This window comes from Rhea pennata, chromosome Z (assembly GCF_028389875.1).
Source record: "Rhea pennata isolate bPtePen1 chromosome Z, bPtePen1.pri, whole genome shotgun sequence".
In the NCBI taxonomy this organism is placed as follows: Eukaryota; Metazoa; Chordata; class Aves; order Rheiformes; family Rheidae; genus Rhea; species Rhea pennata.
Window position 1 is genome coordinate 36069758 of NC_084702.1, and position 118526 is coordinate 36188283.

Here is a 118526-nt window from a genome sequence, read left to right on the forward strand (position 1 = left end):
AATGTGAGATTTGGGGAAAAAAGTCACCAAGACTTATCTTCCTGTTAACTGGCTATTCAGTCTCTGAAATCTGTTTAATGCAAAAAAAAAAGAGTTTAGTTCAAATCAAGTTCAGGATTCTTGTACTACATGCTAAAAATCATGTATCCATTTGTGGAAACTGAGCATCTTTTGAGGTACCTGATTTTTTATTTTTCTCTGCTAGATTGCAAACCCATTTGTGTTGTATAGAACAGTCAATACAAGCACAGAAGACTTGCATAAGAAAGAAAGTGTTCAGAGCTTATATAACCAACCTAGTTATACTCCTTGGAGCAATAAAGACACAAACAGCACACAACCATCAACACAATCAATCAGATATGTTTTACCATGTTTATATATACCACTGACAGTAGTGTTACAGGAATCACTACCCGTAAGCTCCAAAAGTCCACAATAATTTGCTTTAAGGTCTTAAGAACCAAAGACAATGAGTACATGGTCAACATTTCTGCAGAGAATTTATCTCCTCCATCAATGCAGCATTGATGGGTTTAAAATTTGGTTTTGAATTCACAGGCCTGACACAAAAAGGTATCATATTGAAGGAAATAGCTACATAAACGCTAACTACATGCAGAAAATAAAACAACAGATGATCAAAATTTCAACAGTCTTTTTGCTAAGCTCCTATTTTGAGACTCTCAGTTTAGAAGAGTGACTCTGGGGTTACACTTTAGATAACTGCATTCCACAGTTTAGTTAAAATTCGTATTTATTTAGGAACAGTATCATGTAAGCAGACCATTTAGTAGGAATTAACACAATGGATTATCACAGCAGTGGAAAAAAATTACTTGTTTTTTCATTCAAAATTTTCCATTATCACTTCTTTAAAACAATTCCCCCACACACATTACAAATAAATTTTGGTAAATAAATAAATAGCCCAAAGTCTCTGTTGCACCCAAATCCAGTCTGTCACTTCACATTCTTCAAGTTTTCTAATAAAATCTTCAAATTTCATTTCTGGAAAAACACTTTGGGCCCAGCATTCAATCTTCTGCAGCAACAGCTGCAGGTCTTCACACTGTTACATTATGCATAAACAAAAAAAGAATAGAAGGTCAATTCTACCTACTCAAGTCCTACAAAGTAGTTTTTACTAAGATGATGACAACAGATGAACCTCTACTCTCTGTTTACACACTTTAGAAGAACTGCTTACACTCAAAACTGTCATGGGATACAATCTTCTTAATCAAATTCTAGTATGAAACAATAATTTCTCCTGTCCAAATATTAGATCCTCTATGTTACAGATAGCATATATTAATATATTTGCTTGAGGTGACATAAATAAGCACTACAGTTTTCAAAAAATTCTGGTTTTCAACACTAAATATGAAGTTAATGTTGACATTTTAGCATTTAGATCCCACTGTAAGAAAAAAAAAAAAGAAATGAAGAGCATTGTTTAAAGCTAGATCTGATTTCTCTAAGTAATGTATTTAAATGTTTAAGTTCACTGCACCATGTAAAGCAAAAGCTTTTTGAACCCCGCAGAGGAACAGAGTTCTTCTCCGCAGGTTTAATACCTTAAAACCTTCCAGTTCAGTGTGACCTCTTGGTAAGGCAGATCATATTAGCATACAGCAGCAAAGGAAATTGAGGATTTGTTCCAGAAGTATTCAAGTAATAATCTTGACACACAACTTTGCTACAAACATCCTGAGGCTGATACACTGATTAATTTAGCATTACAGCAAACACAGAAAGAGATAAATATGGGGCAAACTCATTGAGTTACTATGCAAATTGGCTGCTAAGAATTCTTCAGGTTATGCTTAATTTTTTAAACCCAATCTATTTTACAGAAAACCAGAAACTAAATAGTAAATTATGCCACTTTACATAAATCCATCCTCAGCGTTTGGAGCACAATATGAAGCTGGTCAGAGCCTCATAAAATTAATCTTCAAACCAATCAACCAATCTATTTTTACACGTAGCAAATAGAAGCAAACTTACCACTCAGGTCTATAGTCAGTGGAATTCTACATGCTGCCAAGCGCTGAAAGCTCTCATAGCTTGTATTGGGAATCATCAGAGATCCCTTGTATCCTTAGCTCTGAGTTTAAATAGTAGTATGAAACAGACTCTGCTCCATTTAAAAGAGTGGAAGTTTTAATTAATCCTCCTTAAAGACTTACTGCCTTCTTATTTACTTCTTTAAGGAAAGTCTGTCATGAAATTACTTCTTTTAAATTGTAAATTTAGTTTAAACAGCTTATTAGCCTCCCTCACTAGAAGGATGTTCTTGAAAGTTAACGCAAGGTGTATTTTCAGCTACATTTTCTGGCAGAGTTGGGAATTTGAAAAATAATAAGAGAAGTCTTGCCAGGTTAGAAAAGAAAACCTGCGAAATGCTGCCACATTCTTTCCACGGCCTGAAGTTCAGTTATATGCAGTTGGTTATTTATACCAGCATTCTGCTTTAACCTAAGTCCTGGATGCTCATTTTCATTATGGAGTCGTGTATTCACAATTTTTAACCTGGTGGAAATGCTGCCCACTGCCCTGAATGCAAGGCAGCAGAATGGCTGTATTGCAAAGGGTATGAGGAAATAGATTGCCCAGGACTCATGCAGACATCGCCTGCAACCCTGAGATACTGCAGATGTGTTTGTGCTCTGCACAGTCTCCTCTACTACTGCACAAATAGATATTTAAAAGATGAGAAATCAATTAAGGTAATTAGATGTAGTCCTCTAGCAAAACCGCTACAGGGTTGAGTGCAATACATCAGCCACAGAAGCTTCAGTGTATCTCAGACTGGAGAGCAATCACATAGAAGTTCAGTGTGTATTTATAGCTTTATTAGTTACCTTTGGGTTTTATTTATACATTTTTTCTTTTTTATGATGGAGTCTACCATTTCATCCCACTGGAAACTGAGCTACAACCTTTACTTTCTTCCAAAGAAGAAAAGAAATGCCCTTTACTTTATCGAGAAGTATTGATGTTCAGTTTACTAATTATGAAGATCACTTTGAGTAAATATTGATTTAGAAATGACAAATTGTTTTTACATTTCAACACTTGAAAAATGCAGAAGGTGATGTAACCTCTGTCCATGTATGCTATGTTAAGCATGTTACAGATCCACAACCAAAAGAGGCATGGTAAAACAGGAGAGAAACACTTAGACGGTGAGGTGTTTAAGTATATGTATCTGTAAGGAAATGCAAAGCACAAGTTTTTGGTTAAAGGAGACATTTTCTGTGGGTCTTTCCAGGAAAAAAGGAGCCATAGCTATGAAAAAGCTGCTCTAGGCACTTCCAGAGAAGGTACCACCTCACAATCAACTCTGCTGTCAAAAGCATCCAACAGAGGTAATAACATCAGCGTGAGTATCTGAGTGTTGACTTGTAGATATAAGATGACCTGTACTTGGTAGCAAACATTAAACCAAAGTTGCTCCACTCTGCCTTTGCAGGATGCCGTTACAGCAAGGGAATCCATATCTTCTTTCTCCCGGCCACACTCTTGATTACAGGTTAGAGGAGGCTAACATAAGGCTGTCCAAAGTATGTCTGAACTGTATCTTTAAATGTTGTGTAGATGTAAAACAACTTAGGCACATCAGTGTAGAGGTTTGCACAGGGAATCATCTCCAATAAGGTGTATTAAGTCTAAGCAGAGTATCAGATGAAAATGAAAATTGTTAGTATGCAAGCATATGTCCAGGGTTACCTGAGATAAGTATGGAGGACCCTGAACTGACTATGGAAAATGTTCCTAGATCACTGTCCACTGCAAGGAGATGAAACAAAGCAACAAGCCTGAGCTAAGTCCAGGGTCAAACACTCACAGGACAAGAAAAACAGCACTTCTGTTAAGGATTCCACAAGTGCCCAAATGCTCCCAGGCTCATTTCGTAACAGCCTTTTCCATAATCTAACCAGAAATCAGCATTTTAAAAGTTACCTCATGTCCTGGTCCCTTCAGCTGTGCATCTTCCAAAATATGCTTCAAAGCGGGTATTCCTGTCTCATATAGAAGTCTAGAAAAAAATATGTTTGAGAGCAAGAGCTCTCAGTGTGAGAGCAAGAATATTTCTTTAACATTTTGATACCTACAGGAAAAGGATACTGATAAAGCAATAGTCTCTATTCTCTGCAAGGGATTATGAACAGAATATTATTATTTATCAAGAAATACAGTAATACTTATAAAACTATTGTTATGGTAAAGCATATAGTAAATGAGGAATGAGTCTACAGATAAAATTACATTCTATTAAGCAACTATTTACATTTTACTTTTGCAAGATAAATTCTTTTCTCTTAAAATTTCTGAGGTGTATTCTACTGAGTGGCACTTTTTGAACGAAGACAAGACTTTTCAAGCTACCAGAATTTTAAGATTTTTTTTTTTTTAACATCTTCAGAAGTTTTCTGTGCCATATACTATCTAAAAAGAAGAGCTGATTCTGTCTCTCTAACATTTCTAAAATTTTCTGTGCTTTGCATGAACAGAGGTTCTGGTGAAACTTTCATCTCCTTCATTCACTTCACTTTTACCTTTCCTAAAACCGAAGTTTGAGACTTGAATGATGAGCTACTCTCAACTCAGCCACAAACTGTTATTTAGAAGTATACAGACCTCTTCCAGTTGTAATGCACAGTATAGAACACAGTACTATATATTTTTATAACCGTATTAGTGAGATGGTGATATATTACACAGTACCATAGAATAACATGTTCAAAAACCAGCTCAGATTATGAAGGAAGCAGAAGTAATGGTTCTGCAGTTTTATTATTTATCAGGAAATTTTCAGACAGAACATTTAAGACAGTGAAGTTTGTATGTATTGTTTCCATTTCTAAAACAATTGCTCAAAGGTTAGAAAGCGCCTGTTAGGTCTATGTAACAGATATGTAAAAATCCAAAGTGATAATGGTTCTTCAAAAAGTGGGCTTCTACATTTGACAGCCTAAGAAACTTCATTTAAGCTTTCAAACACACATACAGTAGCCTAGCCAGCCTCTCAGATACCTCTTGCATGCTGCACAGCATAGAAAACTGTATCTACTTGTAAATGATAAAATATCTTCTAAATTGAGATACAATACATCCTTTGAAAAGACCACATATCCTGCACACCATATTTTGAATGTTTGGATTGTTTTTTTGAACTTCATCATCATCTTTGTACATTCAAAATCAAATAAAGGTGGATTTGACCTAACACCTAAAAAGCTCATCTATGTATCTTTTGCATCATTTTCAGACTTTTGTTAATGTTCAAAGAACCCTTTTATAGAAGGTTTTATATATAAGGATACATACACACATATATAAACATGTATACACACATATACACATACATACATTTTTACATATATATAAACATATATATAAGAACTGCTGCCAGCTCCAGCCAGCACTGAACTATGGACAGGATATAACACAGTTATGAAATGTTATACTGCCAGATTTCAGAGGTTAACCTAAGGCTAATTTTAGAGATCAAAATCATTCCTTTCTTTCACCAATCCACTTGAAAGGTAAAGACAATGCAACATTTCCGTAATATCTCTTCATTAAATTTCTTGCTATATAGTTCTACCATCCTAAAAGGATTGGAGTTGGCTCCTAAGCCTTTGACAGAATACCTAACAGCTCAAACCTGAAATACATTATTGGTATCAGTAAGTATTAGTAACATGTACCTGCTAGTATTGCTCATAAAAACACTAGGTATTTATTAGTACCTAAAAGAGTCATATAAATTAGGGTAAATTATTCCCCACTGAACTCTACAATGATACAGCTAAGCTGTTAGATATTCAGTGCAGTCATTTTAAAACAAGCTCAGGCATCTCTAGGATGCCTTGCTGCATCCTAGAGACTTGGACTCCAGGACTTGCTGCAGTCACTTTTTTGCATAAAAAGGTTAATCTGATAGATAGCTGCCCAAAATGAAAAACAAAACAAAAGGATCTTTTCTCCTCTCATCCATGCACGTGCACACTCACCAACCTTCCTCTTTTCTCTGCCCTCTCCCTCATTGTTTTCTTACTTTTGTCTGTCAACCTGCTCTGGGATTTCTTGCTCCAGTACTATTGGTATTGCCTTCATTGCAGCCATAGCCTGGCCATCAATTGCTTGCTCTGAAATGGCAGCATCATTTAAATATATCTGAGAAATAACGTTTGTTTGCAAACACTACTCAGTTCTTGTTTCACTAAGGCAAAAACCCTGAAATATGTGTGCAAAACCAACATGCATTGGATGTGGGATATGAAATAAGAACCTCAAGTATTATCACAATGTAAATACAACAATAAAAATATATTGCAGGAAGTATTTCACAGAATGATCTAGTTCTGGGCAATAAGGTTCTAGATATGCCCTATTTTTATCTACCCAACCAAAATTCCATGCAAACTCAGTCCAGTTAATAGCCTTTATACTTCTCTGGGTGCTTGAGGCATACCTCACTCATCAAGACATACTACTGTTTGCAGTCTGTAAGACAATACTGTTTGTATTGCATGACCAAGACCAGGTCTGTGGTTCTGGAACAAAATCCATTAACTAAGATTTCTGTTGTTTGAGCTCTGCAGAACACTGAAAATTGGGTGGCTAGCAAAACAGAACGAAGTCATTATTTCAATTTCTTCTCAATAAAGTACTTATCTCTAGAATGATCATTACATCATTACCTAAGGCTAGGAAAGTCACCGTAGTGATTTTCAGGTTGGTTTACAAAGAATAAATCAAACGGTAGTGTAAAAAACTCCAGAGTGAACACAATGGCCTTCTGTTTCATTTTGTCATTGTCTCACAGTAGTGAGAGTTGGGCAGACTCTTGCCCAAATGTCATGACTAACACAGACACTCAAAGGTGCCATGAAAACCTCACCAACCCTAGTCACCACAGCCAGTTGCCAATGTACAATATGACTGATACAGGGAGTTGATCAGAATTTGGTTTAATTGCAGCCCCCTGCACAAGCAGTAAAGGGGTACATAGGGCATCCTGAAATCATACTATGCGCTTGCATATTATTCACTATATAATGGATACTCAGTGGCTAGCAGGGAACTTATATAGAACTGCACTTACATAATACATACTAGATTTCTAAATATCAAGAGTCTAGATTGCTAAAGCATTACCTGAAACACTACTAGACAGCCAGATCAGTTTGGTTCATTGTGATCCCTTCAGTTGGTCACATATTGCTCGGGACTTTTCTGCTCTTTACAGACCTGGAAGACTTTGGTCTTCATCCATCAGTCACAGCCAAGTGATCTCCATCAGTTTTCTGTCACCTACAGAGCATGCAGATGCCCACTCCAACCTCCAGCCTCACAGCTGCAGCACAGATTGCTCTCATTGCCTTCCACGTGGACACGCTCACATGGATTCTAGTAAAAGGGACAGATAGCTAGAAGTCATGCATTTCAAAATTCATATTTAAATATTTAAGTCCTTTTGAATTTGTACTTAAGCACCTACTGATATCACAGAGATGTGAGACAGCGTCCCAAAAACCAAAAGATAAACATCTTTACATACATGCATAGTCATACATGTACACACACACAGGACCATGCATATTCATGCATGTGTGAGCACACGCAAACAAATATATTCTATTTACCCTCTTTGTCAGCAGTCTGTGATGAACTGGCACACATAGTGTTGTTCTTGAAGGTGAAGAAACAGGTGCAGAAAAAGGAAGAAACATCTCACTGTCCAGTTCTCCACAGCTTGGTACTTGAGATATGTCTTCTTGATCCATCATCTATATCAAATTACAGAAAGACAGATAAAATTATGGGTATGTATTTCTCTTCTGACTAGACTGTGTTTTTACATAACAGATCTAATTCTAAACTCAAACTAATGACTGAAGCTTTAGCAACCTCACATCCAAGCAGCACTACTATGTGCTGTTATTTTCATACAAAAAATGAGGAATTTAATATGTTAATATCTTTTCTATTTTACATATTTTAAAATATATTTATATTGTTATATAAGAAAATATTTGTATATAATGCATTTATATGTTTATATAGTTATATAATTCTAAAAAACATAATATACTGAAGAAGCATTAAAAAAATCTACATATGTACAATAATGATAATATTACATGCATTTGAGGACCATTACCTGAGCTTCAGAATGATGGAAATTTGTTCTGAACTGATTAGTACTAGCTTATTCCAACATAGGAACACAGTTCCATTGCCTAAATGAATTTCTGAAAAAATAAGTTACAATAAGCTATTAATTAAATTAATTTAAATATAATAAAGCTAATACTAGTACTAATACAGTTTAGTTTCCTTTACTATATACTATAATTAATGTTCCATTCAGGGGAAGATACATGCTAGAATTTTGCAACAACTGCTTCTTGACAAATACATATGAATGTTTCGAAACCTGGAAAACTTTAAAAATTTATTTTAACTGTTTTTAACTGTCCAAATTAACATACCCAGATGGAAACAATCTTCATGGAGTGGTAGTTATGAATAGCAGTTCCTATTTTATGCCTCTCCTGATCTTTTGACATGACTCTCTGGGAACAGAAGAGGTTTGAAAGCTCCCAGGGTATAAACACGAGCCAGATGATTATTAGCAATGTACTAATACAGCACACTCTTTCATTCCTACAATCACTTAAAACAGCTCACTTTTTGTTCAGTAAAACACCCCCAGAGAAATCCACGGGGGAAGTTTCCAGGGCAGCGGTGCAGCAGGCTTGGGAGAGGTTTCTGCCACTCGGCTGGGTGACGACTGCACATGGCACAAGGTCCTGAAGCCGCCGGCAGCCCCTACAGAGACTTAACAGAGTTCACCTTTCCCACCAGATCTAAAGCACAGTCAGTGATTTCTTCAGCATGTGAATGTGCCCCTTAGTGAGCAGTTACAAGCAGAGTATTACTCTTGGAGCTACTAATTTTCTCCTCCATGCTGCCTCCTTAAAATACACATTGAGCTCAGAGCAGCCTTCATATCTTTCTGTGAAAAATGAATGAAATTAGACATAATGTAGTGAAGGTCTAAGTTGGAGCCATATTCTTGCTCTAAATACACTCCATCTTGTATCCAGTCAAAGTTTCTAGATTAAAATTCTCCATCTTTCATGAGCTAAATTTATCTTCAGGTGTGTTATTACAACTAGCATGCAACTGAAAGAGGCAGGCAGAGAGATTCTCCTGTAATATTTGAAACATTATAGAGCAAAGTCAAATACAATCCACAGGGTGCCGCTATTCTCACTGTGAAATAACCAACATTTTCTGGGTTTTCTTGTCCAATAAAGGGCAAGAGAAAAATTCATAACACCTGGAAATACAGTTAGAAAAGCTAAGAAACTATTTTGTACTCTCATGATTGTCCTTAAGGAATTATGAACTATGATTGCTCCACCGCAGTCAAAGCAATCACAAAGAGAAAAGAAATTCAGTATAAAAGAAGTAGCAATAAAAAGGGACTACAATGCCAAGGCATAGCAAGACAATTTCCAACTGATTCTTTGCTTCTTTCCACTCCATCACATAAAATTTGATCAGATGCTTTAGTCTATGGTGTAACTACTTTGGGCTGTATATAGACAGGCTCTTATCATTCCAGAGTTGATCTCCTTAGATCACGGTGCTCCACCTGTTATGTTACCATCATTGGACTTCTTACCTTAAAATCTGTCTTGTCCTTCAGTTACAAAGGCCTTCTGACAGTCTGCTCATCTTTCTGTATCTCTGAAGTATATGAACTTAAGTAGCTAATGGTTCTTTCCAGTGCTTGCTTCAAGACAAACTGGTCTGCACCGAATGGTTTAAAATCTATAATGAAATGGTCTTGGTAGAGATTAGCTCTCCTTGATCAATGGAAATTATTGATTCATTTGCTTTGTAATGAAAAGTGCAGGAACCTTGTTAAAGGAATTATAACACTACACAGTTGCTTCTTGTAATAACCCTGAAGTGCTTGCTGAAATGTTAGCTGACTTTATAATAGCTTACACTGATAATTATCAAGAATTACAGATTCTTCTGTATTTTAGTAGCTACCTGGTAAAGAATTTCAATCCTTCTCCTTCAACTGCTGTAGAAACATGACTAACAAAAGACAATCCTACTTCAACTAACTGCAGTACTAGGACATAAATTCTTTAAATTTGTTACTGTTGCTCACGATCTTTTATCTTCGGGTCTCTTATTTTCTAAAATAAAGACTGGAACCTATCTCCAATACCAATGCAGCTTTATCGTGATTCTGACACCAGAATGGAAACAAGTGATCAGCACATCCATATGGAAATATAAAGCCAACAACAAAGCCAAATATAAAATTACATCAGTACAGATAGAGCACTGCAATATTTAATACCAAAACTGCTGCTTAGAAGGAATCACAGAATTCAGCAGAGAGAAATTATATAATTATAGAATAATATACCAAAAGCATCTATGTATGATCTAGTATAAAAAAAATAGTGGTAAATACTACAATAAGTAAAGAAGTATAAAGTGATAAAAATTCTTTTAGTCTTGTGCTCATTCTTGCATAATCACCTTTACTAAATTTCCTCCTGTCTGTGTAACTAGACACAAATATCATTAGGAGAGGCTATGCTTTGATTGCACTCAGGTTAATAGAATATTTTCAGTATTATTCTATAATGTTAGCTAGACCTTCAAAACTATTAGGCTGTTAGAGTCCTATTACTAATAATAACAAAAATCATAATAATGCAATAGAGATTTTGTTTGCCAACAATTTCAGTACAGAAAGTAATCAGGGCTTGGGATAATTGTTAATCGGGAAAAATGTTATGCCACTGAACTGGAGTGCTTACTATACTGGCATATAAGCTCAGGAGATTACTAGGAAAAGATAGTAAGATATTTAATAGATTTATTGTCTGGCTTTATGAGGGCGAGCTTGTATACACCATAGGCTCATTGCTTAGGTCTGTAAAGAGCTTATGCAATAATTCTTACCATACAGTTGCCACTATATAATTAGGAAGAAAAAAAAAATCCTAAGGGGGATCCTTGTGAGCTTAATTTTGGGTCCCCAGCTTGGCACAGTTTTAAAGGGATATAACTTTCAGACAAACTAAAATAATGAACATCCGTCTTAGAAACCTCAGGTAAGTTCTCAAAGATACTAACTCCCTTGAAAAATTGCAAAGAAGATAAAGTTTAAAACACATCTTCAAAATTAAGGCTGGTGAGAAGGTATTTCTATATTTGACCAGATTCTGCTGCATTTATGTACTGTATCAATACATTACTCCAAAAACTAGTTCTTGTCTTTCAATAAAATTTGTTCTAAAGGGAAACACAAGTAGGCATGGTTAGAAGTGGCAGAATGAAGCCCTAAAAATGTAATATGAATCACATGACTAAAGGGCTATGGAGTTTCACAGAATTCAGTAATTCCTTGTTGTGACAGCACAAGGTTTGCCAACAGCTGGCATATTCAGCAGGATATGCTAGAGAACTGAACAGACTGCTACCATAAGAGTGCAAGTGACTTGACTTAAATCAGAACTTAACTTTAACCTCCACCTTCACCCCAAATATGTTCAAGACATTATAAAAATGTTCAAATTCACGGGTAATATTTAAACATTCACTAACTAGTAATGAATTACAGTTGGTTACGTGCACCTTGAGATCCCACAGGCTCTCTACGAACACCAGGCAGGTCAACAGAGTCAGAGCAATTACTGAAGACTACAATAAAGATTGCAGAAAAGCTGGGAATAAAAGCAAAATCAACTAATATATTGTCTTTGATTATTGTCAAAATATTTTTTAGGCCTCCTATCTATCTGATGAATTCAAAAGGAGTAAATCTTGGATAGTTCACCATGTGTGCAAATACATTCCAATTTTCACTTATGATACTGTACATTGTTTTGCATGGGCACAAATGCAAATTTGCTGATCACGTGTCAGTATAAGAAGACTCAACATGAAAGGAAAAGTTTTAGAACAGTGAGACAGCTACCAACTTCGATCACATTGCTTATACCGAGTCGAGTGCTCAGTTAATTTGTGTTTCTAGAAAAGATGCTTTTATCTTTTACTCTAAAATTACTTTTTTTTTCTCATCCAGACCATCAGTGTCACCAAATGAACTGCAGGGAAATTTGACGTGTCAAAAGCAATTATAAAGATGGTATACAAATTATGAAGTAGTAGTAAGTAGGTCCTATGTGTTACAATAGGAAAAACATTTTAATTTCTTTGTAGCTGCCATTTGAAGGCTTTGTTTACAACTGCTTTCATGCAAATGGCTTCATGTTGGCAGAAGAATAATGCAGCACAGTACCATCTCTTCTCTAATATTCAGTGCTATTTCACAAGCAGTATTTATAGGAACTTTACAGAACAGAGCTGGGAAGTACTGACAGTCTTTCCTCAGCTGTTCTAGAGTTTGAGAGCAAATGGTTAAAGACACTTTCGGCACAAACAAAAGTTTGGAGAGACACATTCAAGTTTGCATTTTTTTTAAATGGATCCAAAATCCAAAATACATTTTAAGGGAACTTAGCTGACAAATATTAAGAATTTAGCTTAAGCTTTTTGTTTTGTTTTGGGTTTTTTTGCCCTTTTTTTTTTCCTCAAAGAGAAATAACCTGACCTCATTAGATCAAATTTTCCACAGGGATGGCAAAAGGCCCTCAAAATGTCTAATTTTAATTGCCAGAGCAGAATGAACTTTGCTAAAACTACCGTAATGTTGATAACATGATACCACAACTCAATGTATTTCTCAGTTATCTCATTCTCACAATGTTGAGCCATTTCTGTTAACAGTTTAAAAGAAATGCAGTTTAACACACAGCCTGTGCAAAAGCTTTGTTCAAAGAGTTACAGTATTGCATCCAAAATATATTCTTTCATAACACAGTTTTCTGAACACCTCCAGTTTTAGTACATATAACTATGATGTGATATTGCTTACATAAGGCTGAAACTTTACACTTTCTTTTAATTTGTCAACTGGTCTACTTTGTCTTTTAGATTGTAACTCTTTAAGCAGAGGCCGTGTACCTGAGTTTGTTTGAAACACTGTAATTTGTTTCAGATAGTTTCCATAAATAAAAAATAACATTTTTCAAAGATGCTTTGGAAACAGGACAAGAAGAAACCTGGTCCCTCTCTTTGGCAAAGTATTTCTGAGCCACATCACAGTATCAGGAAGGAATGATGCAGTTATTTTAATTGCTAGAGATCAGAAGTCTTTTCTGACTTTTCCTAAAGCTTTGCAATAAAAAAAGCCTGTTATAATTTCATGACCCTGTAGGGGTGCCCTCTGAATTTTTTGTTAAGTTATATGAGGATTTTTATAAAGTAATAGTATTTTTTCAGGCTTTCAGCTGACAAAACTTTCCTGATTAAAGTAGCCAAAATGCATACATGCTGGTTAATCACTTGATTAAGTAACATTGTTACTGAACTAATGATTTTAAGAATTTAAAAATAAGGATTCGAAGACTTTCAAGACTATTTCATTGCCAGCTATTCAATTGTCCCTTTTTTCAGACACTGCTAATTTACAGCCAAAGTAAATGTCTGTGAGCCTGCTTGTCATTCACATTAGCACACTGTAATTATGATTAAACCTAAGATTAATAGTAAAAGTACTTAAAAATTTATGTAGCTTTATGGAAACCTAAAAAAATACTAAAAACATTCTGAGGCTTGTTACACTGAAGAATTGTTAATTAAACTGAAATAGTACACTTTCAAAATTTGTTTATTTTAAAGTCTTTGATTGATTTATACTGCCTATCTCAAGAATCATAGACCCACTTTAAAAGAATCAGATCTGTACCAGTTACATCCTTTGAATCACAGTGTATTGTTCTTTCCCGACAAACTGGAGGTCCTTGAACAAATAATTAAATAGAAAATCTTGAGGCTCAATTTTTCCTACACATAAGCACTCACCTTTGCTGAAACGAAAGGAACATCACAGCATACCTTCAGAATCAGAGCTGAACTTCACTGAAATATAAATAAAAAATTTGAAAGAAATTCTGAATGCTGCATCCCACTCATAGCAGTTTAGTATTTACTTTTTAAGAACAAAGGAAGAAGTGACTACATTTAATCAATAATACTGCAATTCAATTTATCAGCATCAGAGCAAATCCAGATTTATTTCATCTGTTATTTCATTTCATTGATCAGATAATCTTGGATCTATTGACTCTATGCAGTAGGTACCCACACAGTATTCTTAGTGCCCAACTATCAATCAAAAATACATAAAACTCATCCTGTCCATACTTAACACTGATTTTCCAAAATACTAGTTTTCTTCTAGTTAACCAGAAGATAACAACCTCGGACCACAGCTCTCCACCCCTCATTTTATCCAAAATTTCATCCAAAGGGTAAGTTTTGCAGCATGCCTGAGGGATTAATAAATTCCCTAAGTCAAGGAAGTCAAGAATTTTTCATTAGAAAGTTTTGATGGAGCTCCTTTTTTGTGTAGGGCTGATTCACCAAATCTCTGTCTACACTGAAGCCAAGGAAAGAATTATACATTGCCTTTAAAACTTTCTGCCTGTTCTGTTCAGATAAAGATAGCTTGTCTTTTGTGTTGCAGGACTGAAAATGAGTTAATTATATTTCCCTACTTAGGAATTCTTTTATCGTATTCAGAACAACTTTTCCAGTATCTTTTCCTCTCTTTCTCTGACAAAAATAAATAAAATAAAAAACTCCATATTGAAATGAAGTCTCCTAATTTAACTGCAAGAAGCCTCTGCACATGTTCCCACAAATCAATTACGTTGAGTATCTACTTTATTTAGGTGCTTATGCAGTATGTAGTCACATTCCAGCTGTAATTAGCAGTACACTGACATGTCAGGAGTATACCAACAGTTTTTCTTGAGTCTACAAGTTGCTTGACCATGGAGTCCTTTCTTTAGAATATGAAACAACAATTGAAAAAACATGGTAAAAAAGCACAGAAAATGAGGAAATATACATAAATAGCAGCGGTACCTATTGACTATCTGTCATGTGCCCAGTGCATTTCTGAAATAACAAAAACAGCTGTCTTCAGCACAGAAGTGTTCTCTCTAGAAAGTCTGAGTCTTATGAACTGCCTCATTGCCATGGGCTAAGTTGAGAACCTAGCTGTTGTGAGAACACCACACTGTCAACACATGGATCCCTCAGTCTGTGTATAACAGTTAGTATTAGTCATATTAATATTGCTGTAGCATCTCAGGTGACCCAATCAAGAGTTTAGGCTGACTCGCATATAAAGATGCAACATAATGATACTCTGCTACAAAAATCTAACCTAAGTATAAGGCCAGGAATGAAGATGGATAGTCTGAGAAGCTCGGTTGATCAATACAACTAAGCAAGCCATCATCACAGGAAAATGAAAGCATGAATAGGTATCTTGAATTATACTAGAAATGAGAGACAGAAGGTAGGCTTTGAAGGCTGTGCAAATAAGGACATTTAACTTCTATTTGATATGACAGAGAAGTAAGAGTCCTGGGTAGAATGAAACTAGAAGAGTAACACAATGAAAGTAGTTGGTTGAGAAATTATTTACATTGAGAAAAAGATATATATGAAATAAGACAGCACCCTGCCTCTTCTCAAGGCTGAGAAAAGGCTTTTACAGTAACTAAGTTATAAACTGAGGTTCCAGACAAGAACCTTTGCTGCAGATAGGAAAGGCAAGATGCAAGGAAAGCTCAGAAGTAACAACCGAAAGGGAGGGCTGAGCTGAAGAGTTTGCCCAGTTCCTAAACCACAAGCACAACGGTGATATTCCACAAGGACAGACAAAAAGGGTGGCAACAAAGAACCAAGAGGGAGACCGAGGCTCTGTTTCAGCCCCGTAAAAGTAACAACAACATAACCAGGAAAAACTTAACAGGCCACATTTTTATTTGGACGTTTAAAGACGGGTCCAGAGTAAAGAATTTTCAGACTAAAATGGGAGCGAATTTGTTTGAGGATTAGATCACCTACACAGAAACAAGATGTAGGGGAAGAAAGAGGTGCCCAAAGATGTGTGCTGTAGGACCCTCCCATCTCTACCTGTCTTCAATCTCCTACCACACACAAAAGATGATTGAGAGTTGAAGAACCTAATGCTGAAGGAGCGATTAGAAAAACAATAAATCCTTTCTTTCCATACTCCCTCATGCCTAGTGAGAAACACATTCTGCTGAATCTTACTTTTGGTTAAAATTTTAACATGCCCATACCGAGTACCTGCAAGCTGTCCTTATAGCCTGCAGAATCTTCAAATCGAAGTGTTCAAAGAATGTACAAAATTGAGTCAAATAAATACTGTGAAATTAGGACAGATGGAAACAATAGGTTGTTTTGATGTTACTAAGTTAATTAGGACTAGAACAAATAGCCTCTGATTGATGGCATCTCTGCACAAATCATCATACAATTATTTTAATTGGGAAATGCTGATGAAATAAAGCTAACATCATTTTTGGCCGTTTATTTTATTAAGATCCCAGGGCAGTTTACAAAGCCCAGAGAGAAGCTTCACGTTAGTAGTATCAACCAGATGTCATTATCATAGTCATCTTACAACTTTTCTGCCATGTGATCGTAATTACAGCAACTTCCAGAGTATCAATTAACCCATCGAATGTCTTTCTTCTGCCGGAGCAGCAGCAAGGCTGCCCACATGCCACATACTGCACTATAGAAAGGATGATCACCTCTTGTTATCATCCTGTTTAGATCTGAAGTACATCTCTATACCTATCTCTATATGCTGTTTTCAGGGCACCAGATCTTATCCTATAAGAACAACTAGTACATCTGGACCGTGGACTCCTTTTCATCAGTGGTCAACAAAAAAGTCATGATCAAAATAAGCAAAGGCCTGGGTCTACATCCAAACATGTCCAAGGTTACAGAGTTTTCCTAGGTAGTGCTTAATTTGGCCAGCAGTAGGATTAGAGTACAAGTGAAATTCAATATCATCCATGAGCAGCTCAATATTGATTTTGATTTATAAAATGCATTTGTTGAAATCAGAGTGCATGTGCATAAAAATGAGAAAGTAGGCTTTTAGGATATTTCTTGATATTGATTTCAGTATTGCATAAATGAGACTACAGCAATACAAGTAAGTTGGCCAAGTCTGCTCTCCAACTCTGAAAGCAAAGGAATTCATATATAACAGAAGTTTCTTTTTCAGAGAAGATGGCTTCATGCCCAGTCCCTGGCTGGTGCTCTCATCTGCCCATATCTAGCATTTTTTGGAAATGCTCAAAGACACAAGCCAAAAAGGTGGCAGAGAGCAGGCTAACATGCAAATAATACGGACACTTGCGTGCCAATACTCTGAGTTGCTGTTGGGGCTCGTTTTAGCTTAGCAACACTGCCACGGTCTAGCAGCCTTGCATGATGACGGCAGTATGTTTGGAGCTGGCACGAGACCACGTACCAGCAGTAGAGAGAAGGTTGAGTGAGGCTTCCAAAAATGTAGTAGGTGGTTTGGGAGGGGGGTTTTGCTTGTTTTTTAATCTTAAAAAGCAAAAATGGGAAAAATGAGAGCATATTTATCCCCTCTCAAGGAACATCATTCCAAGGCTTCACTAAAATCTGTGTAACACTTTAGTTATAGGTGTTGTATGATTTACTATTTTTATTACAAAATGAGAATGTAAATTAATGAGATCACTCAATTCTTAAAACTCAATATACATTGTATAAGTGTTCTAGTGCATCAGATTTACACTCCACAACGCTCCTCTATCTTGCAATCTAAAGTTTGAGAAATTTTTTTAAATCAACACAGAACACAACATTACCACTGTTATGAAACAACACAAAACTCTTACCTAATAAAATCCATGGCATCAGGAGAGATGGATAGCAATATGGATTATGTTGGTAGTGAGCCAATCATTTACATGTAGCAAAGGAGGAAACAGTACTGAGAAATGGGCAAAATATCCTTTAAAAAAATAGGTGGGTAGTAGTAGTTGTATGGTACATATAGCTTTTAATCAGTCAGAAGTAAAATGATTATAATTTAAACTGTAAAAATAATGCTTTACTTTTCTATTCAGGTAGCATTGAAATTTTGGTGTTTTATAACATTTTATATTAGTGGGTTTTTTTTGGTTTTTTTTGTTTTTTTTTTTTTTTTTTTTTTTTAAGTAGAAATACACAGTAGAAATGATTCCCTTGCATTTGGTTATGAAGCAACTGGGCTGGGAACAGCAGCAAAAAACAGGCTTTGCATGATGGTAACCATATTTTGTGTAAATTTGAAAGAAAGACAGTAAGGATGAAAAGGTATTTGGGGGGGGGGAACATTTCCTTGAGTAATTTCAATCATCAGAGGGGAAATAAAACCAAGACACTTTAAATTAATTTGTGCATCATTACTTAACGTATCATTACGTAGCACATCATACCCTGGGACAGAAACTGGTACTACTGGTACTACAGTCTCTTGCTCAGTCTTTTTACTCATTTTCTTTCAAATTGAAAATGTTTTTTCATGTGTAAGAGTGATGAGTGTTGTACTAAGATACAAGGAGAGGCTCTTTCTGCCTTAGAGGTCAGTCCATGTAAAACACAGGAAGACATTTTTCTAGTTATTTCTAGATAGTCTAGGGATTTCTAGATAAGAAATGAATGGATAGTAATTAAACCAGATCTCCACTATTCACCTTCTAATGCCAGACAACTGCTACCTGTCTGCATAGCTTTTGTGGGTGGTCAAAGGCATAGAAACGTGTCAGCAACATCTTAGTTAGAAAATTATTTGCTGAGATTGTCACATAATTTACTGAGGACATACAGCCCAAATTACACACATTATTGCACCGTCATCTTATTCTTCAACTATATGATCTTGAAGGTGAGGGGAATGGGACATTTACAACAGACGTTTTTCACAACAGCCTTAAAATGGATTGAGAATAAGGCTAGTGCCTATCCTAGCTCCCACAAAAACATCCATTTTCCCATAAATTCTCTCCATTGAGCTAAAATTTGTGTGAAAGTTACTATTAAAAAAGCTACTAAACGCAAACATTCTCAATAGAAGTCTTTTTTAGCACTCAGAACTAGCATACTACAATTCTTCTTGGTGCTACACGCAAATGAATGGTCTGACCCAAAGCTTTTTGAAGAGCATGGAAAGAACACCATTGATTTCCAATGGGCTGCGGGCCGGCCTGGAACTAAGTGCCCTATTGGTGCTCAGTAACTTAATATGCAGCTATCATAACAGGTATCACAGCGCTGACCCAGTAGGAATGATTATATGTAAAAATAAAGTCAAAATACTGTCCAAACCACTGTTACGCAATGTATAATTTCTGTGTCACTGTTATCTACAGTTCAGATGATCACTGGAATAACACGTAATGAAAGTTCACATACAGACAGTCCGCTAGCTTTCACTTACATAGGTCATTTAAGAAATTAAAATGCTCCACAACTGACATTCATCATTTAAATAGGCACGCTGGGTTTTTCTAATGTATTCCTCAGGGTGCTTTGCTCAACGCTATGATCTTGAACTATTGTTCCTTGCAGTTACACCTTATTGCAAGAGTTTACTCTAATTTTACAGCCAAATTTACCTCTCTCAAATATGGCCCTGATGTTCCTCCACTCTTTATTGTACGTTATTGGTGTCTGTGCCAGTGCGATTATTTTCGAGGCTGTTACTTTTTATTTTTAAATTACTTGAGCGTTTAGAACCTCGCATTTAAACCGAGGGAGATGGCTCCAGGATACGATAGCTCATTATACTACACACAAAATGACTCCCTCTCAAATAAGAGAGAAAAATAGACATTTATTTTCAGCAATCTACAGCAGGCAGGACTGCAGTTGCAGCTAGGATGGGCTTCTACCTTCAGGAGCTCCCTGCCCGCACACAAAAGTCCCTCAGGGGCACATAGATGTCCTCCAGGAGCACACACCTGCCTATGCTTTTCCCACACTCCCACCTGGCAGAATACAAGTCAGCTCCAACCCAGAAGCCCTCTATCTACATTAGCCACCCTAAACTATACATCCTTTTTCTATACAGTTCTAGTAGCTCAGGCTAAGTCCCACAGTCCCATAAGGTAGCTGTGGTCCAAAGTTGTTTCTTTTTACCACAAGCTTCCCTCTTCCTGAGCATACTGCAAGCACAGCCTAGGCCAGCCATACAACAGGCACCTCATATAACTGGTTACACTCCAAGGGGGTGTGAGGCTAAAAGTCAATTAAGCTGGCCATGGTTCTTGCCCATGGCATAGCCCATGCCCATGCCAGCTCCTTATGTTGCCTGCAGAGAGCGGTACTCGGCCTGGGCTGTGCTCCCGGCACGCAGGACTATCTGGAAAACTGGTGCTTGGCACAGGGGACCTGCCAACAGGTACGATGTGGCCAAATGCGTGCCAGCGCCAGAGTTCATACCCTGACTGTGCTTTTCTCACCAGGATAGACGCAGCCTGGGAGCTTCCTGCAATCGCTGCAGTCACAGCTTCCAGCAGAAGCCGTTGGAGAAACCTGAACAATGGCACCAATGTACTAGAAACACCTCAGAGAAAAACACTGAGAAGTTCAAAGGAGTAAAATCTGTATTCCATTCTGTACTGTGGCATAAACTTCAACAGAAAATACCACAGCCCAGAAAGTTTATAGTCAGAGAGTATCCATTATAAACATACCACTAGAGGGACTTCAACACATTTTAGGTGGTTGGGTTTTTTGTTTTTTCATTTTTGTTTTTTTTAACTTCTAACCCTTCACCATTTTCAAGTTTGGTTATTATGTGTTCATAGAGCTACTTGCAAAACACAGGTGACCCAACAGAGATCACAATAAGTCCATGGAAAAATCAGTCTCTGTTGACTGAGCTGATTCACTCTTTCTGTGCAGGAGAGTACAGAACAAAGTATCAAAAGCACCATCGAATGCCGAGTATAGTCTTTTTTAAAACACAAAATAGCAAACGTAAATGCTATTAAACTATATTTAAAATAAAATTGGAAGTTAAAGTCATTTTAAATCCCTCTCACAAACACTGCACCTCTTTTTTCCCCACTATCTGTTGATTAAAGAGAAGAATACACAATACATCTTTTAGAAGAAGTGCTGCTTTGCATTTTAAATTCAGTTTTTAATAAATGTCCAAATAAAAACAAACCATGTAAAGTAATGAAAAGTATATTGTGATATATACTGGATATAAAAATGTGAAGCTGCACATGAAGTCACAATACTATGGAAAAAAGAAACCTGGAAGAGAACCTAACTGAAGGCCATTAGGAACAGAAATCCATCACAACACGAGATCTTTTTAGTCCAAAATTATGGAAGCAATCCTACACATTATTTAAGAGATATCCAAAAAATAAAAATAAAAGACAGAAAGACTTGTGACCACAGCAGAGTGTCTATACAGTCACTTTAACCACTGAGCCATAGCTGCCCTTGATGTTCAAAGAAATCCTATGTGCTAGGACGAAATATAGGGTGGAACTGCACTACTTTCAGATCCTAGAACAGATTTTAAAATAGTAAGCCATAGAGCAAATACATCTTATTCCTAAGCATAGAGGTAGTGACGCAAGTTCTAAAATAATTCTTTTGCTTCTGTAACATTTTTCTTATCAAATTGCTACAAACATTAAAGAGGATTCAGCACGTAACTATGAAGTAGGTAATAAAAGTAAAGCTAATACTGTGCCAAACTGTCTGCAGTGATGTACCAGAAACCTGTTCCCAAGTGTGGGGCTTGACAGGTCCAGCTTATACCATAAATGCCAAAGTCTGATACTGTATTTTGTGCTTCTGACATTAAAATGAACAGCCCGCGTCCGCTGGCTGCATTACATCTCTGTTCAACAGAAGGGATTAAGACAGCAGTTAAAAATGAGTCACTAGGATCCAGAGCTGACTAATCCTCAGCAGACACATTAGTTTACTCTGTTAATTAGATATGCTGCAGTAGTAGGGTAAGACTGCTCCTCCTGGAGGGCCTTCTCACTACTTCATGTTGCACTTCTCAAAGCACAAAGAGAGGAAGCTGAGCTGAGTTTATACCCGAGATCTGTCTCCCACTCTCAGCATAGGAATGACTGCAAAAGCACAACTAAAACCTTGAGAGAAACATAGCAACTAATAGAACATGACCTCGCAGCTTCCAATCCCTAGCAGTCAGCACTTGCTATTTTTTATTTAAAACACTTTTCCTGAGAGAAGAAAACCAACACACTTGATACCTAAAACACTGCACAGCCCTCAAACTGGGTATCAAGAGCAGAGAAGGACATATTACTCGTTTCTTCACACAGCCGAATTTCAAAAGATCTTGGGGCCCCCTCTGGCAGCCAAGCATCTATCACATAGGAAGCGACAAAAGGCTCATGGTTTTGGACATGGACATGACAATCCCATTGTGTTAATTTGAGCCCATTTCCAATTTAACTTCAATTTATTCATATACTCCAAAATATTGTTTGATCCCAATTTCATATTATCCACTGATTTGCCTACCATACATACCATATAACATCTCAAGCTGTTAATGAAAATACCAGATCTTTGTGTTTTACAGGGACCCCTGTAGTCTCCCTCTCCTTTTCTCGGCTTCACACTCAATCATGAATATACTTGCTGCCTGCATTAAATTTTAAAAAGTAAAAATAAAAGCATAGAGTATCATGTCTTTAATAAAAATCTGTTTTATCTACATTGCTGCTGCTTGAGTCACAGGGAAGTGGTCAGTCTCAGTAGAACTGAAATACAAACTGACAAAAAGACAAACTAGTTCCACTGCTTTCTTTTATTACATTAACCTTATTTCACTTCCAAAAGATAAGAAATTAAATTAAGGGCCACTTACTCCATTTGAAGCCAATGAAAGCAGCATGAGCAAAAAACTTGCAAGATTGGCCCCTCGCTTAGGAGGGATTTCTTTCTTTCAGTCTAACAGTGCTGCCTACCATTTCTCAGAGTACTTTCCCCACACCTTCCTCTTATGATCCCTGTGTGCTTTGCTTATCATGTTGCTACATGCTTTACTGATACATTCTAGTACTTATGGCTTTTTTCAATTATATCTGAATGTTTTCCTTCTTCCAGCCAAAGTGAGTTGCCAAAATCTAGCTCCTGTGCGCCAACCCAGGAGGAGAAGATACTAAGGCAGCTGGCTACTTTGAGGTAGAAGACCATTTCCTCTAGGCATAGAAGAAATCAAACAAGAGGCATTACCTGATCGCTGTTCTAGGCTTCTTGCAGATAGCAAACACTTTGTCTGAGGTCCACACTAGAAGCCTTCACACTTTCCTCCGTCTTTCTTCTCCTTTTTGGTAATCATTTCATAGCATTTTCCTGTTTCCCTTTACTAGACAATTTTCCTTACACCTGCATACACCAGAACCCTATACTGGGCTATATGGGTAGCACATTACACATCATTCAAGCAGAGGCCTCTCCTGCTCCACTCCCCACCCTCAGTGCCCACTTAAGTATGGGAATAAAGAGGAAAATAATAATAAAGGGGAAAATAAAACGAAAGGGAACTAAAGCAAGGGGGGAAGGGGGGCTCAGTGAGCAGCACAGCAGAAGGTCCAGGCCAGAACCCCTTTCCAGGAGGAGAAAGGGGCGCCCCGCTCTCGCCGAGCGCGGCACCTCCCGCGGCAAGGCCGGCCAAGAGCCGCCCTGGCGGCAACGCGCGCGTCCGCAGGCGCGCAAGGGCACGCAGGAGCGCCCCACGCAGCGGGCGGCGCGGCGCGGCGCGGCTCGCCGCCCACCGTCACGGCGCGGCGAGCCGCGGCCCCCCCCGGCTCCTCCAGGAACTCCCACCGCCGAGCAACGCGCCGCCACGCCGAGGGCGGCGGCGGCTGCCCCGCACCCCGCCCGCCCGGCCTGCCGCAGGCCGCGAGGCGGCGGCGGCGGCGGCCCGAGCGGGGCGGAGCGGACCACGGCGCGGAGCCCTTCGGGCCGCCGCGGAGGCGGCGCCTGCGGCCGCGGCGGCGCCCGGAAGCGGCGGCGGCGGCGCGTCCCCGCGGCTGAGCGGCAGGTGCGGCGCGGCGCGGCGGGAACCGGCGGGAACCGGCGGGAAGCGGCCGGGGGAGGCGGCGCGCCCCACTGCGGCCCGGCTTAGCTGCGAGCGAGGCGGCTGCTCCTGCGGCCCTCCGCGGTAATTTGCTAGCGGAGCTGCTCACAGCCGCAGCAGATTAACTTTTTATTTTTTTTATTTTTTTTAAAAAAAGCGATCTTGACTCTTCTGCTCTATAGAGGACGTTCCTGATTTAGCAAAATGTCTTCAGAGGAAACGGGGCTTTCTCGTAGCAGAGGGTAATGAGAAGACGCGGCACCGCGGCCCCTTGAGGCGGAGTGGGTCGTTTCACTAAAAAGTTTCCTTTGAGAGCTCAAAAGGAGACATTTAAAAAGGGCCTTTAAGCGTTATTATGTATGTTTATGATAACAGTCCACAGCCTCTGCAAGTTCTTTAGCCTGCTGAAATGATTTCGTAGCTGTTAGAGCAGCCTACCAGACGTTTCCGAAATGGTTTGAATTTGGACACCGTGCCTCAAGCCGCAGTCCGGAACGGATACGCTTTTAGCGGTTGCACTGGGCATAAATTGCTGCACGTTAGGACGAAATGATGCCTTTAATCTTTTGCAGGAGGGAATACAACGTATTTACGGCGTTTACCTCAGATTACTGTAGATTGGAGAAAATGTGTAGGAATATGCGTCGCTTGGTATTTTGCGTCACCTCACAGCAGCAAGGGGTATTCCTGAATATGTTTATCAGGAACTGGTGTAAAACCTGGTTCTTCCTTAAAAGCACGTTAGTGTTTCTGTGCCTCTGCAAAAAGAGTTGCTCCCATGTATTTTGAGACCCTCCTCTGAAAAGCTTCTGAGGTTAAAAACCGCATGTGGAGCCAAGCAGCTATAGGACACAGTATGCTGCTCGTGCACGCTGCTTGGTCTCCTCTTGTGGCTCCCTATTTTATTGTTCAGTATCTACCCGATAAATAGCAAATTAACAAGATCAGATTGCCAGCAAGAGCACTTCCACTGGTGACCAGAGCTGGCTCTGAAAGAGGGTCTACAGAAGAAAGGCTATTTTAATGCACCAGTGACCTGGGCCGTAAGCATGTGTTCTTCCTTTGCATCTGTTTCCCATCCTGTGCCTGCGTCAGTTTGTATCCCTTTATCGTACTAGAATGAGGAATAAATGGAGAGTAGGAATTGGTTTAAGAGGTGTTCATAAAGTTTCTTTAAAAATAAAGAGCTAGAAAATGTTCAGGGCGTTACATTTTATTCAGATTTAACTGCGTTTTCATGTTCCTGATGTGTTACTGTTACCTTGCAGAAAGAGATGTGATATGTCCAAGCAATTCTGCTGCTGTCAAATCCACCTTAGGGTTCCAAAAATCAAATAATTATTACTTGCAGATATGTACAGTGTATGTAGACAAATACCTGTGACTTCATAATAATTTCATCATCTTGTTTATGGATAGAAAATACAGAAATCAGGGCATAATCATGTCCAAATGTGCTGATAATTATGCATATAAAATATCCGGAACCAAAGAGCTAGAGTATGCTGATGAACTTGAAGTTGAGATTATTTAAGAGTGTATAGTATCATTAAAAAGTGTGTAGTTGGTAAAAAAAATAGCAGTCCTGCTTGTCTTTGCATGACTGATGCTAAGATAAGGTTTTTATAGTTAATTATCTAGCCTTAATAATGGATAGTTTTCATGTCACATCTTATTTTTGCAGCAGACCAGGATTTATCAGCCAGTGGAAATTCTGTTTATAGCAAATTAGTCCAGTTTGGCTTTGCAAAGGCAACAGCACTGGCCAAGTTCAGACTTTCAAGCATCACTTGTTAGATTATTGTTTACTATTATAGTATGAGGGAGGGTGAGTTTTGGCATTTCCAAGCTTCATGGCTTTCCGTTTACGTATTAATAGTGTCTCAAGTAAGTCTCTGTGATTACTTGGGGGTAGGCTACGGAGAGCTCCAGAATAGTTGCGTTGAAAGGTTTTGTATGTGGCGTTAGAAATTTAGTCTCTTCGTAATAAAACACAGATATTACATAGATTCTTCCGTGGCAAAGGAAGGCTATAGGATGTCTGCGCAACACTTCCCTTTTTTTAGTGCCAGTGGTGAAATCAGTATGGAAATGATCCATGATGCTGGAGCTCAGCATTACAGAAATTTCATTCATCCCAGTGCAGGCCAGCATTTGGGAACCCACATGGCAATCTGCATGCAGTAGAGAGCCGTGTGGCTCTGGGATGCTGCTCGGATAAATTGAGCTGCTGCAGTAAAACTGCCTGATGGATGATTGGATTTTCCCTTTGATCAGCTTCTGATCGATAGCAACTGTACTTAACCCCTCACAGTATAATTAGAACCCTCCAGTGTTTGTGCAAAGCCACAGCTCTTCTGTTTTATCCTAAACCTTTTTAGTTAACCGAATAAATACGATTAGTAAGCCCTACTAATTTAAAAGCAAATTTCTGTTGGAGTGGAATGTCAGTTGCGTTCCTGTGAAGCTGAAGTTGCTCTGTGCTAGGACCATACTTCAGCACAGGTGAAATGCAGCTCTTCCACCCACTCTCCATCCTTATGATGCTGTCTTGCAACCGTGGGCTTCAGAAGCATAGGGAAGCCAAGCTGCATCTCCTGCACTGTGGCAACACGGTGTCATCTGACAACAGCTCACCCTCGCTTAGGGCTAGATGTGTCAGACTGCTTTATGGTGGCGCAGTAGCACAGAATGACTGGAGCATTTTAAAAATCCAGATTAATCATTTGAATCTTTCTGTAACTGGCAAAACAGTAGGGCCTTAGCCTCATTCTGCAAAGGTAAATAAATTGATAGCCAGGACTCTGTTTTCAGTGCATATTTCATGCTAATATTATTGGATGCAAATTTGAATTTGCAGTGGAAAGGCAAAGTTTCTTTAGCCCTGCTGGCTGCATCTGGCATCTATTAACAACTAACAATGCTTAGTCTCATACACCTTTTTACATGTAAGTGAAATACCCAGTCCACAAGTATGAATGCTCAGGGAACTGCAGCCAGGTGTTTGGTGAAAGTTTGTTCTTGAATTCCAAAGACAGTATTGCTTATGAGTATTTAAAATTTGTAAGGGTGTGAGACACTGCACAAGTCCATTTCTTTGTGTGAGATCCTAAAGCTTAGGTACTGGTATTGTTTTATCCGTTCCCCTTCAGCTGCTGTTTTGGCTGGAGTTAACCACCGGATTCAATTTTATCAGAGGGTAGAGATCTCAGAGAGGCTGGTACAGTTTATAGGTACTCTGAGAAACTTAGAGGAGGAAGATCCAAATAAATACCTCTCCAGAGAAGAATGCTTCCCTGTGAGCTCAGCTGTCACTCCTTGCACCCACCCTGCCACTTACCGTCAGCTCTGCCCATCTGCATGTGCTGCTTCTTTCAGCCAGTATTTGGGGCATCTGGAAGGTACCTGAAAAGGGAGGATAAAGAAGGAAACCAAAGTCATTTTGTGCACATGTATGTGTATAGGAAGGAGCAAGATCCATATATAGGCTTTATTTATTCTGCTGTTCATACAGCAACTTTTCCCTTGTTTTGAAGGCACAAAATTTGACCTGCCAGATTGGTAACAAAAATATTCATTTAAAAACTTGCCAAAATGCGAGCTGTTTATTTTGACATTTTTATCTCGCATGTGAACAAGTCCACATGCTGCACTTTGTTACGCCAAAAGCACATCCATTCTGGGCAGCTATTTATTGTGGACGTAAACATTTCTAAATATGACTAAGGCTAGTTACTGTCATCCAGATTGCATTTTTACAAAAGGTTTCAAGCTTAGTTTTGTATTTAGTAGGTAAAATCCTGGACAATTAGATTTCCACCTGGCCAAGTAGCTGCCAAGGATGATCACCAGTGGCAGCATGTGCTGCACCAGTCACCTGGAACTTTACAGTGACAGCAAGGATTCCACTCAGCTGTTGAAGCTGAGTTTCTTAGTGGTATAAAGCATGACACACATAACTGAAGAGCATTTTCTGTCCCAAGCTAAATGGTATACTGCAGACCTAACAACCTGTTCATTGCAATTTATTCCATTTTATGCCACATATTTTATGTGGTCCAGAAAAAAAAAATCTTTCCTAGCATCTGAAATTTGATCACTCAGTTATATTTTTCAAAGGGCAATACCTTTCCTTTGCATTTGTTTTGTAACTTCTGGAAGTGTCTCAAGTTACCCTTACCTTAGTCCTCTGAAAAAAACGAGCATCTTTGACAGTGTAGAAAGCTGGTGGGGCAATGTCCTGCCATCAGTTTGATTTTTTCTGATAGCTATTGCTTAGAAACGTATCGGTTAAGTAAACTTAAGTTCAGAATCCTCTGCAGTGTTTTGTTTTTCCTTAGAGGGTGGGTTGGCAAAACCATCTGTCTAAAAACAAAATTATTTAGTATTAGGACTGAGAAATTCAATGGTGGCCTTAGGCTCTTTTTTATTGAGCATCCTAAAACATGCTTAACAATTGCAACTTCCTGCCACTGTTCTGTATTGTACCTCACACTTGCAGAGTTTAAACTCAGGCAAATACAATGCATGTTTGTTGTCAGCTGTAGCCAATAAAAATACAAATAAGCAATTCCTGAACAGAAGCTGTGAAATTTGGCTTTATGTAAGGAAAGTTGATTGTCCCAAGTGTAGACCCTGGTGACAACTTTTGAATTACACAGCATAAAGATCTTTGACAACAGTCTCAGTGTAGCTTCTCTTTTGCTTCTGTTTCTTGCCTTTCAATTCTAGAATGTCTTGTAAAGATCCATTAAGATGCATCTGTGGAAGAAGCACTGCTGTTATTAGTGTTATTATGAATACATGACTGCAAGTCTCCAATATGGCCCCCTTCAACAACACTAAATTGACTTAAACCTCCCCAAAGAAACCACAAACCCATCACCATCTTTCATAAATTAATTTGCTGTCATAGGAAGGACTCAGGGTAATGTGCATGCTTTTAATATTACAGAGTTAAATCATCTTGGCTGCAGCTTTTTATTCCTTGCAGGAAGCATTATTTTAACGTTCTGATTAGGTACAGATTAGTTGTTTGATGGAATAATTTTGAGTAAGTAGAATATTTATGCCAACCACTGCAGTAAGATTACTGAAGTTCAAAGCACAGCACTTTGCATTTTGTTAATATCATGTAATTCTTACTGGCACATGTCTAGTTGAAATAGCGTAATGTATTTATGTCAGCATTTATGTTAAAGAATTTAAAAGAGGCCTTTCAGCAAGAAAATATAATATTCTTTTTAAATGGAGCTACACTTCTTGAGCTACCCAAAATTGTTTCTGGCCTGCTGCATGGTAAACTATTTTTCTGATTAATGTGTTGAGAATTTGAACATAAAAATGCTGGGAAAATGGTTTGACTGCGTGTATTTTAGAACTACTATTGAAGCACCGCATTTACCTTAAAATTGAATTTTATGAGTTATAACTTACCACAAAGCAATTAAACTACGCATTTCATTTTTGCCTTAACAGGATAATGGTGCTTCATTTCCTGAGCAGAACAATGCAGCTGGCAAGACATTCTTCTAGTCCACTGAGGAGACAACTCTGTTCAGCCAGTGCAAATAAACCAGTGCTGACTTTGTTCACCAAGGTAAAAGTTAGTATACAGAATAAAGCTATTCACCTTTGATGTACATGAATCCCACATGAAATGGCTCAGCCTTAGCTTTTTTCCCCCCGATTTGTGAAGGTTAGTATTACGCATTTTACCTTGAGGGAATCTTTTGCCCTGGGCCTCACCAGTCACTGTGGCCATAGCAAGCAACTGGTTACAAGCAGCAAATGGAGATTTCAAGTTTGCTGCGTCTCAGTGACACTACAGACCATTTACTAGTAGAAAATAATTCTCTAACTGGAGCTGGAGAGCAAAGATGAGTTCCTTCCTTGTCACATCTAATCTTCCTGGGACAAGCATGAGTGGCTAATGTAGACTCTTCAAAGCATTTCTGTTGAATTTCAGCACTGCCTCTGAGACTGAAAACATATTAAAGTAGTATTAATAGTGCAACAGAAAAAACAAATTCTGGTTAGCTCTCCTTTTGCTTTACTAGCTGCGTTAAGCTAACAAGAAGAAAATGCAGGCAAAGGTTTATGGTGTTAACAGAGAGGACTGTAAGCATATGTGGAAAACACATCTGATGAGCAAGAATTGTCATTTGTAGGCTGTCACTTTCCAGGATGGAATTATCATTGAGGGTCAGTGTTCTTTTCAGAGCTCTTTTACACTTTTTATAGAATTGCACATTTCAAAACCTAAACTGCTCTCCTTCTGCTTCACAGCATACTAGCTGTGCTGCATTTTATATATTTTACATAGTGTTTGAGGGGAGAATAAATAGAAATGCGCAAAGTACAGGGAATTTTGAAATCAGGAGGGTAGTATTTGTCAGAAATAGATGCGATTAAAGCAGTTTTATCATCCTGCACAATGTTCATTCATTTTATCCCTACCTATGTTACATAGGAATAGGTTAAAAAAAAGTCAGCAGTTGTTTCTTAATCAATGGAGTACATGTTAGATGAAAAACATACTGTAAAGTTAGCAGCTCTCTCTCTGCTGGCTGTTTCAGCATCAACTTACTCACAATCCAAAGGTGAGAAGGAGGTAGGGAATAATTAACTTTACAGTTAATAATTAGAAAAAAAGCTTTTTGTATGATTTTTTGTGTCACAAAAATTTCAAACTACTAAGATACTGTATGTAATCAAATTTCCATGAGCAGTTTCTAAACTGTCCTCTTTTATTGAATATACTCTTAACTTAAAATGCTTTTCATGTCTGATATCACTGGCTATTGCAGAGCAAAATGCAGACTACTTTATAACAAATCTAATCTGTGCTCTTAGTTTATGCTAATTAATTCATTTTTCCCCCCTCCTTACTATTTTTAAAAAGAGAAGAGAAGAGGAGGAGAAGGAAGGGGTCTGCAATTTTCAAATGGTTTTCCTCTCACAGGCTCCTTTTATGCAATATGAGCATTCATGCAGGAACTGATTCAGGTTAAAAATATATACATTTTTCCACCCCTCCGCACTCCCTAAGGTTACTGTTAACTCAGATCAGTTCTCCTGTCTAGCTGTATTGTGCAGCTGCATGAGTGCTTATACCAGCACAAAAAAATTGGTGGCAGGAAGATGGGTCTGCTTCCTTCAGTATCAGTGCCAGCTTAAAACGGCCGTAAAACGGCAGTCTAAGCCTGCAGGATACATGGGGATTATCTGTAGAAATAAAAATGTCCTTTCCGCCTTGTGTATTGTCTAACAGGTTTAGCCATCAGCGCAGCATATGTCACTCTGGCAAGGGTTTTTTACTGTCTCAGCAGCAGGATTTTCTTTTGCTACTGTAACGTGCACCTCAGGTAGGAGGTTGTCTTAGACAACTCTACCCAGGCAACACTATTACAAAGTAACATAAAGCATGGTAGACACCTACTGTTACACTGCTCTACTTTAAAATATTTTAAACTAGATCCAGTTTTATTAGTACAGCGTGCATGCTTAGGCTTGCCATCAGAGCAGGAGCAAAATCATTTTGTTTCTCAGGAGTCAACTTAGTTTTTCAAATGCTTTTGTGTAACTATTATGTTAGAAAGCTTTCTGCAATCCTAAGAAAATTGAAGGTTTCCTACTTCCACTGTAAGGAACCTGGCATGTTCCAAAACTGATGAGTAGGATTCTGTGTTGTTCCTCTCAGTCACCGATATACGTACCTTCAGGACTTTGTCACTTCAATCCCTCCAAATGTGACAAGCACTATCAAGAAAAACATGGAACTGTTGATCATCAGCATCTTGCATAGGTCTTCAAAGCACAAAGACTTGTCTATACAGGAAAGACAATTTAGATCAGTGTGTGAATTAAAAGTAGAATATTTAACTGCAATTGATTCACACAGAGAAAGTAAGAAACCGTTGCTTCAGATTAACTGTCTGTTTAAACAAGCCCCAAGAAGGCTTTAAGTGTGTGTGTGGGGAGCAATATTTCAGGGCAGATGGACAGGGCCAAATTATGCCATGACAAACATGGAAGCACGTGCCTCCATGTGAATCACACTTTCAGATATGCACTTGCTCTAACAATCACAATGCATGATAGCAGAAGTCAGCTGTACAGCTATGGTAAAAGATAAAGGAGTTTCAGAAAGGAGGGTTTGGGGGAGGGGTTTGGAACCCCCCAAATCTGACCACATAACAGGTCAAAGCACTGCAGCTGTTTATCACTTCCCTCTGCTGGACGTTGATGTCCTCCAGCTCTGCAGGTGGAAAAGATTGTGCTTTAATCCGTTACAGGCAGAATCAGACAGTTATCTCAAGCCACCTTCTTTTGTTATGTGGACTGACCCAAGTGACTGGATCTGAAACAGATCAGAAATTACTCACGATTCCTTCGTTCTTCTTCCAACAAGAGTGGTACTGGCAGTTGCTTTCAGCTGGTGATGGCAACATCTTCAATAAGCACTGCTGCTAAATACAAGAAAGGATCTGTGTGTGATCTTCCAAGCTATGTTCATGAATAAGCTTATTAAAAAAACAATTGAAAACTATTAATTTGTATCATGAGATTGAAAAAAAAGCAGATAAGGAACGCATAAGTTTTGTGGCTGATGCAAGAAGTTTGCTCTATGTTAGACTGTGCTGTACTGATAAAACAGAGATTTACAAAACACGAAGACAGAAATGGGGTGGAAAGTGGGAGGGAACACACATTTACAGCAATAATCACTCCTCTCTGCACATGTTACTTTACAGCACAAACGATGTGCATATTTTATTGTATTTGCCTTTAGAAACCATGCCCTCTATGTGATGAAGCCAAAGAAGTGCTTGAGCCACATAAGAAAAGGGTAATGTATTACAATACTGTATACATTTCATATATAGAAAGAATAGTTGATCAGGATTCTTTCTTTGTAAAAGAAGATTGCTTGGATTTATTTGCATCCCTTATTATTTCATGGGTGACCTCTCCAAGACAATTTCAGCACTGATTTCCATAAAACTCATTATCCAAAAGCATTCTCCAACACTGCAACTCAAATAAGTCTTAGCAAATGAAATCAATATATACTTCGCTGCAAAAGTTTTTAAAATCTATGTTTCTGTAAATAATATTTCCCTGGCCTGTAGCAACATTTACAACTTCTATGAGGCAGGTAACATTATTTGGGAAGGATGTTGGGAAGAAATTCCTGAGAGATGAGGAACTACAAGTATTTTATTTCATGGCACAATTTTTGGTGTTATTCCATCAGTTTCGATCTCTGTCTTGAAGGAAGAGGTTGTTAATAGTAGTATTGAAAAGGTAGTGCACTCTGCTGCTTGACAAGAAGCTGCTGTGTTGCCAGCCGCATTTTGGTTGCGGCTGATGCTCACAGGAGAGTGGTTCTGCATAGGGCATCAAGTATGTCTTGCTGGATTAGACAGAGGGTCTTTGCAGACATACAGACAAAGTTTGTGGCTATATATGTGTTATGCCAACAAAAGTTGTCTACAACATGGAAGAATACAGCCAAAAGCCAAAAGAAAGTAGTATTGCACATCTGAAGAAAATCAAAAAGCAAGCAGATACTGCTTTTCAGTGTCCAGTATGTACTAACATGTATTTCTTGTCTGTCACAGTTTATTTTGCAGGAGGTGGATATTACCCTTCCAGAAAACTCATCATGGTATGATAAATACAAATATGACATACCTGTATTTCATTTAAATGGGAAGTTCCTAATGAAGCATCGAGTAGACATTCGAAAGTTTGAGGACCAGCTAACAAAGTTCGAGCTGCAAAATAATGAAAACCAGTGAAGAAAACACAGCTGTTCTGGTGTGGATATAAAAGGATTTTGCAACATAAATGATGTGAAAGGGCAGTATTCATTATCAGGCCTTACTTTTCTTAGAATTTATGGTACCTGTTTTTTGAAAAATTTGATGACCTATATTCTGTTTTGTATTAGTAGTCCCACCCAGCTGCCTGAGTAGCAACCTTTCGTGTACCATTCATCTGCTGCTATGCTAATTATTTGGCTTTTCAGATAAAATGAAATGTGCTTCCAGATTGTTAGTACCTGTAAGCTGTAGGTCTGTAAGAGGCCTCTTTGGAGAAGCTTAACAATGTGTCCTAAGTGCTTATTTTAAAATGGAGAAGAGGGCAGTTATTGTAAATGAAAAGAACACCTGATTAAAGACAGAAAGCTAACTGAATCAGAGTCATAGTTAAAAAACAATCATTACAATTTGATATAGTTATTACTCATACACGAGCACTGAATGTATTGTTTTTCTTTTAATGGGATGAACATGTTGCACATAAGCCGGTCACATCTACTACAATGAGCTTTGAGTTCTTTAGTACTTGAGTTAACCCCAGCCACAGCTGAGAGGAAAAAAAAGAAAGAAAAAATGAAGTGTGATTGAGCCAACAGAATTAAACCTGCAATAGAAGCAAGATTTATTAACTCCAAACACAACTTTCTAATTTCAGGGTGTAAAATGGAAGCAAGAAATGAAGAGTTTCATTAAAAATTTGCTGGCCTAAGACAAAGTGACTTCTCCCTTAAACCTACCTATGCTCTTAAAAAAGATAAAAATAAAAAATAATATAAGGTCTGTTGCCATGTTTAGGGATGAATGTGGCATAATTCTCTGCCTGTACAAGCCCAGTGACCAGAGAGTTTCTCTAAATACATTATGGGAATGGTTCTTAGACCAATGGGCTAGAGTTCTTTGGTAGCTCAGCTTGGTCTTTATGCTTTCTGACAGTCAGGAATCACATTTCAGTTTACCCTGCAATGCAACTGCAAATCTATTTAGCAATTTCAATACTCTTTTATCTAGGGATACTGCAGTTCTGTTAGTGCTTCACTGGAAGGATGTAAGGTGGGCAGATAGAGTGTCGATGTTAAGTATATTTTCAGGAGGAGAAGACAGACACGTTAAGAGATAGTCAACTGTTTCAGGCTGAATAGTCTGTAATAAACACTGAAGAAAAGTGTTTGTATTTTTGCTCTACTTAATAGGTCCCTCTAAACAGAAGCTAATCTACACCTGTTGCATTTCTGTTCTTTCTGTCATTGTGGTATTCAATCTTGTCTCATTATTAGAAATGTAAACAAAGACACTTACCAATGCGGTCTTCATATTGCAAAGAATCAAGGCACAACACACAGGCCAGCAAACAGATTCACTAGGTTCATTACAGACTTTAGCTTTTGGAGTATGGTTTGACAAGAACCAAGGTAATGATAGTGGACAGTTCTACTCCCTCTCTCCTCTGTGGTCCCATCCTGTGTGGCTTTAGCCTTTGATAGATCATTTGCTAAACCAGCTCTGCTGGATTCTGCAAAATGAAAACTTCCTGGGCAGGTGGGGCTGAGAAATTAAAACCTTCTGACAATTCAGCAACTTGAGTCCACTCTGTAAGGGGCCTGAAAGTACCTGAGAGCTCCCAGAGGGGTGAACTACACCCTTTTTGTAGCAGAGAGCTTTAGGTAAGTTCAGCCACATCATGTAACTGTACCATGAGGTTTATAGGATTTAGAAACTTCCACTTCATAGCACCTCATTTCCTGAAGTCTGCAGAGAGAGTGGCATCATATGGGAAAGTTTTACTAGATTTGCAAGAACTCAAGAGCAGCACATCAGTTTAAGCACCTCATTAAACCTACTTTGAGGTTTCCTATCAGCCGTTCAGATCAGCTGTTTGACCTAAACCTGAAGTTATAGCCATTAGAATGCTCTATAAGTAATCTGTTTATTTCATAACCTTACTTTTACCTACAGAGCCTTCTGTTTTATCCCGATGTGGTTATATGCACTGTAGTGGAAGAATAGTGGAGGAGATAGATTGTCAAAAAACAAGCTGAAACTTCCCAAGGGTAAGTGACTGCACCTAGGGTAACCCAGCAAAGCATTAAATATGGTGCTTTCAGCAACAGGAAACAGACGAGCAAATTAACAACAACAAAAAAAAAAGGCAAAACTTGATATAGCAAGATACTTCTTGCATTCTATGCCGCAGCATAGTTTTGTTTACCCACAGTGCTTTTCATCACTTTTGAAAGTGAAGAAGAGGTGCTTAGGGGCAAAAAACTTTTATACTTCATGCAGTTTATAATGCTAGTCAAATTTTTAAGTATACTGCAGTTTACTGTTAACTAATAGGTCTAAATTAGTTCTGTATCAGCAGACAAGCGCCATTCTCTTCCCTCCTATAATCTGAGATGGTTTCAGAGTGAACAGATTTTTCCATATGAAGGTTTCATAATAGATAACCATGACATACAGCACTTTTCATCCATAGTTCTTCAAGTGCCTTTCAAAATATACCATTATTATCACTAAGATACTAAGGACAGAGGTCATGTGGACTTGCCCATTTCCCAATATACATCACTGATGGAGGCTGAATAGCCATCAGAGAGCAATTTTTCCTTTGTTTATTTTTAGTAAGGTCTGTTTTGGGGAAAAAAAATGGAAACCAAAACCAGACTTCTTAATCATTCAATAGATGATAAATTTCTCATTCCTTATTCATTCAGACTGGGGTAGTTTTCTTTTATAGCTAGTGCCAGATTTACTTCTTTTATTTTGTGAAGTGAACGATAAGAGGATTTTTATAATAGCTTTTGTCTATGGCCTAGCCTTTATCAGTGAGATAGAGGTTTTCCACTGCATTTGGCTGTGAGTTCTGTTTGCATATAATATAGTGAGAAGGAGTGACTGCCTCTTCTCCCTGTGCAGGATCAAAAATACTCCTGCATTGTGCATGCCCCAGCCCATTCTCTTTGTCAGTGTAAGCAGATTTAGGTGTGTGAGGTAGGTCATCATAGACCAATGTACATGCAGAGGGTCTAGACTCTAGAAATTGGGAAATTCTCATCAGTATCTGAGATGTTATTGTTCTCTTTTAAAGAAGAGGAACCCTCTTCCCATTGGTTTGGCTGCAAAGACAGGAAGTGGAAACATCTGAATTTGGAGCATTGGTGGCAGACCTCAGGGGAGAAGCTGTGCTGTACTCATTTCCAGATGGAAAAACTGCAGCAGGTGACTGAGCAAGGGGCTGCCTGTTCATTTTGGCCCACAGGTGCTCCTGTAAGGCTTTTCATTGCAGTTATGTCGTGTTAAGGTTGCAAAATATGTTAGTCCCCTCTCTGTTAAATTCACTAGTTCTCCCTGAGGAGCACTGAAACGAAAAACTCTAGCAGGCTACCAGTTCTTCTGAAGCCAGCCTCTCTGCTCCATGGAAGAATAATTCATTCACTGTCTAAGATTTCACATGTTCTAAGTAGATCAGATAAGAAAGTGTTTCTGAGTCATTTTCCATTTCCCTGACATTAGCAGTCCTAAAATGTGAATCTGTGATCCCATAGGCAAAAAGTGTATTAACCTCAGTGGGACCAGAACTTTGCCTCAAATAGTTAACTATTTCCAATTTCCTTTGATATTTTGGGAGAATGAGCCAGTGACATTGTGACAGCATAACCTAAGAGATCTGCCATTCTCATCTTCCCAAAACAATAAAGGAAATACTATATGTAAAGCTGAGCATTTTTTCTTCTTTTTGTATATATTAAACGCAGTGGACTCCCAGCACATGCATCTCTCTAATCACATATGTTAAAGTGCAACTTTAAAATGAGAAGACAAATGCCCCTGCTGAATATGTATTTATGGAGGCATATGTAAACATTGTGAAAACTGGCAATTTATTCTTTTGACAGTGAATGTTGGCAGGAACACAAAGCCCCATAATGTTGTATCTCTATAATGTAAAAGGAGCTTGAATGCATAAGGAAGAAACCTACTTCCTACTTCTGCCCAATTAAAAAACAGACACACAATACCCTATCTTCCTCCAGTAACTATAAATAACAAATACCCACCAGGCTAACTTGGTTATATGTTCCACTTTTCCAACAATTTGTGTGTTTAAATTGCAGACACTCCATAGTAGGGTTTATCTAGTATGACACCTCTAGCACAATGTGCTCCTAGTCCAAATTGGGCCTTTCCAAACCCTCCTGGTTCCTTAAGAAATATTTTCCACAAAGCATAGAACCCTTTTGGTTCCTGGCTTCTAAACTGTATGTTTCACTTACTTATTAGCATCTAATTCCCAGAGTAACCAAAATAAATGAATCTTTATGTAGACTCAGCTGATTCTGAAAGTTGTGAAACTCCATTTCAGTCTTGTGCATGCATTTATCTTGAAGCACACAGCCATCTAGATAAGCTACAAGTGCAGCAACATGTGCATGCATGCAAGTGTTTGCAAGCTCATAGCTCATATTTTTGCTCAGTGACAGCATCAGCTTCTAGTCAGCCTCGTTATACTGTACCTGTATGTAGCCTCCATCTACCTGAGTTCCTGCTGGGCAGAGTGGGAGCTGGGGCGTACACCTGAACAGGAAGGATTAAGGAACAGCCATTAGGGAACTCAGCTGAATGCACTGACTTGTGCTTCCCTGGCAAAAAACACCCTCTACCCTCACTTCTCATAGTATTTCAAATCAAACTCTAGTTCTTGGTCTTTATCTTCAGGTGATACATGGCATGTGCCCAAGATATCTGGAAGCTGTGAGAACAGAGAACAGGCTAACTCTCCAAAAACGGTAAAGTGAATTTGTCCAGGAGACAAACATTTTCAGGTGTCTCTTTTGAATGTGAAATGAACTGCAGGAACTGAGACTACTTAAACTGTATGACTGATCAAAACTACATAGACAAAATATAAAATAAATTCCCTCCAGTCATACACACACAGAAATCTTTCTGAAACCAAGACACAGCTATACCCACTTCTCCTGAGGAGAGGATTAAAGAACAACAGGTGACATGCATTACTGGAATACACTTTAGATACTATGGTAATGAGTGTATATAGATTCAGACTGTCCAGTTTAATTCTGGGACTTATTGTAGGGCATATATTTTTAGCCAGTCTCTTAAAAATATAAGACTTGGACCATATAACTGTGTGTCAGCCCAGTTCTTTCCCTTCCCTTCTTCCCTTCCTCTCTGACGCCTTTCCAGGAGCTTCCAACCCAGTGACCAGTTTGACAAAGGGATCAAAAACCGAGCATAAAGCTTTTTCATACCTACGAGTTTCCTGAAGATCTGCTTTCAGGACAATAATAGAAATCTCTCCATCGGCTTCCCACGCCGGGGAACATGCAGCTTAACCCACCATTTGTTTTGACCAGGTGGTGGCTCCCAAGCAACCAGAAACGTAGCTCTGTCCTGACTGTAACATTTAACGTCTGTCATCCAGAAGGCATATCATAGGAAACCTGCAAAGGAGCTATGTCACTGCAGCAGAGGGAAGTTTACGGCTATTCCATAAACTTCCCAACCCGTTGGTGACTGGGCTTACTAGTTTTGTTATTCACAAACTACTTGTTGAAGACCAAGTGCCTGAAAATGGAGGTACAACTTCAAAATTCAGATGCTTAAAACACACAATTAAAAAAGACGTATTTATACACATAGATTAGATGTACGTATAGGTCTATAGGTACATTTAAGCATGGAGCTGAGGCATCCATTTCAATAGGATCTACATGGTGCTAAGCATCTGTCACTGCAAATCCAATTGCAAGACTGGATCCTAAAGTATTTTATTAATGTTCCTATTCAGTGAACACCTACATTTCTGCTTAATTTAATTCACCTGCATAATCCCAAGGTTAACTGAGTGATTCAAATAAGCAGAGCTAGACTCTCTTCATTTATTTTAATATACAAGTAGCACCTGTACACAGCTTCCATTTTCACCTGGAAGAACACCTGTATTATCAGAGGCTAACACACAGCCAGGTGCAAAGCTAGTTTATTTTCCAGGTGCAAGTAAAGCAAACCAAGGAAAAACCCCCAAATAATTCTAGCAAAATTCAAGTACATCTTGGTGGTTTTTATGTAGAAATGTATGAAGATAAAAAAAAGCAGTTACAAAAATGCAGCAAAATAGGTATTATCTCAGCCCTGCAACATTCGGTTTTTTTGAACAAGCAAAGCAAGGGTTTTTCTGGGAAAAAAAATGGACTATCAAACTGAACACCAAGTTTTCTGGACTACCAAACTGAGCACTACATATACACACAAAATTTTAGCTTTTAATCATACAACTTTTCTTCACGTCTCCTTTAGATTATTCATTGCTAGCTTAAGGAACCTGGAACCGTCATTTTTAGCTACAGCTCCAACTTAGTTTCAGCTGCTGGGGCATTTTCACAGCTATCCCTAAAAGCCTCCCAAGCCCACAGATACAGCACGTTTCAGAGAAACTTCTCTCTGGGACTACCCAGAGCAGCTATTTTGAGGTTTTAACTCCTTTGCAATAAGAAACTGTTGGGAGATTATTGGTATATATGTGTATTTTTTAACTTGCTTGCTTGCAGCGCAGAGGTGGGTCTGGCCCCAGCGCACGCTGCCTGCGTTAGTCCCCGCAGCGCTGCCTCCCCGCCCGGGGCCCGGCGCGCAGGCCGGGGCCGGCTGCCCGCGCCTCCCCCGCACTGCGGCGCGGAGCCGCCGCCGCCGCCGCCGCCGCCTTTGTCTCGCCGCCGCGGGGCCGGGCGGGGGGCGGGCCCGCACCGCACCGCGCCGCCCCCCCTCCCGCCGCCGCGCCGCGCCGCGCCGCGCCGCTCAATGAGCTGCCGAGTCGCCCTGTGCCGGGTCCCCGAGCCGCGCCGCGCCCCAGCCCGCCGCCGCCGCGCAGCGGGAAGGTGGGAAGCGCCCGGCGGCGCCCGCCTCGCACTACCCGGAGGGGAGGCGCGGTGCGGGGCGTGCATGCCCCGCCAGCCGCCACGGTGAGGAACGGGTTATCCTGGGGCGGGGAGGGGATGGGAGGGGGGGTCTGGGCGTGTGGATTAGCCGCTGTCTTCACGCGGCTTGGTGGGAGCGGAGCTCTCTGAGCGTAAGCCGGCCGGACACAGCTGATAAAGTGGTACGTTCGTTTCTTTGCGGTTTCTGGTTGCGGCTTTTTATTTATTTGGGTTTGGTTGGTCTGTGTTTTGGAAGGGCAGCTGAGGGTCCAGGCAAATGAAACAGGTATAATTAGACACAGACAAAAATGGCTAGCTCGGGGAATACTTTATCTGTACTGCAATGAATTATTACTTCTTTTTTGTTGTTGTTGTTTATGTTACGGAAGTGTGTTTTTAATTCTATTATCAGAAAAAAATGCAGTAGCAATAGCAAAATGTACAAGTTAATTGAAGTGACTGTTCTAGCTAAAGACTTCATTAGAATTAAACACTCGAGCTATTAGAATTAAAGTTTCTTCAGGGTTTCTTTAAAAAAAAAAAAAAAAAAAAAAAAAAAAAAAAAAAACAGTTCTTCAGAGGTCTTAGCAAGCCCCAACCATCTGAGATTCAGCAGTGGAGCTGCATATTCTTTTTCTTTTCTTTTTCTTTTTTTTTCCCTCTTTTTAATAGCCAGGGCTTGCACGGTTCTTTGCAGATATAAGGGACTATGAAACTGCTCAATAATAATGTCTGCATGTGTCAGAAGAGTTTAACTTTCAATGTCAACAAGTTTTTAAACTTAATTTTAACCCTGTCTTACTCATCTGTAGACACAGCACTGATAATGCTGTGTGTGCAGGAGGTAGGCAGAGTAATCTGGCAAACTCTGACTGCACACTCTAGCTGTTTCAAAGTTATGAAACCAGTGAACACCAGAGATATTTATTTATCAGATGTGACTTTTCTGACAAGGATATGTACAGCCCAACCGATGCCCACCGAAATAACCAGAAAACTCTCGCTCACGACTCACGCGCATGGGCTTCAGATCAGGCTGTCTGAACGTGGTATTGGAAACTGTCTGGTGCTGATCCGGCACAGAATATTCCCAGAGATAAACCTTGTGCAATCCCTACAGATTTAAGGGGAAGGATGAGGTGTGGAGCAGACAACTAGTGGGATGGTGGCTTGATTTCTCTAAATGTATTCAACAATTAAAAATAGTCTGAAATAGGCGCTTTTTTTACGGGTTTTAAATGCTGTTGGCCTTTAATTAATTGGTAGTGACTTAGTCTGCTGCTCTCTATTAGGTTGATGAAGCAACCAGCTTGTTTTTCTGGGTTAATGGCTATTGTGAGAGTACCCAGGGTGTACAATGCCTGTTTTGAAACTTTCAGATGATGAACTGGTTGAGTGCAGTAGTTACAGGCTCACTCAGGAGCATCCTTTTGGAACATGGGGATTAGTTGGTTGCGAGATTTCTAAGCCTAGAAGGAACATTTTTCTATCATCTATTTTATCTCTTGCAGTAATATAGGCAGTAGAATTTCACAGGTAAACTCTGTACTGAGCCCATAACTTCTGTGTGGTCTTCACTTGTTGTTAAAGACAGGCTCTATCTGGAGCAGGAGTTCAAGCATGTCTAAAACTGCCTCGCGACTCGAAGGTTTGAGCCCCGAATGAGTGGGTAATGTCTACTGCTTCAGATATCTGTAATTAGGATGAGAGTTATTTTGGTCTATCAAAATATAATTTTGTACATAATGCTTATTAAAACGCATTAGCATAATTATACTTCTTCTGGCATACATACTGGCAGAGCCTCCCTCTCCTCTCAGCATGAGGATGAAACACTGATAAAGAGGTAGACATGGCTCCTCACAGTGACTTACCACTTTGTTGTGGAGAAAGATCTTTCTTCTCTCTGATCAGTGCTGCAGATGCATACCCTGGTTGATGGCTGTTGTGCTTCCTGTGGGATGGAGGGTTGCCACTGTTTTTCCCTCTTGGATGGACCTTACCATAGAATACACTTTAAAATTACCAGGCTGATGTAACACAATGTCTCTGTGAGCAGCTAATTAAGACTTCTGGAGCACATCGAAATCGCATAGGGCAGTGAATGCTCTGATATGCAAGAAAGCTCCTTTGGTGTTAGCACAGGTAACTAAAGCAGGTATGATAGCACATCCTACTTTTTAGCTGCAAATTTCCTTCTAAGATTTCCCCCTTTACCACTAGTTACGTGAAGATACATTCAGGACCCTGTTTAGGATGAGTCAGTCTGTCTGCAGTGGGACAGCTGGAGCATAGAGAAGGATGTTATTTATTTTGCATCCTTCTTTGACACTGCTAGAGCTGAATTAGCTCTAAATGTTTCACGTGCAGCTGAAGACCAATATTAAAGAGGTAACAGTGACTGTACAACAAGGACCTCTAGCAGAGTCATGAGGGCCAAGTATTATAGTGCTGGGAGTGGGTAACACTGCCCATATGAGAGACAAAAGGAGTAAACGTGGAAAATAAGGGGGAGTCTGAGAGAAAGTTTCCAAGCTTGCTCAGCCACTCTTCCCTGTGACTGAGGGCTGGTGTGGCATGTGAAGGAATTAGGACCTAGTGGAGAGGAAAAGCCAGTGCTGCTTGCCTGGTCTGCTGGCTGCAGCACAAGGCAGAAACAGGCAAGCTCAGGTACTGGCTGTGCTTTTGCCATGGCGATACTGATTTTCACATAGACTAGTTTATCTTCTGTACTGCTGTGCCTAGACTGCTTCTGGTGCCCAAACCGACTCATTCAACTCAGTTCTAATGTGTATGTTACACTATGCTGCAGAGTAGAGCTGCGTTGAAGAACATTACAAGAAAAACAGGAGAAAAAAAGAAAACAATGAAGACAGAGGGAAAGAGAGGAAATCTGGCATGTTGCTACCGAAACATGTGGCTTATCTAAAAGGAAAATCAATGTGTGTTCTGCTTCCTCTCTGCCAACACATTTCAGAATTTATTATATAGAGTATTATTTCTACCTTCCCTGCAGTAGATATAATCCAACTCTTTCAAAAGGTATGCATAGCATTAGAAACTATGTCTACATTTGGAAACATGTCTGGCAGTCTTTGCAATTAGTTTTTCCCTAGGTCTCTTGATACAAACCTTAGAGGCTTTTTTGCCCGCCTTTTGGATGGATTCGTCCTCAGACCGGCATTGATCGAATGATATATTACCCTGAGGATGATTCCAGCTAACCAGAACAAGCCCAGAAGAGCCATTGTGGGCATCTTTCATTTAGAACATAGATTATGGAGCGAGGAAAAGAAAGTGAGAGTGTTACAACAGTACACACAACAGATTTCCACTGCTGAGGGGGTGTCTTCCTTTCCTTCTGAAAGTTGGCAGGAAGAAATACTGCTGCTGCTTAGAGACACAGTATTAGAGGGAGGAAAAATATTAATGAGACTGTGCAGGAAGGCTTGTCACAAAATCGAAGTACTGAAAATCACCAAGGTGATAATACAAAGTAGAACACTTATCAAGGAATTCTAGCTGTACCCATATGTCATCCTTGCTGTGGCAGTTCACTGTGTGCTGTAGTTATTCCTTGTTTTCTTTATTATGACACCCCCTCCCACAGTACAGCGCCTCATATCTCTCTTCCTCTTGATTACTGAATCTACTTTCACGGAAATATAAAATAATAGGAAGGAAGAATTAGTAACTCTTAACTTTGCTCTCTCTTAAGCTTCATGCAAGGCACTCTATACCAGAATTAATTATTAATTCCAATTATATTTTGTGTCTTGAAGATATTGATGGTATTTCAATTCCAGATTGATGCCTCTCCTATTTCGTTTTTTTTTTTTTTTTTTTTTTTTTTTTTTTTTTTTTTTTTACTGCAGCAACAAAGCCAGCAAAGCTCTTAAACACATGCCTATTTTTAAGCCTGCCAGCAGTCCCTTTGACTTAATTCAGCTGAATGGCCTGGGGTGGCTAAGAGCAGTCATTTAGTATAAAATGCTGGCTGGCCTGATGGCAGTCTAAGTTGTTGTGGTTTTGTTGGCGTTTTGCGGAGGGAGAGGGAAGGAGAGAAGGAGTTGTTTTTTAACTCCATTTCTTGCTGGAGACTAACATGTCTCTGCCATAGTTCTTCTGTGTTAGTTCTCCAAACAGGGACGTTTGTCCTATTAAAAATTCTGATATCTTGATACTTCTTTCTGTTCTGAAACCAAAGTCTTTAGTGGAAAGAAAATTCTAAAAACTTACTTCAGAAATTTCAGAACATTGTTTTGATATTTCTAAAATGAAATATGCAATTTCCAAACTTTGCGTTTGAGGTCAGCACTAACTCCTGTGTCCATCTCAGCCCAACATGGTGCTCCCAGCCCTCTTTGGTGTCCCCTTGCAGCGGCGCTCCTGAGCAGGGCTGCCTCTCCTATGGGGAGCTGCCATCCCAAAACCTGGGTACTCCTAGGTTAATGGTGCCCAGAAATTAAAGATTAAGATTCAGATTAAGACCAGAAACAAAATACTTCGTGAAGGTTTTCCCAATACAAGGATTCACCAAAAATGTAGTGTTGTGAAGTCCTGAACATCATTCTGAAAACCTCCGTTTTTGACATGAAAATCATTCATTCAAAATAGTTTTACCAAGCCTTGATCATTCTCATTGAAAAATCTGGAGAACAGCATTTTAAGATGAAATCTATAGTAGTTGCACCCACACAACACAGTTATAACAAAACCAGATGTTAAGATTGTCCTAGTATGTCTGTTTCTGGCTTGGAATAAATCTATGGCCCCAGTCTCACCACCCTAGCACCCTTCCGCATTCCTCTTTCTTAGCCTTTTCTGTCTTAAGCTCTTGCACTTTCCTGTTTCTCCGTATAGCTGCTTTACCTTGCACTTTTTCTTCCCGTCAGCCTCCCTCTCCAAAACGTAGGTGGTAGTGACAGTCTATTTGCCACCATCACTGTTCTGCTTTTGTGTTTTCCTTTTCTCCAATCAGTGCCTGTCCGATCACTCCAAACAGTTCAGGGCAAGGATTTAAATCATGGTTCTATATTTGCACAATGCCTCATGCAGTAGGGTCCCATGGCTGCCCTGCTGTAGTAGTCATGGTTAATGGTGATATCTCTCTGACTATGACAAGAAGATTAATAAAGTGGATAAATTTCCATGTGAAAGTTCTCTCTATTTCCCCTCGTTTGCTATTTATTTTCAATGATCTTCTCTCCTCAGCAGTGTGCTTTCCTAAAAACTTTTTTATATAGGGAAAATAGCAAACAGAGTCATGGCACAGAACTTCATGTGTTTGGAACTGTTGAATGATATGAACAGCTATTCAATGCCCAAGAAATTTCTACTAGTAAGGTATGACACAGGAATGGGACAATTAGGCTTGGCATCATGAACTGGCTGGTGTATTTTTCTACATCACAGCAAAGAGGGCTTTTAAGGGTGGAAATGGACTTTCAGAACTGTTTACATGTAAACGTCTTCTTCCAATGACACAGAGAAAGGAAGGAGTATACCTGGGATATAAGCTGGTGGAGAAACTTGTAGAAGATGCTTATACCACAAGAGCGACCTAGGGCTGCCCTTCAATCTCTTTCCTACAAAATCATTGTTTTGCTGGGATGGAGCTGTTTGGAAGCATTGTGGAAATTTGAATGCTGAATGTGAATGTGCCAAGCTCAGCACCATGCTCTGCATTTGTCTCCCCTTGCCTCAGGGCAAGAAAGGCACCGAGCATCAACTCCTCTTGAGAATCTTTCACCACTGCCTGTAGAAGGAGACGCTCCTCCCTTTGTGCCAAGTGCTCGAACAAGTTAAAGCAAACTGGCTCTGTCTGAGGCTGGTGACAAGCTTTGGGTTCAGTGCCTAGAGGACTCTGAGGGTTGCTTACAAGAAGCAAGGTGGCCTGTTGTAAGTGGGAACAAAGTGTGTCAGAGGAGCTAATCTGGAGAAATGAAGCCAAGGGTGTTCACCTGTCCTCTCTGAGGTTTGGTATCTTCCACTCAGTTGGACAGTTGATGCTGAAACCTATTGCCCTAGCATACCAGACAAACATTTCCTGGAGCAAAAATCATTTATCTTTGCCTAAAGCTTATGCCTCTTCACAGTTGCTCTCTAGTGACCAAACAGTTGATTAGTACTTCTTTGAAATTCAGATAAGTTGGGGCGGTCAAGAAATAATTATTGATTGACATCCCATGTACTCTGATTCATTAAAGAGAGAGGATGTTCTGTAGACTAGCCCTATAAACAAGCAGGTGTTACATGGACCCACTCCCACAGTAATTGAGAAATTCAGAAAACTAGCAATATTGGAAAGATTAACGCAATGAGGGAGAGAAATGCTGTTTGTCCGCATGTTATGCATAACAGGCAAAGGCAGAAGGAAACTTGGGATACAGCTTTGTGTTGGTTTAGATCAGCCGAGCCAGTGATGCTGTGGTCCTACTGCTTCTGTCCATGTGCACCTGCCTTTTCCTTTGGAGCAGCTTGAGTGCTTGGCTGCTCCTCCAGTGAGCTGGCTCAGGGAAGCCCACCAGCAGAAAACCACCTGTTTTCTAATTTTCTAATAGGACTAGTTTGGGGCTAGTTTAGCACCCAGAACTGGGTCATTTTAAGTACCAATGAAGGAGAGAGAACAAGAATGACTAGCAGGATTAAAGGGGAAATGGGAGGGCAAGTGGTTGTAATGCTGTCTTAAGGTGGCTTAAATTGTGGAACTACAGGCTGCATGATTTGCTGAGTGACACTTAGGAAATCTCTGTCTCCTGGGAACTTAGTGCTGTAATCACTAGTGACACCATCCTATTCTTATTTTTTCCTCTTAGTAGTGATGTTATTTAAAATTGAGTTGGAGCATGCTGACAAATGGAAAAGCTCTTCTCAAATTTTATACTGCTCAGTGCAGAGTAGTGGCTAATAGTGTCATCCATAAGGTAGTCATGGATAAGGCAATGAGAAACCTGGCTAGTGAAGCTTAATGAGCCTTGCCTTTTTCTGTTAGCCACAGAAAGAGAGACTGGTGATAGCTCAGATGTAGAAGTCACTCAGCGCTACGAATGACAGCTCCTTAACGGAGCTGAGCAAGCTCAGGCCTTGGGTGGGAGTTAGGCTGGGAGCAACTGTGGTGTACTCGAGCTTCCGAATCACTCTTCCAGTCAATTAGGTTTTGGCCAAACAGGAGTGGAGAAAGCCTTTATTTGCTGGTGAAAACCACAGCTTGCTTAAGGAGTGCTGCCAGTAGGCGCATAGGACCTGAGGGCATGTGTATGTCCTGGGTACAGACAGGTGTCTGCTCGCTCTCCCAGTGCTTGGAGCTGGCAGGGAGAGGCCAGTGCTACTTCAGAAGCTGTATAGTTGTACTAGCTTGCAACCCTCTCCAGACTAATGAGGCTGGTCCCATAGGGTATGCTTAAGGAGTTTTTTGCAGGTAGGAACAAAATTGTTCTGCCTTTACTCCAGGCTGAATTAGAGGTATTAGCTCATATTCTCCCGCATGCCAAAAGCCAGTCACACAGTTGCGTGGCTGGGAGCACAGGAGGAGCAAGGTTCCTCTTTGCCTGCAAAAGCTTGCGTAAACACACCCTCCTTTGGAGCCATTGCTGCCGGCGCTGTCCCATGCTGACCCTGCACTGGAGTTTTTCCAGGCTCCTGCAGGTTGAAGCAGCATCACCACCAGCACATATGCATCTGCCCACGAAAGTAGCTTACTGCTGCAAGCTGTAGTGCGTTCACCTTTTGGGGAGCATGAAACTGCTAATCTCTTGGTGCGTTTGGCTGGACTAATGAAACATATGGTAAAGGGACAGGGCAAAGGGCAGCCCTGAGCACACACAGGAGAAGTGACCATGTTACCTGCAACCAAAATGTACTCTTCATATCCCAAATCCATAAAGCAAGATCCATGGCGTGCCATATGGTGTACATATAGGGACACAACATTGAAAGCTTTACAGCTATCATGGCAGCCATCAAATTCTTTGGAGAGGGGTCCCCTATATAGACACAAAACTCACTGTTGGTACATCTCAACACCTGTGCTAGCAAGACTGGACAAAACCATAACCTGGACTCGAGCATTTTCCTGGGCCCTGCCCCGATGCAAATAAGGTTTTCTGTTGCTGCTGTGTTTTCCTCTGGTTGTTTCACTGTGCTATTGTTGGTTTGCTGCTGCCAGACAGATTCTTGTAAGCTGAATTCATAAAACAGGCCACAACTATGTAACTGTTATTTGATGTGTGTTGTAACAAATTCCTATTTAACAACAATGCATTTGTTACATTTCATTCCTGATAAGTGCTGATTACTATCGTGCTTGTTTCCCGAACAATCAGCTTTCTTTTCTAGTTGTCAAATCAGTCTGATTTCCTTATACTGCAAATCAGCATCAACAATATCAGACTCATTCCTACTGGTGAAATACAGTGCTTGACACCATGTCGTGACACCTCAGAGTAAACAGACAGGATGTCTGACAGACAAATAAACGGGGGGCTGTTTATAAAATACATTACAGCCAAGGTTTTGTAATCAGTATGGACTGACAAAGAAAACAAGGCATGCTTGAAACAAGTGATGGCAAAAGCATCTACAGGATATCAATCCTTGAATTCATTATTTTTATAGACAGAGGTTACGAACAAATCTGTTCTTGATAACTGCCATGCGGTGTTAGGCATGAACACCTGTACTCCTTTTGGCTCATTTGTAATGTTCTTCCATTTTTTAGTAAAATCTTAACCAGGCTTGAACACTGAAAATATTGTCAGCATAAGAGAACTATACCAATTTTAAAAATATCTCCATTAATTTTAACAAACTAAAATTATTTTCTGAGAATGGAAATTATTCTTCTGGAAACATTGTTCCAGAAGCACAAACTAGATGTTCTTTTTCCCTTTTGTTCTACAATATTTAGCAGACTGAAACCATTTTTTCTGACTGAGAATATCAAATGCATTCTTCCAGACCTTGACAAGTGGAGTATTTTCACTTCTCTCCAGATTCCTGAGTGTGTTGCCAAAAATGATTATATACATTTCTTACCATGTCTGTCAGAGCAGTTTAAGGAACATCCTCCTCTTCATTAAAGTCACAATTCTGGGAAAGTAGAACCAAGTCCTAAACAAGAGAGGAAGAGTTCAAGCTGATTTTCTCAACACATGTATTTTGTGTTACGTATGAGAAAATTTCATGCTTATCATGATTTATTTTATTGCCAAATACCACATCAGGACCCCTAAACCAAAGGCTGCCAGAACATGGTTTAATTTCTACAGGTTTCCTGGTGAAAATTTACCATCATTAACCATGTTATGTAAACAATTTGAAAATCTGGTTTCTTACTGAATGGCATTATAAAAGGCAGTTATCTGAGCACCAATAATAACAAAATGTTTTTGCTAAAGATAACTTTAGCCTCTGTGTGCATGCCTATGTGTTCACCTCTGATGAGACAGCCCTGTAAAGTTTGACAGGAAAGCATTTTTATTCCGTAGGCAGTGTGGGTGGGAAACAGCATGAGCTTATAGAAAATGTATAGCAGAAGCAGTTGCAATTAGAAAGAAGCCATAATGGTTACACACACATAACTGAAATACTTCTGAAGTAGTATGAGCGAGTCTTCTCCAAAGCTGGGCAGGTGCTTTTCCATGTGTGAATACTGTGCTTTGAAAGCTCTTTTATGATTCACAAAAGCAGCTGCTTTAGAGTTGAAGTGGCCATAGAGTTTGTGAAATACACTTAAATAGGTATATTGCAATCTGCTGCCATTTGTTATGAGGATCTGGGGGAGACGAGTTTCGGGAATGACAGTAGCAATGACATGGGAAGTACAGCACTGTTAGTCATTCAAAGTGAAGTAGTCCTTTCTCAACTCCCTTAACTCACCTGGTCTGTAGATCAAAGCCAGCAAAGAACATCACATTTTGAGTAAGCTTTACTAGATAAGTAATCCATCTAATTTCTGCAGTGTCTTCAGAAAGATAATTTACAATGAACCAGGTATTTAAAAAACAGGGAGGGAGATTTCTAAACTACAATTTTTCAGAAATTTCTGATGAAAGCATTTAATGTAGTCTTTTTTTTTTCCAGTGATTAATTATAATGGGTTTTTAATCTCTTCACTTTGTTTTCCATGATTGTAACAATTCCTTTTTGTTGTACTTCTGTCTCTTTGGATTACGTTTTTACTGTCTATACTTCCATTGGTTGTACGAGGAGGTTTGCTTTTGTACAGCCATGGCTAATGTAAACCCATGTGACAATTTCAGGACAGTTTTGAACATTGTGCCCATAATACTTTTTATCTAAAACACATGAAAATTTAAATATTACTATCTCCATAAGGGTAATATTAGCAGAGTTCTCATCTTAACACAAAGCTAAAACCCAGGTGAGTACAGTGTAAAGAGCTCTATGTATCTTACAAAACAGAGATGAAAACTAGTTGGTTTCTATATAAATTACTGTAGAAATCTGAAAAACAAGTTGAATAAATCATCTTTTCTGTGAGGTTTTTTCCTGCTGTTGAAAAACTCTGCCACAGAAGAGTTGCTCTCTCCTACATTCTGTAAAATGTTTCGTAAGGGGAAAGATCATGCGTTATGTTTTTTAAAAAAAAAAAAAAAAACCCTCCAAAGAACAATAGAAATAAGAAGTGATGAGGTTGTTGAGAATCAGTTGTCTCTTCAAAGTTTCAATAATGCAGAAGCAAACTACAAGAGCACTTCAAGTATCTTAGCTGAAGATTTTACAGACATTGTCATAGTGGGTTTCTGGCCAAGAAGTAAACAGATGTAAAATGCAGTTTTCAGATCTGAGCTTTAAGCTTTGAAAATCCTATATTAAACTGAACAAGGAGGTTACTCAGTGGTGTAACATGAGACAGGAAATGTCTCAATTAAGATTAGAAGCCAAACCGATGTATCTTGCCACTCCATGCTGTTGTCCATTGTGCATATCAGAAAGACCGCATGGGCTGAATTTCTCAGTTTAACAGCTTTGGGGAGAACTTCTGTTTGTCATTCCCAGTTGTCTCCAGAGAACATAGTTCCTAAGTGAGAAAAGTTAAGAGTGGTCCAGGCTTGCCGACTGCTGACAAACTCTCTATAGCAGTATCTTCACTGAGCACGTGTATTAAACTTTGAGATGAAAACAAAAACTCTAAGTGTGTGTGTTTGCATTTATCTGTCTGTGCGTATACACACACATGCACACACATGCACACACACGTACATTACTAAAAATATTCTATGAGTGAAGGAAGGGCAGTCCTCAGATGAAGCAGAGGACTTAACTCAAAACTCAAGTCTCTGCTGAGGTTTCATGCAAATCTCCTCGTCTCTGCCTCTGTTTACCCATGAAATAGCTGAGCCTTATTATTCCTATCTGAAAATACATTTAGGAAGGATTAGTTGATGCATGCAAGTCAAGACACAATTGAAATGCACAGCATTATCATCTGAAATAATTCTATGCCCTTGTAAAGAGAAGTTTTTAATCTACTGACTATGAAAAGAATGGAATATTCTATCATGGGAAAAACTACTTGCACCTAATGGGATAAAACCTACTTATTAGCAAGCTACTTCTATTTAAACTCCCAGGTTGCTCAGCATAGTGTTTTACTTAAATGATCTGCTGTTAGTCTTCTGTTGCCCACCCCAAATATTTGACTCGTGTAACAATGTTTAATTCCAACATCTTGACTATAAATAATTTGTCAGTGTTTTGTTTGTTCACTGTTTAATCAGAATCTCATGACTATTCAGCTGCTTTTTTCTTGAAGATGCATGAATCCCAAATAAAAGAAATACTTGCTAAAAGCTTATTTTGTTATATCATTTCTGCAATGGATTACAAACTGAACTGTGAATCACAAAAAAGGAACAAGCAAAAGACATGTACTTTCACAAATTCATGTGAATCTTCAAGGTTTTATAGGAAAACAAAAAATACCAGTGTTCATCTTCAAAAAATTGTAATTCTTAAAAGTGTATATATATATATATCAATTTAAGCTAAATTTTGGAGCAGAACAAAGCTTTTCTGCATCTGATCTGCTTACAACACTAAATTTACTGGTGCTAGACTGAGACATAATTTTGGGAACTGATAGAAACCATCCCCTCCTGCTAGATTAAGCATTTGAACACATGCCCAAAAGCCTGCAGTTGGGTGGATGAGTAGATAGAGGCATGCAGTGATGATTGAATTTGAATCTGTTATGAGAGCAAGTATTCATTCACTCACTAAAAGTCCTGAACAGAAATAACCTAAGCGTGTAAGTATAGGGTACAGAGTGCAGATGGCTGCTGCAATAATTTACAGAAACCTCTAGTCTCATATTTTCAGGGCAGTTCTGTGAATTAAACACTTTACCTTTAGCCAACAGGATTCAGATTACTCTCTCGCAGACTTTTTAAAGAAGCTTTTAGAGGACATTTTACTTGTAGGGAAGCTTCAAGGGGCATGTGACCCTTCAGTTAAATTTCAGATCCAAAATCTTTGTCAGGACCATACGCATGACCTAGAATTCCCTCCCTCAGCAACAGCTTCTTTTTAGGACTGATAGGAGGTACAGAGGTCTCGCAGAAACCAGCCTTGTACGACATGCTGGTACGGGTCATTAAGCAACAGTGGGATTTTATCGCTTGTCTTAATCGGGCTTCTCTCAAAGAGAATAGGAGACAGGTTGGTAGTGCTGTGCCCAGGAAACTCATTTATAGCCTGTCATGACATTGCACGTCACCCTGTGTGATTTGGGGCTACAGTACGTGACATAAAAATGCTCTCTGCACAAAATGATCCCAATTGGGATGGGGCTACTCTGAGTCTGTGGCTGGCCGCTCAACTGCTGTTGTGCACTACCTGGTCACACTATTTTTTGCGCTGCATGAAGGAATTGCAGAACAAGCCCGTTGTGGGAGGTAATGAAATTGGTCTCCTGAGAAGATGCCAGTATGTCTGGTGATACTCTTTCCTAATGTGACAGAAAGTGAGGTGGATGGTGGTTTAATTTGGGTAAGGTAGAAAGCACAGGATTTCTCATGGAGTCTGGACATTATAGTCATTAACTGGGTGACAGGACCCACATCTGGATTCAAGCCCTGTCCTGGCATCTCAGGATTAGCCTAAGATCCTGCCAGCCTTGGCAGTGGCTGGGAGTTACTCCAGGAATATGGAGGTGAAACAAAACCTGGGCTTTCTTTGCTCTAAATACTGCAAATAAATACAAATTAAAACTGTTCTGTTTTGTGGAAGTGAAGTAAATGGATGACAAGTAGTTAAATAGATGAGTTAATTTGAATGCTGTCCTACATAGTGTAAATATGCAGTGTAAATATGCATTTCCTGATGAGGAATTACTAAATTCTCCCTTTGGTGTATATCACAATCACACTTACTGTTTACAAATGATACAGCATTTTGGAGTAACTATGCCTATTTAATCAACTAATTTTTTGGTTTCCTTATTATGAATTTGCACAGAAGACAAAGAATAGAGCCTTAATACATGTACCTAATGTGCAGTTGCTATAAATGAGTGATTAATTTGACCTATGGCTTTTGCTGTACTAATGATCTCTTTAAGCTACAGCAGTGCCTTCATTTTCCCTACTTTTTCACTGGGAAATTTCTCCTTAGCTAGTTCAGTTGTTTTGACCCCCTAAAGCCTTTGACATTGTCCTCGGCCTAAAAGCAGAGCTGCTATAGTTGGCTAGAGGCATTTCATTCTGAAAAATATGTGCCACAATAGATGAAGGTGACAAAGTAGGAAAAATCAGTTAAAAATGACTGAATAGGCCCTGCTCCCTCCGGGAAGAAAAAGCTTAGAATTGTGAAGCCTTGTGCATTTGGTACGTTCCTTTGTGAATGTACTAAAACAAAAGATACCAAATTGATTAGCTACCTGAAATGGGTTCCCAAACTTGTCTTTCCGACATTGGTGTCACCAACGCCTAATGGTTATCACGCCATTTTCAACCAAGCTCTCGGATGTATCTTGTAGGTAACTTCTGCCCTCCTGTCCTCTCTGCTTCTCTTAATGGTATTGATCCCATCTTCCTCCTTGACAACACATTAATATGAGTTTCCTGGGACTTCTCTGGACAATCTCACTGTATTCTCTTCTAACAGGCTGTCTTTCTTTTTCCTTTGCTCTGTGTATTTGTCTGCACTGAAGGACAGCCCAGATTCCCTCTGAACGTAAATTTTGGCTGCAGACAGGGGCTGAGGGCCAGTGTGACAGGACTACAGGGAGCCCTTGTTTGGCCATCAGGCTACATTAGGGTGCGTGCAAAGAGCCTGGGACTACAGGGCAGAGCACTTCCACCCTGCTCTGCAGATACAGTCTATTTTAAGTCCTTTACGGCCCTGTCCTTTTCCATCCACAGGGTTATTTAAGATGACCCCTTCTGTCTTCACTAATGAATAATGATTAAACCTCTCTCTCCATCTCCTTTTTTTAAAAAATGTTTAGCCTTCTGTCCAATCTTCATCAGCCTATGTCTCTGAGGCTTTCTGGACGAGGATCTTTTTATAAACTTGAGCATAAAACGTTAGCTCTTCTTTTCCCTCCTGTGTGAACTGGGCTGGTGCCTTTCTTCTCCTTGTTCTCAGTCTAGATCATCATACCCCTAACTAAGGCCTGTAATCACTTGCTCGCTCATCCTGCATACCAAGCACAGTGCTGTTAATTCTTCTTCCATGATCTCTGTGTCTGTTTTCTCTCTAACCCTATGCTTCAGCAGGCACCTAAGTTCCAATTGCTCTTACCTTGTTCTTCCTGATGACACATCACTCCTTGACACTTTTGCCACCTCCTCTTTGGATGCCTCCACTGAATCAAATTCAAATCCTCGTTAAAGTCCGTGCTACTTCATCTCGCTGCTGTCTTCTGTACTATGTTATATCCACTTCTATCATCTGCTCGACCATTCAGGCTTGCCTCATTACATTATTTGACTAGTCTCTTGTAACCGTTTCTGCATTTTTGTTTATGCTTCCATTTGTGGGAAATCGTTCTTGACCTTGTCCTCAAGGGTTCTTTTCTCTTCTCTTCCAAGCTCTTTGTGAGGATAAATGTCCGCCACAATGCCTACAAGGAAACTTGCTGACTGATAATGACACATGAAGGGTAATTGCAAACAGTTCATATATTCCACTTGGAAGAATTATCCTCAACCACTTGTGCAGTAGTTCTCAACATTAGCTATATATAATTAGAGCTGACAGTCCATTGTAGTTAAACAAAAGCCCCATCTCATAAATTCTCACTGTAACAACACAGAGGGTGAATCACCTAGATGTGACTACCCTCTGCTGAAGTAAGTTTTGTTGTATCTTGTTCTCCTCTTATTTGCACTCCATTGCTTTTTTGGATTTGAATGATGAATGCTTTAGGAGAAGTAGTCTACCTTTTTTCCTCTTTGGAAAGTACCTCATATATTAGCATAACCAAATGCAAACAAGCAACAAATCATCTTTGATTATAATGCCACTATTAATATAGAATAAGTAGACGCAGCATTCCATAGGCATTCTGCTGTAATTCTGCATGTGATGTACTTGTTATCGCATGCCGCCAGATTCTGGAAAGCCAGAACAAAACTGCAGGCTCAGAGCTAATCAAGGCTGAAGGTCTGCACGTGCACTGTTACTCATTACACTGTCAGATAACAAACTGCTTCAATCCAACCGGGTATTCAGAGACGCTGACTTCATACGTTACCAGGAGGAACACCAAAGCTAACACAGGCCTATATTCAGTTCTACAAATGGTAAAGTTTCCTCTTACTGTCTAGAAATTTTAAAAGTCATTGAGGCAGAGGAAAAAAAAAATGGAAGAAATGGTTTGGGCAGAGGAAATGCTTATGGGTCTTATTCTAGGTTCCTAATGTTTTTAATAGTAAAAAAAAAAAATACTGTGGTCTTATTTAGCCTGCAAAAAGAATGATTACATTGTCTCTGAACTGCTGAGTATTCTGTTTAAATATCTGAGATGGTTAAGTAGCAACATACAACAAGAGAAACTCAACAATAGTTCTGCAAAGCAGCTTTCAGGGCTGTTGACTTGGTTTCTGTGGGGCCTCTTTTCAGTAACTGCACTGCAAAAGGCTGTATATGGTTTACGTTTGTTCACTGAGGAAGTTTATAGCTCACTGACGTCTATTGGTGATTAATATACATGGAGGAATAAACATAAAGAGATTGGTAAACAACTAAACATAGCTTTTCTTTTGCTTGTTTACTACAACAAAAACTAAAATCATTATCTGTTTTGCTTCATTTCTTTACTTATTGGTAATGCTAAAAACAATTTTGACCTAGTGGCATTTGTTAGAAGGATAACTACCAAAGGGGAATCCGTATGAACAAACTGCAAACTGGTCTTAGGATTTAATGTATTTTTCAGCATAGGTATAATACTGAAGAATATTTGCTATTTCCTTTGACTTTAGCTTGAACTGTGAATCATGGGCAACTTTCTCATCTGGGCCTTTATTGCATCAAAGTATCTTCAAGCAGAGATCAAGGGCTTTGGGGTAATTTGTAAATATGACAAAGTTTTTTGTTTGTTTGTTTTTTAATTTTCCCCAAGTAGCTGAGAATATAGCCATATGTGAAAACTCCATAAGAATTTCAGCAATAAGCCTTTTCCACAGCATTCTTGCACCTGTATAAAGACCAGTTTGTGGCCAAATGTGCAAATATGTAGAGTTGACTGTCACAGCAGCTGCAAGTTACAATACAAATAGAGCAATATGTCCCGCCTCATTAAATGGGCAGTTTTGTTTGTTATGTGATCCAGATGGTCTATTAAACAAATTGTAACTCCTCCCCTTTCATGTCTTTTTTTTTCGCTTTGTATTGGAGCAATCAACAGAGAATCTAGTAGCACTAGAGACAAATGCATACTCTTAAAGTGGGATAGGAAATCTCTAATAGAAAAGACTTTCAGAAAACTGTTAATAGGTAGAAGAGATCCAGTCAACAAAAACACCCTAATCGTTTAGGAAAGATTAAATTCTGACTCCGTTCCTGATCTTCCCATCAATTTATTGTGGCTTTTCAGACACCTGTGAGAAACAGCAGAACAACCTGACAAAAACAGCAGTTTTTTCCCACCCCTAAACTTCTATATGCAAGTATTCTCAATCCTCTCTCTTTTCCTCTTTATATGACAAAATAAATCACCATGATTGAATTTGAGCATGTACAAATTTCTTTTTAACACACAAAGTAAAATACCAGATACTTTTCCTTCTATCTTCTTTCAATTCTGAAAGTGAAGCTTCCTAGTGAAAAAAAAGGGCTTTAGATCAGACATGTATGGTTTGAGCCCAGAAGAAATCTGAAGCAGCATGTTAGGACAGCCTAGACTGGAAACTGAAATTCTACCTTAACAGCAGTGAACACGTACTGTGCTGAGCAAAACTTCATGTGGAAAGGAAGGCACTGTCTAGAGAGACCTTCGATTTGATCCTGTAACAGTTATTTTACCATTGATCTCAATAGATGTTGGATCAGCTCTTCACAAAGTACTTCATGCTTAATCTTTTTTGGCAAGATGGAAGAGATGTGGGTGGAAGTCTAGATCTGCTAGTTGCATTGATACTTCCTAGCAGAGACATTTGGAATCTGCTAATTTGTCCACTTTCATATGGTTTAATGCTGATATAAAGTTAAAACAGTAGATACTTTGTTTTGACTCTCCTCCTTCCAATTCCTTTCTTCAGTCAGTATTTTTGCAGATATAGACTCTAAACTTTCCAGCTCAAACAAAATTTCTTATATCACTTGCTTCTGTATCAGCATAGACTCAGAAAACTGCTGCTGAAGCACACTTCCGGAAATACGAGACTTATGGGGCTTGACAGCAAAATCTTAGGGGTTTTTTGAGTTTTTGGTGGGTTGTTCTTATACATTTCATGCTGTTTTCTATCCTCTCTCATGACATGAGCCTTTCACATGCTGCTGTCAGTGCCTTTCTGTACAGCACTGGTAAGCATTTTACAGTCCCTTCTCTCAGCAGTGCTTTTTGTTCAGTTGGTTTTCACATGAAGGGAAAAGGTCTGGGTAGGTGACATCTTCACCATAAACGTATAGATATTTAATCATCAGTGGTAAATCTCTCTGCTATTTTGCTAAGGAGAACAGCTGAGATTAAAATGCACCTTTCCTGAAAGATGCTTGATCCTGCAAGATTTGGCCAGTATCATGCTAACATTTATAGGGTTACAATGTTTGGAATACAGTACGGGATACACATATACATGCTTAGTGCTCATTGAGGTGCAAGCAATGAAAGTGATGCCAAGTGATCCTTACAAGCCGGCAGAGCCCTGCCGTTGCACTATCCCACTTACTTTTAAACTTTAGTTATATTGAATATTGCTGCTGTGGTAACATAGCCTCTTGAAAGATCAAGTTCAGTCTAGCAGTTAAAACAAGAGACTTGGCAGGCAGGACTTCTTATTCCTGCCACTGCCACTCATTCACTGTGCAATCTGGAGAAAGACAGGCAGTGCTTCTTTCTGCCTCATTTTTATTATTTGTAAAATGAAAATGATTGCCTTAAAATGATGATTTGAGTAATATTTTTAGAATGGAGATACTTTGCTAAAAAAGAATTGTAGATTTTCCAACTATATCTAGTTTTTAATAAAGTGAGAATAGCAATGCTTTTTTGCCTGTAATGGTTGAAGGACCAGATTCCTTCAGGATATCTTCTAAGGTCATACTAGATAGGCAGATTTCCTTCAGATAGCCTGCATGACACATCTGCTGGTCAATTATAATCTCTTGGCACTGATCACCAATCGTTAGATTTTTCCTTAACGATAGCCAAAGGGAATGGTGATTTTTCTTTTCACTAGCTTTGCGTTTTACTTCCCTAGCTGATTCAATTGCAGAATTCTTTTCTTTTCAAGGTTGCCTCAGTACTTGTACATAAAATGATTGTGATCAAAAAGCTTCATTTCAGAAATAAGCTTGAAAGGGTCATTAACAAGGATAGAATACAACTTCTTGATTCCTAAACTTTGCCAGACCTAATTTATCCCCCCCCCAAAAAAAGCATTTTTCTTGAAGTCTGGTTTTCCTTTTGTAATTGATGAGATATTGTTGCTAGTTGATTACGCTTTTATCATCTTCCTTTTCCTCTATATATCTGCCTTACTTTGTTATCTGCTTTCTTCTCCTATTTTCCTTTATCTTACTCTTCTCTCCTATCCTTGGTGGTCTCCCCATCAAGGGGGCCCTCCAGGCTTCTAGCACCAGACGCTACCAGTAGTTCTCACTAACTGCAGTAATTCCTGTCGGGTAGATAAGCGCTAGAATTAGATGCTGTCTATAGAACTGTACCACAGCATTTTTCATGCTGACAAAGAGCCTCTTCAGATGAAGAAGGCATTCACCCATGAAGTCAACTGCATATATAATAAATAACAGGCGGTAACACTGTGGTCTTCATGGCTTAGACTCTCCTAGGCAGAAGTGTGGAACAGCCTTTGCATACTGCAAACTGCCTTTGCATACTGCTTTGCATACTCCACTTTTCAGCTAAAAAGTCAGAAATCTTAGAAGGCTGAGACAAATCTAACAGCGAATGTGCAAGGTAGATAATGTTAAGAGGCTGTATCTTTAGGAAGTTTCTTTCAGAAACTGAGTAGGAATATGAGCACAGTGTATTTTTCAGTGACTGTGATCATGGATCCAGGCTATCCTCTGTAGAGGATTCATTATTTTATATGTAAACTCCTGCCATCTGCAATAGGTCTATCCATAGTGAAAGCAGATAAGACTGTGTTAGCTCAGAGCAAGGACTAGGCCAATTAGAGATGATGCCTTTAGATCACAGAAGTTGTTTCAGCCAACCTGCTTTTTGGCAAGAGGATCATGTCCCTGCATAACTACTTGACACTGAGCCTGCCCCATATCTGCTGGCAGACTCCAAAACTAGTTAGATTTTGGGGCCTTTTTACTTGAAGAAATGACACAGGTAACCAAGCAAGAATTTTCTCCTCTCTAAGGCTGAGATGAATGTATATTGAATCCTCATTTGAGAGGGTGAGGATTTGGGTGCTATTCTGTAGGTTTTATTATTTCCTCTCAGCACATGAGAAAGGCAAGCTGCAGATGGACACGCTGTTAAATTTGTTATCCCACTGGAGCAAGCATATCGGAAGATTGGCAAGTAAAAGCAATATTTGGCATGTTTTCAAGGCTAGTTATTTCTGCTGCATTTTGAGTACAATTTGATACGACTTTTTTCCTTTGTGTGTCATGATTTTGTGCTCAAGAATGAACTCGTTCTTGAATCTCAGTTTTATGCCTCTCCTTTTATCTTGCACCACCATCATGATGCATACTCCAGTACAGAGGACAAGGACACAGAGCACAAGGTCTTTTTTTTAGGAGACATGTGCCAAAGTTCTTTGGATACCACTGTACTCTGATCCAGCCTGGCCAATAGTCATTCAGCACATATCGTTAAAGTATACGCCTGACAACGAGAAAGGAAACGAGAATACCATTTTTAAGTTCTGAATTGTTTACAGAAACAAAAATAATGCTTACAAGTCCTAGGTGTTAGAATTGAGGCTTAAAGACAAATTAGCAGTAGCATGCATGTGCTGGTGTATAGTTGTTACTTCTGATTATAGATTTTGGACTGAAAATTTATAGTAGATCTATAAAGAACCAAAGCTGGAGTAATTAGCCTTGCACCATACACAAGTAAAAATAATTCTGTGCTCTTATTGACAATTCTGGCTCAGTAATAGGAATGGAGCCATTTTATTACATTGCAGGTGTTGGATGAGGGACCAATACTCTTCTTTTATGCTTGGTAAACAGTTTTTCTGGAATCGTTAGTGTTTTCACAGGAAGTAAAGTATATGGCTTCTCTGGATTTCACATGGCATGAATAGAGCGCCACAGGCACAGACTATAAATCAATTCTGAATGGTAGTTAGTACACTGAAAAAAAATCTTAGGGGAGTTACATTAGCTTGGTGTATTAAGCATGCACTGTGCTAGACATTTGTCACTGTGGGGAAGGTATTTAACAAGGAACAGTGCTAATGAAGATGAGGAAAAGAAGCAATAATGGAAGCAGCTGTCAGCTGTTAATTCTTGTTATTTAAGTTTATACTGTACTAAAGATTTTTAAAAGTATTATGCGATAATATAGGGGTGTTTAAAACTATGTGAGGATGCTGTGCTATTGCCGACAGCATTTTCATGCCAACAGTATTTTTTTTCTTCCCCTGTGCATGTTACATTTTATGGTTTGGTTCACTTTATCAGCACTGCTGGCAGCTCTCCAAGTCCTGCACTCCATCCAAAAAAAGCAGCCAAAGTGAAGCTGTGCCAAACCACAACTAATGCAGGTTTTTTCGGGGCGGGGGGGGGAGCAGGGGTGTTGCTTTTTTTTTTTTTTTTTTTTTAAACAGGTAGGATTTACAGTATTTGGCAAGCAGTCATTTACTGACATTCACAGCAATGGTGAAGTATCTCAGTATATATACTGAAATTAAGAATTAAGAAATAATGTTTAAAACCACAGGAAAGGCCTAAAGCAAAGCCTTGGACCTTGACATTACCTCTGTCTCTGGTGTGATCCAAACCTGAATCCACTCCATGCATTTTGGGTCTATTCTGCTTTTATAAGGAAAGGAAAGTGAGATTTTGGAATTTCTGCTTGACCTGACTTGTTTTAAATGCTCATTTTTTGTATTTTGTTAAGATGGTATCACTTGTAACCTTGGGGGTGGTGGAATGGGGTGCAAATCACTCCCTTGAGCCATATCTTACCCCTCCATGTCTCCAGGCTACAGCTGCCACTGAAAATCAGTAAGATAGGAATGTGAATCAAAGGTAGCATATTGTACATCTTAAATATTTTTAATAATAAAAATATTACTTGAATAAACACTGACAGGTTTTTGTTAGAGTTTGAGAAACTAATTACAGTATTTGTATGTTTACACTTGAGCAGTTGATATCTATAGAGTATTCTGTAGACAAAGTTGTCTGATCTAATTTAAGGGAAGAGGGAAATATGCTAAAAACAGACACATGGAAGTGGAAAAAAAATCACCCCTAAATAAAGGTATGAGACTTAATTCACAGGCTGCCTGCATCTTGGCAATCATTCTGACAAGTGCAAATGGCAGTATGTTATACCTACTTCTCACATGCATGATTATGCAGAGAAATATCAATGGTCTCTCTAACCCAGTGTTTGTTTATGAAGAAAGTAGCAATAGGTACATAAATAATTTAAAAGACCACCTCCTGCTTTTCTCTTTAAAGGTTGCAAGGTTAAAATTGTAAACTGATGCTAATTTTCTTTCATATTTTTAAATTAAAGGCCTTGGTATCTTAATACCTGTGGTTCAGTTGTTTATTTTTCCCCCTATTTTTTCAGTTGCGTGTAACCTTAAATAAAGTATGAAATAGCTGATCAAAGCCTACAGCATTCACTATTTAGTTCTCCATTCTCTGTTAAGAGAATCCCTAATGTCTCATCTTCTTATGCCATATGTAAAATAGTTTGTCTCAAATCCGGTAATCCTGTGATACTGCTGGTGATATCAGTGGGTGATGGGGCTGATTTCTCCAAGCTAACGCATGCAAAAGCAGATACTAGCATTGTACCAGAACGCAGTTTTCAGGGACCTGACTTGCAGGAGCAATGCATATGTGACCCCTCCTGCACACAGGCCATCCTGCCTAACCCCGTTCATTGAACTACACAGCAATCACGGGCAAGAAGTGCCACAGAACTTGCACGACCTGGCTTTAGGGCAAGCAGCAGAGGCCGTCGGAGCCCCTCAGGAACGCAGCAGGAATACAGACAGAAAAAGGTGGAAGGAATAACTGAAGTTCAAGTAGAGGAAGTCTGTGGTTTTATACCAAACTCCAGATGTATGCAAAGTTTCAGACCAAATTTCTTTTGTCTTGCTGCCCAAGTTATTGACTGTGTTCTGGCTAGATGTACACATCTGCTATGAAGATATATAAATGTAACTGTATCTTGAAACTTTATGCAAAAATATTTGAAGCTGGATTTACAGGATGACGCAATGTATTGAAAAAACAGAATTGTGCAACAGAAATGAGAATGTATTTGAATTCCCATGACATCCTAGTCCTCAAAATTTTGGGGGGGAGGGGAAGAGGGGGGAAGGAGAAGAGGGATTCAGAGCTATAGCTTGGCAGAAGATAGCTGCAGATTTTCTGTACACACTAACAAAGAAAGTTCTTCCTACACACAGACATAGTGTTAAAAGAGAAGCAAGGAAGTGCTTTGCATCTCTTCACCTTCTTCTCACACTTAAAAATCTGAAAGAGTTTTTAATAAATGTCTGGGTTTTGGTTGTGGTATTTGTTTTCAATTTCCTCTTGTATTGCTTGTTCTTAGTGGAGGATTCATTGAAATAATCATAAGTTGGAATAAGAGTTCAGTCAGCCTCTGCTTGGAAGAGCAGAGAACAGTCTTTCACAAAGCTCTCTGTGCATGTTATTTCTTATTAAAGGCTAGTTAGATTTTAAATGTCCAAAGCCAATGTTTTAAATTCTTTTCCCCTCCTATTTACTTGGGTTTCATGTTCAAAAATGTTACAGTCAAAGTAATTTTTTAGTTCTTTGAGGATTCCTGATTCAGAAATAGAATTCAAATGTCTATTTTTTTTCTAAAAGCAGAGAAATACTTTTAGAGTGATACTGCTAAGTCTTCCTATGTGAAAAGACAGACCAAGTGCATCAACACATTTTCTTCTCATTTATGCATCTTTTTTATGGGCTGAGATCCACACTGGCATCCTTCCATGTCAGCCTTAAGTCATGGGTAATTCCAGTCTTGTCTTAACTGTTTTCTCTGGAAACATTAACATTTTTCATTATTGTAATGAGGGCCAAAATTTTCAGTTGTTTGTTAGAACATTAACTTTCACATGTAGATTTTATGAAGAAAAAAAAAAGACAGCCATACAAACGTAGACAGCCTTATCAGGATGCTTTTTGTAGTTGCAAAAACAACCCTTTATGTGGGATGAGGTCGAGCAGCTCTGCCTCCTCTCCATGGCTTGGACAGCTCCAGGGCCACCAGTCCAGCTCACGCCATCCCCTAAACCTCTACCAGATATTAACTACACAAACGTAAGGACTTACAGGCATAGCGTGTTAAAAACACGATGGCAGCGATGCAGCTGACAAGTCTGTCATTCTCCTGGGTGTCCCTCCAGCTATATCACATCCTGCTCTAACACAACTAGTGTGAAGCTCCCATTAAGCCAAACTAAGCTCAGCAGAAGCTGCAAGTTGGTGGTTGTTTTTAATCGTTCAGCAGGAAAAATGATCAAAACCAGCCTAGGGAAAGGCAGTATGGTGGAGACCTGTCCTCCCCCTCCTGCAGCAAGCGCGAGATTGTGATGGAAAAGGGATGTGGGGGGAGAGAAAGAAATGGTCTGGGTTGTAATAGTCAGATTATAATGTGGGAGGTTTATTTTTTTTCTTAGAAACTTCCTAGCTGGGAGCTTCTGGGAAAGAGACTTGAAAAAGCAAAAATCCATGAATACAGCTTAGGTTCAAAACCTCATATCTTGCTCTTTTTCCCCTAAACTAGATGGTGGGAAAGAGGCTTAGCTTTACATATGTTTGCATACATCTGGGTTTTTTTGTAGCCAAATTGGCTGAACTCTGACTTTAAGATGCCAGAGCTCTTCCATGTACTGCATGTACGGAAAACGGGAGGAGGGAACAGCTGGTTGTCAGTAACAGAAGACTACTCCTTACAAAACAAGATTATAGCGCACACAGGCAAAGTTTACGCTTGAGAGGGGAAGGAACTGGGGCAAAAAAAGAGAATAAAAATATAGCAGAGAAAGGGGAAAATATGAAGTCCGCTGAATTCAACCAGGGAAGAAAGCCACTCTAAAAAATAAAGAGGGTGTGTGTGTGTGTGTGTGTGGTGGTGTAGGGGGGAAAGACAGGAACAGGAGCAAGGAATGCCAACAGGATAGTGTAAGTTACAGATCTGAATTAAACAAAGTTGGTTTGCACAATGTTGTTCAACATACTACAAATAAGCTTTTAAACTTCAAATTCTTTAAAGATATTTTTGTCCTTTAAACTAAGAGCAGGGAAGGTTTTAATAAGAATAGCAGGGAAGACACTTCTAGCTCTTTTACACACTTCCCAGGCTCCTAGGAGCTAGGGTCACAAGTCCTTCGCCACTGACTAGTCCCGAGTACTGTGTTAGCATTACTGCTTTTGGGTAATTTTTAAGGACCTTCCCCTGTGTGCTTTATAGGGATGCAGGAGTGCAACAGAGCTGAGCATCAGAGCACTTCCCACTGAAAGCAGGGAAACTTCCTCACCTCAGTTTGCTCATCTGCTGGATGGGGATGTTGCACAGGGGGGGCTACTTTTCACTGCCCCTTTGAACTAGGTGTTGACATTTACCAAATGCCAACCTATCAAAATCAAAGGAGAAAGCATTGCACATGCTCAGTATGCTTGAAAAGGAACAAAAATTCTACCCTGTGCCTGGGATTTTTCTCTCCTCAAAGTAGTGAAAGGCAAAAAAGCTGATAAGAACTCCAGTTTGTCTCCAGGTATAATTTTTACAAGCATGTAAACTTGTAACTTTTTTCCGCCCTCTTAATAACCACCTCAAAGCAAGCCATTACTGCTTGCCATTTAGTAGCTTTTGCATTGCTTAATCATTTCCTACCCTGCAACACTAAGTGCTGTATCTGTGGTACTCCTTAGGCTAAATTATAGCAAGTGAAAGCTGCTGTCCAAATTAAAAACAACATGAAGGTTAACAACCTATTTTGAAAAATGTCTCTTTCGCCACCAGTAGGTGCAACTTACTGCCTTGTTTGTTGCAAAGTGACCTGACAAAATGAGTTATTTTGGTTAAATTCCCATCTTTCCCTCCATTATTGCTTCAATAAGGTGAAGGCAGACAGGAAAGAGGATTCTCAGCAAGCTGCCAGTTCTGCCTTGTGATTTAAGACACATCTACACACACACCGAACTGCCTGCATGTGCAAGTCTCTGAAAACAACTAAAATTGTGATTTTAACAGCTAAAGATGCATGCTTTCTCTAGTGCTTCCAGTGTCTGGTCACACTGCACAAGATAAAACACCAACCCAACGGACATTCATTCAGTTGCAAGAAAATACACTTCTGAGCCTGGCATCTCAATCATGCAGTCTGTACTTTATGTGCGTTACTACCCCCATGTGCACTGGCTCACTGGCTAGATTATAAGGAAGATGGGAGATGAGAGAGTAAATAAAGCCAGCAGTCCCAGAGCATAAAGTAACTTTGACTTCTAATTTATCTGCTAGCGAAACTTGGGCTGGCAAGCATGTATAGTGGAGACGCTCCACTGTTGTACAGAGCCCTTCCGTTTTCTGGAACATGTCTTCTAGGGCCTCAGTTAAAAGAAAACAAAAGGTTTGGGGGTTCCAAAAAAGATTGTGTAAAGCTTTGAATATTAAACTTGTTCAAAAGTTGGTAATTTGTAGTTGTCATGAAGTTAGTCACCTATGCAATATACAGAGTCCTTAGCATGACAGATCACCTCACTTGTGGCTGGATACGCTCCAAGTGGTAATAAGAGGCTCCAAAATGTGCTAGGAGGCTTTGGGGGTGAAGAAAGGCAGGGGATGAACTGTGAAGAGGCTGAGAAAGCGGAGAGGACTGGCTTTGATCTGTTGTTCAGACTGGATAACGTGATTTGTTTCTATCAGGAAAAAATTTCACAAGCAGTTGTGTAATATTTTGGCTATTGTTTGACGTTTAGTGGCACTAGAAAATATCTGGCTGTGAATGGAGCACCTTTCCCCTCTCATCCCTTCTTTTTCCTTCTGCTTCATAAAAAGGAAGGCAACCAAATATTACAGATTGTGCCATAAGAGATGCACTTATTGTCTGGGATAGATAATGGTGCAATTGCCTTCTGCCTTTTCACACTCCCCTTTCTGGCCATGCCGTTTTCTTCATGGATGTCACACATGTACCCCTTTCAGCAAAACAAAAATTGCAGCCTTAATGACTGCATGCACAAGCAGGGGCCTTCACAACATAGCAGGAAGCAGATGTAAATGCTCAGATGATTGTGGCTCTGCTAAAAGGGCAAGAAATCTGTGGAGATGAAAGAGGATAACAAAATCTTAAGTGTTTCATAAAATAGCACAAGATTACAGCTACCCTTTGCTTCCTCTACCGTGTATGTGAATACAGCACAAAAATCTTCAGTTTATTAAAATTTAATACTAACACAAGCTAGATATCCATAAAGAGCCTAAAACTGCTCCCAGCTGGAAGAATATACTTGACTGTTTCATCAATTCTGTCCTTTCTGGAGTTTATTGTAACTGAACTCATTGAGCCATTCGTTGAGACATCTATGAGCTAGAACAGGTAGAAAAATTTCTGTAATAATTGTTTTTTCAAATTTTGAGTTATTTTTCAAAATCCCAAGTTATTTGGAAGAGTGATGCATCTCATGAAGAATTAAATTTTCCTGCATTTGAAAACCTTTGCAGAAACAAGTTTGTAGCCTGTACAGTTTGTATGCACAATTAGTCATTGCAGCTGTCTCGGATGTTTTCTCAATTTTTTTAAATGCATTTAAATAGCATGGAAAAAGTTCCTCCCAAACCCTCAAAAATCATCAGGAAAGCTAACTGCTAACATCCAGAGGTCCTCAGGGCACTAGAGCATAAGAATTGTCCGCCTTCCTTTAGTCCAGTTAGGATTTGGGGGGACCTGGGGAGGGGGGGGGAAGGGGAGGCCAGAGTGGTGTTTACTTCTTGGTTTTACTTTGCATATGTTACTTTTCAGATATGAAGCATGTGGTTTGAAGTGCAAAGGATTTCAATTTACAGTATTTGTTCTTTTAAAAGTTTAACATATGAAAGAAAATGGGTTATATGAGATCTTCCAAGACAGCTGGGAGAGGAAGAGAAGCTGTTTCTGTAAGTGGCAAGTACTCTTTTTTTTAGACATTTGAAACCTCCATGCAAAGTTTTCATGCCAGTACTGTCAAGATTTTGTGGAAGTAAGCGTAGTAGCTTTGTAGGACAGAAACAGTGATTTCTGATAGCTGTGGCATTTGAAATTTTAAAGTAGAAGACCAGACAGAAGTAACAGCAATTTATAAACCTATATAAGTTTGATGATATATCATCTCACAACTGTCTGTGTTTTGCTAGAATAAAATTTCTAGTAAAACACATCAGCTCATGCAGTCTATATAGAACCGCAGAGATAAGATACCTTAAATGATCAGAATTCAGGAAGGCAAATAGGGTAACAAGCTCATCATACTAAATTGTTAGTTTAGAGTCTCCAAAGCTACCTAGGCTCTCTTCTTAACTATATTTAATAATAAAAAGAAGCTTTTTCCTATAGGTGTTAATGGCAAATTTATTACTAAGCTTTTCAAGATGCGTTTTCCAGTTTTGAGGTATCCCATGTCATACAATATTTAATAGCCATGTCATCTGCTCAACAGTATAAAGAGCTCCCTCTTTAGCTTGTTACATAAACTTATGCAAAAGGACTGGAGAAGACACATGTCCAAAAAAAAAGATCTCAGACAAGTGTTAGATCCTCTCCTGATAGGAAGTGGGGCATCTAGATAGGAGAGGATAATCTCATATCCCTACATCATGTATTTGAGCTCTGTATGATAAGCACTCACCTATGAATTCTTAGTATAAACGGGAACTCTGTATTTGGCCCTATAACGGCCTGGGGAAAACAGCACTTTGGGAATGCTGGATTATACAAAATTAAATGAAGGAGACTGGTTTTGCGCAGCACCACTATGGACACATGGCTATATGCCCAGGTGCAGACACACAGGCACACACTCAATGCTGCTGCAGCTGTTGCAGCTTGCCTGAGAAGTCCACTGTATCATATTTTATTTAACAGAACCCAATACACATTATTTATACTGAATTGCACACAGCTTTGTGTGAGCATTTGGAGTTCAGCTAATGACAGAAAGAACCCCTGAAACACCGTCCTCATCCACACGCAAGCCTCAAGTAACTTAGCTGCAGCTGGCAAACAAAACCTCTCTAACTCTGTGGGAAATGCAAAGCAAATAATCTTTGGAATTTACTACTGTGAGTTCAGAGTCACTGTTCAGCAAGGATGGGAAGAGTTCAAATACATAAATGAACTGCAAGTATTTGGCCCTTTCTCTTGCGTCACACAACTGGGCACACACTTTGGTGGAGCTGACACAGGATGTTCTGCTAAAGCAGGATACGTTCATAAAGAGAGATACTAATTCAACCATCTCTGTCCTTTTAAACAAACTGTCCTCAGGAAACAGTACTGTTCATAGTTTCCAAGTGCTGTTCTGATACTACGTTACGATTTCTAAACAACAACAAAAAAACAGGTAGCAGGTAAACCAGCCTTTCTTGCATTAAAAATTTAAACTCCAACATAAGAGTAGCCAGTTGATAAAAAAAAAAAAAAACACACACACACTCCACAGTTATGTGTTTAAATATTTAGTGACTTTAAAAGGTTTAGGTTTACCCACAAGTCTGTTCTTCCACCTGCTGTTCCAAGGATAGGTTAAACTGTAACAATACATTCATTCCTAAAGCCTTAAAATCCTGTATCTGTTTTACTGATATTATGATCCATTTCTTTCCTGGATTCATTCATCAGAGCTCTCTTATCAGTCTAACTTTGTAAAATGAGGGCCCAACTGATGTACCAGGTTTTCTCTTGTGGGAATGTTTTAAGAACAAAGGGCAGGAAATTAATCTTCCCAAAACAGAGTTTGGTTTTCATTTCATTCACCTGCAGAAGATCACACCATAAAGCCAGTGAAAGAAATTCTTTTTCCCAACTATGTCAGCAAACGCCAGCATGTTAGTCTAAGACTTCTCTTTTGGATCCAAGAGATCCAGTCCTCATTTAAAAGTTTGACTGAGATGAATAAAACCCCTGTTAATAACTCAGTGGTAGTCCTTGCTCCTTAAAACACTTCTCATTTTGAGTTTGAATATTTTCTATCTTTATCTTGCAACCAAAACATCTTGCAATCTCTTTGATCTGCTAAAGAGCCCCTCTCTGCAGGAGGTAGAAAACAATTTTTCCCTCTACCTCTTCACCTTTTCTACAGTCCTCTCTCTTCCCTGTGATTTAGCCCACCCCAAACAAGACCCAGAGACAGAAGTAATTCTCCCTGGGAGGAAGTTCTTCAGCTACTACTCTAGTAATGCCATCTACCTTGTACCCAGCATTTTTTTTTCCGACAACATCTAACTAAACTTAGAGGTTCCCTGATGAATAACAGGGTCTCCAACACCAAGGTGACACAGGCCACTGCATGCACAAAGCAGCTGCTTTTCATAAGCTCATGGAGATGCAAGGGGGTTGGTTTAAGAGCTTTTAAGAAAGCAATTGCATTAGCCTCCCCAAGAGCAGAGCACTGCTGTTACTCCCCGTTTCTGACGGTTACCCACTTACATTCATCTCCATCTATGGGTTTAAGAGCCTAACTTTGAAACAGGCAGCCTGCACACTTAGTAACTGAACAGCTAAGACACAGACATACTTCTCCTTTTTCTTCTTCTTTTTTGGCTGCATCAGCCTTCTTAGAAGCCCTGTGATCAGCTATTGCAAGCATCAGGGCAACACCCACAGTTCTTCATTTGCACAGAAGCGCAGCTGAAGCAACGACAAGTTCCTTTTTGTTACCAAGCATTCCCCCTACCCTGGTGTAGGGAGGGCTGCCTTCCTGCCAGCTCACAAGCAGCCAGAGTGGCCTGGGAGGAGGATGGACACTCTCTCTGGCCCCTACGTCCCTTTCAACTATCCCAAGCAATGCTTTCCATTGGAACCCCAGTGCCCCTCAGGGAAGCAGAGGCCAAGCGAACTGCACGTACCTGAGACTAGTCACTTACACCACAAAGTTATACCTCACCAGTATCAAGTAAAGGAGCTACCAAAACTAAATATTTATTTTGCTAAAGATTCCAGAAACATTAAAGTTATTGTATCACTTACTGTTACAGCACCTCCTGATGCCACTGCATAGGAAGGTCTCAAGGATCACTTCTTGCTTAGCCTGGCCTCCTCCCCCAAGGGGCTTCATCCTCCAGCAAGGAGAGAGGAGAGGAGCGGAGCACTCCCAGCTCACTGAGATAACAAATGTCCTCTGAAGACCCCAGCAGCAAAACATTCACCCTGCAAAAAGGAAGCCAAGGCAGCAAACGTGTCCTTTAAGTGCTTTTCACTGCAGAGGCCCATGCCCCACCTTTGCATTCCCAGCTTTCCAGGTGCTTCCTGGTTACTTCACTGATCGAATGCACTTGTGCTTCACACTTCAGTGATCCCTGAAGCACCTGTCCCTCTGCTGTGCAAGTGTCACTGACACAGCTGCAGAGCCAGAAGAGCACAAGGCTGAATTTGACTGTTTCTTTGTAAGATCAGCTAGACAGTTAGCTAAATTGTGTTGCTACAAGACCATGTCCCGCTCTGCAGCTATGGCAGCTAATCTGTAGTTTGACTGCAACATAACTTTAATTTTGATATTCTCTGAGCCAACAGAAACTGCTAAAAAAAATTGCTCTGTCTCCCTCAAGCCTGGTATGTGCAGTTTGTGGCTATATGCAGTTTGTGGCGAACTTGGAATTTATAAATATTCCCGAACTTTCGGGCAGTGAAAGTGAAGGTACCCACCAAATATTTGTTGATGCAAAATAGCTGAATATCAATGGAAGCTATAGACAGAAACAGCATGCTATTAATTTAGTCAATTGGCACAAAGAGACTAATCTTATCTGGTGTAAATTCTATTTTTTAGGATTATTAGTAATTCCCATTAGTTTAATAAACTGGGTTTCCAAGCCTGTTCTGCAGATATCAGAGTCTCCGATCACGTTAAGAGGCTACGGACACACAGACACAGGCCCATTAGAAGCAGTAGGACGATGGTGACCGATGTAACGAGGCCTGCTTATCAGCAGGGAAATGTTGGCCAAACTGAAGGTTGTACCAAACCTCTCTTTAAAGTCAGTAGGGCCAAAGTTTAATTGTAGATGTCCAATCAGAGCTGATGTTTTCTAGCTATTGCAGTAGAAGGGAAGATGTAATGAGACTTTTAGAAAAAAGAGATGGAGCACAGGAAGGACCACCATGACTGAGGTAGTATCTTGGTGGTTGGAGCTAATGGAGAACTTTCAAGACTCCGTCACCTTCATTACAGAGCTGAATGAACAAATGGGTTTGGTAGGAGCGAGCAAGAGCCAAAGTTAATGTTTCCAACATTCGAGACGGCAGGCGTGCAGAGGAGTAGCGCCAGGCTCTGAAGATGGTGTTTCTTCCGTTAGGCAAGGAAATGACTGGCAGCCTCCTGCCCTGGTGCCCAGCGCACCCCTGCAGGGCCGAAAGCGCTGAGGGCTCCTGGAGGGAGAGAGGGGGATCCAGGGGAAATAGCTAGACTTTGCCAGGTTGGTCACCAGGAAAGGAAGGTTGTATTTGTTCCTCTCTTCTGCTTACGCTACCTCACTGGATTTGCGCCTAACTAAACCCTCTCCTGCTGAGCACGCCTCGGTGTCTGCTGCTAGGCTTTGTTCCTGTCACACAGTTCACAAAAATCTGTTTTTTTCCCCCAGTCTGGAGCTTTAAAAAAGCTGTCTTTGTTTTCAGGTGTTATTTGCCTCATGCTGTTCTTGGGCCAGGCCAGCAATGTGTCACAGGGCCAAGCTGCCAGGCTCCTCTCAATTGCAATGAGCTTTGGAAACAAGCTAGGCTGTTGTTCTTTATTGTATTTTATTGTGTGGTGCCTTGGGCTGCAATTATTTAAAAATTTAAAGTCTGAAATTAAAAATAGCCTTCTTTTTGTTAACTTCAGCCCTTGTGGAGAGTAAATAATACTTATGTATGCAAATGGGTCAAAGACTGTTCCTGAGAAATACATACATCTGTTTTTTAAAGAAGAGGATAAAATCAAGGAAAGTAAAATTAAAAATCTGTGCTTGGCAAAAGTAGATTTCTCTCTGAAAATAAATAATCCTTATTTATCAATAAAACAATAAATTACAGTGCTTACCAGTGAAGTAGGAAAGCTAATACTTGCTTATCAGATATTAAAGGAAAAGCAATACATGATAACTAAGAATCCAAGTTAACTTAACTATTTTATCTGCTTTTCAAGCAAGCTCGAAAGTATCCAAACGTGAAATGCTTAATTCTGTCCAGGAAAGTACTCTAAAACTGGAGCCAAAAATAGTGAATTGGTAACTTGATGTAACAGTCCCATCTCTAGCTCTCTAGACTCTCCTGGGTTTTCCAGGATAGCCTGTCTTCTCAAAAATTGTGTGAAAGTAGGCATCATGTTACCAAAAGTCCTGCTTTTGCATCATGTCTTCCTTGCTGTTTAACTAAAGTGCTTCTAAGAAGTGGTGAAAATGAGGCATAAATAAGCGCAATCTGGCTTGAAAAAAACTGCCTATCTTTCTTCCTTTATTATCCTTTTAAATACAAAAGTTAATTTCCATACATGTTCCTGTATTGTAAAAATGGGTTTGGAGGATCTGTGTGAAAATCCCATTGACTGTAGCAGAAGTCCTGCCTCAAGGTCATTGCACATGGCAGCACTTCAGCAGTGGGATAATGCACACGTGCTACTTGGACAAAGTATACTGATCCTAAAAGTCACCTAATAAATGGGTAAAAGACTATAATCAGTTTAGACTCAAACATGAGCTTTTATGGGAGGGAACTAGCTTTTTCCTCCGTAAATGCTGCTCCACGGTTACATGATAGAAAACCTACTTTACAAGTGTCCAAAATGCCCACTTGGGCTAACTCAGAATCAAGCTCTTTCATGGCAGTATCATCGCATTATAAGTTGCATGAATCTAGGATCTGATTCTTTAAGAATAATAATGAATAATCAGCAGCTCACTGAATTGAGGATTTTGTTATCAGCAGTGTCTGTTCTTTGTAGATGAAAAGCAGAGTTGGTAAGAGTTGCCATTCAGTTTTATTCAATAGAGTTGTGAGGTTTTTTGGTAGCAGAAGGCAATGAATGAACAATCTTGTTAACATGACCTGTTCTAATTTGCTGGTTGTCATTGCAACACTGCTCTGCCAAGGACAAAATAATAGAAGATAACTTAGGATAATGTAGTCTATAAATTACTTTCACCTGAAGACTTAGTATACTCCTATTCTGAACAGATCCTAGAAAAATGAATGTTAATTAACTGGCTGGAGGACATTTATTTTAAAGGAAGAAACTAGCAAGAGAAAATAATGTTATTAAAAGAAAACTGAAATATCTGGTTTTAATTATTGAACAATTTTTAGTGGTGATTAATCATTGCTGACATTACCAAATGAGAAGCAAGACAAAATATTTAGGCTAACACTTTCTAAAAAAAGAAATCTGAAAATGCTTAAGTCAGTTCAACTTAAATCCTTTCTCTTTGATAGTTGCCGATCTTTGCTGAGTTTTATCTTACGTATCAACATTACTAGCAAAATCAGAAACTCTCACCACTCATATACATAACAGGAATCGGCGTGATATTATCCTGGCGTTACATATTGCCTTCATGCTCAACTTTCCACTCTTGTGTTTGTTTTCCAAACTAGTGTATTGATTGATTCATACAAAAATATTTCAGGCTATGGCATATTGCCATGTCAATTCCCACGGCTCCTGCAAGGAGTTTTGCACTGCTCGTCCTGTGGAATTACTAGCTGCATAACATTCAGCTATTTCTGCTCCAGACCCAATGACTCTCAAACCCGCAAAGCCCTTTCAAGGTAATCAGGTGAATGCTTCCGTAGGATAACACAGATTTCTGGCTGCTGCTTTCATCAATATTTTTTCCTGTGTTCATGTACTTGGCCTAAGCTGAGGAAACTGAGTGAGCATCCTTGCATCCCCCTCCCCCCTTTTTTTTAGGATAGAATGATTCTGAGTTGATTTGTTACACAAAACTTCTGGATTTTGAGAACCAAATATCCTTGTCTAACTATTGTGGCTATGTGCAGAAGAAACACAGCAGCTTGGGTAGGGCACACTGACTCACATGAAGTCTTTTATTTGATTTTACTTACTATTTTTAGGTTGATTGTTCTGCGGGAAAAGTGGACACAAGTCACGCCCTGGGGCAATCCCTTCAAGATTGATGGTTGCTAGACTGTAGGAAAATAGTCAAAGCCATAAAATAAATCTGCGCAGGTCATGCTGGTTGCTAAATGACCTTAATAAGCTTCTGCTCAAGTGTCCCATGTCTTTTAGGAGGAGCAGAAGGAGAAGCAGCTCTTCCCTTCCTGGTGGCAGAGATGACCTCTGGTGTCACTTGGCCCACCTTTCAAGTGCATGACCTTAGAAATGAGCAGCACAAATTCCTTGTTGGGAGTAGAGAGAAGAGATCCTTTAGGTATAGCTGACCATTGCTTTTGTCAATAGGCTATTAAATTTTTAATAGTCCTCCCCAGAACTGTGGTCAGACTGGGCACATGCTAAAAACTTAACACATAAATGTTGTAAATGTGTTTTTTGCATAGAAGTGTCCATGATGAAAAAAAAATAAGAAAGAGAGACTGTTTTCTGGCTTAGCAAAGAGAGTCACGATGAATATGCAAGCCTCACACAAGGTGAACCAAAGGATACAGACAATTGGCGTAAGACTTTTATTGACTGTGATATGTATTAGGATGAGACAGTAAACACAAATGAATAACTGCTGTTATGAAATTAGTACAGACCAGGCAGTAGGGAGTATTTTAATTTTGATACTTTATAGAAGCTAGTATAGAACAAAAGAACCATATACCCTATAATGGGATTATATCCTACATTTTAATCTTTATCCAATAATCAGGATATAGTACCATGCAATAACTGTCACTCTTCATTGGGGCTATCATCTTCTTCATTCCTGTTACTTCTACCTTGTCCTTCTGGAGGGGCAAAATTAAGAGCTAATGCTCCCGACACTGGGGAGCCGAATGTCCCCATGGGCAGTGGTGCAGAATCTTCTAGGGAGAGCAGCTTCTGGGGGATAAGGTCTGAGGACAGTGAAGACCATGGTGCAACAGCAGTGGTAGATGCAGTTGTGTTGCCTTCCCTGTAATTTGTTTGTGGAGATCCAACCAGTGCCTTGCAATAGGATTCATACAGTTTGATGTGTGATTTGGAGAATCACACCTGATAAATACTTTAAAATTGTACACTCCAACATGGTGACTGTCGCTCTGGGACGGCCAGTATGTGATGCCTACCTGTAGCTTCGTTTTCCTTGCTGATGATGACGCAAACATGCTGCACTTCTTCCATTAAATGGCCATCAGTGAAGTGAAGGAAGAAGAAATAATCCAAAATGTTTAGATTTCGACTGAAATGTAAGACACCTTCCTCTTCTTATGCCACAAAACTGAGCTCTGGTGTGCCCATTCTAAATCTGGTTGACCAGTGCCCTATCCCAGGAAAGACAGTGGCATGAGGTGAGGACAAAGCTGCAGTCGTCTGTAATGTTTTCCCAACTATACGGCTCTTCCTATTAGTGTGTGATCCCCTGGAGAAGGTTACATTGCCTCAGCTTGATTTTGAGGCCTTTTTGAAGCTTTTTCTCCTTTTTCTTTGGTAGAGAAAATGGCCCTCAGCTGAAGCTGTATAATATTGATCACATAAGTCAAGGATCTGATCCATCATTTGTAAAGATTTGTACTGTTCTTCAAAAATGCAAACTGCATAACTCCCACATATTATTGCTCTTCTGTAATACAATAGGAGTAGCTCCAGTTGACTGGTGGAAATTTTGTTGGTGGACTTTAGCAGTTGATTTTTGACAAGGGTGGAGTAAAATAAATAAATAAATAAAATTAAACAGAAACAGCTTGTTTTGCAGTTGCCACATTAGAATAGTCAAGGGCAGTCTTGTTTCCCCCATGGCCTGATGCTTTACAAGCCCCAGTGGGCTGAAGACTGGAAGATTAGTCTTGTCCTAAGTAGCTTAGGGTTGAGATAATTGGTTTTTTGAAGGGTTTAAAAAAAGGAAATCATAACTGTAACACAAGGTCAATGTTAGTTGTTTGCTTATCCGCTTTAGGCTGTTCATGGAAAGGATCAAATGCATTTATCTATAAAATGTTTGGAAATAAAAAGCTGTAGCAGTTCACTTTTGTAGCCAGAATTAGTAAAAATACAGGGTATGTTTAAGCTTCTCAGTATTGACAAAGTCATTGTATTATCTTCTCACAAGGACAGCGTTACAGCCTTCTCCTTCGGGCTGTTTGGACCACTAAATTACTCTTTTACGTTTAATTCACTTTGAGCTCAAAACTCTGTGGAATAGAATAAAGTAACCCCTGTGGACACTCTATTGGAGGCCTTATGAACTATTACAGAAACTCTCAGACTGCCTCTTCTCGAGCTGAGCAGTGCAAGGGCCTGATAGGGGCTGACGAAGCTGCTAGCGCCCATTCTCTCTGCGGGAGGCTGTCCTGCTCGAGGCGCTCACGTGGGCAGTGCAAATCAGAAAAAGCCAGTGGGCAGCCACAGCTCACCTTGGCCAAGGCTAGATTGGGCAGTTGGGCTCTGGAGCTTCCAGAGGGAATATCTCCCTGGATCTCCCCGGGATATCAGTAGGAGCCATGCTGGGTTAATGCCCAATTAATGTGACTCCAGACCTCTGCACAGGCTGCTGCCCTGTGCTAAAGAGCCTGGCAGTCAGAGAGCTCTGCTCTGGGACAGACTGGTGGCCATTGCCTAGCATGCTGTTTGTGATATACCCCTTTCTGAAGGATGCTCAAGTAGTAATGGTTTCTAATGTTAGAGCTTAAATCACATCTGAGGGAGTTTGGAGCTACTGGGGGAGGAGAATTACTTGGTGTGAGTGAGAATATTAATAAGACAAAGAATAGGTTTTGTCTTCTAAGACCAGCTCCCAAAGATGATCAGATCTTAATCTTACAAAGCTGTAAATTGAATCCTATCTCTGCGTTTTCCCCTTCTAGCAAAATGATTAGCCACCTTTTCATGACTGCAGAAACTGTAGCTTCTCTGGCTTATTGCCTGCATCTCTGCCACGGTGGAGAAGATGAATGCAGCTGTAAATCTTCCCATTCTGACTTTCCCCTACCAGTGCCTGTAACTTCTCAGTCCATGCAGCTCAAGTACAATGTAAAGAGATAATTTCCCATATAGAAGCTTATTTTAAATTTAGGCTGTGCTAAAGCCTGAAAGATCAAGGTATTTTCAATAGCACAGGAGGAGTTCTTCCATAATAAAGCTCTTAAAGCTGACTTTGTAGCTGTAAGCTGGCTTCCTTGCACAGGGATGGTCACTCGCTGTGACCATAGGGCTGTCTTCCAGAGGCATGGTAATCCTACTTTTAAGGACACATCTTGCACTGGAAGTAATTGTTGGCTGCAAAGCTAGTATGGGCTTTCAACTGTGACCGACAGTTCAGAGTTAATCATAACTGCTCTTTGACTGCCTGACATTCAAGTACTGCCCAGACGAACAGGCAGCATTTTACAAGAGCCACAGAAAGTGTGGCAGGGAGAAGAACTGGAGGTATTTCACTTGACATTACTTGACATTGCTATTTTAATCATGTTCTGATCCCAGTAAGGTTTTAGGAAATGTAGAAAACTCTCCCAGTCCTCCAAGAGATTTTATACGCACATAGGCTTTTTCCCTCTTCCCCAGCCTTTCTTTTGCTCTTGCTGTCCCTCATTTTTACAGGTTTCAGATAGGGCTTGATCCAGATAGTTTGATTTGCATGCTTTGCTCAACTAAATCAAAATGAGATAATGAAAAATTACAAACTTGAATAACTATGGCTCAGGTTTTGTCACAGGAATTGATGTGTTGCATATGTCTGTGTTTTAAAGCCAGACTATACAAGGACATCTTCATCCAAGCCAAAAAGATCTCACATGAGCAGCAGTTGACAGACCATCACCATTTGTTTGTTCACAGTTGGTTAGTAGTGCAACATGTGCAGGAACATAAGCAGGTACATCTTTTTTTTCTCCCCAAATGGCAATGATTCAATTGATGCCTTGTAGTTACAGAAAAAAACAGGTCTGGCTACTGTCTGGATTCCCTCACCTTCTCTGCCTTGGCCTGTTGCACTTTGCTTGCTTTCTTTGAGCATTAGACTCCTACCAATTTCCTTTCAACAGTGCAGTGAGCTCTAGTGGGGGCCTGGGCTGTTCAGGATTTTGGGGCTGAGATAGGGAACTTTTCACCTTGGTTTTTCACGTTCAGCTCTGCTTGGCAGTTACAAGCTGGTGGCTATATGAAATGAAATGAATACTCTCAATTTAGTTTCTGGAAACACCTGGTCACAAATACCTATCCACAATTAGTCTAGCCACAGCAGTAATCAAGAATGTAATGTGCACGAAACAAGAACTGCCTGTCAGAAAGGACAGTCTCCCAAACATCGGATGCACGTATGTGTTTTAATTAATATAAGGATTGGACTGTTCAGCTTTGGAGAGGAGCTGTACGGAGAAAGGGGTTGAACAACACATCAGCTTATTTTTAGCTAATTTTTGTCTTGGTTTTGAATCAATATTTTTCGCTAGGGTTACAAATAAATTGTATGCCTGGAGGATATTAGATAGACAGCTAATGTCAACAAGTATGCCAGATCATTAAGATGTGTTTTATAGAATGATGTGATATCAGGAATTCATTCTGCATCCACAGCTGTGGAAAGAGATAAACCAGGAGGTAGGAAGGAAGGAGAGTTGTTGGGGGCTGTAAGCTTCCTAACAAAAACACCAGGGATGCTTTTGATGGAAAATTGAACAAATTTTAGAACAAGTACGACTGAGATCAGTGCCCAGATGGAATGGGAAATGTTATCAGCTGCTAGCAATGCAGCAGTCTCAAACAGACAAACTACTAAGAGGTGCTTATATACAGTGATTTGTTTCCCCACCTCAGTATCAATATTACTGTAAAGTATATATGGAAAATACATCAAGAGAAAGAATCAACCACTTCAAAAATATAGTAGCCAAGACAAGAGAGGTAAAAACAGTGGAGATGGTCCAATCCAGAACAGATGATTGGCCAGTAGTTATCAAACTTGCAAGGTGAAAAATGATCCTTCTGGCAGTAAGGAAAAGTAGGAGACAATACCTAAGGAGGAAGCTTGTTTCAGTGGTTCCCCATAACAAGGTGTACTTTCCTTCTGACCTGACAGACTGATAAACCTCAGGATGCCATTAAACTGGTAATGAAGTGCTATGCCAAAAATAGCTTGTTTGTTTTTCTCTGGAAAGCCAGAACCAGCTGAATCATCTGTGTAATCAACTTACTTCTGAGTTTCAGCAATCTCTGCACAGACCCCTGGGATGAGAAGCATCACCTTCTCCATCTCTGACTCAGAGCAGAGCTTTCTGCCCATCACACAGTGAAGAAGCTGGTAGAACTGGAAACTGGTTGTTTGACCCTGTTTGTCTGTTAGCCATGCTGGAGTTGTTGCTGCATGTGCTTTAAAAGCTTAAGCCTAAGCATTAATTGAACCAAGGAAAATGCTCTTCATGGAAAGTCTTGTATGCTTATTTACTCTTTCTAAGTGCCATCCAGTTTCACACAACCTCTCTGGAGCCAAATCCTCAAACTTCACTTTTCATAGGCAATGTAACTTTATAAGATTAAGAGACACAAGGGGAGTATATCAGTATATTTAGGTTTCCATTTTCAGGTTTCATTGATTGTGTCTCTAACTGTACTTAACTTGACTGGTATGTATAGTCACTGGACCATAGGAGTGACAACGGAAGATGGCCACTGAATGTCTTTTAGAAATTTCCATGGTCTTAATGTGGATAGGACCGAGAGAATCCTAGGGCAGGGTCCTCAGGGAAGTAGAAGGGACATATCCACACAAGCCTGCTTTGTGGAAGAGGAAATGTAGTCCACAAACCACCTTATATAAATCCATAAATCAGTTTATGGAAGTCCTAGATCCACAGCCCGGGGCAGAGTATTCCTTCTTACCTACCTCAACAGCAAGCAGCAAAAGGAGTCTTGTCCTGCTTGGGAACAATGCAGGAGAAAATTTAATTACTTGCTTTCTAAGAATGTATAATGCTGTGGGGGCTGAAGTAGGTTAGCATTTCTGCCGAAGGCAGAAATTATTTTATCTTAGCTTTTATTACATGCTCTTCACAGCCCCTCCAGAAACCCCAGAATTTTGCAGCCTCTGGGCCTAAACTTTGAGCTCCTTATTTATTTTGCCCTTTGGCAGCAGATTATCTTTTCTTCACGTAGATTAGCCTGCAACAGAGCCAACATGCTCTGCCAAGTTGTAGCATTTCCATGCTCTTGGATTCTCTCTGTGCCATTAGTGATGCTCTATGATATGCAAAATGGTGCATGCACACACATTTAGATGAGATATAAGTGAATCTATAATAAGGTACTGCTTTAAAAGGGTAGCTGGAGGAATTTCATACAGATCACATCCCCAGACCTAATGGGACTCGGCCTTTTTAAGCAATTTGGCCAGAGTCCCTTCATCATACCCACACATGTAGGATGAGCTTCAGACTAGGGTGCATTGGCGAGGTAATGGCCCACTTCTCTCAAATACTGTTTTCTGTCCCTGCGCATATTAGGCTTGACAGGAGTACTTCATCTTAGAGGAGGGGAAAGTTATTGCTCAAATGATAAATATCCTTTAAAAGAATTCATATTCAGTATACTTTGGTCACTGAGAAAGATGAACAAATGCCCGATTACTGTTACTGAATATGTGCTGTGAGCTGGTGAATGTTGCTGCTGTGGATACGGTTATGTGCGAATTTCAAAAATTCATTCGGGTCAAAGAGACACAAGCAAATGTTTCCTGATTGTAAATCGGTGTGTATCCCTGTGAAATGGGAGTGTGAAGTCTGACGTGAGAGAACTTGAAAGATTTGTTTCAAGGCCATTTGGAATGGGCAACTAAACTTTTCTTATTTTTGTTCTTTAGCATTATCCCTGACTCAAGTGAATATGATATTTTTCTCAGTGATCTGGAACTTGCCACTGCTGGATGTAGTTTTCTGGACTAGGGAGACCACAACTGCAGTGGCAGCTGTGGACATTAGGTGAAGACCTCAGCTGATGTTACCTTACGAGGTGATAAGGACCCAGAATTTGACTGCAAGTCAGGAATTTCACCAATGGAAAGAGAGCTATACAGTGGTATAAATGAGGAAGCTATACTGCAAAAGTCTTAATCTAGTCCCCTTAAAAAATAGATAGCAATGGTAAAGCTTAGACAGCAGTTGACTAGGCTGCTGAGAAGTTCAAGTGGGATTGGCACATGCTGAGATGCCATCATCAAACCATTTCACCATTCAGTCCTGTACAGACGCAGATGCGTAAGGCAACATAGGCAACATATTGCCTTACACAATAAAATCTGCACCTGAGGACCGATTTCAATGCAGAAGTCAAAATAACATTGAGAGATTAAAATCTCAACTGAGGGCAGCACATGCTCCAAATTTCCACTGACTTTATTTCTCATAATATTAAGATTAATGTCTAATTTGTTTCTAATTCTTGTTATTAATTTTGCATTTTAGTATTTCCCTTGGCTTTGGATAAGGAGAATAAAGTTGTCCAGTTTAATTTTATCTGTGCAATTTCAATTAAGTTCTGTCTTGTGGTTTCCATGTCCTAGTGCAGCATTTCAGTAATTTGCTTGAAAATTATTGAGTAGGAATTGGATTTTATTTGCTTTGTTTACAGCAATTATTTTTCATCCCCAGGTCTGAATGTCAGGTCTGATTTATTTGACCAGGCAAGTTTATTTGACAAGGACTAAAAGCATTCTTGGTGTGCTTATTGCAGGAAGAGGAACAGGGCTGTCTAGTCACCTCACTATATAGTGTTACACAGTAAAACACACATACATGTACAACACTAGCCAGTATAGGGAATTATCACTTTTTTTGTAAATTAACTTGCAGTATTCCTATTTACTCTTAGCATCTGGAGTAATTTCTAGAGTGCAGGTCACATAGTTTGGTGAAAGACCCCAAATTCAAGTTCAGAGGAAAATCTTTATGTAAACATTCTCGAAGACCAATGAGACTGCGTTTTGCTCTTGCTGAGAAAAATAAACTCTTTTTGTTCTCATATTAGAGCATCTTCCTGTGTGGAGGAAAATGCAGTGGGAGTATTTTTAGCTGCTTTTGTCTGGAGGGTAAAAGAGGAAAGGGAAAAGGAAAAGAACTGAATTTTTAAGTCATTTTTCTTTAAAGAATGTTTTTTTCTTAATAATATTTTTGCAAGACTAATTCCCTTTTCAGTAAACATCAGAAGCTGGCCACTGCCAACTAAAACAAGACAAGACAAAATAATACAAACTAAATTCTCTTTAGTGAAAGAGAAGGGCTTGCTAGATGGCACCTTCAGAAACACATGGGCTGATCACACAGCCTAAGAACAAGAGAAAGCATATGTCTTACATATAAATATGTTTGCTTGGAGCATGCTTTGCAAAGCAGTCCATGCAAGCTAAGTTTCATGTATTTACAAAGTGTCAGCAGCTGACTCACCCTGAATAAAAAATCAGAAGACTGGAATCTACCCCAGATGTTTGCAGACATGTCGTAATACTGACAAACATAATCTACGGGGTAGAAGAGGTGGAAGTTGTCCCATCCTTCCACTTAAATTTCCATTGTATTTAAGGTACATAAGCTTCCATGTGGAATCCCAGAGGATGGTTTGTTTTGCTAGTGCAGATATCTTGCAAAAAGCACTACTGAAAGCCTGAACAGGGTAAGATGGTTGAGGTTCATAGGGAGAGAGGTGTTCAGTACAGGAAATAAATGTTAATATTAAATATTTATGCAGATGAAGATTAGCAAAGAAACAGAGGAATGAATATAAAAATATCTGGAGGATTTTAGGTTAAATTACAGTGCATCAAAACAGAGGTATTCAGGCTAAGGTAAAAATAATCTTTGTTTTGTTATTTCAAAACTTAAAGTCTTAAAAAGAAGTCATATTCATCAAGCATCTAATGAAGTTTTTGTTAGCAAGTGTAAAACTGACAGTTAATATTGCCAAAACCTAGCATTAAAATATAAAGCTGTTTAAGAAGAGAAATGTTTTTAATTTGCTAGTTTTTTAATTTGGGTGTGTTTTTAATTTTATTTTAGTTTTTCATATGTTTGACTGTGTTTCCTTTAAATGTCAGAACTAGAAATGTTTTTTTTTAATGACATCATATTTGAACATAATCACACAATTGCAAGAGCTGGTGCTTGGCAAACCGAATATACTAAAAACGTGCAAATAATCAAGTTAGCAGCAATAACCAAAAGGATTCATATTTTAATGAAACTATCTGTAGAAATTCTGTAACCGTATTTCTCCAAGTATTCCATCTTTATTAATCCAAAACATTTTCCTTTTCGTCTCTGGCTCTATTTGCCCCAAAATTTCTCAAAACCTTGCCTCCACTGCTAATCAGTGCTGCCTGTGTCCTCTACCTTGTGAGGGGTTGTACGGAGAGGTTGTTCAGTCACGTCTTAGTCAAGATTTACGCTGGTTAGGCCACTGAGCCACGTAAAACCACAGGTTTTCAGCCCGCTCCAGTTTTTCAAAGATTTCCATTTCTACCAGCATCGCACAAGCAGGAATTCAATGCTGTGCCCAATGCAGGAGCTGAAGCAGTATTTACAATACTGCGGTTTGAGCAAGTCATTTTTAGCATGACTTTACCTGGTTAGGAAGAATCAATTGAACTCAGTTTCGTTTACCTGCGTGAGTACAAAACGAAGCACGGTTGGGGATTTAGTACGCGGGACAGGGCTGTAATTCACACGATGTTTGCAGCCCTCCTTTCAGCCGTGCAGTGGAAACGGTGAGGACTATTTTTGAACGTTCCCCGGGGGAAAACATGGCCCTGGCTGCACATGGAAGATTTTACTTGGACTATTCTCCCTGGAGCTTCATCCTACAGCTGATGAATAGTTACTATTCAAAGTAACGTAAAGCTCAGTGAAGTCAACAGTAACTTTTCCATCAAATTCAACAACGCTTGGATCAGATCTGACTTGTTCTCTTTATGACTATTTAACCAAGAGACATTGGTCCTCCCACCCTCCTGCTGCAAGGCTGAAAAATAGTTAGCTGGAAATCATAAGGGTGTAATAAGTGTATTCTCGACGTGTTTCTTTGGGTTGCTAGCTGTGCCGGAGAGCGCAGGTGTCATCTTTCCGTTTAGCCTTAAAACATGAAAGTTAACGTGAGGTCAGTCCCAGAGAGCATTATGCTTTTTCTGACAAGATCAGCACCAAAAAGTGAAGGATGCAGATAGAAGAGAGTCCAAACAGAGCCCGGAGGAGGTGGATGTTGCTATTAGCTTGACTGGGAGAAATCTTTTTGCCTCGCTGTAATCCTGCCTATTTTTCTACCTGCCTGCTGGGACAGGATCATAGAGGTCTCGAGTGAACTCTGACTTATCCCATTAAAACTACTATTACTAGGAGTTGCAAAAGATAGATTTTCTGATGAAATCCTAGCTGCTTGCAGAGAAAGGGGATTACTGAAACTTCTGTAGTTCCCATCTTAAAGGAAGTGCAATATCCGTAATATACGTATTGTGCAAAAAAGATTATTCTCGTCAGAAAAAAGCACTCGCCCTCTGATTTTCAGAGGTCAATCCTTATGTTACAGGAGCGACATGGAAAGCCTTGTCCTTCGGCCCGTGTTGAAGGGAAAGGAAATCTCATGGCGTAAGCTGCTTCTTCCAGGTTTTAGGCCAAGAAGTAAACACGCGTGTCTGGCATTCGGTTACAAAAATCCGCTTTTTGCATCTGCATAAAGTGACCTAATTTAGGAAAATGAAGGAGACTCTTGTGCTTATTTGTTTAGTGGAAAAAAACGAGCTTGCAGGCCTGTAAACTTGTGAGCTTTCAGCATATCACTAGATATTGATTCTGTCAGTGAATTCCAGTGCTGAGGTTGGAAACACTTGCTGTTTAAACTACAGCCTGGAATGACACAACTTGTAAACAACTCCCTTGGAAGTGCTGATTCTGAGCAACGGTGGCCCCACAGCCCGTGGCAGGAGGCCTCCCCTGAGATTCATTTTTAGTCAAACTTAACATTTATTCATTAAGCTACCTCGTTGCTGGGGGAAGGGAAACTTTCCAGTTCATACAGGCCTAATCAAAAGAAATTAAAGGAGCGCTACGCCAGCACTTACGGCACTTCTGGGCATACCATTATTTTGCAGCCTCAAAGTTAGTCTTTTAATAAAAGTCACTTACGGTGTCTATCGGAGCGGTAGCTAATGCGGTTGTGACTGCTGCTGCCGGGCAGATACAGCAACGTGTGGGGCTGCCAGAAGAGGAAGGAGCCAGCCCCAGGGCAAGCTTTGCCTCATCTTCCTCCTAAACGTGGCATTCTGCGGGGCCAGAATAAGCAGAAGTTTGTGGGCAGGGTTTGGGAAAGAAGGGAGGAGGGGGTACGAAAAAGACAGGGGGGCGAAAAAAGGGAATTTGGGAAGCGTAAGGGCGAGTCCTTTCCTCCATCCGCAGGGGCACAGCCTGCGCGGTCACCTCGCAATGCGTGCAGGCAAGCCTCGGCCTCCCGTTCCAGATATGCTTGGCTTTGCCAGTTACGGAAGCCTAGTAAGAAGATTTTTATAGTGGCAAGCAACATAAAGGGGACTGGGGAAAGAAACTGAGAAATATTTAATCATTCCAACTCCTCCATTTGAGACTGCCAGCTAAACGACGACATCCTTCCTCGCGGCAGATGCTTATTTTAGAACAGCAGTTCTTTACAACCCCCATCCAGAGCAATCTTTACCGCTCACACGCCTGTCCCCCTCCCCTGACCAGTCAGGCTGAAAGCACGGAGCGAGTGATACCGCTCCCGCGCCTGGGAGCTGAGCGCGCTGCAAAACCATAGCCCAGGAGGGCCCACGTCAGCCAACAGCAGCTTGACTTGAGCCCGCAACACGCGGGCGTGCAACTGGGGGTGACTGGGACGGCGGTACAGGCCGGCCGGCTGGCGGGCAAACCGAGAGACCTCAGCAGAGCTTGCTTCTGCGTGCGGTGCCCGCCACAGGCAAGTGCGAAGTAAGTGGCTCTTTCGGGAGGCTGGCTCACGAGAGCAGGCTCTTGCCAGGAATTTACAGGCGCAAAATTGGCAGCACATACTGGAACGCTAGCTTATTTTCCTGGATTACACTTAGTAAGAACGCTATTAGGCACATGGTGTTTTACTCATGCCTCGATGCTACCAGCTTCTGCTGGCACCAGAAAGCCCGTTCAGGCGAAGGGCGGTTGTAGAAACACAAGTTGTGTTGCCGTCAACCTGTGCTGCCCCGGACAGCGTGGAAGCAACTGGTCTGACTCAGGCGGTGCGTAGCCGGGGCTGGGAAACCTGCTCAGGGCACCCAGCGGTTCTGCTGAATCACAGCTTCCTCCTGTTTGTCGGGAATCCAAAACGTCTTCTAGGAAAAATGAGACAGATGTGGCTTGCGTTCCTGCTCGTACGAGGAAAGGCGTTTCCACTAGAGAAGGCTAACGTTAGAAACGAAAATTTTTGTCTTTATACTTTTAAGAGGGCATCATTACTGTTTATCAATCAGTTGTGAAATATAGTTGCATCTACTTTTTTATTATTAATGCAAGACTAAAATATCACCAAATTAAGCTTTTACAGCATACATTATCATGTTTTCTTAAATGCTTCAGTTGACAGACTTTATGAAAGCTCCTTCTCCACGGGTGAAATCTTCCATTTTTAACAATTAGCAAAAAAAAAAAATTTTCCTAGCTAAAGTCTGAAATTAGCAGCTATATAAACATGTAAAGCAAATTATTAAGGTCCACAGTGCCAGAAAAGGTAGTCCGTTCTTGTCATGGAAAGTGGTTCAAGGTTCAGGGCATACAGGAGAGAAATCATTGATTTATGGGTGGGCAGTGATTTTTTAAATGCAGGGAAAGACTGTTAAGGACTATTCACGCTAAATTGCTTTATGCTGCTGCTTCTGACTAATATTCAGTTCTTTGATGTGCATGTTTATAAAATTATACCTCAAATGCAGCCTACTGCATGGTAGTTTTTAAGAGGCCCTGGAGCTCTCTACAGTCAGACCAGCTGAGCGGAAAATGGTGATCTACAGCACGAAGAATTATTAGTAAAGCGTGGGCTGAAACAGCCAACCTGAAATTGCCCAGTATTGATGAAGTTCAGTATTGTACTACTTACTGTATCTTGACACCGTTTACAGTGAAATTCTGCAAGGAGCGTAAGTTTACTGCTCTCTCCAATTGGTAAACAAGTATTGCATTTTCCTCTTGCAACATTCTCAGTCGTCTTTCATAGCACTGTGCCCTAGTGTTAGTTCACCTCTGCCTTTCTCAACAATATCTTAATTCTAGTGTTTTACACCTCTACAATCAACAGTTTAGACAGTGTCCTATATAGCCTCCTCTACACTAGTCAACATGTGACTATCAGACGTAGGAGTTTTTCATCTGCTCAAGATGCAGAAGCTCATTTTTAACTCTGAAGGTCTGAAGACACTTACGTGAGCCTCACTCCTCCCTGTGGGCTTCAGATGTTTCTGGTGAAAGCTTCTGCACTTTTGCAGAGCTGAGCATACCAATTGCACTGACAGTTATGTCTACTGAGGCTGTAGGAGAGCATTTCCCATTATAAATCCCGGTCTGTCTTGATTTTATTGGCTTAGTTACTTAAAAGTTACTTAAAAGCACATGAATAAAAGCATGCAACAAGATCAGATCAGAGTCAAGAAGGAAAAAGCAAGAGTGGGCAATGAGCAGGGATTGGGGGGGGAGGGATAACATGCAGAAGAGACAAGGCAAGGCCAAACACAGGCCAAGGCGGGCAGGCAGAGGCAGGTGGGGAGCCCAGGCCCTGCCTACCCATCAGGCATCCTAATGGCACAAGGCTCCTGAGCCTTCCTTGCTGACTGATTTCCAAGGGACCTGCTGAAAGGAGTGTGGATCTATCCCCTACATTGGCTCACGGCATCTAGGGCAACAGCTGTAACTGCCCATTACTCTGTTAGTTTCTTCACAAAGTTATCCTCACTGGGATTAGGGATCAGGAGGGGATCCACGCAGTTCTGTATAGTGCAGCTTGGAGGGAAGAGTCCAGGTACGCTTAAAACAGCAATTCCAGCTATGAGCACCTTGGAAATGACATGCAGAAAATTCCTTAGGAACAATGTTGAAGTTACAAACATGAGAATTTCAGACCCTCAGAATTAAAAATTGCTTTTCTCATGCTGTTTCAGAACCTCTGTGACCATGCCACCTTCACAGTACTCCAGGATCGTTTCTTAACAGGTAAAAAATTATGAAGTTTCACAGTTCACTGTAGTTGGGAATTCTGGTTCTTCTTTTGTGCTCTCGGTGGGAAGGTGGATATGAGGGACAAACCACTGTGTCTGGAGCCATAGAGCAAGTCATCCGATCACTACAAAGCCTGTTTGAGTGCTTGGACCATATGGACATAGCTGTAGTGGAACGTAGCTTAGTCACAACTGGCATAATCATATGGGTATTTAGCTCTTCAAGGAGGTTGCCCACCTGTGCTGACTTCTGTCCTAAGGTAGCTAAACTAGTAGTTTCATTAAACCAGAGATCTTTTGTGCAGTACTGGTTTATCACTCTTAAGGACCATGCAAAATCAGAGTAACTCAAAGAGGGACGTTTTCTACACTGAGGAATGGAAGAAGTTGAGACTCTGTCTTAAGAAGCTGCATGACTCAGTAATATTGCCTAAAACTGAATGAGGGAAAGACGAATTCTTATTCTTCATGTCAAAAACAAAGCAAAACATAGAGCTTAGTTGATAAGCTTAAAAGCTAGTGAAGAAAACCTTTTTCACATAGCATGTAACAACTATATCATAGAACTATCAAATTCAATAATTTGCATTAGAATACAACAATTTGCATTCTAAATAATTAATTGGGATTAAATAATCAATCTAAGTAATTAACTAGGACTGTTAGTAGAAATAAAGGCAGAAGGCACTTCCCCCAAAACTGGACCTTTGCCCGGTTGCAGCACTTTCCATTTAGACACATGAAACTATGGTTGTCCCTATCGCAATGTGTAACAAAATGTGGCCGATTCCCTTGTCAGTCACCCAAAGATGTGATTAACTCCTCTAGCTTTCCAGAAAATGGCTCATGTTTCCCTGCTGTAGTCATTGTGCACCCTTGGGGAGGCAGTAAACTAGACACAAAAGTACGAGTCTTTAAAAACCTAGCCCACTGTCTAGCCACAGCTAAATTAGGCTTTCAGCTTTACACTGACATGATTAAATACTCTTATTCCCTGATACAGAGTTGTATCTGTGCTCCAAGTCTAAATGTCCAAATGTCCTGAAATACACATCTGTGATTTTTATAATGGTAGAAGACTATGAACACAAATCACTGTTCTTTGAGTGCCAGTTTTTTTAGGGAGTCATCTGTGCAAAATGGATTGGTTTGTACTTGCAGAATCTGTCAGGCAAACTAAGGGACTGTCACGGGCCTCTGCAGGAGATGTGCCTTGTCAAGTCACGGAGAATCAGTATGTGACTTGGTTTCACTCTTAGCCTTTAGCACAACTAGTCTGCCATTTCTGCTTGATAGCAGGTTGTAATTTTATATTGAACACTTGGCTGTGAATAGAATGGAGAAGGAAATATTCTTCTGGAATTTAAAAATACATGATCGGGAAACAAAAATATATTTCCAAATTCTATTTTTTTAATAATGGCTGCCATAATTCTAGGAGAACTTTCCCCATATAACAACATAGTGGTTTTTGAGCATACTTTTAAGTCTTGAAGCTGAGTGATGCATGCTTGAGTTGCTTTCTTGAAACTAATAGGGTGACTCATGGGGGTATGGAATAAGCAAGGTGAATGGCTTGCCAAGTTTGAAACTGTGTGACTAGGACAGATGCATTATGTGCTATTTTTAATAAAGGTGCTGAAAAAAAGGACAAGCAGGCAATTCACACGAGAACGCTGTGTCAATATTTGTGTAACTTTTGCATCCTACTGCTTGAAGTGTAAGATCCTTTTTGTCTCATGCAATCATGGAATTAAAACCATGCAGAGTTTCAGCAAAATCTCAGAAGAAAACTCCCCGGTTTTAAAAAAAAAAAAAGAAAAAGAAAAATCCACCATGGTGGTTAAATTCATCAGCATGATAATGCTTTATGGATTTTGAGAAATTAGGTCAGTTCATGTACAATAGGCATAAGTGTAACAAGGATTACAGTTGTAGGTGCTTATTGTACGTGCAGATGAGTTCTTCCTGAAATTCCTTTCCAGCCTAGCAATGCTAGTTTTTGACATCTCCTTACATTTGAGTCTAATTCAACAAGAATAACCGTGCCTTGCTCACTGGCATTTGCAAGGTCTTATGGTTTCTCTTGACGTAGAAGTTAAAAATCTCTTAGAAAGAAAAATAAATACTTCATAGCACATAAAGAAGTGGTTGCTGAGCTCAGTGGGGGAGTATTGTTAGCCATAATCAGGAGTTAACTAGGTCAAGAAGTAGTTTATCTACAAAATGAAGATTGCAAGTGTTTGGCAGCATCTGTTTGTGGAGCTAAGAGCCACTTTTCCAAAGTATTTGCATTTATTGACACAATGCCAAGAAAAAAAAAGACTTCCAGGTTTCTTTTGTTATCCCACAAAGCCCTAGAAAGCAGTCTGGATTTTGGAACAATTTTAAAAGAGAGAGAGAGAGAGAGCGCAAGCAGACTGGAGCAAGATAATAAGATGATGTTGACCTTATATTTTAAACACTAGAGGTGCTAGCCAGCAGAGCAGACAGAAAAAAAAGAGCATAAGTTATTGCTACCATTTGCTGGAATAGCATTCTGTAAATTATTAGGGGCAAAGGGATACAGCTTGCACTCGAGTCTTCTGCATAGCCCCAGTGTGACCTCGGACAATTTACTGAAGAACGCTACACCTCAGGTCCCTTCTCTAGCTTCTTGCTTCACAGTGACAATGAGGTTTAATTTATTAACTGTACACATAGTTCCTGCAGTTTTTTGGGGGAAATAACATAAATAAGCGCAAGGTACTGTGATCGTTTGCATCTCTTAACTGTGCTAATTAACCACAGGAGCACACTTGTTGTTACAAAACCTGTGCTTTTCACATCTGTTAGGTAAACCAGAGCACTGAATGCAAAAGTAATGCTCAAGAACCTGTGTGAGACATGCAGTGCTCTTTGAGGAGCATTTAGCCCGTAAGCCAGGGAGTGAAGTGCATGGAGTAAGTCATAACTAGGAGACTTTAATCAGTGGCAAGTAGATGCTGTTCCATTTTGTCCTTCCATAAGGAAAACTTGCGCTGACTTCTTTCAAGCCAGAAATTTGAAATTTCTGAAGATGCAGAACATCTCCAAGAATGTGACAACTAAATTGAAGGCTTTTTTTGTTGTTGTTTTAAATTTCACACTTATGGTACAAACAAAATACATGTGATACCTCTTGTTTTGTTTGATACCTGTGAAGTATAACACACTGAAAAAGAATTTCTACTTATCTGAGAGTTTTTCAATTTGTGATCATTAAGCAGCCCTGAAAATGGGATTCTTGTACAGCTAATTAAGGTGCACAAAAAGGTGAAGAGAAGAAATATTCTAGTTGCATATACCAAGCACACTATACTCTTATCAGTGATGGCTGGAAATTGGAGGGTCACTCTAAAAGGCAGTTATACTTTGCCACCTCCCATCAGAAGAGCTCGTGTCCTGAAAACAAGAAGAGGGAGACACTGACTGGTGCCAAAGGCAAAGTGGAAAGGCTAGAACAGAGAAAAGATCTGTGTTAAGTACTGCAGTAGTAAGGTAGTCTTAAAATAGATTCAGGATAGACAAGAGCTGTGCAAGGTGAGTGGGTGTAGCAGCACAGAAAAGAAAAAAAGAGCTAATTACTACCTTTCTTTGAACATGCATCCATCATGCGAAATTCAGCTACCCCTCTCTGAATCTCCTACCATCTGCAAGTAACCCTTGGTATCCTGGTTTCTCCCATTTGGTTTTGCATTCGCCCTAAATACCATCTGAACACAACCTCCTGCTTTTGTCCTTCATTTTTGCTTTTCTGTTGAGAGATTTGTGACAGATTTCCACCTCTTTCTTTGGCATGAAAAACATTCAGACAGAGCACAGTACATACCTGAATATAAGGCGAGTTCCACCTGAATATAAGGGAAAACTTCTTTACTGTGAGAGTGCCAGAGTACTGGAACAGGTTGTGCCAGGAGGGGTTGTGGAGTCTCCTTCTCTGGAGATATTCAAAACTGGCCTGGACGTGATCCTGTGCAACATGCTCTAGGTGACCCTGCTTGAGCTGGGAGGTTGGACTAGGTGATCTCCAGAGGTCCCTTCCAACCTCAACCAGTCTGTGATTCTGTGATATAGGTGAATACTGTCGGGTTTTGTGGATGCACAGATTTGGAATTCCTTGAAGTCAGCTTTGACTTCAGATTTGCTGTGTGCTTCTTGGGACGATTCACCTTCATTATTAACCAAAAAGTTTCGTGTTATGTCACCCATTATGTAATTCTGTAGTTGTGTTACTTGGAAGCACACACTGATTTTCTGTGAACATGATTCTTCTGAAATCAGGAAAAAAAAGTCAGGAAAAAGTTAGAACGTCCAACTTGCTAACACAAAAGCTAGACAGAAAAGGGTAATGTATACTTGCTGCACTGAGCTGGGATATCAGTGCAGTACCATACCCAGGAATTTGAATTAACATCATTGCTACATGAGAAGAGGTCTCTGTGCTTTAAAGTTCTGCCCTTATTTGCATCATCTGGTGTTTCAGCACATGCTCTTGAACTCATCAAGTGGCTGATGGATGTGTTTGTAAAGGCTCGGCTGGTCACTTTATACGCAACGATAAACCCGCTGTTGTACTTAATGAGGTCAGTGAAGCAACCAGAAAGGAAATATATAATTCTGTAGCATGGCTCTGTAAGCACAGTACTGCCTAGGCTTTTTAAGCTTAATGAAGCAGCTACGCAGCAGCTGAATATTCTTGTTGAACAGTCTCAGCATGGATTTTAAAACTAAAATGTTGCTGGTATTCACGTCCCTGTGCCCTCTCCTTGGAGAGTCCGTGGCTCTTACTCTCTTACAAAGTCTGCATCTTTCAGGCATTAATGGGTTTGAAATCAGCCGTTTGCTTCATTTGCATTTTAGATGTGGGCCAGGGTCTCCCTTCCCCGTCTCTGAACATCACGTCCACTGTAAGCTGGCTCAGCAGCCTCCCGTTCGCTCTCTGGGGCATGCGCTGTCCAAGAAGTAGCTGAAGCGGTCCCCTGAAAAGGACACTTTAGCATTTCCCTGCTTCAGACCCCTCTTCTAGGGGTACGAGCCCCCACAGGAAAGCTTGCACGGGACAAGCGGTCCAGCGCAGCCACGCATGCTGCCCAGTCCTACTGCCACAGCCGGGCAGGAGCCTTCAGAGAGGGAGCGCTGCCGTTCGCTCCAGCCCACCGAGATCTGGTTACGCGATTTCGCCCGAAAGCCCTGGAGAAATGCCTCTGTTTAAAGAACGGAGCAAGGGTTAATTTTTAAACACGGTGTTTGTCTCGTGTTGCGGCGGCGCTGTACCAGCAAGAGCAGTGCCCGAGGCCGCCCGGCCTTTCCGAGGCGCAGACGCAGCGCGGGCACAACCGGGTCCCGTCGCGGAGCGCGAACGCCCCAGCGGCACACCGCCGCGCCGCGCGGCAGCTGCGCGCCCCGGCGTCCCGAGGCCCGCTAGCGAGCCCCTGCCCGCCCCCGCGGGCGGCTGAACGCCCCCGGCCGCGCCGCCGCGCGTCCCGCCTCGCGCCTACCGAATCGCGCCGCCGCCTCCGACTTACAAGTACGCGGAGCGAGCAGCAGCGCGCGAAGGTGCCGGGAGCGCACGTTCGCGGGCTCTTCGCTGCCGGCGTCACCTTCGCTTCCCGATGACCGCGGTCCGCGGTGTAGCTTAAATTGCACGTTAAGCGGTGAGAAAAAGAGCGAGGCGTATCGCTGCCCCGCCGCCGCGGATTTGCGCCAAGCGACGTTCGCCAGCTGAGCGACGGCCCCCGCGCTCCTAACCCGCCTTTTCTCGCTCCCTAGATGGGGACCCCGCGTCGGCGCCGGAGCCAGTAGGGGCGAAGCCGCCGCGCGCTGCCATGATGACGAGCCGCTGCAGCCCCCTGCCCGAGGTGCTGCCCGAGGGCCCCGGCTCGGCGGCCCCCGCGGCCAAGAGCGCCGGCGGCGGGGCCGGCCCGGCCGGCGGCCGCCCGCACTACGTCATGCAGGTGTCGGCCAAGGACGGGCAGCTGCTCTCCACCGTGGTGCGGACGCTGGCCACGCACAGGTATCGCCGGGGCCGGGCTGGGGGGCGGCCCCGGCGCGGGGCGACGCTACGCTTTGGAAAGCGCGCAGGCGGGACGCGGGGCTTTTTGCTTGATATTCGCTGCCCCCGAGACGGTAATTAAAGTCGCACTCCAGCTTCGTAAGGGTCGCGGGAGGTACGGCGTTAAGTTCTCGTGATTGCACTGAAATTGAGGAGGAGGAGGAGGAAGCAAGCTGTCTAGGGATGCCCCTGCTCAGGTGAGCCGGCTGCAATGATTCAGCCTGCTCCGTAGGAGGAAACCTCAGGAGTCCTGCTCGGGCCACCGGTGCAGGCCGCCCGCTCCCTCCCGGTGAGCGCTCCCCTCCTCCCCCCGCGCTTCGGGCACCCCAAAGGCACCGGTGCCCGGTGCGGTCCGCAGGCTCCGTATTTCAGTCAAAGTTCAGTTCCGTTTCCCCAGTGGAAACCTGGAAAAACGGCCCCGATCTTGAAGGAGCCCTGGATTTTAGCAAAACAGCAAAAAAAATTTGATCTGCTGCGCTCTTGTGAAGACTCGTACCGCATGTGCGGTGTGGCAGCCTGAAAAGAGCTTTCCCCCCCCATTATTTGTAGTAGTTTTTTTTAACGGCGTGCATTTTGTCCCAGTCCAGGCAGGCTGTGCCAGCTCAGAGGTGCATGCAGAGCATCACAGCACAACTTCATACCATTTCCATTTCCTCAGACTGCTGTAAAAGCAGGAGGGTTGTAGGGAACGGGATGGTTTCCTCGCTCTTCACTGCCGTTACCCTTGAGCGGGATCCACGGAGGCACCGGGGGCGCAGTCAGAGCCCGCGCGTGGAGAGGAGGAGGGAGATACCCTAGATCGCGGGCCCGTACGCCGACTGGCAACTTCTCTTTCCCCGTGCAGCAGCCCCTTCAACGACAGGCCGATGTGCAGGATCTGCCACGAGGGCAGCAGCCAGGAGGACCTGCTTTCTCCATGCGAATGTACGGGGACCCTGGGGACGATTCACCGCAGCTGCCTGGAGCACTGGCTGTCGTCTTCGAACACCAGCTACTGTGAACTCTGCCACTTCAGGTTTGCAGTAGAGCGCAAACCCAGGCCTTTGGTAGAGGTCAGTAAATGGGGCATGTCCTCAAAAGCTTAGCTTTAATGAGCAAATAGTGACTGTTTTTGTACAGGGATCACAAAGCCTTTGCAGCTCCACTGAAGCAAAAGAAAGCTGCGGATTTTGTGCTTTGGGAGATGAGGGGCAGGAGCTCAAGGAAAGCGGAAGAATAACAAAACCTTTATTTTGAAGCAAATCAATACAAGTGAGAAGAATGGGACTGATGTTTTTGCTTCACTGTAAACATAAGCGAAAGTTTTGGGAACAAGGCGCAGCAAATACATACTATACCAGGCAACGTGGTAGGGGGTGGCAGAGAGAGGCGACGGAACGAATTGGCAGTTCATCAGTGGAACGCTAGACGAACACCACTATTGCGAGTATTTAACATAGCCAGGAATTGTCTGCTTCCTTTCTTTGAGTGAGGGAAAAGCAAGAAGCCCTAGAAAGCTAGCTTCTGCGCCCAGCCCACAAGAAGGAATTGTTCTTGCTCAGCGTCTGGCATTTTTAGCGATTCTTGAACGACCTTTTAGCCTCCCTTTGCCTGTGTACCAGACTAGACAGTGAATTGGGCAGTTGTTTCTCCCTTATCAATTTAAATTCAGTTATTGCCAACTATAGATGTTTTAGTGGCTACGTGACACTTTCCAGATTTTTTTAATCCTCAGGAGAGGGAAAAAAAAAAACAGCCAAGATCATTAGCTTTCCTCTGTTAGTTATCTTTTCTCTCCTGTACTTTCATTTGAGGAAAAAAAAATGTAGTTCCTTTTAGAATCAAAAGAGAATTACAAATAGTGGCATTTTATAAAAATAATGAGAAGCATCTTATACCAGTTGGTGACCCAAATACTTAAATGCCAGGACTGGATTCCATACAACATATCCTTCCTTTACATCTTAATTGCCACTGTAAACTGCAGAACTGGTTGAAGGAGACACAGTATCAAGAATAAGGGTGAGGGAGAAATCTTGATTTCCTCTTACTGGCAGATAAGGGTGAAAATGGCGGCTGGAAAGCGAGGGTGAGAGGCTTGTGTGGAGAGTGGGTGAAGAGTCCTTACTGAAGGCTACCAAAAATGTTTTTTTGCTGGATTAAGTAGTTGGACACACATTTGTGTTCTAACCTAAGGACATCTTTATTCTTCTTTGGAATCAGTAAGCTAGATGCATAACACCGTCTTTAGTGCAAGATCCAGAGCCTTGTCAAACCCTAACCAAGGAAAGGCCAGGCCAGCTCTGCTCCGACTGCCAGTTGCTCGTTGGCACTCCCAGCGCAACTCCAAGCCCTCCCAGGAAGCTGCTCTCGTTTTGAGAAATGCTGGGTTTGAATATTCTCAGGCTGTCAGTGACTGACCAGCAAAACCATTATGGCTGAGCAGTCTCCCGTAGAGGTAACATTTTCTTCTGGCCAGTTGCTGTGAGCTATGAGCCTGCATCAAGCAATTTTCATTTGCACGTAGGTGAGGTTTTGGTGCAAGGATGCTACCATTCGGTTTGCCTTCTAAGACAAGTGATGTTGAGACAGTGCAAAGTAAACAGTTTGGTTTTTAGAGTCCAGCCTCTTCAGGTTGTTCCCTCAAACAGCTGCTCGTGAAGTTTTCTTTGCACGAGTGGACTGTGACATTTTTCAGAACTAATGACAACTGAAGAAGTTGAAAGCGAGAGCTACCCTGGCCCAGGACAGGGGAGTCCGGCCGTCTGATCGTTCCTTGATGAAGTGAGCTTTCTTTCTGACAAAACTCAGTAATAAGGAAATCTGTCTTTGGTTTCTCAACTGAGGACAAATGAGAACCAGGTGCAAGAACATTTTGAAACATAGTGCATTGTTAAATGAGGTTTTTCTCTTTACTACCTAGTCTTTTCTCGCTTATGGGCTACCACAGCTACCTTTTTATTTTTTTCTTTTTTTTCTCTCCAATGCAGCAATCAACAGTTATGTGCAGTTGCAAGAAGGGTCATGATAAAAAGGTTTTTTGTTTGTTTTTTTGTTTTTTTTTTTTTTTTTAAGTTCTTTTTGATCTTACACAAGGAGAATGTTTCTGATTTAGAAGGGATTTGAGTTGTGCTTTTAAAATTGAGAAGCAGAAACAAAGAGTAACTAAGATGAATCATAAGCAAAAGGACAAATCAGAAAGGTTCATTTCTATTGGTATAACTTAGGTTTGTAAAGTTGTGCTTATTTATACACATACTGCTGTTAAATCTGAAGACCTCCCCAGGGCAAATAATCACAGCAAATCTGAAAGTTTGCAAAGCATAATCAAAGCAAATACAGGGCCAGATGCTCCCTGTGTCCTAAAGCACTGTGCTGTCTGTCTCCCCGTGTTGCCTTCTGGGCAAGGGAAGGGGGAGAAAGATACAGCAGAAACCTGCCGTAACGCTTGCACTAGAGCCAAACCAGAGCAAGCACTTGCTTTTGACTCCATCCTTATCGACAGCTGGGGTGGGAGGAAATCAGGGAAGTGTAACCAGCTCTCTGCCACTGTCTTCCTCCTACTATTTGCTTGCACAGTTCAAAACACGAGGCGATACCCAAGTCAAAATTCTCTTCATTCAGTAAGATAATTAGTGCCTCTGAACAAGGTAATGGAGATGGTAAATAGTCCTTTCAGTGGAGGTGAAAACCAATCGGTTTACCTATGCATTTTAGGAGGTCAAGAGGGACTATTACACTCAAAGTCATTTCTAGAGCATTGCCTGTAGGAGCTTTATCCCATAGTTCCTCAGCAGGCCATATTTCATATAGAAAAAATATTTCATCTGTTGTTCAGTGATAAGTAGTATAAAAATGCTTTAAGCAATCAGTCATCATATTCTTTTCTCCTAGAGATTTTCCATCATGAAAAAAAATAATGGTTCTGTCTATTCAAAAAATTATTATTCACTTTCTCAAAGGGGTCAAACAACAACAACAAAGAAAGAAAACAGTAAAGGGGTAGGGAGAAAACATAATACTGCATAGGTCCTTGCTTTTGTGGGGCTTAGCCACGAGTGTGGGGGAAATCGCAACAAAAACAAATTGAGATACTTCACTTACTCCATCTAGAAAGGTCACATCTGACAAGCATTTGTGCTGTTAGCACCCAGGAGATGCCATGGGAGTAGTGGGCTTGAAATGAAATGAGCAGTAAGTGGCATGGCTGCTTGTTCAGCCATATTCCTTCCTCCCCTGTGTACGTTGTTATGGAAGCAGCAGAGGATTTCTTGCTGTGCATAATGATTTGATCAGAGCAGGTTAGTGAACCCACTCTGTTTCTTCCCCCCTTGTTGTTAGTTTGCTATTAGTTCATTACTAAAGGAAAGCAAGTGCTCCATAAAAGAAAAATCATTGCGAGATGGTTTTTTGCTTCTTTTGAGCAATTTGCCCACGTTTGCTCTAAGGATGTGGGCCCACGCGCTCAAACAGGAGATCTCTAGCTCAGGAAGAAGAGACATCTCTACAGCTATATTCTGCCTCCTGCATACCGCATGTAAAAATACAGTGATCGCACACCTTTGCTTTCTGTCAGATATCCAGTTAAAGCCTTTTTTCTTCTCTACCAGCCTATGTTATGAGTAGCAGCCTAAGTCTCCTCCCACCCCCAGCCAAAAATTCAAGAAACACAGTCCATTTTGACCTCCACTTCTCCTTTTATGCTTTGTATCTTGCCTCCATGATAAGCCTCTCTGGTCAGCTGAGTTTCAAACTACATACCTCTCAAGGGAGACGTCTCTTCAGCTGTGACATGACATGATTCTATTATTTGAGAGAGAAACGTATCCCAAGAAACATACAATCTGCCCACTGTCTTAGGCCCAAAACTCAGCCAGAGTGACAGAAAATGCTGTAGTACAGCCTGCCAACCTTGAATGTGGGAAGCTTCAGACATTCTCGATCCACTTCTACTTTTTTGACCCAAATTCTTTTCCCCAGAAGAAACGTTTGTTTCTGAATCTGGCACTATAGCAGGAGATCGGCCCCATTTACAGTATTTGGGGAAAGCGATTTGTTTGTCACCATCCACCTCCTGTAGCCCAGGACCTGGTTCTGCATAGCAGCATGTGCGAGCGCTGGTTATGTGGCTCTGACACTTGGAGATAAGAAAGGAAGAAGAAAAAGAACAGATTTTGCTACCTCTGTGCCTCCCTTACTCACTCCAGCTTTGTGAGATGGAGGGGCACCGTTCACTGTTCTTCAACACACCCCAGGAAAGTGCCTGCGTGTCTTCTCCTCCACGGGCATTTGTCAGAGGTTGGTTAGCCAAAAGAAGTTGTCTTCTTTATGTTCTTCCTCATCTCCACTCTGCTGGCCTAAATCCACTTGTCAGGACTGCCTTCTGCAATTTTACAGTCATAAGTAAGAATTACTTGTCTTCAGAGCCTTCACAGATTAGTCTGATGAGTGGAGAGAGAGTGCAGAAGCCTCCTGTGTCCCACCTGACATTCAGCATTTACGTGTCCCGATTTGCGTTGCCTTGCCTATGGATCAAGCTAACCAGGAACTGCCATGCTCCTCCCAGATGACCCTGCTTTTACTGGGACTTCTGCTCAGTGGCTGGACGGATGCTTTCTACAGAACTCGAGACTTCATCATTTCTCAGCCACTCATGAACTTGATCATAGCAGTAGTCCTGGAGAGAACGTGATGAACTATTGTAAAGGAATAAGAGACGGGGTGTGCTATAAAAAGCATTTGGAGGGGGGACTATAAATTTCTTCTCCTCTACTCCTCTCCCTGCTGGAGGGCCCCCAGCAAGTTCTAGCATTGAGAAAACATGAAACCACCAACATCAGAGATAATCTACTGGAGTATGAGCTTTCTGTAGCACCTTTGGAGTGGCCATTTCAAGTCATATTTGTGCTAGGTACCATACTGAGGCAGTTAGCAGGCATCAGCAGAGCAAATGTAGCCCCTTTTCTGTTGATTTCAGAGCTCGTTCTTCAGGAAAGAGGATTGCTTGGAGTCACCCACAGCATCTGAATCACTTAAGGGTTATTTGCCAGTAATCCAAAGTATGCTGCGTACATCCACATTCCTAGTCCACTCACCTTCCTCTCAGCCACAAGGCTCATGGTATTATGAAGTTCAATTCAAAAAGTGCATCTTGATACACACCAGATCTGATCCCCTCTCTTCTACCACATGCTAGATGCACAGCATCCCTATGCATACTGCTGGAAATAAGAGGTCTATGGCACACGTGCTTGGGAACATCTGTTGCGAGTGTGCCTAGCAATAACAAATCCCAAAGAAAAGCAGCTACTGATAAGCAGCTCTACTTCTTAAGTATCCTAATCACTCCACTGCCAGTGAGATCCTAGCTACCTTTGACACAGATCAACCATACTGACATAGCAGAAACTCTGGATGCTGGAAGGGAAAAAAACAGAACAAAAACCCTATAATACAGTGGTCGAGCGGTGGATATGCGTAGACATGATGTACTTTGCAATAAACTGGAAGAATCTCAGAACAAACCCAGTGAAACTGCATAGCTAGTGACTTATAGACCTCTCTTTATATAAGCTTCTTTTTAACATGGCCTGTCCACAGCTTCTGTGACCCTGGAGATGTATGATGTCATTAGTGTAGATGCTTCTGCTATATTTCAGCATGAAGATTCAGCAAGCTTGATATATCATCTTTTTTAATTTCCATATTGCATCTATCTTGCTTCCATTTGGCTTAGTATAGAGACAGATTCAAATCACAGCACTGCAAAGTACTTAAGCTCTATGAAGTGTTGCTAGAAGACAACCAGATACAACATAAAGACAGCACAGCACCATAAGGCAACCACATAAATCAGACTAGTGTTGCTTGTTATTTATACATTTTAGACCAAGCTGTTTCTGCTATCTAATGGTTTCAGGGTTTTTTTAATATATACATATATATATATATATATATATATATAAAACAACAAGTAAGACAGCATGACTAGGAGAAAATAAAATAAAATCAGGATAAACATTGTATTATGGGTTAGAAGTGCACTTCAGTCTTTTCCAAGCTATTACTGCCTGTAGAGTTCATACTAGAAAGGAAGAGAAAACTAGCTAGGCATGATGTGATTAAGGAGCGCTTGCATTATAATTTAAGACTTCCAGAAGCCTAACACTGAACTATGAGCTTACTTTCTCTGCAAGGGCTTTGCAAGTCATGCTTTTGATCTGCTAGGATTTTGGTTTTTGAGCTTGCTTTTCTTCTCCACTCCCCAATGAAATAAATTGTTAGCATTAAATTACTATAACAACTAGCCACCAGATCTGCTGCACGTGGTTAGTAGAAGGATCGTTGATAAGGCCAGAAGAAAAACAGTGACTTTGCACAGTGAGAGAAACGCACTCGACTCCAGGAGCCCAGAGGCACGCCAGGGCAGGATGCAGGCGCCTTGGGGACCCACTGCCACAACAGTGCTGGCACTTGTTTCAAAGGTGAGAGCAGAGCACAGAAGAACTGATGACAGAGAAAGCATCCATAAAATGGGCAAAAGGGAGGCTAGCCAGGAAATAAAGTGAGCTACACCAACCAGTGTTAATTCAGGTACACCAAAAAGGCTGCTCACGCCATGCCCAGTGCCAGCGGAGAGCGCCTCACTGTCCACGGGACCGGACCTGTGGCTGGCAGGTGCCCCCTGGAGACCCAAGCCACCCCAGGAGAGTTTAAAGCAGCCAAGTAGCATTCTAGGAAAAAAAAAAAAAAAGATGTTTGAGTTTTAAAGAAAGTAGTACAAAAAGTAATTAACCCCACTGCACATACAGTTTTGAAAAAATAACCTGCTCAAGACTCTGGCATTTTACATTCAGAGTACCAGGCGCCATTCATTCCTAACAGGGAGCAACCCAGAGCCCCAGACAACCTGTTCACACTCCTTTAGAGAGAAGCAAAATGGTTCTTTTAGGCTCACAGGAAAGTTTTGCTCTAGTCCTTGGCTTTCCCCAACAAGCACAAGTCTTTCTCATAGTGCTAAGAGCGAGAATGCAAACAAATCAAGCCAAATGAAAATAACAGCTTGAGGAAGAAAAGGCAAAAAATACTTACCAGAGAACAGCCTGTGGGATCAGACCATTGCAGCAGTACCCCCCTCCTTCCTGAATTTAAGGGCCAGCAATCAAGGAGGAAAAACATCTGGAGGAATGTTCCCAGAAGAAAGTAATTGAATGATTATAGAGTAAAGAGCTGCTCTGGAAAAGGCCATGTGCTAGTCTTTAAGGACTAGTAAGCTGAAGGGAAGATACTGTAGGTTTTCAAAGGTGCGGTTATTTATGTTTCAAATAACAGTATCAATGCCTTTCCTTTGGAGATGGTGCTTCTGTAACACAGTTCTCAGCTGCTGCCTTATCAGCTGCCAGTAGCATTTCCTGTCGCCTGAGGTCAAAGGCTTCTTTTTTCCAGGAAAATAGGTGCTAAGGTGAAAAGTTGTATTGTATTTTTGTCTTTTGGGAGGGCTACCAAGCTTTTATTAACCATCCCTTTTGTTTCCACACGTTTGAGCTTTTAGATCAGGACTTCTGCAACATTAGGAAATAGGTGTTGCAAACAGCAAGTCTATTTTGCTTTTGATTTAAAATGCAAAACATGGTTTTTGTTGAGTGATTTTTCTGAATGCTTACTTTTGTCTGCCTAAGTGGGTATGGCAGCATCCAAAATAGAACAGCGGCTCTGCCAAACATACAGATAAAAGGAAATACTGTTTCTCCCAAAGCACCAAAAAAATCTTTTTTCTTGACGCATCTTGGAATCTTTTACTTACTTATTGCAAGTGTCACCTGAAATGTAAACTAAAAATGGGTAATAGGAAGATTGACTAGTAATAAGCCAGAATAATGTCAGAGGGTACAATATTATTTATTTGGGGCTGCAGGAAATTGCATAGATTTTATAGCACAACTTAGCAACGTGTGTTATTTGTTCTCACTCCCAGATAATTATCAGCCCTGTTTTTAAACATTAAAATTTTATAATCCAGAAACCTACCCAGCCCCTCTGTTCCCACAGCTCGGCCAAGCGCTGTTTATCAGACCCCGTTCCCCGCTCTGGCGAGGCGCCCGAGCTCCGGGCCGCGGAAGCAGCCGTGCTCCAACAGCAGCGGAGCCTGCAGTACCCTGCTTGCTCACTCGCTTACCACCACGGGTTGGTTACTGCCTGCACTGCAGTTTATTCATCTTGCCAAACAAAACAAAACCAAAAATCTAAAAAATACTATCTTCATAGTACACAAATCTGTTCTCTCTGCTTCTAAAGACATGCCAATGAAATTCATTTGCTATTTTAGAAGGTCGCTTTGGCTCCTGCAGGCATCAACAGTTCCCTGTGACCTTACTTAAAATAAGGGTGAAGCGCAGACCTGGTTATGAAGAGGCTGTCACGCTAGCTAATAAAACTGCAGAGCTCAAATCTTTATCTCTAGTTGTCAAAGAGACGGACCTCTGTCACTGGGGCTAAGGGAAGGAAACGTCTTGGTTAGCTTCACTCTGCCCTTTCTAAAAGCAGCCCATGGAAGATGATAACACTGTGCCGATAATTGAATTTGTGATATGGGTAGGAACCCCCAAAACTGAGTATTTTTTCAAGTCAGCAGAAAAATAACTGTCAAATGTTTGTTTTCCCTGGAAAAATGTTAGCCTTGAAAAGTTTTGAGTCAGCCAAAATGTTTCATTGCCCTGAAAACAAGCACACCTTCTGTTTTGCTCTGGGAGGTTTTAATTTTGAATTGCATATGGGTAAACAAAACAAAAAAAATCAAATCAAAGCTATCTATTCAGATTTCCTTTTCTTCTTTGGTCAATAAATGGTTTGTTTTAAAAAACTGTCATTCATCCAAGAGAAATACTCTCAAAAACCCAGCCAGTATCAGTCTTTCCTCCCTCAAAGCTGAAGGCAAAAAGCACCCATAGGTCACTGCGGGAGTGAAAGCAGAAACAATAATATTTGCTAGCAGTTTTGCTTGTTTACTGAGTGTTTTCATCAAGCATCGCTGCAGAGCTATCGGCATGAAAAGAATGAAATGAACTGATAAAAGTTTGATGCGTAATAAGCCATTTTTAGTTCAAAGGGAAATAAATTCAAGGAAGACGAGTCCTGCCTGTCTGCACCGCCTGCCTCCCCCCATTCATACGGGGCAGCTGTTTAAGTACCTTAACTAAAAAGCAGCGTGGGGGATTTTCTTCATAGTCTCCTTTGCAGCTGGTATAGCTTAAGCAACAGTTACTATGTAAAATCAATTTTCTGAGCGAAATGTATAGAATAAAAAAAAAAAAAAAAAAAAAAAAGAGAGTTTTCCAGCAGAAGCTGGTAGCAGCCTGAGGATCTGACCTGGAAAGCTGGAAAACACAGAGCACGCACGTTATTTAGGTTTTGGGAGTCATGTCACGGGCGTTAGCCCTATGAGGTAAGGGCTTCCAGGATCTGGCCTTTGGCAAGAGCAGAAGTATGGGTATGTCTGAGTTCATAAATCTGGAGGCATTTTTACGGTGGGTTTCTGCTGGCAGCTCTTCGCATTTAGCTTGACCGACCCCCCACGAAAGCCCCTCGGCGGCGTGCCAGCGCCCGGGTGCCGCGCCTGGGGGGGCCTCCCGTTTCCGACGCGCGGCGCAGGACGGCTCAGCCCGCCCCGCTGCATAAGTGACTGTTTGGGGGGGGGGGGGTCTCGGCGGAGGCTTTGCCGGTGCCTCGGGGCTCGGACCCGCTCAGCGTTTGCTGACCTGGCTTTTTAGCTCTGGAGGAAGCTGACGGGGCGCGTTTCGAAGCGAACGCCTGAAACTAGAGCCAAAACAGAAGCAAATGTAGAAACGCGTGCGCGCTACTTCAGGAGAAAAACGCACGCTGCGACTGAAATCCGTGCAGCCACTGAAATTACTTATTCATTGCTTCTGACTTCTATTTCAGAGCTAGCTATTGAAATTTCCCCAGCTTCTCAGGTGAGACTGTGGAGTGGTAGGGTTTTTTTAATCTATTATTTAATACCTCTCTTACCGAGCTTGGCCCCATCTGATACCTGACTTGCTCCAGCGAACGGAGCTGGAGGCGGTGCAGCGCCTTCCTCAGCACCCGTTTAACGGGGCAACAGCCCCCACTGCTGCGGAGGTGCAAAGATATTTAGCATTTTCGGGTCTGCCCTGGGCGATGGTGAACACCTGCGCTGCTCGCTGAGTTCCCTCGCAGGTCGCCCCTTAAACGAATAGTTTGCGCAAAACCCTTCGACAGTCAGGTTTAAAAGCAGGATCCCGGCCAGCAGGCGTTTTTCCTTTCCTCTCATTTTCCCGGAGGTTCCTCATTACAGGGATTCATGGAAATCGGACGAGGTGAAGGTTGCAACCTGTCGTGTCTAGAAGCAACCGAACACAACCAGGCACGCGCCCTTGGGAGTGTTTTTAAGTAAATAAAATCTCCAAAAGAAAGTGGTGTGCGCCTCGTGCACATGACTTTAAAGTCACAGTGAATTAAAAACCTGTTCAAACGTAACTTAAGTCTCCTTATTTTATCTAAGCTCTGCCCCAATATTCTGATGTTTTAAATAATCGTGAGGTTAAGGCTGTTTGAAAAGAGGAAGGCGAGCCAAGATAGCATCTCCCTCTTTGACTAGCATCTTGCCCTACAACTACCTTGTAGCAGCGCATAGTAGTTACAGAGCACTTTGCACTGCCATAGGACTTTAAAAGTCCTTAGCAGCTTAGAAGCCTACATTCTACAGAAAATCACTCGTAAATATCTTTTTCTGTTCTCCTAAATTCCTGACTCTTACTGGAAAATGGATCTTAGGCTGCCGAGTTACCCTGTTGCAATTAAACCTTGCGAAAACCCTGTGAAGTAGGTAATTCATTATTTCCATCCGAGAAAGGCGAGGCTGAAGCAAACTTGTCTGCTGATTTGTGGCCTTCTGCTAGCGCCAGATGAGAACAAGTGACTGCTTGTTCCTGGCTGCGCTCGGTTTCTTGACTGTTGTTTCACCCCGGATTAAGATGGATAGATAAATGCTGTATTTGTTTCAGTGCATTGAAAGTGATGAAAAATGAGGCAGATTTCCAAAGCAACGGAGGGGCAGAAGAGCCAGATGAGGAATGTTCCTCACCTTGCAGAAGGCTCTTCACCTTGCCGTCCCTTTCCAAAGCTCTCGAGTGCTGCTCTTCCCCTGGCCATTGCTGTAATACTGTAGGGAGGAAGGAAAAACAACCTGAAGTGGCTGGGAATGAAGGGATGAAGAGTTGCTTCCCCAACTCTATTTTGTGGCACTAGAAAAAAAAGACTTCTCCTACTGCCACATAGTCTACTGGGAGGAACGAGAGGGTTGAAACAACCTGCTTGCCACTGGCCCAGGCATCTGTAGTGCTGAAGCTATGTGCAGAAGGACCTCCTGCTCCCTTGTTTTCTGTGACAGAAAAACTGCTATTGCAGATTAAGGACGCGTGCGTCTTATCAACGCCTGCCCAGCCCAGAGCTGCCGTGCTTTTGCTTCGTGTTGCCCCGATGACAAGCGTAGCCCCCAGGAGGAGCGTGACTCTTCTCGCTTTTGGCAGCACCTCAGCGCTTGGAGCTGGGGGCCCGGGAGGGAAGTGCCAGGCTGGGCATTGGTGTCCTGTCCTGCTCCTGGCTGTTGCGACTCAGGCAGCCCGAGGGCCGGCAAACCCCCGTCTTCTGTGCCAAGCTTTGGCTCCTCTGCCTGGCCTGGGAATTCTTCAGGGGCTTCCAGACACCACAGTGACAGAAATATTTGCTGTCCTAGGCAATACTGTGCACATAGCTGTGCTCAGAGAGAGTAAAAATAAAATAAAATGATGCTGCAGCAGTCACAGAGAGCAGTTTTGACCGACTCCTACAGCTTACATTGGCAAAAGTCACCAGGCTTGATAGTTTTCCCAATTAAACACTGACTTGAGTGATGAGGCTTTTTTATTTAAAGGTCTTGGTGTACTGTTGTAGGCTGAACTTCTTCCACCTCTGCTATCTAAATTCCTGTTTATAGCAACAGGGCCATGGTGGCCTGATAGCTGCTCCGCCAACCTTGGCTTTGGCAGATGACTTTCAGGCACCCTGGTTTGCAAGTCTTGTCCTCGTCATAGAAGTAACCGGCTACGCATTCATAGCTGCTTGCAGGATTGCTGAAAGTAAGTTAAAAGGGGCTTTTGCCAGTATTGTAAGTGACATGGGGGGGGGGAAGAAAACCTTAAAATAGGGTACAACACAGGAGCAAACGTGTTTTCTGCGCTCTCGAGCCAGCAGGAGAGCGCGTGCTTCCGCCTCCCCGAAGGGCGCGGTGGCAGCCGGCGCTGCGGCAGCCCGCGCCGGCGAAACGCGGCCCCTTCTGCAGGCCGAGGCTTGGCGCGCGGCGGCGGGGCGGCCCGTTCCCGCGGCCTCGCCGACGCGCGTGCTCTGTGTCCGTTTCGCCCGCAGTGGCTGAGGAACCCGGGCCCCCAGCACGAGAAACGGACTCTCTTTGGGGACATGGTGTGCTTCTTGTTCATCACGCCGCTGGCGACCATCTCCGGCTGGCTGTGCCTGCGGGGAGCAGTGGACCACCTGCACTTTAGTAGCCGGCTAGAAGCCGTTGGCCTCATTGCACTCACTGTCGCACTCTTCACTATTTACCTCTTCTGGACCCTAGTAAGTATTGGGTTTCTTTTTAACTCTCAGGAGTAAGGGAGGGAATAAAACAGGGAATGAGGTGCACCTCTGCCGCAGGGCGCCGGAGGGAGGGCGGACCACTGTGCAGTGACTGTCCTGCGTCGTCGTGGTCCAGCCCAATTTTTAAGTTACAGCTGCGAGAGACCCCTTGGGTCCAGAGCAGTTAAGCTCTCTGGAAATCCGGACAGACAGTTTGCCTTTGGGGTCTCCCATTCCCAAATCCCAAAGGGATTGCGGGAGGGAGCAAGGAAGTAACCTGGAGAAGACGAGTTCAAGACACGCTACGGGAGTTTTTGGCAAAGATGCGGTGCGAAAGGTGAGGGTACAGCGCAGGAAAAAGCCTTGCAGGAATAACGTGGCTCCCCCAGAGCATTCGTATTTTATTCTGATCCAACATCCGGCTAATTTAAGTCAAACAACTTCAAAAATGCTGAGCGTAGGTGTAAATCTCCTATTTCCCGTGCCCGTGGTGCTTGTGATTCTGTGGGAAAGCCACGGCAGGACGCCGCTTGCACCCAGGTCTGCAGACAGGCAGCTGCTCGCTCTTTCAGCGGCTGTCCAGATTGCACAGCCGCGTCACTCCCACCGTGCAGCCAGGGGCGCCGGCGCTCGTGTGCCGGGCACCCATCCGGCTTAGGAAGAAAAAATAAGTGTTTACCGAGCCGTGGTCTAGCTGTTCATCAAACCCCACCCCCAGCTGCCCCAGAGCAAGAAACCCCTGCACTGAGCCCCCAGTAAGCCTGGAATAAAACCCAGGGGAACGGCTGGCTGGCTCCGAGGAAGGGACCACCTCCTGCGCGTCTTCTCTGACAGCGAAAGCCTGTCTCACCTCCAGAGGACTTCAGGCGAACCTTGGCAGTGCACAAAAAGAGGGACCGCCGAGAAATCGTACCTCAGCCTCCTGCAGGTTTGGGGGTATTTTTTGGTTGTTGCTGCTTTTTTGTTGTTCGTTTTGCTTCTGCTTCCTTTTCCGTGAAAAGCAGCCTCGCTTCCTTTTTAACAGGACGGCCGTTCGCTTCCGCGGCGAGGTTCGCCTTGCCACGGCACTGCCCGCCCGGCGCGTAGACATGTCCCTCAGGGTCCTGAGCGAAGGTCCTTCAAACCACCTCAGCGCGCGACTCGCCGAAAAACCGCAGGCTGCCCAGGAGGTGCAGACCGGGGGTCCGAGGAGACCACGGTCTGACCGGGGCCCGGTGCCCCGGAGCACGGCCGCGCTCGGGGAAGGGCCGGGCAGGAAGCCCCTCGGGGGCCGATAACCCTCCCCAGCCGCCGCCGGGCAGACAGGAGGGGGCAGCGGCGCTGCCGCCGAGGCCGAGGCGCTGCCCCGGCGCAAGGGGCCGGGCGGCTCCGGCGGGAGCAGCGCTGGGAGCCGCCCCGCGCCGCGGGGCTCCCCGCGGGCCGGGGAAATCAGAGAGCTAAAATTTCGTTGTACTTGCACTCCATCAGCTCGTAGTCTCCAAAGGTAAGCGCCAGCAAATGGGTTGTTTACACACCACAGTACCCCAGCGAGCAGAAAACGGGAGCAATGCTATTTTTAAAGCAGCTAAGCTATTTTATCCCGTAAAAGAGCCAAGTTCTGCCTAACGTACTGTTGCTTTTTCTCCATATTTATTCACTCTAACAGAACCAAGAAGAAAGCTTCCACCCCAAAACACAGGCCTCTATTTAAACTAAAACTTCAGTTTTAACTAAGTTCAACTCGCACGCTGGGTAATCCTGACGCCTGCAGCGCTGGGGAGGGGGATTGGAGCACTGTGGGCTTCCCGGGGAGAACAGGCGCTGGTTAAGGCAGGGCCGCAGCGGGCCGCGTGGCCGAGGAAGAGGAGGAGGTGGTGGCGGTCGAACATGCCACGCGGCACCAGGCTCCCGGGCAGCAGCGAGCCTGGCTCTCGCTGCCGCTTCCAAAAGCTCCTCAGCCGACGCTACCAAGCGCCGTAGGTTCCCCTCTTCAACAGCAGACAGCCGTACAGAGATTTTAAAAAAATAATAAAGGTTTTTTTAATATATATGTATTTTCTTCTCTGCTGCCAAAGCTGGAGGAAGGCTGCTCGCCCCGGCGGTGTCCTTGGGCACGCCGCGGAGGAAGGCGCCGGTGCGGAGGGCGGCAGTCTCCTCTCCTCTCGTCTCCTCTCGTCTCCCCGCAGGTGTCCTTTCGCTATCACTGCAGGCTCTACAACGAGTGGCGCCGCACCAACCAGCGGGTGATCCTGCTGCTGCCCAAGGCGGCCGCCGTCGCCTCCGCCCAGCAGTCGCTGCTGGGCCTGCAGCCCGGCAAGAGGAACTCCAAGGAGACCATCGTCTGACCGGGGCCGGGCGCCCGGCCGCCTCCGATACCGCCCGGGAGCCTCGTCTCCCGCTTCACGGACTCTTCGCAGACGGAGAAATCACTGTTTCAATTCAAATCATGGATGCTGCAATCATACGATATTTGCTAAGCTGCCAAACGTGTTTATTTAGCAGAGACTGGGTGGAATTCTACGAACTCACGTTAATACTTGCATCAGAGCGATGCAGACTTTTTTTATTATTGTTTAAAAATATTAAACTATGATAATTAACAATGCAGAACAGATGTAAAAAGTGCTTTTTGTTTATTGTTTCTTGCTACTACAGTATTTTCTTTGAATAGCAGCCAATGCAGTGTTTTTTCATTTTTTCCCTGATGACACATTTTTATATATATAATATATATATAAAATATATATACACACACATACATACATGCGTGCACACACTCAATTTTAAGAACTTTTTATATTATTATCTTGGATAAAATATTATTAAAATATTTTTTATCTTAATGCAATGAGTTCTACAATTTGGCATATTATTTAAACACTATAAAGTAATTAGAAAGAGTTTCTCCTGTTTCTTGTTTGGTAAGGATGTTCTGGTAGGAAAATTCTCCAGCAATAGATCTAGAATACGTGAGAGCAGCAAATGACAGACTACAACAATCTGCCTGCCCGGAAGTATTTTATTAATTAACTCGGGGGGAAAAAATACATATATCACACAGAAGTAACAAATTAGGCATCCCATTCTGCACTGAAGCTTTGCTGGTGTGAATTTGTAGTTAGCCAATTTACTCCATTTTTACACCAAGCAGAGTTTAACCCTAACTGTATAAATTAATTTTGTAAGGCAAACGCTGCATACATAATAAATGAGATCATTAGACTTGTCTTGGGAAGCAGGAACTTGCCTTGCATTACAATTAGCATTACTTTAACGCTGCTGAATTTTCAGCTTGACAGGTAGATTTAGCCGAGCGTACATAAACCCTGACCTTTCATTGTAGCACCGAGACTAAGACTCTTTAAAAAGAATGTACAACACAGCCGACTGCTGTGACCAAATTGAATTTGGAGCCTAGAGAGTCGACTTTATTCCTGGGTGGCGTTATCTATTTCCCCTTTGTCTTCATGACCAATTCATTCAATGACTCTTGGATTTCAGAGGAGACATCGGCTTACGTGGAGACTTGTTTTACAGAATCATACAAAAAAAAAAAAAAAGAAAAAAAAACAGTAAAAGCAGCCCAGAACAAGGGTGATGGTTTATATTTTGGATAAAGGTAATACGGGTGTTTACCAACAGGCAGCAGCTTATTTAATGTTGAACTTCAGGGAAGAAAAAGCATAGCACACAACAACAAACTTGGTGGACTTTTTTCTACTTTGGCTTAGTCCAGCTGCAGCTATGTATGTAATGTAACGATTTTCTCGGTAGCCATCAATTCTGTGGGGCTACAGGACCTGTGAACCATCTATATAAAGTAACACCAGCTTTTTTCAGACATGAAACCCACATCTTCACAGCAAGCCCCATCAACTCTCAGGTAGGAAAGTCAGGAACCGGCAAGCCTGCGCTCATTAGCCTGTAAGGTCAGGAATTGGTCATGTTTGACAGTAGATACCTGCTCCTCTTCCAGGATAAAACCGCAGGAAAATTGTACAGAGTTCTGAAGACACGGATATTTGAAGACATCACAAACTCTGATGGCCTAAATCCTGCAGTGCTTTTTTTAATCCTCTTTCCAATGAAAAGTAATTCTGGATGGGGGTGGAGGGGGAAGAGCACAGATCAGCAGAGCTTTCCAGGTTAAAAGAAAGTCTGCTAGCCCCAGGGGCACAGAAATAAAGCATGTCTAGCTGGGTCAAAAGCCCGTTAGACTAGCAGCCAACCCTTTAAAATCTATACACTTGCTTTAGAGAAGCTTCCTTCAAAACTCTGTTGCTATTTCTGCTTCCTTGGGACACATCCCAGAAAGCTGTGCCATGGAAGAAACTTTACAGTTAAGTCAGAGGCATTCTTGGTTTTGTTTCAGGAGAAATCTAGATGATAACAGAATTCAAGAAGTAACAAGGAACTGATTTTCCAGTCAAGTTATCTGCACACAGATTAGCACAGTCACTCAGCCCAACTGCTGTTAGCTCAAATTTCATTTTTGCTTTGAAGACTACTTATCATTTAAATGCAGACAAAGGCATACTGAAGCAGCCAGACAGAAAATATGGTCCAGTGAAGCAAGTTATGTTACTACTCTGGTTTCTCCGCTTGGCATGCAAGCGCAGCAGAACTGACTGGTAAAGCCACGAGCAATAGTATCCCAAGCATTTTCTGAAATACCACCCCCACCTCCAGTCACACACTTACCTTTCTGCATTATACCCACGAAAAAAGCAGCATACTTCACGCTCATGTATTTTTCTAAAGCGTAAGAACAGGAAGGTGGGTGATGCCAATGTCTCATTCCCACTTGTACGCTGAACTAAGCGCCTAGCAGAAAGAAGGCGCCTCCAGACTAGTACTGCTTTTCCTTCCTTTAGTTGAGACGATTCTTGCTAGACTGCACCCCAATTTGGATCAACAATTTCACACCTGAAATGCCACAAGAGAAATTCTACAACAGCAGTAGCACGCAATATTTTTTTCTTCTGAGTAAATGTGAAAAGCAGAATTAACTGCAACACTAGCTGGAGCTAGCAAAGCTCCTGGCAGTACAATGACATCTTTGTTACGCTGTCCTTAAAGACTTTCCAGTTAAGCAAAAATAACTTATCTAAAGAAAAGATGGGAGAGGCTTAAAAAAGCACGTAGCTCAGTCTTTCCCTGTCCTTTTTTCTCATGCAGCTGGTCTTGCCATTTACACTCTTTTTCCATATGAGAAATGCTGGAGGGGGTAGTATTCAATATTTTGAGCTGAGAATGATAAAGCAGCATCAATTTAAGCCATCCCAAAGAAAAAAAAAAAGAAAAAAAGAAAAGAAAGAAAAGCCTTCTGAGAAGCAATAGGCACGACACAATTCTGTTTCCCTCCTTCACATCATGCTTGCTGATGATAAAGATTGCACACGTAGGTATGCGGAGTTGGCCACACAGAGCCCATTACAATTCAGTATTAGTGACATGAGTCCAGTGCAAAACGAAGATGACAAATTTCATTTCTACACCACCTTTTCCCTGAAAGCTTAGTCTTTTGCATGATGCAAAACAACAAACCAGACAAAAGCAACGGTATTTGTTACAAGGATGGCAGTGAACAGACAAGAGATGCAGAATCAGGAAGCTGTTTGACTCCTTCAATTTCTCCTGCAGTGAGAAGAGTAAAATAGAAGCAGCAACAGTTTTCCATCTCAGGAAGAGGGGAAAAATGTACACTGCAAAGGATGCAAGAGATCAATATGGAAGAACGCAAGTGAATTCTCAGAGATACAGCAGACCTCTGTTCAACTAGAAGGAAGTCAGTGCACAAGTAGATGAACAGCCTCCACGTTTTTGTACTCTACTATTAATTCTGCCAGATTAAGACTTCAAACTATCATTTAGATTTTATTTATTAAAAATAGCATCAGTCACATAGTAGGAAATCATGCAGGGTGATCTGACAGCTTAGCACATGAAGGGCCCGTACGCATAACCGCCTTGATGACACAAAAATAACCAGAGAGCTGCGATCAGAGTAAGATACGAAAAGTTACGGAGAAGACTACTTCTGCACAGGAAAAAGAGCTAAAAACTTTCCCTGTCAAATGAAGGTTAAGTTTTTTAGAAGTTACTGTTAATTATTAAACTCTTCATCTGTTACTGCTTATGAGATCAAGCTCTAGTTAATACACAGCTGCCTAATTAAACAAGCATTTTCCCTACAGGCAGGATGGAATATTACTTACTTTATTGACAAATACTGGTTCAGGGCATTCAAAAGCATTCTAGGTACCCCTAAAGACCCCGCAGCATTGTGAATACCTAGCAGGCCCTTAGACCAAGCAAGCCTACGCTATTTGTACTGTGGGATACAACTGATGACATCACCCTGCCCACTGCCATCCTTCCATATTTCTCATTTCCCTGGTTTTCAAAGAGAGCAATAAGGAAGTGTTTCCAAAACATTACATCTCTCAAATAGCTGTCAAGTTTAGCATTATGATTGTTTCAAATTCTTACCAATTTCTTACTGACAGCCTCTTAGGCCTCATTTTGGCTATGCTACAAAACATTTTTCCTCCTTTTGATGTTTAAAAGTTACAGAACCAATTACAATTTTTCCCAACTCTATCATAATTGTATAAAATTTTTTCATAATAAAACTTCCTTAAAAATTTAAACGTTGGCATTCTATCCAGAACTGTCCATTACAAGTACACTATCTTCAGAAAAATAACGCTAAAGTTGCATAGAAAACTGATGTGGCAATGTTATTTCATGATTTCTGTTAGGGAGAAAGTCAGGGTCAACTCTCAATCTCTTCTGTTCATAAAACTCAGTCAAGTTACTAGCTATGAAAACTCAGAGCCAAAGGCTAACAGGTAACTAGAGGAAAATAATGAAACGCGTCACATAAGCGGTTTACGCTGAAACGCTCCTTTACTGATACCACCGAATGCAACTTTTTTCTTCAGAACCGGTTACAGAAAGGACAAAAATCTTCTGTATTTATGCAAATCTGCAAAGGAAATTGGATGTACCTGTACAGCTTTCAGTGCAGTATGAATATAAAAGGCACGGCTACCTAGGCCTGGAGTTTCCCTACAGCACCTTTTCCACTCCAGAAACACTCAAATCAGTTAGCAAAATGATACACTGATAAAACATTTAGAATTCCTCATGAGATTTTAAGACTGGTATTAAAGACTGTTCCTTTTGCAGGACTAGACAAGCAAATCACTAACACCAATTGAACAGGAAAGGTATTTACATATAGTCAGTTATTCATATCTCTTTTGTTGTCTCTTGGGCAAGTATGCAGGTAAATGCAGCAGAAGGAAAAAGGCCAGAGATGTAAAGGATATTCAGCATAGAACTACAAATGATTACGCTGCCGTTTTAATAACAGAACCTGCCCACTGAAATTATAGCCTGTACTTTAAAGGTTTGCTACTTTTCCTATGAACAGGCCCAACTCAAGCTTTCCCAGAACGAAGATCAGCCAGTAGAAACACGTAACTTGCTTCAAGAATGTTCACAAGACAATGCCAGGGCTGTAAAAATCAAACTAGCTACTGCTTAGAACAGTTCTTGTTCCGGTTTTCACAGGAATCTGTGTGTTTTAATAGACAAATATCTGGCAAAAGGGTTTTACTTGCTATATGCAGTAAGTCACTAAACAGTTTTCATCTGCCAGGGTAATTTCCATCTGTTAAGAAATGTCAGCTCCGGAAAGGTCTGTATTTACCTAAAAGTACTCTTCATATATTACAATAAAAATAAGTAATAAGAAGCCCCACCAAAACTTTCATCACAAGCTGAACATGTCTACAGAGACAGAGTTTGCTTCTTCTCTGGCTCATTGCCTGAATAATTATTTCCAGAAAACAGCAAAGAAACACATTTCACATAACATTGAGTACAGCTAATTAGCTCATTTATCAGTGGTTAGATCCCTTTACCAAATCCATCAATCTGCACTCTCTCTTCCCCCAGACCAATATACACATTAAGGCAGTAAATGTAACACCCAAGGTAGTGTATTTTGAATATGCTCCAAACTAGCAGAAAGAGGAGTTCTTATAGATGTTCTGTGTGACAGGGGGAGGGGTGAGGGTGAATAGCATTCCCACAAAATCAAATTTGCATTTGCTGCATACAGTGGCAATACACATACCTCGATTTTCAGTTGGTGTCAAAATGTTATTTTTCAATACCGCAATTAAAGGCCCAGAGTACCTTGCAGTAATCAAAATGCACTTTGGTACAGGAAGAGGAAGAGGAGGAGGAGGAGAATAGAAATTAATTGTTCCAGTCAATGAAGCAGAAACTTTCAAAAGCTTTTAGGAACTTGCAGGAAGATGTAGGACATTATTTAAAGAAACACTCTAATAGTGACATCTCCATCTTGTGGTACGATGTTAGCAGCACACAAAACAGGAGGGTCACTTTATTTCCTAACACTATATGCTAGTTTACAGAAATACTTTTAACAGCAGAATCATCTCCCTAAAATATGCATTTTCCCCCACCAGCATCCATCACAAGAGTACCAATTTACCAGAAAATTCACACGACC

At 41.2% G+C, this 118526-nt stretch overlaps 2 protein-coding genes and 1 long non-coding RNA gene across 16 annotated transcripts; 2 read left to right on the forward strand and 1 right to left on the reverse strand.

The window, feature by feature from the left end:
- Positions 1-352: 352 nt before the first annotated feature.
- Positions 353-23777, reverse strand: LOC134153878 (uncharacterized). 6 transcript variants are annotated; one of them, XR_009961262.1, is made up of 9 exons: positions 23290-23777; positions 13993-14049; positions 9716-9864; positions 8713-8862; positions 8183-8273; positions 7665-7808; positions 7270-7428; positions 3973-4048; positions 353-1072 (listed from the first exon to the last, which is right to left on the reverse strand). It is a non-coding gene; the product is annotated as an uncharacterized LOC134153878 (long non-coding RNA). The 6 variants fall into 6 exon arrangements; XR_009961260.1 differs by having other exon boundaries at positions 8713-9040; XR_009961261.1 differs by having other exon boundaries at positions 7177-7428; positions 8713-9040.
- Positions 23778-24026: 249 nt separating this feature from the next.
- On the forward strand, positions 24027-34341 carry CZH5orf63 (chromosome Z C5orf63 homolog). Of its 4 annotated transcripts, XM_062600448.1 has the most exons (5): positions 24061-24100; positions 24294-24378; positions 29615-29735; positions 32931-32987; positions 33763-34341. In XM_062600448.1, exons 2-5 carry the CDS (start codon positions 24341-24343, stop codon positions 33940-33942), a joined length of 396 nt encoding a protein of 131 aa, XP_062456432.1. In that variant the 5' UTR covers positions 24061-24100; positions 24294-24340; the 3' UTR covers positions 33943-34341. The 4 variants fall into 4 exon arrangements, with proteins under 4 accessions (XP_062456434.1, XP_062456432.1, XP_062456436.1 ...); XM_062600450.1 differs by lacking the exon at positions 24294-24378 and having other exon boundaries at positions 24027-24100; XM_062600452.1 differs by lacking the exon at positions 32931-32987 and having other exon boundaries at positions 24065-24100.
- A 4299-nt stretch (positions 34342-38640) lies between these two features.
- Positions 38641-112680, forward strand: MARCHF3 (membrane associated ring-CH-type finger 3). 6 transcript variants are annotated; one of them, XM_062600447.1, is made up of 6 exons: positions 38641-38750; positions 90238-90289; positions 96085-96328; positions 97212-97419; positions 109787-109996; positions 112162-112680. In XM_062600447.1, exons 3-6 carry the CDS (start codon positions 96141-96143, stop codon positions 112318-112320), a joined length of 765 nt encoding a protein of 254 aa, XP_062456431.1. In that variant the 5' UTR covers positions 38641-38750; positions 90238-90289; positions 96085-96140; the 3' UTR covers positions 112321-112680. The 6 variants fall into 6 exon arrangements, with proteins under 6 accessions (XP_062456431.1, XP_062456426.1, XP_062456428.1 ...); XM_062600442.1 differs by lacking the exon at positions 38641-38750 and adding an exon at positions 40815-40943; XM_062600443.1 differs by lacking the exon at positions 38641-38750 and adding an exon at positions 41005-41080.
- The last annotated feature ends 5846 nt before the right edge of the window (positions 112681-118526 follow it).

Bases quoted from the DNA above. Each gene is read 5' to 3' on its own strand.
- CZH5orf63 (XM_062600448.1), top strand. From the start codon at position 24,341: ATGTCTTCAGAGGAAACGGGGCTTTCTCGTAGCAGAGG. The intron at 24,379-29,614 runs GTAATGAGAAGA...TTGCCTTAACAG, and splicing joins GGGCTTTCTCGTAGCAGAGG to GATAATGGTGCTTCATTTCC. The intron at 29,736-32,930 runs GTAAAAGTTAGT...ATTTGCCTTTAG, and splicing joins TGCTGACTTTGTTCACCAAG to AAACCATGCCCTCTATGTGA.
- MARCHF3 (XM_062600447.1), top strand. From the start codon at position 96,141: ATGATGACGAGCCGCTGCAGCCCCCTGCCCGAGGTGCTGCCCGAGGGC. The intron at 97,420-109,786 runs GTCAGTAAATGG...TTTCGCCCGCAG, and splicing joins AACCCAGGCCTTTGGTAGAG to TGGCTGAGGAACCCGGGCCC. The intron at 109,997-112,161 runs GTAAGTATTGGG...GTCTCCCCGCAG, and splicing joins TTTACCTCTTCTGGACCCTA to GTGTCCTTTCGCTATCACTG.